At 40.0% G+C, this 121,915-nt stretch overlaps 5 protein-coding genes across 7 annotated transcripts; 3 read left to right on the top strand and 2 right to left on the bottom strand.

Annotated features, from left to right (window-relative positions):
- Positions 1–7,906: 7,906 nt before the first annotated feature.
- si:ch211-235m3.5 (BICD family-like cargo adapter 1) lies at positions 7,907–72,684 on the bottom strand. The gene is made up of 10 exons (XM_034169282.1): positions 72,295–72,684; positions 70,754–70,969; positions 46,520–46,639; positions 35,986–36,132; positions 27,756–27,938; positions 17,243–17,407; positions 14,786–14,863; positions 14,382–14,494; positions 13,937–14,057; positions 7,907–9,102 (listed from the first exon to the last, which is right to left on the bottom strand). Exons 1-10 carry the CDS (start codon positions 72,541–72,543, stop codon positions 8,860–8,862), a joined length of 1,635 nt encoding a protein of 544 aa, XP_034025173.1. The 5' UTR covers positions 72,544–72,684; the 3' UTR covers positions 7,907–8,859.
- Positions 72,685–77,111: 4,427 nt separating this feature from the next.
- Positions 77,112–83,233, top strand: im:7138535 (uncharacterized protein LOC797998 homolog). Its single transcript, XM_034169283.1, is given in 11 exon segments — positions 77,112–77,238; positions 77,318–77,424; positions 79,537–79,653; positions 79,756–79,806; positions 79,809–79,885; positions 79,887–79,916; positions 79,918–80,022; positions 80,096–80,170; positions 80,261–80,377; positions 82,341–82,487; positions 82,574–83,233. Coding segments are annotated over 11 exon segments (1,044 nt in total). The 5' UTR covers positions 77,112–77,188; the 3' UTR covers positions 82,742–83,233.
- Positions 83,234–84,758: 1,525 nt separating this feature from the next.
- Positions 84,759–89,770, top strand: chchd2 (coiled-coil-helix-coiled-coil-helix domain containing 2). 2 transcript variants are annotated; one of them, XM_034169280.1, is made up of 5 exons: positions 84,761–84,926; positions 85,821–85,823; positions 86,183–86,426; positions 88,901–89,069; positions 89,476–89,770. In XM_034169280.1, exons 1-5 carry the CDS (start codon positions 84,877–84,879, stop codon positions 89,484–89,486), a joined length of 477 nt encoding a protein of 158 aa, XP_034025171.1. In that variant the 5' UTR covers positions 84,761–84,876; the 3' UTR covers positions 89,487–89,770. The 2 variants fall into 2 exon arrangements, with proteins under 2 accessions (XP_034025172.1, XP_034025171.1); XM_034169281.1 differs by lacking the exon at positions 85,821–85,823 and having other exon boundaries at positions 84,759–84,926.
- A 4,942-nt stretch (positions 89,771–94,712) lies between these two features.
- On the top strand, positions 94,713–113,304 carry LOC117509545 (phosphorylase b kinase gamma catalytic chain, skeletal muscle/heart isoform-like). The gene is given in 11 exon segments (XM_034169279.1): positions 94,713–95,009; positions 96,674–96,771; positions 97,830–98,008; positions 99,512–99,566; positions 99,670–99,735; positions 99,827–99,909; positions 99,912–99,989; positions 101,921–102,011; positions 102,162–102,315; positions 102,423–102,548; positions 112,356–113,304. Coding segments are annotated over 11 exon segments (1,203 nt in total). The 5' UTR covers positions 94,713–95,006; the 3' UTR covers positions 112,626–113,304.
- Positions 113,305–117,371: 4,067 nt separating this feature from the next.
- On the bottom strand, positions 117,372–121,695 carry LOC117509543 (piggyBac transposable element-derived protein 2-like). 2 transcript variants are annotated; one of them, XM_034169276.1, is made up of 4 exons: positions 121,651–121,695; positions 121,145–121,271; positions 118,064–119,288; positions 117,372–117,951 (listed from the first exon to the last, which is right to left on the bottom strand). In XM_034169276.1, exons 3-4 carry the CDS (start codon positions 118,439–118,441, stop codon positions 117,724–117,726), a joined length of 606 nt encoding a protein of 201 aa, XP_034025167.1. In that variant the 5' UTR covers positions 118,442–119,288; positions 121,145–121,271; positions 121,651–121,695; the 3' UTR covers positions 117,372–117,723. The 2 variants fall into 2 exon arrangements, with proteins under 2 accessions (XP_034025167.1, XP_034025168.1); XM_034169277.1 differs by lacking the exon at positions 121,651–121,695 and having other exon boundaries at positions 118,064–118,971; positions 119,014–119,288; positions 121,145–121,578.
- Positions 121,696–121,915: the final 220 nt, after the last annotated feature.

Below are 121,915 nucleotides of genomic sequence, written 5' to 3'. Positions count from 1 at the left end.
TAGTGGATTGTGGATGTGGAGCAGGTGGGGTGATCTGTTAAACAGAAATCAGTTGTTTTCTGATTGTTTCACAGTGGTTACGTTGTAAAACTATTAATAACATGGACATACCTCCACACAATGTCAAAAGGATTTTGTCTGAATTCAGGGAAAGAAAGGTGTCTGCTTTGGCGCTGCTTCTTTACATGTGACACTAAGAGTCTTGCCATATGAGCTTCTTTCATTTCCAAAGCTGTGGTGGCCACCAGTTGGTTATATTTTATGCAGTGTTGAGAAATCCCAAAATGTCTTACAAACAGGAGCCAAACAACTTTTGAAATAGTGCTGCTTTCTTTTTCCAAATTATTTTGTTCAACTCCCGTTTAGTATCACATTTAGGTTTGACATTTTTCAACCCAGAGTTTTTTCTTTCTTTTTTTTTTTTCTTGAAGGTGGTTCATCTTTTCACTTGGGTCAAATTAATCTGCGCAGTGTTTATTTAGAACACAAACACATCGTGCAAATCACCAAATTAATGTAATGGCAAGGGGCAAGTTAACAGTAGGCAAAAATGTCATGAGAAGTGTTTGGTCACATGGACAGGATTGCTACAGAGGTAAACGTGTGCATGTCCACCTCATCAAGTGCAAAAAACCTTTTCAAACACCACATTATAAAGTTAGGCGCTTACCTTAGCCTCTGAGCCATCTGGCGGCACCACTGTCATTCACGTCGGCAGTAATGACACCCGGTTACGCCAATCGGAGGTCACTAAAATTAACATTGAATCGGTGTGTAACTTTGCAAAAACAATGTTGGACTCTGTAGTTTTCTCTGGGCCCCTCCCCAATCAGACCGGGAGTGACATGTTTAGCCGCATGTTCTCCTTGAATTGCTGGCTGTCTGAGTGGTGTCCAAAAAATGAGGTGGGCTTCATAGATAATTGGCAAAGCTTCTGGGGAAAACCTGGTCTTGTTAGGAGAGACGGCATCCATCCCACTTTGGATGGAGCAGCTCTCATTTCTAGAAATCTGGCCAATTTTCTTAAATCCTCCAAACTGTGACTATCCAGGGTTGGGACCAGGAAGCAGAGTTGTAGTCTTACACACCTCTCTGCAGCTTCTCTCCAACTGCCATCCCCTCATTACCCCATCCCCGTAGAGACGGTGCTTGCTCCCAGACCACCAATAACCAGCAAAAATCTATTTAAGCATAAAAATTCAAAAAGAAAAAATAATATAGCACCTCCAACTGCACCACAGACTAAAACAGTTAATTGTGGTCTATTAAACATTAGGTCTCTCTCTTCTAAGTCCCTGTTAGTAAATGATATAATAATGGATCAACATATTGATTTATTCTGCCTAACAGAAACCTGGTTACAGCAGGATGAATATGTTAGTTTAAATGAGTCAAAACCCCGAGTCACACTAACTGCCAGAACGCTCGTAGCACGGGCCGAGGCGGAGGATTAGCAGCAATCTTCCATTCCAGCTTATTAATTAATCAAAAACCCAGACAGAGCTTTAATTCATTTGACAGCTTGACTCTTAGTCTTGTCCATCCAAATTGGAAGTCCCAAAAACCAGTTTTATTTGTTATTATCTATCGTCCACCTGGTCGTTACTGTGAGTTTCTCTGTGAATTTTCATACCTTTTGTTTGACTTAGTGCTTAGCTCAGATAAGATAATTATAGTGGGCCATTTTAACATCCACACAGATGCTGAGAATGACAGCCTCAACACTGCATTTAATCTATTATTAGACTCAATTGGCTTTGCTCAAAATGTAAATGAGTCCACCCACCACTTTAATCATATCTTAGATTTTGTTCTGACTTATGGTATGGAAATTGAAGACTTAACAGTATTCCCTGAAAACTCCCTTCTGTCTGATCATTTCTTAATAACATTTACATTTACTCTGATGGACTACCCAGCAGTGGGGAATAAGTTTCATTACACTAGAAGTCTTTCAGAAAGCGCTGTAACTAGGTTTAAGGATATGATTCCTTCTTTATGTTCTCTAATGCCATATACAAACACAGTGCAGAGTAGCTACCTAAACTCTGTAAGTGAGATAGAGTATCTCGTCAATAGTTTTACATCCTCATTGAAGACAACTTTGGATGCTGTAGCTCCTCTGAAAAAGAGAGCTTTAAATCAGAAGTGCCTGACTCCGTGGTATAACTCACAAACTCACAGCTTAAAGCAGTTAACCCGTAAGTTGGAGAGGAAATGGCGTCTCACTAATTTAGAAGATCTTCGCTTAGCCAGGAAAAAGAGTCTGTCGCTCTATAAAAAAAGCCCTCCGTAAAGCTAGGACATCTTACTACTCATCACTAATTGAAGAAAATAAGAACAACCCCAGGTTTCTTTTCAGCACTGTAGCCACACTGACAGAGTCAGAGCTCTATTGAGCCGAGTATTCCTTTAACTTTAACTAGTAATGACTTCATGACTTTCTTTGCTAATAAAATTTTAACTATTAGAGAAAAAATTACTCATAACTATCCCAAAGACGTATTGTTATCTTTGGCTGCTTTCAGTGATGCCGGTATTTGGTTAGACTCTTTCTCTCCGATTGTTCTGAGTTATTTTCATTAGTTACTTCCTCCAAACCATCAACATGTCTATTAGACCCCATTCTTACCAGGCTGCTCAAGGAAGCCCTACCATTATTTAATGCTTCGATCTTAAATATGATCAATCTATCTTTATTAGTTGGCTATGTACCACAGGCTTTTAAGGTGGCAGTAATTAAACCATTACTTAAAAAGCCATCACTTGACCCAGCTATCTTAGCTAATTATAGGCCAATCTCCAACCTTCCTTTTCTCTCAAAAATTCTTGAAAGGGTAGTTGTAAAACAGCTAACTGATCATCTGCAGAGGAATGGTCTATTTGAAGAGTTTCAGTCAGGTTTTAGAATTCATCATAGTACAGAAACAGCATTAGTGAAGGTTACAAATGATCTTCTTATGGCCTCAGACAGTGGACTCATCTCTGTGCTTGTTCTGTTAGACCTCAGTGCTGCTTTTGATACTGTTGACCATAAAATTTTATTACAGAGATTAGAGCATGCCATAGGTATTAAAGGCACTGCGCTGCGGTGGTTTGAATCATATTTATCTAATAGATTACAATTTGTTCATGTAAATGGGGAATCTTCTTCACAGACTAAGGTTAATTATGGAGTTCCACAAGGTTCTGTGCTAGGACCAATTTTATTCACTTTATACATGCTTCCCTTAGGCAGTATTATTAGACGGCATTGCTTAAATTTTCATTGTTACGCAGATGATACCCAGCTTTATCTATCCATGAAGCCAGAGGACACACACCAATTAGCTAAACTGCAGGATTGTCTTACAGACATAAAGACATGGATGACCTCTAATTTCCTGCTTTTAAACTCAGATAAAACTGAAGTTATTGTACTTGGCCCCACAAATCTTAGAAACACGGTGTCTAACCAGATCCTTACTCTGGATGGCATTACCCTGACCTCTAGTAATACTGTGAGAAATCTTGGAGTCATTTTTGATCAGGATATGTCATTCAATGCACATATTAAACAAATATGTAGGACTGCTTTTTTGCATTTACGCAATATCTCTAAAATTAGAAAGGTCTTGTCTCAGAGTGATGCTGAAAAACTAATTCATGCATTTATTTCCTCTAGGCAGGACTATTGTAATTCATTATTATCAGGTTGTCCTAAAAGTTCCCTGAAAAGCCTTCAGTTAATTCAAAATGCTGCAGCTAGAGTGCTAACAGGGACTAGAAGGAGAGAGCATATCTCACCCATATTGGCCTCTCTTCATTGGCTTCCTGTTAATTCTAGAATAGAATTTAAAATTCTTCTTCCTACTTATAAGGTTTTGAATAATCAGGTCCCATCTTATCTTAGGGACCTCGTAGTACCATATCACTCCAATAGAGCGCTTTGCTCTCAGACTGCAGGCTTACTTGTAGTTCCTAGGGTTTGTAAGAGTAGAATGGGAGGCAGAGCCTTCAGCTTTCAGGCTCCTCTCCTGTGGAACCAGCTCACAATTCAGATCAGGGAGACAGACAGACACCCTCTCTACTTTTAAGATTAGGCTTAAAACTTTCCTTTTTGCTAAAGCTTATAGTTAGGGCTGGATCAGGTGACCCTGAACCATCCCTTAGTTTTGCTGCTATAGACTTAGACTGCTGGGGGGTTCCCATGATGCACTGAGTGTTTCTTTCTCTTTTTGCTCTGTATGCACCACTCTGCATTTAATCATTAATGATTGATCTCTGCTCCCCTCCACAGCATGTCTTTTTCCTGGTTCTCTCCCTCAGCCCCAACAAGTCCCAGCAGAGGACTGCCCCTCCCTGAGCCTGGTTCTGCTGGAAGTTTCTTCCTGTTAAAAGGCAGTTTTTCCTTCCCACTGTTGCCAAGTGCTTGCTCACAGGGGGTCGTTTTGACCGTTGGGGTTTTTACGTAATTATTGTATGGCCTTGCCTTACAATATAAAGCGCCTTGGGGCAACTGTTTGTTGTAATTTGGCGCTATATAAATAAAATTGATTTGATTTCATTGGCAGTTAACTCATTCCAAATTAATACTGCATTGATTAAATTCATTTTTTTTATCCCAAATGAATAGTAAAAAAAACAAGGCCAAGTAACCCTGATGAAGGTCCTTTGATGGATAGCTCGATGTATTAGAATTGCATTGATCCAAGTGTGCAGATACTTCTTTTATACTAGTTGGTTTTTGGCTATAAAACCTTGGCATTTTTTGGTCGTGAGTGCTGTGATTTGCTTTTAGTATCTATATTTTAGTCCCAAATGAATGAAGACCACAACTTACGTTAAAAAATGTAAAATGTCCTCTTTAATGAGCATCTTAGGTACCAGATTGGAGATATAAGATTGTAAATCCTTTAAAAGGGAGATAGCACCTAAAAGCTGCCACTTCTGAGGTCACCTCATCTGAATTATTATTAACTCCACCAAGGATTTAATGTATTCACCAGCATTTGTGTTGTTTTTTTCCATATAGCCGTACATTTATATTACAGTCATGGATTTGTTCATTCATTCAGTTCTTGAGTGCAACCAGGGGGAGGACAGTGTTAATTATTTAAAAAGACCATGAAGAGACCTTTTTTTTTTTCTTGTCCTTTCTGAGTCAGGTGTTTGATCAACAAAAATGTATCATTTGTCAATTTATTTTTAATCAGTAAAAGTAAAAAAAAATAAAATTCTGAACAGATTTCTCCTCATTCTGGTGAGGTGATATAATGTTCTGGGAAAGTGATTCGGTTTTGGGGGTGATCCAGAATATATTTTCAAACTGAGACCCAGAACAATGTTCCTCATGTAGTGAAATACATATACAGGTGTGCTCAAAAGTTTACATACCCTCGCAGAATTTTTGCTTTTTTTGGCCATTTTTAAGAGAATATGAATGACAACACAAAAACTTTTATTTCACTCATGGTTAGTGGTTGGGTCAAGCCATTTATTGTCAAACAACTGTGCTTCCTCTTTTTAAATCAAAATGACAAGAGAACTACCCAAATGACCCTAATCCAAAGTTTACATACCCCTGTTCTTAATACTGTGTATTGCCCCCTTTAACATCAACAACAGCTTGGAGTCTTTTGTGGTAGTTTTGGACGAGGCTCTCTGATGGTAAAGCTGCCACTGAATACTTCTTGGACTTTATTTACATTAATTACAAAGACATACAAACAGTATGGCACTTTATGGCAAATCTGCATGGAGTAGACAGTTCTCAAAAACTGAGTAACTGTGCAAGAAGGAGAAGAGTGAGGAAAGCCACCAAGACACCCAGGAGAAGTTATGGGCTTACAGTAGTGTTCAGAATAATAGTAGTGCTATGTGACTAAAAAGATTAATCCAGGTTTTGAGTATATTTCTTATTGTTACATGGGAAACAAGGTACCAGTAGATTCAGTAGATTCTCACAAATCCAACAAGACCAAGCATTCGTGATATGCACACTCTTAAGGCTATGAAATTGGGCTATTAGTAAAAAAAAAAGTAGAAAAGGGGGTGTTCACAATAATAGTAGCATCTGTTGTTGACACTACAAACTCAAAACTGTTATGTTCAAACTGCTTTTTTAGCAATCCTGTGAATCACTAAACTAGTATTTAGTTGTATAACCACAGTTTTTCATGATTTCTTCACATCTGTGAGGCATTAATTTTGTTGGTTTGGAACCAAGATGTTGCTCATTTACTAGTGTGCTTGGGGTCATTGTCTTATTGAAACACCCATTTCAAGGGCATGTCCTCTTCAGCATAAGGCAACATGACCTCTTCAAGTATTTTGACATATCCAAACTGATCCATGATACCTGGTATGGGATATATAGGCCCAACACCATAGTAGGAGAAACATGCCCATATCATGATGCTTACACCACCATGCTTCACTGTCTTCACTGTGAACTGTGGCTTGAATTCAGAGTTTGGGGGTTGTCTCACAAACTGTCTGTGGCCCTTGGACCCAAAAAACAACAATTTTACTCACATCAGTCCACAAAATATTCCTCCATTTCTCTTTAGGCCAGTTGATGTGTTCTTTGGCAAATTGTAACCTATTCTGCACATCTTTTATTTATGAGGGACTTTGCAGGGGATTCTTGCAGATAAATTAGGTTCACACAGGTGTCTTCCAACTGTCACAGCACTTACAGGTAACTCCAGACTGTTTGATCATCCTGGAGCTGATCAATGGGTGAGCCATTTGCCATTCTGGTTATTCTTCTATCCATTTTGATGGTGGTTTTCCATTTTCTTCCACGCGTCTTTTTTTTTTTTTTTTGTCCATTTTAAAGCATTGGAGATCATTGTAGATGAACAGCCTATAATTTTTTGCACCGGCGTATAAGTTTTCCCCTCTCCAATCAACTTTTAATCAAACTACGCTGTTCTTCTGAACAATGTCTTGAACGTCCCATTTTCCTCAAGCTTTCAAAGTGAAAAGCATGTTCAACAGGTGCTGGCTTCATCCTTAAATAGGGGACACCTGATTCACACCTGTTTGTTCCACAAAATTGACAAACTCACTGACTGAATGCCACACTATTATCCTGAACACTACTGCATGTGGCTGTGATTGGAGAAATTGTGCACAGTGCAAGCTTTGCACTACTCTTAGCTTCATAGTGGAGTAGAGCAGAGGAGGATTTTCTTTCACCAAAACAGATCAAATCCAGGCCTGTATCTTAGATGTACCTTCTGGCAATTTGTAGCTAAACTTTCAGGTCTTGTTTTTAAGAAAATCCTCCTCTATACCACTTCATCATGAAGATGGATAACTGGTGATACAAAATGCAAAGCTTGCACTGTGCATAATTTCTCCAATCACAGCCACATAAGCCTGTAACTTCTTCTGGGTTGTCTGGGTGTCTTGGTGGCTTTCCTCACTCTTCTTCTTGCACAGTCACTCAGTTTTTGAGAACTGTCTATTCCATGCAGATATACCATAGAGTGCCATACTGTTTGTATTTCTTTGTAAATTAATGTAAATAAAGTCCAAGACATATTCAGTGGCAGCTTTACCATCAAAGAGCCTCGTCCAAAACTACCACAAAATACTCCAAGCTGTCTTTGATGTTAAAGGGGCAATAGAACAGGGGTATGTAAACTTTGGATCAGGGTCATTTGGGTAGTTCTCTTGTCATTTTGATTTAAAAAGAGGAAACAGTTTGACAATAAATGGCTTCACCTAACCACTAACCATGAGTGGAAAAAAAAAAGTTGTGTTGTCATTCATATTCTCTTAAAAATGGCCAAAAAAGCAAAAACTATGCGAGGGTATGTAAACGTTTGAGCACAACTGTACATCTTCAACCGCATATCTGGGATAAGGTCGGGGGAGAAGATGCTGATGAAATTTAATGAGCAGATTGATAACATCCTTGAAAATGAAAGATTTTATTTTGAATTTGATCCAGGACATATTTTGGATTCAGAAGTTTTATGCACGCTCTGAGCACCTTCTAGCTCCAAATTGAATTTGACATTATTGAACAATTTTTGACTGTTATTAATTTTATCAATACTTTACAGACAAGACTAAAATGTTTTGCAATCAGCTTTCTGCAGTTGCACGTTTTAGCTGATGTATTTCATAAGACTTTAGAGAAAGAAATGACAGTGGAATATGGGTGACAAATATCTTCTAAATGGCACTGCACATGCCGCTTGTGAGTATCTCCAATATTTGTATATATATGTATCTCACAGAACTCATTTCAGGTGCATTAAACCAGCAACAAGAGCTGCAAGTTTGAAACTGAGGTTCTGAACACAGTTTCGCAGCAGCAACACACACACACACACACACACACACACACACACACACACACACACACACACACACACACACACACACACACACACAGTCTTTAGGAAGAAACCAAATAAATAGATTTAAAAACTAAACTTTCTCTACACAGCTTTTAACATTTCTTATACAGTCAATAGGAAAAAAACGTGTAAGTTGACATTTTTCAACAAGACAATTTTAGTACAACTGCCAAAAAAAACAAACAATAAAAAATAAAATATAATTGTAGTTTCTTGACCTATGAGTTTTCTCTCTGCAAATAATCAGAACAAATATTTGATGCTACCTTTTACGTATCTACACCCACTGTGTGTATAAACAACAACAAGTCACAATATTTACAATAAGTGCGTGAACATTTTAGTGTTCCCACAGGTGAGGTCACAGAGGCTCCGCCCTCTCAGTGAAATGTATGGAAGTGCTTATTTGGTGATTGGCGAGTCTTTGTTCGTAGTGGCCTTGTTGTTCGTCACAGATTCAAAAGTGCTTCTCAGCTGGCTGGTCATGAAATGCTCTCCGTTACTTGTCATGAGGAGCTCCTTTGCCACGGCGTAACCAGTCCCTCCACTGTGACTGCGGTTTGTCCGAACTGGCGTCCGAACTCCACATGTGAGGAGTGGAGAAGGTCTGGATCCTCCAGGTGGAGGCTGACTTGTTGGGCCGTCGGAAGAAGGAGATGCCATTGGATGCGGGCATCTTCTGAAGTTGCTCTGACTGCTGCTGGGACCGGAGCTGCTGGTTGATGATGATCTGGATGTCATCCTACGGTAAAACACACAAAATGAGCCGCATGATCTGAGCCTTGGCTAAATGAATCTACTCGTGCTGCAAGACGCGAGTGCAGGAGAGCTGAGCGAAAATGGAAAAAGGATAAGCTGCAAAGTTCCTTTCAAATGTTCAAGGAATGTTGGTCCAGCTATCAGAAATGTGTAAAATCTGCTAAGGCTCTGTATTTTGCTGATATGGTTACAGCTAATAGACACAACCCTTGTGTTCTTTTTAACATGGTGAATATGGCTCTTAATGTTCCCCAGCCTGAGAGCATTGAAGCCTCACCTGTGGTGTGTGAAAACTTCTTAAATTTTTTTTCATCAACAAGGTTGTGTCAACTAGGGCCCTTATCAGCCCTCAATCTGTTGATGTGTTTGATTCTGTCACTTGTAAAGCCATGCTGTATCAGTTTGAACCTGTGACACTCTCCTGTTTAGAAAAAGTGGTGTGTCAGATGAAGCCTGCTGGCTCACCCAATGATCCTATTCCTTCGTGTCTGTTCAAAGAAGTGTTTCCCACAACGGCTTCCTCTGTCCTACACTGTGTTAATGGAAGCTTCAAAAATGGGGTACTGCCTGTTTGCCTGAAGCATGCGGTTGTTCAACCGTTAATAAAGAAGGTTGGTCTTGATGCTAGTGATCTATCCAACTTTCGCCCTATTTCTAAATGACCATTTTTGTCAAAAGTGTTGGAGAAAATTGTTTTTAATCAGTTGAAAGCTTTTTTAGATGAGCATGAGAGCCCTGAGGTCTTTCAATCAGGTTTTAAGAATTTTCATAGTACCGAGTCAGCTTTGATGAGGGTTTTTAATGACATGTTGGTGTCCACTGATTCTGGTCACACTGTTGTTTTGGTGTTGTTGGATCTGACCGCTGTGTTCGACACAGTGGATCATGAGATCCTCCTGGATAGCCTTAACAACGTGGTCGGCATTCAGGGCTATGTTCTAGAATGGTTCAAATCCTACAACCCCTGGCAATAATTATGGAATCACCGGCCTCGGAGGATGTTCATTCAGTTGTTTAATTTTGTAGTAAAAAAAAGCAGATCACAGACATGACACAAAACTAAAGTAATTTCAAATGGCAACTTTCTGGCTTTAAGAAACACTATAAGAAATCAGGAAAAATAATTGTGGCAGTCAGTAACGGTTACTTTTTTAGACCAAGCAGAGGGGAAAAAAAAAAAATGGACTCACTCAATTCTGAGGAATAAATTAATGGAATCATCCTGTAAATTTTGATCCCCAAAACTAACACCTGCATCAAATCAGATCTGCTCGTTAGTCTGCATCTAAAAAGGAGTGATCACACCTTGGAGAGGTGTTGCACCAAGTGGACTGACATGAATCATGGCTCCAACACGAGAGATGTCAATTGAAACAAAGGAGAGGATTATCAAACTCTTAAAAGAGGGTAAATCATCATGCAATGGTGCAAAAGATGTTGGTTGTTCACAGTCAGCTGTGTCTAAACTCTGGACCAAATACAAACATGGGAAGGTTGTTAAAGGCAAACATACTGGTAGACCAAGGAAGACATCAAAGCGTCAAGACAGAAAACTTAAAGCAATATGTCTCAAAAATCGAAAATGCACAACAAAACAAATGAGGACCGAATGGGAGGAAACTGGAGTCAACGTCTGTGACCGAACTGTAAGAAACCACCTAAAGGAAATGGGATTTACATACAGAAAAGCTAAATGAAAGCCATCATTAACACCTAAACAGAAAAAACAAGGTTACAATGGGCTAAGGAAAAGCAATCGTGGACTGTGGACGACTGGATGAAAGTCATATTCAGTGATGAATCTCGAGTCTGCATTGGGCAAGGTGACGATGACTGCCTGAAGAGAACATGTAAATTTCCACAGTCATTGATGATATGGGACTGCATGTCAGGTAAAGGCACTGGGGAGATGGCTGTCATTACATCATCAATAAATGTACAAGTTTACGTTGATATTTTGGACACTTTTCTTATCCCATCAATTGAAAGGATGTTTGGGGATGATGAAATCATTTTTCAAGATGATGATGCATCTTGCCATAGAGCAAAAACTGTGAAAACATTCCTTGCAAAAAAGACACATAGGGTCAATGTCATGGCCTGCAAATAGTCCGGATCTTAATCCAATTGAAAATCTTTGGAAGTTGAAGAAAATGGTCCATGACAAGGCTCCAACCTGCAAAGCTGATCTGGCAACAGCAATCAGAGAAAGTTGTAGCCAGATTGATGAAGAGTACTGTTTGTCACTCATTAAGTCCATGCCTGAGAGACTGCAAGCTGTTATAAAAGCCAGAGGTGGTGCAACAAAATACTAGTGATGTGTTGGAGCGTTCTTTTGTTTTTCATGATTTCATAATTTTTTCCTCAGAATTGAATGATTCCATATTTTTTTCCCTCTGCTTGGTCTAAAAAAGTAACCGTTGACTGCCACAATTTTTTTCTTCCTGATTTCTTATAGTGTTTCTTAAAGCCAGAAAGTTGCCATTTGAAATGACTTTACTTTTGTGTCATGTCTGTGATCTGCTTTTTTTCTACAAAATTAAACAACTGAATGAACATCCTCCGAGGCCGGTAATTCCATAATTTTTGCCAGGGGTTGTACTTAACGGATAGGAGTTTTTGTGTAAGACTTGGAGATTTTGTTTCCTCCACAACTCCTCTATCATGTTGTGTCCCACAAGGATCCATTCTTGGGCCACTTCTTTTTTCATTGTATTTGCTTCCGCTGGGATCAGTTTTTCATAGATTTGGGGTGTCATTTCACCTTTATGCTGATGACAGTCAAATCTATGTGCCTCCATATGTGTAGAAAGTTCTCCAGATTCTCTGAATCTTCTGATTATATTATGGAGTGTAGATGATGGAATCCCCAAATTCCTTGCAACTGAACGTTGAAAAATATTGTTCTTAAACTGTTGGACTATTTTTTTCATGCAGTTGTTCACAAAGTGGTGATCCTCGCCCCATCTTTGCTTGTGAACAGCTGAGACTTTTGGGGATGCTCCTTTTATACCCAGTCATGAGTGTCCTCAGTTCCCAAATGCTTATTGAGTGTTGTTAGAAGGAAAGGTGATGTAACACAGTGGTAAATATACCACTGTCCCAGCTTTTTTGAAATGTGTTGCAGGCATCCATTTCAAAATGAAAAATCTAAAATCTTCATCCATTCTCACACCAAGGTTGCAAACAGTAGATTTAATGCATTGTGTCAATGGTCCAAGGTTTATTGAACCACAACTACCTGCTTTACTTGGCCCGACCAGAAGAACTTCAGTTTTCTTTTCATTAAAGAGTAGGAAGTTTGCAGACATCCAGTCTTTAATGTTCTCGATGCACTCTAGAAGTTGATTGGCACCAAAAGCATTCTCGCACTTTAGGGGCACATAGATTTGACTGTAAGTAAGTCCCTTCGGCTGCTCCCTTGTTTGCACTCGGGGTCACCACAGCAAATCCAAGGTGGATCTGCATGTTGAATTGGCACAGGTTTTACGCCGGATGCCCTTCCTGATGCAACTCCACGTTACATGGAGAAATGTGGCAATTCATTGGAATTGGGATTGTAGGTGAGAGTTCAGTTTTCACCCCTTCTGTGTTTTTTCTCAGTGGAGCTGGTAAGCTTTTTTTTTTTTACTTTGAGAGAGTCGGTGAATTTGGAGCTGGAATGTGTGTGTGAGCGTGCTGCACAGCTCGCTGCTCCTCTCAGCTGTTTTACTGCCACTGTGAACATGAATGTTTCCATGATGTTTTTTCCCTGGCGGAAGATTTTTTTTTTTTTTTTTTTTTACATTTTATTGATAACAACTCTTAGAATTAATCATGCACAAAGCTGAGCCTCGAGCTCAGATTGTTATTGACAGGCTGCGTTTACGACTAATCTCTGCAGGTGCACTAAACCTTCTCGGAGCTGCAGCTTTTATCATGACTGCATCAAAATGAACAGTTATCACTTAAAAAGGAGTCATCATAACACAACATCACACTTATGCAACTTTGGAATTAATCTGTGCCTCAGTTCTTAACATTAGCAGTGACATTCCATTCAAGCGCATGCTGGGACGCTTCTAACCGTCATGTCACCTGTTGGAAACACACGAGTACTATGTTTTCAGAAGTCTCCGTAGCTGTTTGTTGTGAATGCCGTATACTTTGAAACCAGTCACAGAAGTGCACAAACTAATCCCGGTGCATCACCAGATGGTCACTATCAGCCTAAATCTAAATTGTTGTGATTATGGTGCAACATGCCCTTTAATCCCCTAGTTGCTCCTGGTGTGCAGTGAACACCTTGCATGGCAGCACCCTGACATCGGTATGCGAGTGTGTGTATGGGTGGATGTGGGGCTTACTGTTAAACGCTTTGAGCTTCTGATATATATCAGAAACATAGTAAATGCAGTCCATTTACCATGAAATTTGGCACGATACAAATCGTGTCAAATTTCAACAATGTTTCAGCGTTCAAGAAGCAAGAAAGCGTGTATCTGCTTTTAGTTCAAACTGAGTTCTAAAAAATAAATAAAGATTTGGAACATCCCTGTTGCTATTTGTCCAAAACCACTCCAAAAAATACAGAGATAAACCTCCTGCTACTGAAACCACTAACCTGACACACCCATCTCCTGTTCTGCCAGATTCTATCTCAAGCCGTACACTCTCTGCCTTAAAATGCATTTTTCATCTACATTTCTGAGCTAAATGTTTTGATGAATGCAGCCTTTCAGAAACGTTGACTCTCAGACAACAACAAAAAGTGGCTTCAGAAGAGAAAGAATGCATTGTGAAATACATTCTTTCTGCAGAATACAACAGGACCCCACCTGCCAGGCCTCCAGTTCCTGTGACAGCTCCAGTTTACGTTGGACGGCTTCCAATAACTGGTTATTCAGCGACATGACATCATTTTTACTTCTAATCAACTCAGCTTCCATCAGGTTTTTCCTACAAACACATCACAAGAGTGAGACGTACGACAAAGATATCAGAAGAAATACAGCCATTACAACATTTAGCACAGGTACAAGAGTGGAATTCTTCATGTGTTGTCTGCCTGTGCAAAGTGTTAATACATACAGGTTTTGACCTGTGACCTACTTTTGTAAACTAGGTCACAGAGGTCACAGAGCACTCACCTGCAAACATGTCAAAGATTTAGTCCAAAGAGCATGTGTATCTGATATGAAAGTGGAGGGACACATGGACAGATGTAATGTAATGTTTAAGGTCAAGATTCTGGATGGCGGGGGACAATCAAGAGCCACTCACTTGGCAATGGCTTCATCTCGATCTCTGATGGCCTGCAGGACAACGTCAGCTTCCTCCTGTAGACTCTGCAGCTTCTGCCTCAGCACAGAGTTCTCCTGCTGAAGGAGAACATTCTGCAGGAGGAACACAAGCACATCGCATTCATGCTAAAGCCTACATTTACTCATCAAAATTAAATCCACTCTCTTCATTTCCCCCAGAAACTTTCACTCAAATCCACCCTCTACTTTCTGAGTTACTGTGCACACAGATACTCACTCAGGCGGGAGTGAATCTGGTTACCAGTGGATCAGATTACTGTTACAGTGCTAAAGTCACTATATTTGCAGCTAAATCCATTAAGAATGGGCCTTTAGGAGCACACCGCCCTCACTGATGGATGTGTTTGTTCATCACTTGGTTACCTGATCCCTCAGCTCCTGTGTGTCACTCTGATTCTCACACTGATCGCCCGTCGTGTCAACAAAAGATCGACTCAGCTCCTGTGAAGCAGACAAACAGATCAGGTGTCAGCCATGTGTTTCATTGAAATTTACACAACAAGGACTTTCTGTCGGGATGACCAATTTGTATTGTTCTCCAGGAGAAAGCCGGGGGGGGGGGGGGTGGGGGGGGGCTGAGCTAGAATAATGTATGTCACCATTTAATTCCAAGTTAGAGTTTCACTGATTTGTAAAAGATAAACAAACAAACAGTGACACAGACTCGATGCAAACTAAACGATTTGACATGACGCCAATTGGTTTGTTGTCAGGAAGAAGATGGTCCAACTGCAAAATAAATTAACTAGAAGGGAACATATTATATTATAGTGCATACAGTCATATAAGACAGTCACATAATGTCTTCATAATTACCATAATGTGCTGAATATAACAACCCTGATTATAAGACAACCCCCATTTTTCAAGACATTTTGCATCAAGACATATTTTGGTAGACATATTTATAGAGATATTATAAACATATTTTGGTAAATGGGGCAAACTGGCCTACTTTGGCTCATCACATCATCATGTCGTATCTCTGGACAAATGTCCAAAAGCTCCTCAAAGATTTCCGATAAATAGACGAGCTAAGTGACTATGGAGATATTAAAAAAGTTCTGAAACAATCTTGAACTGTTTTCATGGCCAGCAGGAACACAAAGCGGTGCAGTTTTGTATTGTGTATGCACCAGCACTCCTTGTTATGGAATCGGATCCAACAGAAGAAAAATGGGAAGTAAAAAGCACATGACATGGTGTGATTCTGCTGCTCTATTAACATAAAACTCTCTTGAGGCACTTTGATCAGCAAAAATAGAATTATGTGCATCCATCCATTTTCTTCCGCTTTATCCGGAGTTGGGTTGTGGGGGCAGTAGCTCAAACAAAGCTGCCCAGACCTCCCGATCCACACACACCTCCCCCAACTCCTCCGGGGCAACCCCGAGGCGTTCCCAAGCCAGCCGAGAGACGTAGTCCCTCCAGCATGTCCTGGGTCTTCCCCGAGGTCTCCTCCCAAAGGACGTGCCCGGAACGCCTCTCCAGCGAGGCGTCCAGGAAGCATCACCTATGTGCATCCACTGTGGGGAGACGGTAGGAGCTGCTTTGTCCCAGATTTCAATTTATTTTATTTATACAGCACCAAATCACAGCAAAAGCCCTTCAAGCAAGTAAGGTCTAACCTTACCAAAGCCCCCTGAGCAAGCACACAGGCAACAGTGGTAAGGAAAAACTCCCTGTAATAATGTTGAGGAAGAAACCTCAAGCAGACCAGACTCAGAGGGGTGACCCACTGCTTAGGCCATTCTAACAGTTGCAAGGTTTTTAAAAAGTTTTACCAAGCTGAAGAAACAAAGAAACAGAAAAGCCAGAATAGCATGTTCTAGATGTTCTACATATGCCTGACGACATAATGGTGCCAGTGCTAATTCCCAGATGCCTTAGCATGAATCCACTCCAGCTGGATGAGAGGCCAGTGTGACACAGGTTACTTCCTCAGCTAAGCTTTTACAGCTGTCTGAACTGAGACAACGCTAATCAAATGTCTTGTCGAAGGACACAGACAGGTAGTGTAATAGTGAATCAAACCCGTGTCTACATATTGGTAGTACAACTTCTCATCCCAAGGAAGTACCTATGCTAAGCTACTTTGTGTGCATATCAAAACAGCCATAAAGATAGTTCTGAGGGGCATACTCATTCCACAAGTATTCACCGCCACCTACTGTTGTGGATGTATGTGACATATAAAAGTTCTAGATGATCCAGTGTCTTTCTGGTGTATTTTCAAGGGGTGGGGGATACTGTCATATATTCAGGCAAATATCCTTATTCATTGCTTTACTTACTGATTTACTCCATAATCCATAATCTAAGGCCAAAATATGGAAACCATTGATACTGGGATATGGTTGCAGATTTGGAAAAATTGAGGGGGGGAGGTAGAATATTTATTGCAACAAAATTGACAAAACTAAATTTCTTGGTCCATCCTGGAAAAGAGACCAAATCATAGCCACATAAAGGTGTGGAGCCAACATTCAATGCAAAAGTCTACACTCCAGTGAGTGCCACTGTGGGTTTTTTAGAATTAGATATTTTCCAGTGGTGCAATGAGAAGCACAGATTTCTATTAATGTACGCTCTCCCCTCGACCTCCTTTAGTAAAAGGAGACATTATGTACAACCACCTGCAGGATATGACAATACAAAACACCACATGCTCATCCACACAAAGACATAATCCATAAATATTCCTTTGGAAATGTGTTACATTTAAACACTATGGTGTCATTTTACAGTATCTTTTTGATTTTGCGATCTAGAAATGTGTCAAATTTTTGTGTTCACTTCCTACCCTGTTTTCTTACTCACCTGGGGACTGGATGCCTGTGCCAGGGTTTGAGCCATGCCTTTCAGCTGACGCAGTTTAGCCTGCAGCCCCTCCTGCTGCTCCGTGACCTCTGACCCCTCGATACCGTTCCGTTCAGCGGTCAGCGTGAGAAGCAGCTGAAGGATAGACTCGATGTCCTGCGTTATCTGAGCGGAAGAAGAGAGGTGGCAGGTGGTTTAATATTAGTTATTAGCTTTAAAGCTGCTGGAAACATATGAGTTTTATTAATTAATGGTAAAGTTACTTTAACAACACCATAATTATTGCTTGGAGGATAAAACTGTGTATTTAATCTATATTAAGGCCGTTGATGTTTCCTCTAACACTGAGCTGGCCTTGAGAATGAAACTGGTTTAAAGAGAAGATAAATGTTTACACTGCCCCCCCATCCCCCAGTCATATCACCAGCTATGACATCATGTATTTACAGTGTGGGTGGTACAGCCGTGACCTCATCGCCTCCACCAGCCCAAAACATTACATTATGATTCTGGTCCAACAAGAAGTCATGTTTACAAATACAGCTTGTTAAAATATAAAAACTCAACCTCTTTGGATTTGTCTTAATTTCTAGTCAAAATATATAATTACACTCACTACAGGATGATATCATCAAACCAGCTACATTTCAGTAAAATTTCATTTTTTAGATGATGGATTGGTCCAGGAAAGCATAAGGAGAAAGAGGGTGGCGAAAAAGTTTTGGGATAGTCGGAGAGATGAAGAAAGTAGACAGGAGTACAAGGAGATGCCGCATAAGGCGAAAAGAGAACTGGCAAAAGCAAAGGAAAAGGCATATCACGAGCTGTACAAGACGTTGAATAGTAAGGAAGGAGAAAAAGACTTGTACCGATTGGCCAGACAAAGGGACAGAGCTGGAAAGGATGTGCAGCAGGTTAGGGTGGTAAAAGATGCACATGGTAATGTGCTGACAAGTGAGGAGTGTGTGCTGAGAAGGTGGAGGGAATATTTTGAAGAGCTGATGAATAAAGAAAATGAGAGAGAGAAAAAGCTGGATGATGTGGTGAGAGTAAATCAGGAAGTACAAGAGATTAGTAAGGAAGAAGTGAGGGCTGCTATAAAGAGGATGAAGAGTGGAAAGGCAGTTGGTCCAGATGACATTACAGTGGAGGCATGGAAATGTCTAGGAGAGATGGCAGTAGAGTTTGTAACCAGGTTGTTTAATAAAATCTTGGAATGTGAGAGGATGCCTGAGGAGTGGAGACGAAGTGTGCTGGTTCCTATTTTCAAGAACAAGGGTGATGTGCAGAGCTGCAGTAACTACAGAGGCATAAAGTTGATCAGCCACAGCATGAAGTTAGCAGATGACATTGTGATCTGTAGTGAGAGCAAGTTGAGTCTAGTCTGGAGAGGTGGAGATATGCTTTGGAGAGAAGGGGAATGAAAAGTAGAAGCAAGACTGAGTACATGTGTGTGAATGTGAGGGAGCCCAGTGGAAAAGTGCAGTTACAAGGAGTAGAAGTGGTGAAAGTAGATGAGTTTAAATATTTGGGGTCAACTGTTCAAAGTAATGGAGAGTGTGGTAGAGAGGTGAAGAAGAGAGTGCAGGCAGGGTGGAGTGGGTGGAGAAAGGCGGCAGGAGTGATTTGTGACCGAAGAATATCAGCAAGAGTGAAGGGGAAAGTTTACAAGACAGTAGTGAGACCAGCTATGTTGTACGGTTTAGAGACGGTGGCACTAACAAAAAGACAGGAGGCAGAGCTGGAGGTGGCAGAGCTGAAGATGTTGAGATTCTCTTTGAAGAATGGACAAGATTAGGAAGGAACATATCAGAGGGACAGCTCAGATGGGACGGTTTGGAGACAAAGTCAGAGAGGCGAGATTGACATGGTTTGGACATGTGCAGAGGAGGGACCCAGGGTATATAGGGAGAAGGAAGCTGAAGATGGAGCCACCAGGCAGGAGGAGAAGAGGGAGGCCAAAGAGGAGGTTCATGGATGTGCTGAGGGAGGACATGCAGGTGGTTGGTGTGACAGAGGAAGATACAGTGGACAGGGTGAGATGGAAACGACTGATCTGCTGTGGCGACCCCTAACGGGAACAGCCGAAACACAAAGAAGAAGATGATGATGGATTTTAAATATCTCGAGTTTTCACTTGTTCTTTTGGTTGGTTCTTTTTTTTTTTTTTTTTTTTGGTGACACTTTCAGTGTTTTATACTTTAATGTAATTAGCATTTCTAAACATTTTGGGGCTATTTTAATACTTCATTGCAAAACTAAAAATTAAAGAAGCTTTAATTGATTTATTTTTATTTAATGACATCCCAAGGCTCCGCTACAGCACTTTCATGGTCCATTAGGGGTCTGCGGCCCACACTTTGGCAATCACTGTTTTCAACTACCTCCTGTTGTCATATCTAAAAGAATCTAGAGCAAATTAACAAGCACAGAAATGGGTAATTTCTCAGATAAGTGAAAATAGGGATGACTGGTACTCATCACAAATGTGATTAGACTTTTTTTTTTAAACACCTACTGCTCTCGTCACCTGCATCATTCAGAATAACCACTTTAATATATAAAACGCTGTAATTTAGCAGGACATGAATATCTCTCACATCCATAGCATAATAAATCAGAGAAAACAAAAAGATTTTGAAAAAAATCTGATTGCGTCAGGAAATTTGAGCATCATCAAAGTAAAGGTGCACTGACACGAGCGTGCCTGTGACTCACGCAATAGCACAAACGTTGTCGTGATGATCCCACCCACTGTGTTCACAGCTGGACACCGTTCTTTGTTCTACCAGCTGCCACTCGCTCTGCGCTGGACACTGCGTATATAAAATAATTATTTTGTGGTGGATTAATCTTTTTTTTATGCAAATTGGCCGTTGAAAACGGCTCTAATCACTTCCTGAATCATAGAAGAGGCTGCAGCTGGAGCCGTTCATGCGCACACAAGCCCACTCGCCTAACACGCTGCAGAAAGTATTTTGAGCTGTCTAAAAAGGTAATTATTTTTCATGTTTACATCGTCATGGCTTGATAAAACAGTTGTGTGTTCTTTCCTTCTTGTCTGCAGCTGTTAAAGTATGTTTATAACAGATTTAACTTCTTGTTATAATCCTTCAGACGAGCTGCGCTCTGATGCGAACCGCTGACGTCACCACTTGATCTGTTCACTTCTTTACTCCACTTGACAAGCTGCAGATCGTATCACACAGTACGACATTTGTGAGTGAAAGTTTTTTGAACATTTCAAAATTCTCTGTGCGCAATAGCACACACCGGCGACTCTCTGGCGTCCTGTCTGCACCCGTTAAAGACGAGTTTACTCTCCAGCACAACACAGTTCGTGCTATTACGTGAGTCACAGGCAGTGGTGGGCACACTTCCAATAATCCGATAACAGATAATTATCGAAGATAATGTTTTCAGTATCGGATTATCTTTTTAGATAACTTTAAAAACCATTATCGGACCAATTATCTTCCGATTAATTTTTGTCCGATAACTTTTAAACCGATAAACAAAATAAAGCTGAACAGCGACAAGCATTTTTAAAATTAGTTCAGCACTCACCTGTTAAAAGTTTTGTAACAGACGCATAGTTATAACCTTTGCAAACAGAAGAGAACTGCTTGTATAAAAAGCATCTCAATCCTCTGCAAACAAAGGAAAAACAGCCCCAAAAGGAAAAAGAAAAAAAAAAACATTTCCTTTAACACCATACCAATATGCGGGCAATATGACCCAAGTCATCCAGAGGCATACATTTTTAACTTATGGTTCAAATTTTAACCAAACTAATTTTGGACAAGTTATTTAAAATTACTGTCATGTCTGAAGTTTCATAAAGTAAAAATATCAGATATATGTTTTAGTTTTAAAGTAATGTGCTAATTTAAAGTTTTGTGAGCACATGCTCTGCCCCGCAGTGCATTTTGGGTAGGATGATGTAATCTCAGTACGTCACAACAGGACAAATGCATTTCAGACACTCTGTTCAGGCTCCACGGACAACAGCATTAAACTCTAGTGCCTAAAACTCTCTTGAATATACTATTCTCTGCGTTTAAAGATGATTTTTTTTTAATTGCGTTTGTTAAATTCCACGCATTTTAAATGTGAGCAGACAGGGATTATCTAGAATTTGTTTTGAAAGCCTCTACTGCCATCTAGCATCTACTGGCCAGTAGTGTTCATGGCAGTGTCCGGGGACCAGTAGATGGCAGTGTTCTATTTATTTTGACCCCGGTTATGTCAGATGATTGTCAAATTAACTTTTTTGCTTTGCAAATGGCTTTTTTTTGTTTTACAAATGAAGTTTAAAAAACAAAACAACTGCAAAATAAAATAATAATAACAATAATAATAATAACAACATTATTACAAGACAGCTCTGCAGTGTTTGCACAGGCACAGTGCGAACGGTTGGATGCTGCTTGTAGCTTTCAACAGCAGGATAACCTCACGACGGCCGACCACAATACACCAAACAGGTTTGATTCTCATTCGACCATACGATCAGCGATCAGGAGGTGGTCGTCAGATGTTGACCGCAGCTTGATACTCCATGAACACTACACGATGCAGGACGCACGATTAACCTGAAACTTGGTCCAAAAAATTGCTGCATGAAAAATCATCTCGTACACTGTAAAGCACGTTTTACAACATCAAATGAATGTTGTAACGAGAGAATGTGGAGAGAACGTGTGCAAACATGCGCACATTCTCTCCACATGCAAAAACTTTTGCGATGATACTTCTAGGGCTCCGTAAAAATGCCTGTTTTTACAAATAAAAAAATGGAATATTTTACAAAAGCACATTTAAACACCAACACATGACAGACGTCACATTACCGTGTTGGTTTACATAATGAATGACTGAACCAATCAGTGTTTAGCAGAGGCACATTTACCCAGAATCCTTTGCGATCTGTCTGTTACAAAATGTCAGAATTAGTGCATTATTCAACATTAAAAGATATATGTTATATTTTAACTTTGTACAAATGACAGAATTGACATTAATGGAGTTATTCTATCGGTATTAATGTTATTTATAAGTCAACACCATAACTCAATATGACTTTATTTTTCAAGACCTTCGCATGACCGGAGCTTTGTCGTTGATAGAGAGTTGGCTTTACGGCTGTTCTCAGAGTGCCTCTGTGTTGGGAGGGCTGTAATAAACAAGAGCTTCCAGCAGGGTCCGAATGTTGAAAGAAAAAAGTGTGGTCTTATTGTTTGGGTCTCGTGGTGCCTCTGTGCTCGGAGTGCTGTAGTAAACAAGAGCTTCCAGCAGGGGCGGACTGTTGAAAGAAAAAAGTGTGGTTTCATTGTTTGGGTCTGTTGTTATTTTTAATATTATTATTATAAGCTATTAAATTTGTTTTACTAGTAGTTGTAAATGTGCCAGAGATAATATTGGAATTTATCTGTTATCGGTTATCTGTAACGTCCGATACATTTTTGGGTGGTTTATTGTTTTATCTTTATCGAAGATAACTTTTCAGTTATCTGATTCTGTTATCGAAGTTAATTTTTTGGTTATCTGTGCCCACCACTGGTCACACAGGCATGCTCGTGTCACAGGGCCTTAACTGTTAGAAGGAAAAAATAGCAGCCAAACTCAACACAAAAACAGATGTATTTTCAGATTTGTGGGCTCCTGCCATCATTTACTTTGGTTGGTCCGAGTAATGCCCGATTTCTTTTGTGCCTTATTCATTCTGCTTTCTTTTTTTTTTTTTTTTTTATTCTTCCTTCTTCTTATGTTACTTTGATAACTGGGATGTTTGTCATAACATACACGACGACTTACTCTTCGCTGAGATGCTATTTTGTTCATTTGTCGCTGTACTGTATAATTTATGTGCTGTATGCCTGTAAAATGTGCCAAAACCCAAATAAAGAAAGCCTACAAAAAAATAAAAATCAGAGTAGTTCTAATTTTATTTTAAGGTAAGACCAAATGCAGGTGTGCTGAAAGCTTTGAAACAAAGAAAACCACTTGCTGCTTCTGTGACAAACAGGAAATGATCGTAAATGAGTCATTCTGCAGTCTCGCATCAGATTTTCCTGCTGGAACGATGACAGAAAATCAGCAGCTTCACTCGCACACACAAAGATCTTGTCTTATGGAACATTGCACTTTATCACAAGCTCTTTTGTGGTGTCTCAACTTTCCAAAAGTGTGACTATTTAGCACCTTTTTGTTGCAGGCGTATCAAACTGCAAACCAGTATCACACAGAATGAGCACAAAATGTTCTCGTGTCCTCTGCAGGTTTGTAACATTTTATACTGGTGTTTTCCAACAATTTGTTGCGTCTCGTTTTTATTCCTTCAGCTTCTCACAGTGCAATTAATCTCTACACACACACACACACACACACACACACACACACACACACACATTTCCAGTCATCACATATTTTCTCCATAAAGCAGACAATCGCAGGTGTCTCCATAACGGCCAGTGCGGCTCATCGTACATAGGAAAAATTCCAGCATGCTGCTGGTTGGCTGACTGATTTCTCTACTTTTAAAATAAAACATTTCCTGCTTTTTAAGCAATTACTTCCTTTCATTTTACACACTTTACCTTCCATCACTTGCTGGAACACGAGGAAAGTTTGTAACTTGTTTTGATGCTCTGTCAACTACGGGTGCAACAAGGAAACCGGTTCATTACTGGAACTATATTTGTTTTACTTCATGTAATCACAAAATAAGATAACTTAAAGACAACAAATTACACAGTTAGCTGCTTACCTTAGCCTCTGACTTGTTCTATAGGACAGAGCCTCTCAATGGCAGTCAAAGGCATTTTTCCCCATATAAGGTATTGGCCCAAATATAAGACACCATTTTTTTCTTGGAAATACATCTGAAAAATATGGGGTTATCTTATAATTACGGACTAGACTTCTACAACCTCTGGCAATAATTATGGAATCACCGGGCTCGGAGGATGTTCATTCAGTTTAATTTTGTAGAAAAAAAGCAGATCACAGACATGACACAAAACTAAGTCATTTCAAATGGCAACTTTCTGGCTTTAAGAAACACTATAAGAAATCAGGAAGAAAAAAAAAAATTGTGGCAGTCAGTAACGGTTACTTTTTTAGACCAAGCAGAGGGAAAAAAATATGGTCTCACTCAATTCTGAGGAAAAAATTATGGAATCACCCTGTAAATTTTCATCCCCAAAACTAACACCTGCATCAAATCAGATCTGCTCGTTAGTCTGCATCTAAAAAGGAGTGATCACACCTTGGAGAGCTGTTGCACCAAGTGGACTGACATGAATCATGGCTCCAACATGAGAGATGTCAATTGAAACAAAGGAGAGGATTATCAAACTCTTAAAAGAGGGTAAATCATCACGCAATGTTGCAAAAGATGTTGGTTGTTCACAGTCAGCTGTGTCTGAAACTCTGGACCAAATACAAACAACATGGGAAGTTGTTAAAGGCAAACATACTGGTAGACCAAGGAAGACATCAAAGCGTCAAGACAGAAAACTTAAAGCAATATGTTTTCAAAAATCGAAAATGCACAACTAAACAAATGGAGGAATGAATGGGAGGAAACTGGAGTCAACATCTGTGACTGAACTGTAAGAAACCGCCTAAAGGAAATGGGATTTACATACAGAAAAGCTAAACAAAAGCCATCATTAACACCTAAACAGAAAAAAACAAGGTTACAATGGGCTAAGGAAATGCAATCGTGGACTGTGGATGACTGGATGAAAGTCATATTCAGCGATGAATCTCGAATCCGCATTGGGCAAGGTGATGATGCTGGAACTTTTGTTTGGTGCCGTTCCAATGAGATTTATAAAGATGACTGCCTGAAGAGAACATGTAAATTTCCACAGTCATTGATGATATGGGGCTGCATGTCAGGTAAAGGCACTGGGGATATGGCTGTCATTACATCATTAATAAATGCAGAAGTTTACGTTGATATTTTGGACACTTTTCTTATCCCATCAATTGAAAGGATGTTTGGGGATGATGAAATCATTTTTCAAGATGATAATGCATCTTGTCATAGAGCAAAAACTGTGAAAACATTCCTTGCAAAAAGACACATAGGGTCAATGTCATGGCCTGCAAATAGTCCAGATCTTGCTCCAATTGAAAATCTTTGGTGGAAGTTGAAGAAAATGGTCCATGACAAGGCTCCAACCTGCAAAGCTGATCTGGCAACAGCAATTAGAGAAAGTTGGAGCCAGATTGATGAAGAGTACTGTTTGTCACTCATTAAGTCCATGCCTCAGAGACTGCAAGCTGTTATAAAAGCCAGAGGTGGTGCAACAAAATACTAGTGATGTGTTGGAGCGTTCTTTTGTTTTTCATGATTCCATAATTTTTTCCTCAGAATTGAGTGATTCCATATTTTTTTTCCCTCTGTTTGGTCTAAAAAAGTAACCGTTACTGACTGCCACAATTTTTTTCCTGATTTCTTATAGTGTTTCTTAAAGCCAGAAAGTTGCCATTTGAAATGACTTTAGTTTTGTGTCATGTCTGTGATCTGCTTTTTTTCTACAAAACTAAACAACTGAATGAACATCCTCCGAGGCCGGTGATTCCATAATTTTTGCCAGGGGTTGTACATGTCTTGTACAGTCGCAACAGTAGGTTGTTCCAAATACAAGAGAAATGATTGTGCCCTGCTTGCTCCCTCTTACACGTCTACACTCAGGGTTCTGAATGGCGCTTCTCAGTACTTCAACACCACAATCACTTATGTAATAGAACTTTAACAAGATCACCACAAGAAACAGCATATAACGTCCACAAATGCCAAACACAAAAAAAAAAAAAAAAAAAAAAAAAATCACCACACTTAAGAGTTCTCCCAGGAGTCCTTGCACACCCGCTCCCACATCAGAGCGCAGTCCTCCCCTAACTACTACAATACCACTGTTTTATTTCAGCAATGGACCCAAATTATTTTCACTGCTCAAGCTGCATCAAGGAGATTTTAATCATAAAGACAGCAGCAGAAACACACCATGTTGTGCACGTTTTACCTCACCTACAGATGAGACTCTGTAACAGGGACTGTTTCATGCACAACAATCACATGGGTACATACAGACATGACCTACTTCTCTGTAATTCTTTTATGATTAAGTTACAATTTTGGCTGTTTTTCTATGGTGTATCCAGAAAGTATTCACAGCACTTCATTTTTTCCACATTTTTTTTGAAAGTTACAGCCTTATTCCAAAATGGATTAAACTAATTTTTTTAACTCTAAATTCTACAGACAATACCCCATAATGACAATGCAAAAAAGTTATACATTTTTGCAACTTTATAAAAAACAGAAACAAACACACAAAAAACTAATAAATCACATGTACATAAACATTCACAGTCTTTGCCATGAAACTCAAAATTGTTTTCACTAATTAGAAGAGGAGCCTTAGTCAGTAAGGTGATGAAGAACCCGAGCTGTGGAGCGAGGAGAACCTTCCAAAAGGACAGCCATCTCTGCAGCAATCCACCAATCGGGCCTGTATGGTAGAGTGGCCAGACGGAAGTCACTCCTTAGGAAAAGGCACATGGTAGCCCACCTGGAGGTTGACAAAAGGCACCTGAAGGACTCTCAGACCACGAGAAAAAAAAATTCTCAGGTCTGATGAGACAAAGGTTGCATTCTTTGCCGTGAATGCCAGGGGTCATGTTTGGAGAAAACCAGGTACCATCCCTGCAGTGAAGCATGGTGGTGGCATCATCATGCTGTGGGGATGTTTTTCAGCAGCAGGAACTGGATGACTAGTCAGGATTGAAGGAAAGATTAATACAACAATTTACTTTCAGCAGGACAATGACCCTAAGCACACAGCCAAGATATCAAAGAAGAGGCTTCAAGACAACTCTGTGAATGTCTTTGAGTGGCCCAGCCAGAGCTCAGATCTGAATTTGATTGAACATCTCTGGAGAGATCTGAAAATGGCTGTGCTCCCATCCAACCTGATGGAGCTTGAGAGGTACTGCAAAGAGGAATGGGCAAAACTGTTCAAAGATAGGTGCACCAAGCTTCTGGCATCATATTCAAGTAGACTTGAGGCTGTAATTGCTGCCAAAGGTGTATCAACAAAGTACTTAGCAAAGGGTGTGAATATTTATATACACATGATTTCTTAGTTTTGTTTTTGTTTTGTTTTTTATAAATTTGCAAAAAACAAACAAAAAAAAAAACAAGAACAACAAAAACTTTTTCATGTTATTATGGGGTGTTGTGATCAGAATTCGGAGGTAGAAAAATGAATTTCATCCATTTTGGAATAAGGCTCTAACATAAAATGTGGAAAAAGTGAAGCACTGTGAATACTTTCCGGATGCACTGTAAATTGGGCAACACTGCATTGCCAGACATGGCAGACAGTACCTTAAAAACATAAATGTTTCTCTTCATTTAGTTTTAATTCTTTCCATGCACTGATGAGTTGATTTAACAAAATGCTTATCTGCTCTCTTCCCTGTGCTGTGGTACCTCTTCTTTGCAGAGTCCCAGACCCGTCATGTCCAGGCTACTCTCCAGCTCAGACAGCAGGGAAGTGTCTCTGTGGCTCCTGGCTTCCTGCAGCGACACCTCCTCCTGGAGCTCCTCCACCTGGGCTTGCAGCTGCTGTGAGCGATCCCGTGCCACCTCCACCTCCTGCCATGCCTCAGATAGCTGAAAATACAATGAGGTGCATGCAAATTAACATGCACATGCAGAATGCACAAGAACTCACCCTCTTAAAGTCAAGACTGAATTGGTCAATGTACCACAAATGACCTTCACTTATTATTTAACTTCATGTATATTAGAAAGTCAATAATTTACATTTGGGTTATGGTGAATTTCCTGTCAGAAAAACATAAAATATTCATTTTAAGGAGTCACATTACCAAATGGACAGAGGCTTGTGACAGTTTTTTTAAACTGATAAAGTGCTCATTCTTTAGTTTGTAGCTGTCATTGGTAAACAACTGAGTGACAAGTGACAAAGTTTTTTTTATTCGGCACACAAAATATTCAAATAGAAAAAAATGAACAATTCCACAAACAAACAGACAAAACTAGTGAGTCCGAAAGGGTGTGGGCTGAAGCAAAGCTTATTAGCGCCCACCCCTGCTAGTACAAGTCCAACAATTCTAATCAGTCATATTTACATAAATACAAATTCACTACTACATGTCGACACACAGACATACACATCAATATACTATTCACTTATAATTATATTTATATAGTACCAGATCACAAGAAAGTCGAATCAAGGCACTTTACGCCAGGACTAACCTTACCAACCCCCAGAGCAAGCACTAGGCAACTGTGGCGAGGAAAAACTCCCTATAAGGAAGAAACCTCAAGCAGACCAGGCTCTTGGTGGTGACCCTCTGCTTGGGCTGTGCCATATATACCTATATACATACGTATATACTTTACAAACATAAATATATACATACATATACACAGTCACTTATATACATATACACCTACCCATATCTATATATCTACATACGCATATACATACCCACACATTCAAATATACAATAAGTCCCACTTATAAATTGAACATTCCATATAAATCAAATTATATTTGCTTCTTTATGATACTTAGACATAATGTTCTTTTTGAGTAGTTTCTTAAATCTTACTAAGGTACTACTCATTCTAACCTCTGTTGAACATTTGTTCAATTTCCTCACCCCAACCACAGACACACAAAAACCCTTTACATTTGTTCTTACTGGTGGTTTCATAAAAATTGCACAACCTCTTAAACTATATCTGGATTCCCTCAATCAGAACAGACTCTGGACATGTCTCGGTAAGGCTTGGTTTTTCGCTCGAAATAAAGTTTGAATTGTAATGTAATCGACCAAATCTATGAATTTTAATAAATTTAAAGACACAAATAGAGAATGAGTTGGTTCACGATATTGTTTATTGCAGATGATTCGTATGGCTCGTTTTTGCAAAAGGAATATTGGATTGGTATTTGATTTCTAAGTGTTTCCCCATGACTCAACACAATATGTCATATATGGTACCATCAGAGAATGATATAAAGTAAGTAACCCTTCTTGCGGCAGTAGGTCTTTGGCTTTATACAAAATGGCTATAGTTTTTGACAATTTTGATTTCACATAATTTATATGTGGTTTCCAGCTAAGTTTATTATCAATTATAACACCTAAAAATGTATTCTCTGTTAGTAACTCAATTTCCTTATTGTTTATAGTTACATTTTTACATTTGGGTGCCTGCTTATTTCCAAATATAATACATTTAGTTTTCCCAAGGTTGAGTGACAACTTATTAGTGTCAAACCAAACCTTAAATTTTTCCAGTTCTTTCTCCACTATGTCCAGAAGCTGTTCAAGATTTTCACCGCTACAGAACACAGTTGTATCATCTGCAAAAAGGACACGTCAGTGAACTCGACACCCAACTTATATCATTTATATAGATTATAAACAACAAAGGACCCAGCACTGAGCCCTGCGGCACCCCACATGTGACATCCCTGAGTTCAGAATTTGTATTCTTGAATTGAACATACTGACATCTGCCTTGTAAATAACTAGCTATCCATTCATATGCCAGACCTCTGAGTCCATATTTCTGCAGTTTAATTAATAGTATTCCATGGTTAATTGTGTCAAACGCTTTCTGTAAATCAAAAAAACACCTATTGTGTATTGTTTATTGTCAATTGCAGTTGCTATACTTTCCACAAAGTCCATCAAAGCATGTGATGTAGTTCGAGACCTTCTGAATCCATATTGTTCTTCACAAATGATGTTATGCTTCAGTAAATAATCATTTAATCTTTTAGCAAATATTTTTTCCAAAATTTTGGAAAATTGTGGCAGGAGTGATATAGGTCTATAATTAGAAAATGTGTGTTTGTCACCAGTTTTAAACAGAGGAATTACTTTGGCTATTTTCAATTGAGAAGGAAATTTACCAGTACTTAGTGACATATTGCAAATATAATTGAACGGTTTTACTATACAATCAATAACTTTTTTTAATAAAGCCATATCCAAATTATTAAAATCAGTCGATTTCTTACTTTTTGAACCATGAACCAGATCAAGTATTTCCCTTTCATGTGTACCACCAATGAACATTGAAACAGATTTGTTAAATGTTGAATTATTTACCCAGAAGTTATTAGTTGATGAGTCAATTTTACTGGCAAGATTTTTACCCACATTAACGAAGTATTCATTAAAGTGTTCAGCAATAGACTCGTCGTTATCAATCGTGATGTAGTTGTTACTCTGAAAAAATGAAGGATAATCTCTAGTTACTCTATTCTTTTTTACTATTTCATTTAATATGTTCCATGTGTTTTTGATGTTATTTCTATTTTTGACAAGTAACTCATTACAATATATTTTTTTACTGAGTCTCATGATATTAACTTATTCTTATATGTTTTATACTTACTTTCAGCTTCCTTAGTTCGTAGTTTTATGAATTGTTTATATAGTACGTTTTTCTTTTTACATGCCCTCTGAAGCCCCTTAGTTATCCATAGTTTGTTGCAATATTGATTTCTATATATTTTGTCAACAAATGGACAGTGTTTATTATACAAACTGGAAAAAATGGAAATGAAAGCATCATATGACCTGTCAACATCATCAACAAAAACATCTGACCAATTCTGACTTGATAAATCCTCCCTTAAATTATCAATTGTTTCAGGTGTTACTTTTCTACTCATGAATTTGATATTGCTTCGATACATACAACAACCCTCCAATGCAAAGACTGAGAAAACTGGCAAGTGATCACTGATATCACTGACCAGTAGTCCCCCACTAAGATTACCGGATATAACGTTAGTTAAAATATTGTCAATGAGAGTTGTTGTATCCATAGTTATTCTGCTAGGTTGAATGATGGTTGGAAACAGTCCTAAACAGTACAAGGTGTTTATAAATGAGGTAATTTGTGGATGATTGTGAGGGTTTAAAAAATCTATATTGAAATCTCCACAGACAAATAAATGCTTATTTCTGTTGATTTTGTTGTACATTCCTAAGATAATGTCTTCAAAGGTGTCAATATTTGTCCCAGGAGCTCTGTAAATGCAACTAACAACTATGTTTTTGGAGTTTATAGATGTAATTTCTATGGTAACACATTCCATGATGTTGTCCACTGTAAATGACATGTTGTTAATGAGTTTACAGTTATAATCTGACCTTACAAACAATGCAACGCCTCCGCCCCTTCTCGTCTGCCTATTAACCAGGAACAATTCATAACCATCAAGATATACCAGATCTTTATTATCCTCATTTAACCATGTTTCTGAAATTGCAATAACTGAAAAACGTTTTTTGGATGTTTTCAAACAATCATTAATAGTGGACAGATTACGAGAAAGACTTCTGCTGTTGAAATGTATAATTGAAAAATCTTCATCATTGATTTTATAATTTTTGAATTGTTCTTCTGTAAAATATTTGCACTGTCTCACAATATTCTCACTGAAAAAGGTATCAGGATCATTTTCAGATTCGAAGGGGTGGTTAGCAGAGTTATTATAATTAAATGTATCTAGACAGAGCTCCTGGGCAGAAATAAACGGATCATTATCCTTAGTCATTATGTCTCTCTTGTCTCCAGGTGTAGATGATGTGGATAAGTGGGTTGCTCCAGTCTGCATCATGGTGCTGTGATGTGTTTGAGTCCTCATACCTATTGTTCATATTTGTCCAGCTCCTCGATGTTCCTTATTGCCATAACCTTTGCTTGTTCTGGTGATCCATTCAGTTTAATGAATATTTTACAGTTTGAAGTCCATGTGTGCTGGATTTTTCCCTGTTTCTTTAAGAAGCATGCTTTCCTGGCGATGTCGGCATTCTGTTTGGTGAGATGTTCATTGATGAATACGTTTGTCCCTTTCAGTTTTCTTCCTTGTTTTAACAGTGCTGTTTTGTGTTTTCTGTTGATGAATCTCATGATGACGGTTCGTTTATCACCGTCATTTCTCCGGGGCAGAGGGTGGCACGCTTCAATGTTATTTAAATCCATTTCTATACCTTTAGATAGGAGGAAATCAACAACCTGTTTTTCCACAGAGCTGACCTCCTGTTCACTGGGATCCCCTCAGCTCTCATCTGTTACCGCCCGTGCGTAGGACCGTGGTTTGATGTGAAGACCTGTGATGATGACGTCGTTGATTCTGGTGTACTGCTCCAATTCAGCCACTCTATTTTCCAGCTGCACCAGATGCCGGTCTTTCTCGGCGTTCTGGAGCCGTAATGCCTTCACCTCCTCCACCAGATCCATGATTGATTTCTGTTGCTGCTTCACAACAGAAATCTCCTCTGATAGAAAGTCCAGAGATTTTTTAATATCGTCACCTTCCTCTGCTGTCAGAACCTTCTTAGGCCCCATGGTCGGCTTATGGGCAGCTTGACGATCGCCGATGTTAACAGTCTGCGTTGTTTGTCACCGGGATGGATCTGCACTGCGCTGGTGTCGCGCGGCCTCGGTGTTTCCACGCTGATGGATCCGCGGTGGCTGCACGAGGCCTCGGGGAAGCGGCACTCGTGACGCGCGGCTTTAATGACACAGCGCGCAGCCTCAGTGAATTCACCACGTTGGGTGGGCCTCGGACGTTGTTGCTGTCCAGTCGCGGGGCTAAGTTGCCAGTTGAGGTGGTATTCCCACTGTCCGGGTTGGCAAACACCGGCGTGGCAGATGGCAACTACAAACACCACCTCAGAAAACTCAGGTACAAACTTTTTGCAGCTCGCTCTGACGACACGCAGCTCAGAGACTGAGAGAGTGCTGCACTGAAAAGGTCAAAATACATGTCAAAGGGTCACAGCCTGTATTTGAGTTAAGCCCTGGTCTCACCGAATAATGAAGGATGACTAATAAGCCACATAGCATGTTTTTTTTTTTTTTTGGTACCAGTCCAGTTATTCAACAATCATGGGAGAATAGTGGCTCTGAGAGGCAGAATATTTGGCTAACGAGGCTCATCTGTGAGCGTCGTGCTAATTTCAAGAAGTTCAAAATTTAGCAACAACAGCATGGAGCAGTTTGTGTATGAGGTACTACAAGGACAAACAAGGATTTTAGAGGCACATTTGTGGTGAGGCCGAGGCTGCATCTGGCAGCTATGAGGACTGGACAGGCTATTTTGGATGGGGTCAGCCCTCTTGCGCTCTACAATCTCACCTGCTTTGTGCGCTGGATGCTGTATATAAAATAATTATTTTGTAGCGGATTAATCATTTTATGTCAGAGCTTGGATGTTGAAAACACCTCTAATTACTTCTGGAATCACAGAGGACATTTGAAGCTTTTTTACTGTCTCTGTCTCGTGTGCTGAGGTGGAGAACGTATTTGGAACAGCTTAAAAAGTAATTATTTGTAATAGCTTCGTAAAACAGTTGCATGTTCATTCCTTCTTTATAAGCAGCTCTAAAAGAGTGTTTATGATAGATTTAACATCTTATTTTAATGGATCAGATGAGCACCGCGCACAAACAACTCACACTCGAGACGACCATTTATGCAAAATGCCAGCTCGCAAACAAGTGATTTTGCAGTCAATAACGGATGAACACGAAGTTAAAAGTTGGATGATTGTGTCAAAATGACTGTAAAGCCACAGAAGAAATAAAGCCAGCAAGAAGAAGCGCAGAGGCGACTGTCCAGGAACGCAGAACGCTTCGCGTGAAAGAGCAATTTTGCAGACATTAAGGGATGATCAAAGTTAAACGTTGGATCACAATGTCAAAATGACTGTAAACTGCGGAAAGAATAAAGCCAGTGAGAAGAAGCACAGAGGTGACTGTCCAGGAACCCGCAGTACGTTTCTAGCTGATCTGGTGCATTTAATGACTCTGGAACACAGGTGAACAGCAGCCTGGCGCACAGATGTGCACACCTGCTGGACTGGTGCATCTATTTTTGGACTGCATTTAAAGAATGTGACAACATCTTGAATGGATGCTGTGAATTGAAAACCCACACTTTAAAGGGACCACGTGTGGGAGAGCTAGAGGTTTGGACCAAACACATGCCTAAACGCTTAAAACGTGGATCATTCTTCAAATAATCGCTGACACACCCATGCGTGGCTCATTATTCGTGTCTTATTATTTGGTGGGACCGAGGCTTAAGAGTCAGAGACTAGTGATCGGCAGTATCTACTCACTCGTTAAATTTTACAGAGTACATGCCTAGGCTTTGGAAATCTGGATTTTGAGGAGGTCTTTACTGAAGCCAGAGAACAGCTCTGCATGGAAACATCACCGTTAGCTCTGACACTTTTCGTCATGAACTTAAATCTGTCACTATTTTTCTTTTCCACTGCATCATTATTCATTTCTACTCACGGTGGACAATTTCCCTGCCAGAGGTGGAACATATTTTACCATCTTTGTAGTCTTACTCTCAAAATACACAAATGTCAGTTAAGATTGCTCTTGTAAAATCTACAACCAAGGGATTTACTGCAGAGTTGACTCTTTCAAGCATTTACAAAAGTAGGTAATAGAAAACACAGGCATTAAGACAATACGGGCTAAGGCAATCTGACATTTGACCCAGACAACCATGACCTTCACCCAAATGAATGGCCAGGACAATTGTGTGTGCCACATTTGGTCCAAATAAGGTTGGCAATGCACCATCTTGACATTGAGCTTTGCCAAAATAAATTTTTCAAGCGCAATTTTAGGGTCAACCTTAACATATGAAGTTTTGTAGAAAAATCAGCAAAAGGACCTATAGTCCATGGGCCAATGAGGTTTTCAGTGCCACTTCAGGTTACAAAACACCACTTATAATCCATTCTCAGTATTCCATGGCCAACACAACGATATATGATAGCCATCCCAGGGTGGCAACGGTAGCCAGGTTGGGGTCAATGAAGGATTATATAGGGTCAAAATTCAAAGATGCGCCAATCGAATCACACTGAAAAGTACGAATGTAAGAGACTAATGGACGTTGACCTTGTTTGACCATCAGTTTGGAGACCAAGTATTCAACACATTCAAAACTATATCCACCTTGGATTTGCTGTGGCGACTCCGAGTGCAAACAAGGGAGCAGCCGAAGGGACTTACTTACTTTGCAATTCTAGAATCTCCCGTATGTTTACCAAGTTTGGTGAACATCAGAAAAAAAAAAACCTACATTTTGACCCTCTACGCCCAAGTCCTTCATGTTTGTCAAAACAAACCCTTTAAGGGTAATTCTGGGGTTGACAGTGAATTATTTTTGGAGAAATGCTGTCGAAAGACCTGGGAGGAGTTGGGCAAGAAAGACAAAACATTGTTCAAATTCCAGTTGCATCGATTGTGACAATATAAAGCACCCAAAACCAAAGCAAATCCCAAACAACTTTCAGTAAGTGAGGCAAAGCCTGACATGCCAGATTCCAGCCGCTAATCATGAAACTAAGTCAACAGGAGTAGAAACTGGACTTGCAAGTGAAAAGTACAAGAAGATTGAGGCAACTGTTTATGTATGCCTTCTACAATTGCACTGAAACGCAGGCCGCCAGACAGGGTGTGGAGACCTGCTTTGTTCCTGAGAGTTTTTCATTCACAGTGTGGTAACGTTTACACTGACATGGTTTAAGTGGCTGTGATCATGACTCTTGTGCACTACGCCTGCTAGTTACAAATTGTGTAAAAGCACTAATTTGACACTCGTGTGTGTGTTCGTCTGCATGTACCTGCTGGCTGTGCTGCTGTTTGAGCTGACCGTGCAGAGCCAGCCGAGCGTGTAATGACGTCAAACTCGACCGGAGCTCCACATTCTCCTGACAAACGCTTTCCAAACGCTCCTCCAGCACCTGCTCCTTCTGGGTCAGACTCAACACCTGAAGAAAAACACACACAAACTACCTCATAATCCTTATGACATTTTACACCTGGAAACACAACCGGAAAAATCCCGTTGTGCAATCCCTTTCCAAATCTGCCAACTCAGTATGCATGGAGTGTGAAACCTGAGTGCTTCATATCCTCCAGGTTACAAACTAACGTCAAAACAATAAAATGCTACCACGAGTGAGTCATATTTGTGACATTTTTCTTGCATTTCATCATGCAAAGTGGTTGTTTATAGAAGATTAAAAACAAATAGGTTTTTCATGTGTTTTTGTAGTTAATCTTAATTTCAAAATGGCACTAATACTATTCGCCTCTTTAGCTTTGTTGTAAAAATAAAAATTAACCAGCTAAAATAAAAACGTTTAATTACATCAAAGGAGAAATTACCAACCAGAAACACTGGTTCTGGGATTTTTCAATAAGTTTCAAATTACTGATAAACAAAAACATCAATCAATCAATCAATTTTTTTATATAGCCCCAAATCACAACAAACAGTTGCCCCAAGGCGCTTTATATTGTAAGGCAAGGCCATACAATAATTATGTAAAACCCCAACGGTCAAAACGACCCCCTGTGAGCAAGCACTTGGCTACAGTGGGAAGGAAAAACTCCCTTTTAACAGGAAGAAACCTCCAGCAGAACCAGGCTCAGGGAGGGGCAGTCTTCTGCTGGGACAGGTTGGGGCTGAGGGAGAGAACCAGGAAAAAGACATGCTGTGGAGGGGAGCAGAGATCGATCACTAATGATTAAATGCAGAGTGGTGCATACAGAGCAAAAAGAGAAAGAAACAGTGCATCATGGGAGCCCCCCAGCAGTCTACGTCTATAGCAGCATAACTAAGGGATGGTTCAGGGTCACCTGATCCAGCCCTAACTATAAGCTTTAGCAAAAAGGAAAGTTTTAAGCCTAATCTTAAAAGTAGAGAGGGTGTCTGTCTCCCTGATCTGAATTGGGAGCTGGTTCCACAGGAGAGGAGCCTGAAAGCTGAAGGCTCTGCCTCCCATTCTACTCTTACAAACCCTAGGAACTACAAGTAAGCCTGCAGTCTGAGAGCGAAGCGCTCTATTGGGGTGATATGGTACTACGAGGTCCCTAAGATAAGATGGGACCTGATTATTCAAAACCTTATAAGTAAGAAGAAGAATTTTAAATTCTATTCTAGAATTAACAGCAAGCCAATGAAGAGAGGCCAATATGGGTGAGATATGCTCTCTCCTTCTAGTCCCCGTCAGTACTCTAGCTGCAGCATTTTGAATTAACTGAAGGCTTTTTAGGGAACTTTTAGGACAACCTGATAATAATGAATTACAATAGTCCAGCCTAGAGGAAATAAATGCATGAATTAGTTTTTCAGCATCACTCTGAGACAAGACCTTTCTGATTTTAGCGATATTGCGTAAATGCAAAAAAGCAGTCCTACATATTTGTTTAATATGCGCTTTGAATGACATATCCTGATCAGATCCACAGTAAGGATCTGCTTAGACACCATGTTTCTAAGATTTGTGGGGCCAAGTACAATAACTTCAGTTTTATCTAAGTTTAAAAGCAGGAAATTAGAGGTCATCCATGTCTTTATGTCTGTAAGACAATCCTGCAGTTTAGCTAATTGGTGTGTGTCCTCTGGCTTCATGGATAGATAAAGCTGGGTATCATCTGCGTAACAATGAAAATTTAAGCAATACCATCTAATAATACTGCCTAAGGGAAGCATGTATAAAGTGAATAAAATTGGTCCTAGCACAGAACCTTGTGGAACTCCATAATTAAGTTTAGTCTGTGAAGAAGATTCCCCATTTACATGAACAAATTGTAATCTATTAGACAAATATGATTCAAACCACCGCAGTGCCTTTAATACCTATGGCATGCTCTAATCTCTGTAATAAAATTTTATGGTCAACAGTATCAAAAGCAGCACTGAGGTCTAACAGAACAAGCACAGAGATGAGTCCACTGTCCAAGGCCATAAGAAGATCATTTGTAACCTTCACTAATGCTGTTTCTGTACTATGATGAATTCTAAAACCTGACTGAAACTCTTCAAATAGACCATTCCTCTGCAGCTGGTCAGTTAGCTGTTTTACAACTACCCTTTCAAGAATTTTTGAGAGAAAAGGAAGGTTGGAGATTGGCCTATAATTAGCTAAGATAGCTGGGTCAAGTGATGGCTTTTTAAGTAATGGTTTAATTACTGCCACCTTAAAAGCCTGTGGTACATAGCCAACTAACAAAGATAGATTGATCATATTTAAGATCGAAGCATTAAATAATGGTAGGGCTTCCTTGAGCAGCCTGGTAGGAATGGGGTCTAATAAACATGTTGATGGTTTGGATGAAGTAACTAATGAAAATAACTCAGACAGAACAATCGGAGAGAAAGAGTCTAACCAAATACCGGCATCACTGAAAGCAGCCAAAGATAACGATACGTCTTTGGGATGGTTATGAGTAATTTTTTCTCTAATAGTTAAAATTTTGTTAGCAAAGAAAGTCATGAAGTCATTACTAGTTAAAGTTAATGGAATACTCAGCTCAATAGAGCTCTGACTCTGTCAGCCTGGCTACAGTGCTGAAAAGAAACCTGGGGTTGTTCTTATTTTCTTCAATTAGTGATGAGTAGAAAGATGTCCTAGCTTTACGGAGGGCTTTTTTTATAGAGCAACAGACTCTTTTTCCAGGCTAAGTGAAGATCTTCTAAGTTAGTGAGACGCCATTTCCTCTCCAACTTACGGGTTATCTGCTTTAAGCTACGAGTTTGTGAGTTATACCACGGAGTCAGGCACTTCTGATTTAAAGCTCTCTTTTTTAGAGGAGCTACAGCATCCAAAGTTGTCTTCAATGAGGATGTAAAACTATTGACGAGATACTCTATCTCACTTACAGAGTTTAGGTAGCTACTCTGCACTGTGTTGGTATATGGCATTAGAGAACATAAAGAAGGAATCATATCCTTAAACCTAGTTACAGCGCTTTCTGAAAGACTTCTAGTGTAATGAAACTTATTCCCCACTGCTGGGTAGTCCATCAGAGTAAATGTAAATGTTATTAAGAAATGATCAGACAGAAGGGAGTTTTCAGGGAATACTGTTAAGTCTTCTATTTCCATACCATAAGTCAGAACAAGATCTAAGATATGATTAAAGTGGTGGGTGGACTCATTTACTTTTTGAGCAAAGCCAATAGTCTAATAATAGATTAAATGCAGTGTTGAGGCTGTCATTCTCAGCATCTGTGTGGATGTTAAAATCGCCCACTATAATTATCTTATCTGAGCTAAGCACTAAGTCAGACAAAAGGTCTGAAAATTCACAGAGAAACTCACAGTAACGACCAGGTGGACGATAGATAATAACAAATAAAACTGGTTTTTGGGACTTCCAATTTGGATGGACAAGACTAAGAGTCAAGCTTTCAAATGAATTAAAGCTCTGTCTGGGTTTTTGATTAATTAATAAGCTGGAATGGAAGATTGCTGCTAATCCTCCGCCTCGGCCCGTGCTACGAGCATTCTGACAGTTAGTGTGACTCGGGGGTGTTGACTCATTTAAACTAACATATTCATCCTGCTGTAACCAGGTTTCTGTAAGGCAGAATAAATCAATATGTTGATCAATTATTATATCATTTACCAACAGGGAATTAGAAGAGAGAGACCTAATGTTTAATAGACCACATTTAACTGTTTTAGTCTGTGGTGCAGTTGAAGGTGCTATATTATTTTTTCTTTTTGAATTTTTATGCTTAAATAGATTTTTGCTGGTTATTGGTAGTCTGGAAGCAGGCACCGTCTCTACGGGGATGGGGTAATGAGGGGATGGCAGGGGGAGAGAAGCTGCAGAGAGGTGTGTAAGACTACAACTCTGCTTCCTGGTCCCAACCCTGGATAGTCACGGTTTGGAGGATTTAAGAAAATTGGCCAGATTTCTAGAAATGAGAGCTGCTCCATCCAAAGTGGGATGGATGCCGTTTCTCCTAACAAGACCAGGTTTTCCCCAGAAGCTTTGCCAATTATCTATGAAGCCCACCTCATTTTTTGGACACCACTCAGACAGCCAGCAATTCAAGGAGAACATGCGGCTAAACATGTCACTCCCGGTCTGATTGGGGAGGGGCCCAGAGAAAACTACAGAGTCCGACATTGTTTTTGCAAAGTTACACACCGATTTAATGTTAATTTTAGTGACCTCCGATTGGCGTAACCGGGTGTCATTACTGCCGACGTGAATTACAATCTTACCAAATTTACGCTTAATAGCAGTAAATCAATCAATAGCAGTAAAATTATAAACAGAATGTCAATTGCATAGAAGCTAAAGACGAAGAAATTCTTATCTCTATACAATTTCTGCAAACAAGTGCAAGTCAATCAAAATCCAATAAAATTCAATCATTAAAGGTATAGGGCCATTGAGCTTTTTAAGATTTTAAGGCATAACAAGAATTTTCACTGGCACCACTACAATTTTATTTATTAGTCTTTAAATATGGGATTGGGATTCATAATACAATACTGCTAACATGATCAAAATTCACGCTGTCTAGAATTTTTTTTAAATAAAAGTTCCCCCAAAGGGTAAATTTTCAAGAGAAGAAATGACCTTGAAATACTGACAGCAGTGACGGTTGACACTATGGTTGAGACAGCCAGTGACGTCATAGATCAGGTGGAGACTTCCCCAGACTTGCGCAAACCATTATGGGAAGAACAGGGTGGCAGCCAATCAGAGGAGAGAAATACAATGACATATGTTGGCTTGTCTCACTCTGGCTCCTCTGCCAACACTGCAGAAAGCTAAGATGTTCCTCATATATAATGTAAAAGGTAGCAAGAAATAAGCACTTCTGAAATGATAAATGCTGTTTTGTAACCTGGTAAGACCTCTGGAGTGATTTACAAGACATTTCACACACGTCAAAGTCAACCATCGCATCAAGGTAACAAAAGTGCGTGCATGTGCGCGCGCACACGTCCTCCTGCAGACAGCATTAAAAAGAAAAGAAAATTTCCGCTATGAAATTCCCCCCAGATAAACATGTTAACATGAACTGTAATTTTATAACACCTTTCAAAAATAAACCAATATTATAATGCTGGGATTTCAGGAGAAATTTAATTTTGTCAGTTTAGTGAAATGTGGGTGGCACTCTAGCTTTAATTATACTAAACAATGACAAAAACTAAGACCTACAGTGTCCTCTGAAAGTGCAGCAATGACAAAAATCCAATTATTTGTTTCTGCTGTCGATATTTGGATTTGTGATTAAAAGACAAATTTGAAAATCCATTTCAGAGCGCTCGTTTCTTTACATCGCAACGCAAGTCTACATCTGCTTTTTAAACACTGGAACATGTCACTTGCGTATTTGTTTTATCTGATATTATGGCGACTGTAATCACTGTGGCAATTAGTCAATTACTTTTAAAAGCATAAGACTAGTTCCTTCGATCCCACCGTGCTGTCCAAGAAGTTGTTAAGGAGTTGCCAAAGACAATCTACCATGTGTGTATGCGTACATAATAATGATAATATTGCCTTTACTGTCATTGTACACATACATACAACGAAATGTGTCCTTTGCATTTAACCATCCTAATTACAGTTAGACACAATCCAACCACTAGGAGTCGTGAGCAGCCACAGTCCAACACCCGGGGACCAACTCCAGATGTAGAGACGCTGCCTTGGTCAGGGGCAGAGAAAGGAGCAGACCCTAAATAAGCATGTTTTTTGAATGTTGGAGGAAACCAGAGTGCCTGGAGGAAACCCACACTGACTTGTGGAGAACATCCAAACTCCACACAGAAAGGGCGGGAAACGATCCTATGACCTTCTTTCTGTGAGGCATCAGTGCTAACTACTAAGCCACCGTGCCGCCATACATACATAAGGTATATAAAGCAATAATAACTTACATAATGGCCAATCAAAAGTAAACAAAAAGATCATTATTTTTCCTCCAATGAACCAAAGAAAAAAGGCGGAGAAACCATAAAAAAGGGAATAAATCACTTTTTTCTTTTGATCTGTGTCTGTGTGTGTGCACACACGTGTGAAAGAATTTGCACAGGCTTTAGATACAATTTGGTGGTGGTGGTGGTGGGGGCCTCCAAGGAAAAAATATTTGGAATCATTGACCTTGATCATGTGTCTGGAGCAGGGTGTCCTTAAATTGAGTGTGGGAAGGCACCAAGAGAAGTAAAATATGACAATTCTCAAGAAGTGTAGATACTTTCCTACACAGTATCCAAACTCGTATCGCTACAAAATGTTGCTATAAGACACACGAGAGGAACCCATTTTGTAATGTGCAGTGTTGAAGGCTGGTGGTGGCGGCACCGTGCGCTGTGGATGATTCTCGGCTGCAGGTGCCGAGAGGGCTATGAGTGTAAACGCAGTTCTGAAAATTACAGCGTAATTATGAAGGAAAACTAGACACTGAAGTCTGCAGGACACTGACGTGGGAGAGACTGTGGTTCAAAGAACAGATTTAACAAACGCGGCATTTAGGCTGAAGGCCCAAAAAAAAAAAAACAAAAAAAAAAACACACATCTTTCTTCCAGCTGAGTATTCTTTCTTTTATGAGCATGCTTTTTCTTTGCACACTGTACCATAAACCTGTGACTAGAACCCCATCAAACACACACTAGTATATCTGAGCCACTGAAGCTTTTAACACCTGCAGAGTTCTTAAAAAACGCAGCATGAGAATCTTGCAGTTTTTTCCTCAGAATCACTGGGAAGGCAGCTTGACAGCTGTGTCATTCTCTTCACATTTTGTAATGACTAACTGGACTGCAAAGGTGTTGGGATCATCCCTGACTTAATCTTTTTAATTATTTCTTTTTTTAAATTGGGTGTTCACAGATCTGAATTCTGAAAAGGGTTAGGGATAAATAAAGTGTTATTTATCCCCAAGGGGCAATTTTAAAAAGGCATGGCAATAGGCTGGAAGACTATAACATGCACACAATACACAACCATCAACAATACACAGACCATGCAACCACTTTCAACAGCTAAAAAGGTTGGAAGTGCTGGATCGTAAAGTGCTTTTAAATAAAGTGCTACTAAAATGTGCTTCAAACATCAGTTTCAAGCCATGAGGGGGTTAAAGTTCAGCATTTAGGAGCTGGACAGCCTTGGGTATGAAGGCTGTCTTTCTCCTCTGAGTCCCACAGCCTGGACAACGAAGTCTGCATCCTGAAGGGAGACAAAAACTCCAAAGAAAGCACATGGGTGGAGTTGTGTAATATTTTGCGAGCAGTTTTTACTGTCAGTTGATCACATAATGAGGTGAGAGACCGAACAAGTTGCCTAATGATTTTAGAGCAGGGGTAGGCAACCTGTTCCAGAAAGAGCCATGAGGGTGCAGGTTTTCTTTGCAGCCACTGACTCCACCAGGTGATTTCACTGATTAACTGATTCCATCTGCTCAAAGTGATATTAATCAGTAAAATCACCTGGTGGAGTCAGTGGCTGCAAAGAAAACCTGCACGCTCATGGCTCTTTCTGGAACAGGTTGCCTACACCTGTTTTAGAGCAAACCTTGGCCACATACAGCAAACGGTTTTGCAGGGTGATGGAGTGGAACCAGCAAGTGAAAGAGAAGGTGATTACATTTTCAATGAATGCATAATAAAATGGAGTGAGATTGTCCTTGTTTACACTGAATGATTTCAGCTGTCTAAGAAGGAAATGTCTCCGGTGACATTTCTTGAGCAGTTCATCCGTGTTAGGGGAGAACCTCAATGAGCTGTCAAAGAGAGTGATTATGGTGGTGTACGGATGCATAATTACCCCCTCCAACGAGGAGGTTATGTTTTCACCCTTATTTGTCTGTTTGTGAACAGCCTGGAGCCCACAATTTTTCATATATCATTATGAAATTTTTACTGAAGACTCATATCCTGATAGGCAAGAATGAATTCAATTTCAAGGTTACAGGTTAAAGGGCAAAGTCAGTAAAAATTCTGGATTACTGAAAAAAATCTAACTTTAACACTGAACACATTTTCAAAAATTCCTAGCTCTGTCAAAGAAGATCAAATTTCTTTCATACAGTATTTGACAGCGTTGTGTAGGATGGTATCTTTTATCAACTGACAACGTTTGATCCAGATTATAGATTTTCTGTCCATTTAAATTTAACCCTGAAAACCCCATTTTATTTATATTTTACATTATATATCTTAATCAAACGTGCCCCAATTACTCTCATATTTGAACGTGATGTGCAGAATGGCACTCACTATCACCTGACAAAGTTTGATCTGGTGTCGCAGACCGAATGGTCCCCCCAAAAATCAGTCCACCCTGCCTTCACTGTGCATGTGTCATTAGCCACTGTTCATGGATTATCACCTCGTTTCTGCTTCAAACTGCACTCCAGTCATCTGTCTCAGCGACAGATATCTGAAACTTTTGTACAACAATCATTTCCACATAAATTCAACATTATTTCATCATAAAAGACACATGAAGCAATCAGAGCGCCGCAGCTAAACGAGCTGCTAGCTGATGCTTTCACTGCACATCAGTCATTTCAAAGCGTCACAGAATTTTGCAGTTTCTGCTTAAAACTGCCTCGTTTCTGCTTAAAACTGACTTTAGAATGATTTAAAAGGTTTTACCTTTATCATCTGATGGTTAATAATCACATTAATCCATTTGATCGCTTTGGGTGAAGAGACTCCGTCTCAGACGTGCTGCTGTGGTCCGAAATGACGCATGTGCAGTGAAGTAAAGCGGAGCGATTTTTTAGGAGCGGACCGTTCGGTCTGCAACACTCCATCTGATCCGGATTGTAGATTTTGTGGATATTTTACTTTAATATTGAAAAGTCCATTTGGTGTAAATTTTGCATTATATCTCAATCAAAAGTGCCTCAATCACTCTCATTTTTCTGTTATGGATTTACCTACATCAACAAAATCGGATGAAAGTTCCAATTTTACGCCCGTTTGTCTTCCAGTTATCAATCGGAAACCAAGTGCCAAAAAGCAGTGACCATTTGTGCATAGCAAAGATAACCAATGTTCTGTGAAAGTTATCTGAAAAGGAATTCAGAAACTGAAAAAAACCTGACAACACCACAAAAAACAAACAAACTTCAAGTGCATGAACTAAATATATACTCCTGACATTTGATCACATCTAATTTAGGTTATGAAAAGCCACTTCTAACAGGACTTTGACCTTGAAAATTTTTCCAAGGTAAAACGTATTGAATTGTAAACTAGTTTTGGTGGAGGTTTGCACTCTATGAGTGCGGTGCTCTAGTTACAAATGATTTAATGAATTAATAGTGTTGCTGCAATCTGACAGCAGTTGTGAATAATTGTATAATTTATTATTAAAAACACTGATCTACAGCCAAAATGCTTCTGAAATAAAGATAGACAAACTTTACTCATTTTGGGCCACGGAGACTGAAAATGTTTGAAACTGCTGATTGGCTGTAGTTTTAAGAAATGCTACTACTGTGCTACTAAGGATTAATATATGACCCTTTTGCTGATTTTTAAAGTCTTACAAAAAGAGAACAGGTGAAAAATTATACAAACAGTCAGATAAAAAAGACCCATGGTTATGATTTTTCAAGACAAGTCTACTCTTAACACAATATAATTATGTAGACGCAAAATGTAAAAATGTGTATATCTTGAAAACAGTAGCCAATTAGCCATTGTTATTGTCATATTTGAATTCAACATGCCAAAATCCATAATAAACAGCACATTTTATTTCTGAAACAGACAAATGTTAAATATTTGTATACCAGTGTAATATGATCAATTTGTAGAGGTCTGATTCCTGTTGACATTAAAATATCTTTATTGTTAAAAAAAAAAAAAGATAATTCATTCATTCTCTATAACTGCTTACTCCAATTTTGGGTCATAGGGGGCTGGAGCCTATCCCAGCAGTCATTTAGCATGAGGTGGGGTACACCCTGGACAGGATGCCTGTCTATCGAAGGGGGAAAAAAAAAAAAAAAGTTTTGTTTGCCTCATTTTTCAACATAACAGCTTTTATTTTATCAGCACTGCCAAACTTAATGTGTTAAAACAAAACAAAACTGTCCGACTGTATGTGTTTGTGACAAAATTAAAGTCTCAGACAGAATGTTCTTCCTATGCTGTTATCCTGCTAAATGCATATGAATGCAGCCAGATAGCGCAAGATGAACCCGTCAGTGGCAAAACAAGCAGAAATTTCCAGAAGAGACAGACAGTCTCGTACAGCGAGCCGCAGTGGTACACAGTGTTCTGGTCATTCATTCTGTGGGTACATGATGCTCTCCAAACGACATTCATTACAGTCTTTGATTTGCTTCCTGGTGTGTTTTTTGTGCACGGCAGTTACCTGCTCCCTCATGGCGCTAATCAGCTCCTCATCCTGGTGCTGGTTATGGTTTCCTTTTTGCTGGAGCTCTTGTTTCAGGGCCTGCAGATCAGCAGACATAGCCCGCTCCACCTCCATCGCCTGCCACACAACCACAGAAGAAATGACAAAGATGTGAAATTCAGAAGCGGAGCAAGTAATGATCATTGGCACTGAATCAGGAGGACAGACCTCATTTTGAACTTTGAGCCTGTTAAAGCCTGGGTAGGCTGGATCAACGCTGCATGATGCCTCGTTCCTTGTCCCCACTGGGGGCAGTGACATTATACAAATAATGAACGTTTTTTTCATTTGTGCAATGGAAAGAATATTCATGAGGTGAAAGACGGAATGCTCCATTAAACAAGGCTCATTATTTGTTTTATATAATGCCTAAAACAGATCCTTGTCATTTGATATTTTATTCATTCATAAAACAAGAGGAAGGGGACTTACATTTTGGTGTGCATCACTGGTCCTTTGAGGTCAAGAAGTTCCAAACAGTTCAATACGAACTTTAAATAGCAACCCAATACAATCCAAACTTGTTTGTGTACAGACTGCCGTCTGCTTTCCTCAGTACAATGAAAAATCGCGACAGAAATGTGTCAAGCGCTTCATCAGACAGCGCTTCTACTTCAGCTAGAGGCATCTCAAAGAATACTGCAAATTCCTCCAGACGGCTTACGGCATACTGGATTTGTTTTGTTTTATTTATTTATTTATAGCACCGTCAATAAGCTTATTCAAATCATGGTCTGCCACCAAAACAAACCCCGCCATGTTTGTTTTTGGACTATGAACCATTGCCGCCTGTCAAGGTGATCGTGGCATGCTATGGTGCAAAAAGTACAGAACCAAAATTGCACCATAAATGGAACCAAAACTGCACAGTAAATGGAACAAAATGGCAAATGGGACAAATGACCCACATCATGTGACATACAAACCATCAATCAAATGACAAAGCTCTATTTAGGCATTACACAATATCAGAATATTACAGCATAGAAGAAGCCTGATGTGTAAATGGCATCTGTCTGTTAGTATAGCTCAACATATTATTATATACTGCAGAGGTCACGACCCCTGCTCTTGGAGAACACCGACCCAGCAGGTTTTCAAACACCTTCTGCACCACCAAACATTTATTAAGTCAGGGGTTGTCAGCCAATCAAAAGCAAACGCCAGACATTACTAATCAGCTGTGTTTGTAGCAGATAAAAGATGGAAAACATGCAGGACACAAGCTCTTGTGGGAGCAGGGCTGGTGACCCCTGATATACAATGTCAGGAAAGCATTTACCCAGAATTCATTTGTGCTGCAAAGCATCTGCATTTTTGACCACTCTGGTCCTCTCAGCCAGATTTCCCTACACAGTGAGTTTTCATTTTAGTGCAAAGCCAGGACGGTGCATGGTTTGACCACTTCTGTGGGAAGATAACGATGCTGTAGAGCACTTTCCGCTGCATGTGCATCCATGAGCGATTACTAATTTACCCAGGTTGCATTTGGACTTTAAGGTGGTAATGGGGTGAAAAAACAAAAAAAACAAAACACAACCTGGTAGACAGGCTGACTCAAATGCACCTAAACCGGCAACGGAGAGGAGCACTCGACCTGAAAAGACCAACTGAACCATGTGGATAGTTTTGGTTTTTAATTGATCTAAAATTCTACTTTTTCCTAATATAAAAAAATTGCGTTAAACAAGTTCAGGTCTGCAGCAGAGATCAGGTTGCTTATTGTTTATTCACTATTGTATTATATATATTTCTATCTTCTGTTTAGACCACACACAAAGACCACACAAACCTGTATATCCCCCTGCATGTTGATGACCTGCTGTATGGAAATAAAGCTGGTACGAGGATTCTCTGGCTGGAATCTATCCGTAGTGTTCCTATCCTAAAAAGAAACACTATTCCATACTTTACATTCGCTGTTGCTCTCGCTTCCCAGTGTGTGGTGAGCACCTTGCATGGCAGCACCCCGATATAGGTGTGTGTGAATGGGTGAATGTGAGGCCTCCTTGTAAAGCGCTTTGAGCTTCTGATTCAGATGGAAAAGCACTATATAAATGCAGTCCATTTATCACTTATTAAAATGAGGCAAGTGTATCGGATGAAGGTGTCATGATCCTGCCCTTGATGGGCTTCCTGTCATGAGTTTTTCATTGATCTCTGCTTTCTTGTTCTGTACATCTGTATTTGTATTCTCACCATGTTCATGTTTTCATTGGTTTTGTTTTCTGTTCATCATTCATTTATTGTGTAGTTTTGTCTTAGTGGCTGTTTTGCCATATTGTTTTCATTTACTCTTACCTTAGTCACTTCAGGCTTAGTTTGGTTCTGTTTATCTCATTTATGTTTTAGTCTGGCTTTTTCTGTGAAGTTTACGTTTGTCTCTGGTTTTGTTTTCCGTTTATCAGTTATTTTTCTGTTCAGTCATTTTTGGCATTATCTGTTATTCTGTAGTCTGGGTTTGTTTTCTATTTAGTCTATAGGTTGTTTTGCCATTTTGTTCTTGTTAGTTTTTATCCTTTAGCCATGGTCAGTTCCGTTCTAGTTTTGTCTTAGTCTTTTATTTTCTGGCTGGTCTGTCCACCTTAACATTTATTAGTTTTTGGGTCATTTCTTTCCGTTAGCATGTTATGATGTTCAGTTGTTTTTTCTCTTTCTTTTGTCTCTGCATTTTGTCCTTTCTGTTTTTCTTTCTTCCTCAGGATTATCTTTTGGCTTTTGCTGTTCAGTATTTTTGCACTTAGTCACACCCACCTGAACTTTCCTTTTTCTTCTGTTTGCCACACCCCCCTTCCTGATTCTTCCAACACACCTGTTCTCACTTTCCTCATTTCCACCCTGGTTATTTAAGTCCTCTGTTTTCACTCGATCCTCGCCAGTTCGTTGAATTTCACAGTCCTCATACCAGCCTTTTTCATAGCTCTGCCTTGTCTTGCTGTGTACCGACCCAGCTCTGTTTTGTGACCTCGTCTTGCTACTGCCCACGTACTTTGTCTGCCTGTGTAAAAGATCTGAGCCTGCCTTTTTTAACGATGCCTTTGCCTGCCGACTACCTGTACCTCTGCATCCTTGACTGTCTGTGTACTGAATCCCAGCTCGTTTTGACCGATAAAGCCTTTCAATTTCAACTCCACTGTCTGTGAGGTTTTGCATTTGGGTCCCACAAACTTCTGTGCCACATCAAGGTGAGTTCATGTCAGAAGGTTTCAGAGGGTTATATGAAAATAAAAATATAAGCAACAATAAATCAAAACACAGCCCAGGTACACACACACCACACATACTCAGAGCTGTGTATATTTGCTCAAGATGAGAGACCAGAATCCTGCATCTGTACAGCAGGGGAAGCTTCAAAAGTTAACAAAACACAGAATAATTACAATAAAATCTGCCTTTTTTAAGAGCCGCTCCTTTAAAGTTACCAAAAGAGGCAGACTGCTGAGATAAACATTTTATGTTTAGTGATACTAACTTTATTTTATTGATTCAAATGTTTCATTATTTACACAGGGTGCAACATGCACGCACACACACGAGGGTGGACACTGAAACAATTTTGCCTCCAATGTGATTATTTCAGCAACATATCAAAGAGAAACTGCTAGGAAATTAATCCTTTACTTACCGTCATGACACCAAACGGGTTTTGCCTACAATTTCAGAAATGCGCATAATCGCCTTTGATGTAACGCATGCGCACAGCAGTCAGCAAAGCACATTTCAAAGATGGTGTCGTCCCTGAATGCCTCAGTGGAAAAATATGCTTGCATATACATGAAAACACATTTATTGCAGAATAATAGTGATAATATTAAAAAAGGTGCAGACCTAAAAAGTATGTATGACAGTTATTGTCACACTCTGATGGGCTGTCAGTAAATCATCACTGTTACAGCAGGTTTTCTTTAAACCAGTCAGGGGATGGAAGCGGAGCCGAGACGGCTTTTACACAAGCAAATAAATCAAGGCACTGGTTTCCCCATGAGCCTTTTGGCAAACTGTACCTGTAGTTTCATGTCTTTTTTTTGTTGGAAAAAATCCTTCTCTCTTCTACTCCACCATGAAGGTGTGACATGTAATGAAACTGGTAAAATTAACACTGTGCCCAGTTCTCCAATCATAGCCACAGAAGCCTATAACTCCCTTCAGAGTCATCATGGGTGCCTTGATGGCTTCCCTCACTCTAGCATGTGTATTTCATCTGCTTTTGTGTATAAGATGTTTTCTTGTATGTTAAAAAAAAAAAAAAGTATATAAAACACAGCAGCACATCACATAGATTCGTGTAGAACAGGTAGCTCAGAGGGATAAGGAGTTGGGCAACCAATAAGCAGACATATGTAGGTTTGATTCCTGTCAATGCTATCCATCTGTATTCTTGAACAAGACAATCTGCATTCTACCAGTCCACCCAGTTGTAAATACGTACCAGTCTTAAAATCTACGTCAGATTTCCTGAGGACCTTTAGTGAGGAGCCCAGTTCATTGGTCTCTTAGTCCATCCGTCCCCCCCATCCTAGGCTGGGACATCTTACTCAACAATTTGGTGGACCCTGTCAGGTCCAATCACAGCCACATAATGATGGTGAAAGGGTCACGTCTGTGGTAGATGAAGCAGAGGGCATCTTTGTGTTGGCAGCGAGACCATCATGCCACATTAGGCAACAATGAGGTCTTGGACATTAGAGGGGATGAGTTGAGAGCACAGCTTGTGTATACGTGTTTTCAGGAGTGTACAGAGGAAGTGAGGGAGGTGCGAGGGCTAAAATTGGGGGAAGTGTGTGTGTGCGAGACAAGCGTTAAACAGGCACCAATGGTCAAAGACAAAACGGCACACAGATCCTCTCCGAGGAGGCAGGCGTCAACGACAAAACGCCCGCATCTGGGAGTCTTCATTATTCTGGCTTCTTTTGAGCAACGCGGGCCCCTTCAACAATAGAAGTACCGACCCACTGAGAATCACCAGAAACAGGAACGCGAAGCGGACGCTCCATTTGCGTGAAAGACAAAGACGAAGACCCCTCATGTACCTCCCTCCAGGTTTTGAAGCGTCCCCAGTCCAAACACTAAAGTGTCAAACAGATGACTACCCAAACTACAACTGAGCCCCTCAAAGCACAGCTCTCTCTCAGGATGATGGGACGCCGGGGTAAGAGGGGGCAGCATCAAAAGCACAGAGTGAAAGATTTATGTCCCTCTGCAGTAAACAGTCTGTCTTTTTTTGTCTGAGAGCTACATGATGCTGGCAGAGGGAGCAGAGGTCACGGGGGCTTGCCTCAATTTGGGCGTCTCCTTTTACAATAACGGAAATCCACAGTGTGGCGTCCGTCACAGCTGTCCACGAAAGCTGTGATCAATGGCAGGGCAAAGCATTCATGTACGAGTGGGCGTCAAAAAGGAATTTAGATGACTTTGTCACGTTAAAAGGCCCCTTTTTTCCACACATAATGTACTGTGGTGAAAAGTATGATTTGCAGACACAGTTTTTTTCCTGCCCCACTAAGGGGAGGGAGGTACTCTGGAGGTTAGAGCATCATGCTTGTGATCAGAGGATCCTCAGTTCGATTCCTCGTAAAACAGGCGACTCACTAAAAGCCAGTTTCAACTACAGAGACTCGTGGTGCATTTTACAGGGTCTGACACCTTTGAGTGTGTTTCTACCAGAGGGACCATCACTGAAAGGTGAGATTTAGGGCTTTTTCAAGGCAGCAAGAATAAGATCTGTTTCTGGGGTGGGTACTTCTGAACAGCCCTGAAAAACTGTTGTTCAAGGCTCAACACTGACTGGTTGTTAATGACAACAACAAGTGTCAAGCTGGACTAGCAAAACAAGAGCAATAGCAGAAGAATCGAAAACAGACTATGGACCGTAGAGTAGATGGATGGATCGACGAAGATGTACAGGTGTTGCTAGTTTTATTGTCAACGGATGAGTTCAACAAGGATTCAGGTACTCAAAGAGGACTTAGTCTATATGGCAACCGAAACTGCTGGAGAACTTTTACGTTACTGCACACACACACACACACACATACACACGAGTCCACTGGGTGTTTACCTCAAAGGAGGCACAACAGCTGACAGGCTGATTATAGGAACATTCCTGTACACATTTGCAACATTTGGGAAGTAAGTCAAGTTCTGGTGGTGGAAGTGGACTTTAAGGCACCATTGAGTAAGGTCCTTAATTTCCAAGTTGGTCCCGGTATACAATTAAGCACCTTGACATCAGTGTGAGTGTGAATGTGAGACATCATGGTAAAGCACTGTGAGCATCTGCATCAGATGAGAGAGTGCTACAGAAATGAAGTCTATTTATCTCATTTAGTCACTTTAAACAGGGTACTGCTTAGGTCAGACTGTTTATTTTCCTCAAGCCCACAATGACAAACCTTATGTACAGTATCTCAAATTTGCAAGGTGTGCTTGTACAAATATTATTTTGATTGCTCGATAACCCTGATTTGATGCCAACTGCACCACAGTTTACTGGAGCTGATGATAACAGATAGTGTGCATGACTAATGCTGACTTTTTATCTAATACAGCCTGGTACACTTCTCCAAGGCCCTAAAATTTACTTTTCGTGATGTTCTAGTGTTGACAGTTGAATTTTTACCTCTGGCCAACAATCAAACCCAACATATCATAATCACCATTTCCAGATAATCGTACTTATTTTCCAGCATGGCGTGTTTTCTCCATTTAACTTGTTTATACAGAATTTCATATTCATGACTGTGTGAACCGATGAATCATTTTGTTGCATAAGAGTGAACCATATCATGACAGCAAGCAAGAACAGCTTGTGTTCCAGTCACTTACTGTGACTGTGAGTAGCACTCAGTAACATCACAATGATCTTTTCAAGAGGCAAGCGCATGAAGCAAAGAGCATGGACACATACACACTTGTGCACCCGCCCAATGTGTGTGAGATCTGTGTGATATGATATAAACAAGCACAATATAGAGTTGTATGCAAAGGTTTGGGCACCCCTGATATTTTTTATGATTTTCCTTTATAAATCATTGGTTGTTTGGATCAGCAATTTCAGATTAATTTATTTATTTAGGAACAATTGGAGTATTATCCAAAGAAGTAAGAATGAGCTCACCTGCTGATATAGAGGTTTTCTTAAATCAATCAATCAATTTTATTTATATAGAGCCAAATCACAACAAACAGTTGCCCCAAGGCGCTTTATATTGTAAGGCAAGGCCATACAATAATTACGTAAAGACCCCAACGGTCAAAACGACCCCCTGTGAGCAAGCACTTGGCGACAGTGGGAAGGAAAAACTCCCTTTTAACAGGAAGAAACCTCCAGCAGAACCAGACTCAGGGAGGGGCAGTCTTCTGCTGGGACTGGTTGGGGCTGAGGGAGAGAACCAGGAAAAAGACATGCTGTGGAGGGGAGCAGAGATCAATCACTAATGATTAAATGCAGAGTGGTGCATACAGAGCAAAAAGAGAAAGAAACACTCAGTGCATCATAGGAACCCCCCAGCAGTCTAAGTCTATAGCAGCATAACTAAGGGATGGTTCAGGGTCACCTGATCCAGCCCTAACTATAAGCTTTAAGCTATAAGCTTTAAACTATAAGTTTTAAGCCTAATCTTAAAAGTAGAGAGGGTGTCTGTCTCCCTGATCCGAATTGGGAGCTGGTTCCAGAGGAGAGGAGCCTGAAAGCTGAAGGCTCTGCCTCCCATTCTACTCTTACAAACCCTAGGAACTACAAGTAAGCCTGCAGTCTGAGAGCGAAGCGCTCTATTGGGGTGATATGGTACTATGGTACTAAGATAAGATGGGACCTGATTATTCAAAACCTTATAAGTAAGAAGAAGAATTTTAAATTCTATTCTAGAATTAACAGGAAGCCAATGAAGAGAGGCCAATATGGGTGAGATATGCTCTCTCCTTCTAGTCCCTGTCAGTACTCTAGCTGCAGCATTTTGAATTAACTGAAGGCTTTTCAGGGAACTTTTAGGACAACCTGATAATAATGAATTACAATAGTCCAGCCTAGAGGAAATAAATGCATCAATTAGTTTTTCAGCATCACTCAGACAAGACCTTTCTAATTTTAGAGATATTGCGTAAATGCAAAAAAGCAGTCCTACATATTTGTTTAATATGCGCATTGCATGACATATCCTTATCAAAAATGACTCCAAGATTTCTCACAGTATTACTAGAGGTCAGGGTAATGCCATCCAGAGTAAGGATCTGGTTAGACACCATGTTTCTAAGATTTGTGGGGCCAAGTACAATAACTTCAGTTTTATCTGAGTTTAAAAGCAGGAAATTAGAGGTCATCCATGTCTTTATGTCTGTAAGACAATCCTGCAGTTTAGCTAATTGGTGTGTGTCCTCTGGCTTCATGAATAGATAAAGCTGGGTATCATCTGCGTAACAATGAAAATTTAAGCAATGCTGTATAATAATACTGCCTAAGGGAAGCATGTATAAAGTGATTAAAATTGGTCCTAGCACAGAACCTTGTGGAACTCCATAATTAACCTTAGTCTGTGAAGAAGATTCCCCATTTACATGAACAAATTGTAATCTATTAGATAAATATGATTCAAACCACCGCAGCGCAGTGCCTTTAATACCTATGGCATGCTCTAATCTCTGTAATAAAATTGTATGGTCAACAGTATCAAAAGCAGCACTGAGGTCTAACAGAACAAGCACAGAGATGAGTCCACTGTCTGAGGCCATAAGAAGATCATTTGTAACCTTCACTAATGCTGTTTCTGTACTATGATGAATTCTAAAACCTGACTGAAACTCTTCAAATAGACCATTCCTCTGCAGATGATCAGTTAGCTGTTCTACAACTACCCTTTCAAGAATTTTTGAGAGAAAAGGAAGGTTGGAGATTGGCCTATAATTAGCTAAGATAGCTGGGTCAAGTGATGGCTTTTTAAGTAATGGTTTAATTACTGCCACCTTAAAAGCCTGTGGTACATAGCCAACTAATAAAGATAGATTGATCATATTTAAGATCGAAGCATTAAATAATGGTAGGGCTTCCTTGAGCAGCCTGTTAGGAATGGGGTCTAATAGACATGTTGATGGTTTGGATGAAGTAACTAATGAAAATAACTCAGAACAACAAATAACACTGAGCGAGATTTTTTATTGTTCAGAAGCAATTTGTTAGCTTGTAGCCATAATTGAACCAAGTTAAAATTATATTGAAGCGAGTGGTGAATGTCAGCAATATTGGTTTTATAACAATAAATAACAGTATCATCCGCATAGAGTTGAATATTACAGTCTTTGCAGGTGAGAGGAAGGTCATTAATAAAAATTGAAAATAACAGAGGGCCAAGTGAAGAACCCTGAGGCACACCTTTATCGATAGTTTGAAAGTCAGAGTGACAATTTTTGGGAAAAAAAAAACAAAACAAAACAAAACCATATCATATAGCAGACAAACAGTGATATTTGAGAAGTGAAATGAAGTTTCTAGCATTTACAGAAAGTGTGCAATAATTCTTTAAACAAAATTAGGCAGGTGCATAAATTTGGGCAACCCAACAGAAAAAAAAAAAAAAAAAAAAAAAATCATCAATATTTAGTAGATCCTCTTTTTACAGAAATGACAGCCTCTAAATAGTCCCAGCAGAAGACTGCCCCTCCCTGAGCCTGGTTCTGCTGGAGGTTTCTTCCTGTTAAAAGGGAGTTTTTCCTTCCCACTGTCGCCAAGTGCTTGCTCACAGGGGGTCGTTTTGACCGTTGGGGTTTTTCCGTAATTATTGTATGGCCTTGCCTTACAATATAAAGTGCCTTGGGGCAACTGTTTGTTGTGATTTGGCACTATATAAATAAAATTGATTTGATTTAAATTCTTCCTATAGCTTCTAATTAGAGTCTGGATCTGGAAAAGGCATTCGACCATGTCCTTCGAGGTATCCTGTGGGTGGTGCTCCGGGAGTACGGGGTCCGGGGTCTTTTGTTAAAGGCTATCCGGTCCCTGTACGACCGCAGCAGGAGCTTGGTTCGCATTGCTGGTAGTAAGTCAAGCCTGTTTCCAGTGCACGTCGGCCTCCGCCAGGGCTGCCCTTTGGCACCGGTTCTGTTCATTAACTTTATGGACAGAATTTCTAGGTGCAGTCAGGGTGTAGAGGGGGTCCGGTTTGGGAACCACAGAATCTCATCTCTGCTGTTTGCGGACAATATGGTTCTGTTGGCTTCGTCAAGTCAGGACATTTGGCGTGCACTGGAGCGGTTTGCAGCTGAGTGTGAAGCGTCCGGGATGAAAATCAGCACCTCCAAATCCGAGGCCATGGTTCTCGACTGGAAAAAGGTACTTTGCCCTCTTCAGGTCGGTGGAGTGTCCTTGCCTCAAGTGGAGGAGTTTAAGTATCTTGGGGTCTTGTTCACGAGAGAGGGACGGATGGAGCGTGAGATCGACAGACGGATCACTGCAGCATCTGCAGTGATGCAGTCGCTGTATCGGGCCACTGTGGTGAAGAGAGAGCTGAGCACGGGGGCAAAGCTCTCGATTTACAGATTGATCTACGTTCTAACCCTCACCTATGGTCATGAGATTTGGCTCATGACCGAAAGAACAAGATCGCAAGTACAAGCAGCCGAGATGAGTTACCTCCGCAGGGTGGCTGGGCGCTCCCTTAGATATAGGGTGAGGAGCTCGGTCACTCGGGAGGAGCTCGGAGTCGAGCCTCTGCTCCTCCACGTCGAAAGGAGCCAGCTGAGGTGGCTCAGGCATCTTTTTCGGATGCCCCCTGGAAGCATCACTGGAGAGGTGTCCCGGGCACGTTCCATTGGGAGGAGGCCCCGGGGAAGACCCAGGACATGCTGGAGGGACTACGTCTCGCAGCTGGCTTGGGAACGCCTCGGGGTTCCCCCGGAGGAGCTGGGAGAGGTGTGTGTGGATCAGGAGATCTGGGCGGCTTTGCTTGAGCTGCTGCCCCCGTGACCTGACCTTGGATGGATGGAATTTTGGACATTCTTCTTTACAAAAAAAAACTCAGGTTTGAGATGGCCATTCCAAAAAGTTGTACTTGTTCCTCTGTATGAATGCCTTAGCAGATTTTGAGCAGTGTTTAGGGTCGTTGCCTTGTTGAAAGATCCAGTCCCGGCGCAACTTTAACTTTGTCACTGATTCATAAACATTGTTCTCAAGAATCTGCTGATATTGACTGGAATCTATGTGACCCTCAACTTTAACAAGATTCCCAGTACCTGCACTGGCCACAGCCCCACAGCATGATGGAACCACCTCCAAATTTTACTGTAGGTAGCAAGCGTTTTTCTTGGAATGCTGTGTTCTTTTTCAGCCATGCATACCATCCCTTGTTATGTCCAAATAACTCAATTTTAATTTCATCAGTCCACAGCACCTTATTCCAATGAAGCTGGTTTGTCCAAATGTGCTTTAGCATACCTCAAGTGACTCTGTTTGTGGCGTGTACGCAGAAAAGGCTTCCTCTGCATTACAGCATCTCCTTGTGCAAGTGCGCTGTATAGTTGAACGATGCACAGAGACACTAGCTGCAGCAAGATCATGTTGTAGGTCTTTGGAGAAGGTCTGTGGGTTGACTATGACTGTTCTCACCATCCTTCGCTTCAGCTTATCTGAGATTTGTCTTGGCATGCCACTTTGGGCCTTAACTAGTACTGTGCCTGTGGTCTTCCATTTCCTCACTATGTTCTTCACAGTGGAAACTGACAGCTGAAATCTCATATCTTTTTGTATCCTTCCCCTAAACCATGATGTTGAACAATCTGTTTTCAGGTCATTTGAGAGTTGTTTTGAAGCTTCCATGTTGCCACTCATTAGAAAAGATGCAAAGAGGGGAAACATTTACAAATGGCCACCTTAAATACTTTTTCTCATGATTGGATTCACCTGTGTAAGGAGGTCAAGGGTCAGTGAGCTTACAAACCAATTTTGTGTTCCAATAATTAGTGCTAAATGTATTCAAATCAATAAAATGACAAGGGTGCCAAAATTTATGCACCTGCCTAATTTTGTTTAAATAATTATTGCACACTTTCTGTAAATACTAGAAACTTAATTTCACTTCTTAAATATCAGTGTGTTCATCTGCTATATGATATATTTAACTGAAATTTCTGATCCAGACAACCAATGATTTATAAAGGAAAATCATGAAAATTATCAGGGGTGCCCAAACGTTTGCATACAACTGTATTTGTGGGAGCTATTACAAATTAAAAGATTTTCTACTTGTAATAACCTGGTCCCAAGTTCACTTCCTGTTTTCCTCTGAAGGAGAGAAACTTACCAGCAGCAGGTGATTCAATGAAAATGTGGTGTGGTTTCCTTGTTTCCAATCAGAAGAAGTAAATATTGCGCTGTGTATCTTTGTTTTGTAGAGAGAGTAGCTGAGTGGATAAGGAGCTGGCCTTGACAATATGTAGGCCTGGGTTCAAATTCCATTCATACTACCTGTCCGTGTCCTTGGACAAGAATCTTCATCTACATTGTCTCAGTCCAGCTGTAAATGGGTACCAGCCTCAGCTGGGAAAGTCACCTGCATTGGATTGGCTTCCTGTTCAAAGAGAGTCGCTAATATGTAAAGACAAAAATTGTTGGAAATAGTTATCCAGCTCCAGCTAGGCTAAAAAAAAAATGTGCAGAGGATAGCCTAGCTTCTTAACTGTGCCATTAAGTAAGTCCCATCAGCTGCTCCCTTGTTTTCACATGAGGTCGGCACAGCAGATCTAAGGTGGATTTGCGTGGTGATTTGGCACAGGTTTTATGCCGGATGCCCTTCTTGACGCAACTCCACATTACATGGAAAAATGTGGCAGGGGTGGGGTTTGAACTAGGAACCTTCCGCACAAACTAAGCACACTAAACCACGCTGATAGAATAAAATATAGCCCTGCTTAGCACAGTCTACCGCTTCCTTCTAACAGCATCATGCTTTTAACCTGTAGTCTTTCCTACAGAATTATTTTAATTCAGTGCGCTCAGTCTGCTGCATGTGCACGCCAAGAAATATTCACAGAAAACTTCCATTAATTTGTCACCGCTCTGCACTGCTGCGTTTCAGTTGCATTAGACAAAAAAAAACAAAAAAAACAAACAAAACTACTACTTCATGTGTGAAGCGTCTGGACTACAAACTCGACGGCCCTCTTTGATTGATCTGTGCACATGCGCCAGGACGTTAGCACACGCAAGTGTGCCGGTTGTGGAAGTCAACATGCTAACAAAGGAAGTGGTAGCGACTTGGATAACGCCAAGCAGGGCTAAATAAAATGTAGAGACATTTTAACATCTGAAAGGTACACATTGTTATTTCACATATGGTTTTACAGAGAATGTTATTAACCGGCATTTCACTTGGTTCTAACCCGTTCGGGAATGATAAAGTGCAACCCGAAACATTTAAATACCGATTCTGCTCCAAAACTAGCAAAATTAAAAAAAACTAGTTTCAATACACATCACTAGATATGTTGTGCCACACGTTAGCCAACATTTGAGCAGCAGCGATCTGATCACTAGGAGCTGATGAGCCACATGGAATGTTTAGCGTCACGGGAAAATGATTGTAGGCATGACTGGGTGGCAAATGTCATGACTTCACACGGTACTGTGGGGTTTTTCCGACGTCCTCCTCCAGATTCTTCTCATACTTTTATTGCACTGACACAAGTAAGATAACAGCATGTTCTTTCAACCCTGGTGTATCATATTCCAAATAAACTAATAGGCAGAAACACAATCCATTTTTTAGACAATTTTGTAGAAAACTTACCCAAACAAATATGTTTAACATAAAGAGGGAATTTTCAACTTCCTAACTGGAAAAGCAAAAACAAACACCTCACGAATTTGGAATAAATAGTCTTCACTGAGTATTTAGTCATTTGTTTTAACACAGCAAGACTTGCACCAATGCAAAGGCAGGTCACAATTAAAAAATATCCACATTTTATGCTGCAGATAGTCTCAGTCTGAGTTATCTAACACCATTTATTAACAACAGAAATTTTTACCCCTGGCATCAACAGCCCAGTTTTTCAAAAGTGGTATAACAGGGGAATAAAAGTTGTTGGGGATCTATTTGAAGATAATTTAATTATGTCATTCACACAGATCCAGAACAAATATGGAATTCCACAGAGGGAATTTTTTGCCTATTTGCAGGCACGTCATTATATCAACACAACATTTGATGTTACTCATGGGGTAATGCAGCTGGGTCCCATTGAGAGAATTATTATGGATTTGAACACAAAGAAAAGTTTCATTAAGCAAATGTATTCAAGATTACAGGAATATAATCAACATAATATTGACAAACTGACAAAGGTTTGGGAAGAAGAACTTCAATGTCACTATGATGAACATGCTTGGAAAGATTGTATCAGGTCTGTCCACTCTTCATTTCTTACGAACAAATTTAAAGAAATTCAATTCAAAATTTTGCATAGACAACACAGAACACCAGTTTTTCTTAATAGGATTGACTCTAAAAGATCACCTCTATGTATTAAACGTCAGAAAAATGATGGGACCTATCTGCATTGCCTCTGGACCTGCCCAAAGATTTCTAAATTCTGGTCTTGTATTGCTAAGGAAATAAATTGTATTTTGAAAAGTAAGGTGTGCAAGGATCTGGGTCAGTTCTTGTTGGGGCTTCCACCTTTAAAGGGGAAAAAATAAATCTAAATTATTGAGTAAATGGCATGAAAATGTATACTTTTTAATTGGATAAATGATAAACCGCCAACTGTCACACAGTGGTATAAAGAAATCTTTAGAATTCTACCCATGGAAAGACTCAGTGCAAAATTAAAAGGTAATGATGAACTCTTTCTTGATGTATGGGGGCCCCTGCTTGAATACTTACCTGCAGATCTGAATGGCATTATACAAAGAGGCTCAGGCTCACTGCAGTGGCGTGCCTTAAGCTCAACTCAACTGACTGATTAGCGAAGTGATGTACAGTACAGTATGTTTGTGCAATTTGGTAAAACTGTATTTTGTGCTCAGATTGCTCCGTTTTGTGTTCTGGGTTAATTTTTTGTATGCAAATCTTAAAATCTGAATATATATAAAAAAAAAATTATCCACATTTTGTTACTGAAATCTGTAGAGAGTCAACAATCAAAAGTTGCTTTTACAGTTTCTGCGTGGTTTACCCAAACAATGCTGTGGTTCATGTCACCTGGAGAAACCGGTGGTGACAAAATGAAGATAATGTTCTAGGATCAGCTCACGCCTGCTCTATTTACAATCTGATTGTATCTTTTACACAGTGCCAACAAGGGCAGTCGGCAGGTTCTAGTTATTATTATTAATGCGGCCACAACTTTAACCCATCCTGACAAAAACTGGTGTGGAAATGGCTCGAGTTCATGAAATTCAAGTAACCTTCCCTACATTTGTCTGGATGTACACTGGAAAAAGAACCAACTTAAAAAAGTGTTACAACTGGTAAACCCAAATGCTGTGTTTACACATAACGGCGACAAGTCACGAATGCCATGAAGTATACATTCTTGGCAGCTGATCACGAATGTGATGATTTGAGGCAGAGGTGTCAGGTGTCCTCAGGAACTGCTGCAACCTGTTACCCCACGTTATAATTAATGGCACGTGTTGCTGGAGAAAGATCAAGAACCATTACGCACGGTCAACAATAATGTCCGCGCTGCTCCACGCTATTGTGCATAACAGCGCGTCGTTACGTTCCGTCATGATGTGAATGAGGCGAATTGTCTCCACACACACACACCCATATTCATCCTACCGTCATCTGCTGAGCAATTCAGATCGCTCCAGTTTGCTCCTCAAAATCTAGATTAATCTACAGCAGAAGAACTTTGTCACTGCGTGATTAGTTGGGCTCTGTGTCACAAAGTGACAAAGAGAGGAGGAGGAGATGGAGGGAGCCAGATGTGTGGCTCCACATGGCTCCTGTCTCGCTCGTTTTCTCAAACATCAGGCACAGCAGCAGCAGGTGGAACACCTGCAGGAGCGCGCTGATGAGTATTGGAACGAGACTTTTAGCCGACTTGGCATCTCTGTCCTTCTTCAACATACTGCAGCAATGAAACTGAATGCGGTGCAGCAGGGATTATTTGTGCGCATGTCAGAAAAGAACTCTGTCATGCTCTATTAAGGATCACCACTACTCAAGAGTGATCAACGCGCTCAGTTGCGAGCTCCACAACATGAGGTGAAATGAGGGTGGTGCGTGACATTCGTGGAAGATTTTTTGACAGCCAAAAACATGCTCCATGAAAATCACAAATATCACGCAACAACATGCACTATTAAGAAACCTATTCAGATGCGTTGTCATGTTAAGAATGTCAGGAATGTGCCAAGAATGATGCAAATATGACATTCATAACGCGTCCTGCCTATGTGTAAATACAGCATTAATGAATTAAAGTGTTTGAACTTATGTTTGTAAGTTAGAGTTGATCTAGCTTACAAACTTAAGTTCAAACAACTTAATTCATTCAAGTTTTAATAATTGTAATGCTTTTTAAAGTTGGTTCAACTAATCTTTTTTTCAGTGTACGTTGCTCACCTAGCCATCTCACACATCAACTCAAATGGTGAAACAAAAACTCTACACTCCTAAAACATAAAAACGGGTAGCTCAATGAATAAGGAGCTGGCCTGGTAATATGTAGACCTGAGTTCAAATCCTGCTCATGCTCCCTGTCACGGTTCCATCCAGTCCACTCCGCTGTAAATGGGTACTGGTCTTCGCTGGGGACCTGACTTGATTCAGAGTAACCACCCATCCAGGGGGAGTCGTAGACTCTTATCTGCTTTACGCTGCAGAATCCAAACACAGGCACCAACGGGCTTCAGGGCCTATAAAGGATTTAGTTCTACTTCCAGAGATAAACGTACACAGTTCTCAACTTGTCTCAGATGCGTTTGGTTTTTTTAAATATCTGATGCAGTAATTATGGTCAATATCAGACAGATATCAATGTAAATTATCACATCACTGCACCCCTAATTAGGATACCAACATACATTTTAGAGAACAAATCCTAGATCAAACTGATGTGCAATTTTTCCCCAAATCCCAATCTGAATACTGTAAAATCTCCTCATTCCAGTCCCCGCTGTAGGTGTGTCTGTACATACACACACAAACACAACTCACCATACCAGGCAACAACGCACAACCTGAAGCAACGCTGGCGTCCAGAGACATCAGACATGGAGCTGAAGGGCACACACTTTACACACTGCAGTTTTTCTTGCGTAATTCCTGTTTTTCCCCCTCCACCAGAGACTTTGGTGTTAGAAACTGCAGATAACAGGAGTCCAAATACAACATTTTCTCCTCTTGCTCCTCCTTCAAGAATCCATGCAGACTGTAACGTTATCTAAATTGGAATTTTCCTGGAGATGTAGGGAGTCTGACTTCCATTTAAACCTTGAGACTGCAGAAGAGGAAAGACGTTGGCACTTTTTTTTTTATTAAATGGACTTTGACTCATGGGAGGAAACAGTATTGTTTGGCTTAACTTTAACTTTGCAAACACAGGTCTGCTGCTCATTTTGATGAACTTTTTTTTTTTTATGTTTAAGCAAAACAATCGGTGCCGTCACAAACTGGAAAAGTACTTGTGGATATACAAGCTTAAGTTAGCATGAGCTCCTGCTGGTTAACATAAGATGCAATAAATAGTGTTATTGGTTTCATGCCACTCCAAATTTACAATGTTCCCTCAGGACCAATCAGTGAAGATCATAAATGAGAATATATGAGGTCATAAAGATTTGAGTCCGCTCCAAACTCCATTACTTCACCAAGGTTTGACACACTTCTGAAAATGGCTAAATTTTAACTTCATGTTACTTAACCGAACTGAGGTGATGGGATACAGTGTGTAATTATTTGTCAGCAAGGTTTAAAAAAACTTATTAAATGGTAAATTGACTGCATTTCTGCACTTTTCATTCTGATGCAGATGGTGAAATGATGCCTCACATTCATCCACGCACCGATGTGAAGGTGCTCAAATGCACACTAGGACTAACTTGGGGATTGAGGACCTTGCCCAAGGGACCTTAGTGACTGTTCTGACAGGGAATCATTCAGAGGATCCTCCGGTCACAAGACCCAGTTCAGATTGGGGTTGGCAATCCAGCTGGAGTCTGATTCAGGCCGAATCTGGCCTGATCTAAATATCTTTTATCCATGTGTGTTAAATTAGGTCAGCCTAGTATCTTTCCATAACATAATTTAAACCCTGTAGTTTAGTTTCCTTCTCGGCCCACACTTTAGGAATCACTGCCGGAGAAAATAAATCTGTAACCTCTCTTGAAAACTGAACTCAAACACCTTACATGTGCAAAGACTCAGTGCTTTCCTGCCTCTGTCCCAGACCCAATTGAAAATCAAAACATGGCATTAAAATGTGACTACTTGTCTGGTTTGCATATCATTTTCATCTTGCTCCAGATTGGGACAGATCATGTGTCTGAGGCCAACCGCTCCCACATCAGCGCAACAACGACTCTGTTCAGGGCAACAATTAACTGTACCAAGTCAGAAATGTGATATGATGCCCAATTTTGACAGCCTACTTTTTATGATGTCGTACATTTTGCATTTGTTGTCATACTGATAGGTGTGAAACAGGGTTCCCCAACAGGCTCCAGATCCCCCACCCCGTGACCCTTAATGGGAATAAGCGGGTATAAAAAATGAGTGGATGGCATATTCAGTTGATTGCCATGGGAACAGACAGAAACTCCCCAAAGAGGTTGGATTAAATGACTATGGTGTGACTAACTCAACCTCTATCTTGATCCCTCAGGTGGAAAGTATCTTTGTTATCAGCATACTTTTGCTTGAATTTGTACCACACACACACTTTGTTTTTTTGCATGGCCTTGCTTCTAAGGCTATGAACAGTCCGCGTATGTGTCCTAGAACTGATTAGATGGAGACAGACTGATACCTGTGAGGGTTTTCAGAGAACACATTGTTTCAGTGTCTGGATTTGATGACAAAGCCAGATGATCTCATTTGTCTATGACCTGCTCAGGTATTTAGACCAAGGTGCTGAGTTTTACACACAGGCACACATGCAAGCTGACTTTACAACTCCAAATCAGAAAAAATCTGGGAGGATACGGAAAATGCAAATAATTTAAAAGAAAAAAAAAAAAAAAAATCCAGCGATTCTTTTTGACTTCTAGTTCATTTCAGACAGTATGAATCCAAGATATGCCATTTCTTATTATGCATCCATTCCTGCATTTAAAGCCTGCAACACATTCCAAAAAAGTTGTGATTGGGGAAATTTATTATAAATATGAAGATTAAATTATCACTTTTACAGACAGTTTTCTTGAGTTAAGTCAGATGATGGATACATGAACATTTGTAAATCACTAAATATGTCCTGGACTTTATTTATATCAATAATTAAGAAATACAAGCTGTATGGTACTGTAGGACAAATCTGTGTCAAGTAGGCAGCTGTCAAAAACTGAGCGACTGTGCTGGAAGGAGACAAGTGAGGGAAGCCACCAAGACACCCAGACAACACTGAAAAAGTTATAGGCTTCTGTGGTTGTTTGTTGTATACCTGATATACAGCTTCATGATGAAGTGGCATAGGGGAGGAGTTTCGCAAAACGAACAAGCAACATTTCAGCTGCAGTTTGCCAGAAGGGACACGGGAAACCTAAACATAGATTTGATCGGTCCTGTTTTACAATCCTTAGCATAAACTTCCCCATCCCAACATTTTTGGAATGTGTTGCAGGCCTTAAATGCAAGAATGATGTATATTAACAAAGAAATGAAGATGACCTCACAAAACATGATGAACTATCTTATGTTCATATTTTCTGCAATGAAACAAAAGCCAAAGTGGATGTGAGTATTACTGTGGTGATTTTTTTTATTTATTTGCATTTTCCACACTGTCCCAACTTTTTCCGATTTGGGGTAGTATGTGTCAAATGATGATTTTTTTTTAAAATGATCTTTCAATAGAGTTCTTTGGGGGGGGGGGGGGGCACACAATAAATGCGTATCGAGAACCGGTTCTTTTTGAGAATCGTTAAGAAATTATTCAATTCACAGACATCAACAGCCTTTTTACTTAACGATTCCCTTATCGGTCCTTCAGCTCCAAACGAGGTGCTGCTCTCTGCCGAGTCAAGTTAGAGTCTGGCTGGAATTAATAACTTCAAAACAAATCACTGTTTTAAATCAAATGACACCTCTTTCCAAACGTTGTAACACAGACAACAAACTCCAACATTCCCATCCTATGGCTGTGGTGAATACCTACATTAAGAAAAGGGAGGAGCACAGGGTGACATAAAAGTGAAGGAAGGTGCACACAGGTGGACTACATTCTGTGTAGGAGATGCAAACTAAAATAAATTGGAGACTGTAAGGTGGTGGCAGAAGAGAGTGTAACTAGACAGCATAGGATAATGGTTTGTAGGATTACTTTACAGGTGAGGAAGAGAGTCAGAGCTCAACAAAGGATCAGATGGTGGAAACTAAAGGAGGAAGGCTGTTGTGTGAAATTGAGTGTGCAGGTGAGACAGGCAGTGGATGGAGGGGAAGATACGAAAGTACTGGGTGTGACATCTGGACAGTGGAAGGAAGACAAGGAGACTTGGTGGTGGAAAGAAGATGTTCAGCAAAGCATAAGGAGAAAGAAGTTGGCGAAAAAGAATTGGGATAGTCGGAGAGACGAAGGCAGTAGACAGGAGTACAAGGAGATGCAGCGTAATGCAAAAAGAGAAGTGGCAAAAGCTATTAAGTGAGCTGTACATTTACAGGAAGAAGGAGAAAAGGACTTGTACCGATTGGCCAGACAAGGGGACAGAGCTGGAAAGGCTCTGCAGCAGGTTAGGGCAAAAACAGATACATATGGTAAAGTGCTGACAAGTGAAAAGACTGTGTTGAAAAGGAAGGGGTGAACATTTTGAGGAGCTGATGAATGAAGAAAAGGAGAGAGAGAGAAAAGGCTGAATGACGTAGAGAGAGTAAACTGGGAAGTGCAAGAGATTAGTAAGGATGAAATGAGGGCAGCTATAAGAAGATGAAGAATGGAAAGGCAGTAGGTCCAGATGACATTCCATTGGAAGCACAGAATGTCTAGGAGAGGATGGTGTTTTAACCAGATTGTTTAATAAACCTTGGAAGTGAGAGGATTCCTGAGGAGTGGAGACAAAGTGTGGTGGTTCCTATTTTTAAGAACAAGGGTGAGTGCAGAGCTGCAGTAAACTACAGAGGAATACAGCTGATCAGCCACAGCATGAAGCTATGGGAAAGAGTAGTAGAAGCTAGGCTTAGAAGACAGGTGAAGATCTGTGAGCAGCAATATGGTTTCATACCGAGAAAGAGCACTACAGGTGCAATGTTTGCTCTGAGAGTACTGGTGGAGAACTCCAGAAGGCCAGAAGGAGTTACATTGTGCGTTTGTGGATTTAGAGAACGTTTATGATAAGGTGCCAAGAGAAGAGCTGTAGTATTGTATGAGGAAGTCTGGAGTGGCAGAGACGAATGCAAGGGTAGTTCAGGACATGTACAAGGACAGTGTGACAGCGGTGAGATGTACAGTAGGAATGACAGATTCAATCAAGATGGAGGTGGGAATACATCAGCTCAGTCATTTCTTGTTCGCACTGGTGATGGACAGGTTGGCAGATGACATCAAACAGGAGTCTCAATGGACTATGATGTTTGCAGATGACATTGTGATCTGTAGTGAGAGTAGAGAGAAAGCTGAGATATGCTTTGGAGAGAAGGGGAATGAAAGTCAGTAGAAGCAAGACTAAGTACATGTGTATGAATGGGAGGGAGCCCAGTGGAATAGTGCAGTTACAAGGAGTAGAAGTCGTGAAAGTAGATGAGTTTAAATACTTGGGGTCAGCTTTTGAAAGTAATGGAGAGTGTGGTAGAGAGGTGAAGAAGAGAGTGCAGGCAGGGTGGAGTGGGTGGAGAAGGTGGCAGGAGTGATTTGTGACCGAAGAATATCAGCAAGAGTGAAGGGGAAAGTTTACAAGACATTAGTGAACCAGCTGTGTTGTTTGGCTTAGAGACGGTGGCACTAACAAAAAGACAGGAGACAGAGCTGAAGTTGTTGTAATTCTCTTTGGGAGTGATGAGGATGGACAGGATTAGGAATGAACATAGAGGGACAGCTCAGGTGGGACGGTGTGGAGACAAAGTCAGAGAGGCGAGATTGAGATGGTTTGGACATGTGCAGAGGAGGAAGCCAGGGTACATAGGGAGAAGGATGCTGAGGATGGAGCCATCAGGCAGGAGGAGAAGAGGGAGACCAAAAAGGAGGTTTATGGATGTGGTGAGGAAGGACGTGCATGTGGTTGGCGTGACAGAGGAAGATACAGAGGACAGGGTGAGATGGAAACGACTGATCTGCTGTGGCGACCCCTAACGGGAACAGCCGAAAGAAGAATAAGAGGAGGACCTCCAATTTCACTTTGACATGACCTGTGTTGTAAGTGGCCAGCCCACTGCACCAAGTTTACCCACCAAGATGTATTAAAACTGTTCTTTGTGGATGAAAGATATCACAGTGAAGAGTAGGTGATGACCTCTATTTTGACTGTGGCCTTTGATCTATGACCTTGACATGACTTGTATTGCAAGAAGTCAATCCACTGAATTCTCCACCAAGTTTTAACTGAAATTGCCCTTTGTGTTTTGGAGATCTTGCCACGGACAGACAAACAGACATGGCTATTACGACAGTTTCTACATGCTTCACATGACAGGCTAACTACATTAAAAATACAGACCTCCAAGTAGAAACTAAATGCAGCAAAAGTCGATACATGTATGCACATTCTTTAATAAAACATGCCACTGGAGAAACTGGGCATGGGGTAACTTTGTCTGCTGCTTTCCTACTGACAGCTTCAAGGTGGAGCTGAACACAGAAGAACTTCCTTAAAAAGAGAATATGAAACTTCATCTGCAGTTTGCCAGAAGCCGCAGGGGGAGACTCAAACTGTTTTTATTTTAAAAGGTTCTTCTTTGTGTCACTCTTACTAAATTACTTGTTTTGATTGGTTATAAGAGGAAACTCTGTTCTTTTCAATGCAAACATAATCAATCAATCAATTTTTTATATAGTGCCAAATCACAACAAACAGTTGCCCCAAGGCGCTTTATACTGTAAGGCAAGGCCATACAATAATTATGTAAAACCCCAACGGTCAAAACGACCCCCTGTGAGCAAGCACTTGGCTACAGTGGGAAGGAAAAACTCCCTTTTAACAGGAAGAAACCTCCAGCAGAACCAGGCTCAGGGAGGGGCAGTCTTCTGCTGGGACTGGTTGGGGCTGAGGGAGAGAACCAGGAAAAAGACATGCTGTGGAGGGAGCAGAGATCGATCACTAATGATTAAATGCAGAGTGGTGCATACAGAGCAAAAAGAGAAAGAAACAGTGCATCATGGGAACCCCCCAGCAGTCTACGTCTATAGCAGCATAACTAAGGGATGGTTCAGGGTCACCCGATCCAGCCCTAACTATAAGCTTTAGCAAAAAGGAAAGTTTTAAGCCGAATCTTAAGAGTAGAGAGGGTGTCTGTCTCCCTGATCTGAATTGGGAGCTGGTTCCACAGGAGAGGAGCCTGAAAGCTGAAGGCTCTGCCTCCCATTCTACTCTTACAAACCCTAGGAACTACAAGTAAGCCTGCAGTCTGAGAGCGAAGCGCTCTATTGGGGTGATATGGTACTACGAGGTCCCTAGATAAGATGGGACCTGATTATTCAAAACCTTATAAGTAAGAAGAAGAATTTTAAATTCTATTCTAGAATTAACAGGAAGCCAATGAAGAGAGGCCAATATGGGTGAGATATGCTCTCTCCTTCTAGTCCCCGTCAGTACTCTAGCTGCAGCATTTTGAATTAACTGAAGGCTTTTTAGGGAACTTTTAGGACAACCTGATAATAATGAATTACAATAGTCCAGCCTAGAGGAAATAAATGCATGAATTAGTTTTTCAGCATCACTCTGAGACAAGACCTTTCTGATTTTAGAGATATTGCGTAAATGCAAAAAAGCAGTCCTACATATTTGTTTAATATGCGCTTTGAATGACATATCCTGATCAAAAATGACTCCAAGATAATGCAATTATTGAGATCACAGTGTACTTTTGAGGTTTGTTCCTGAGGACTCACCACATTGAGCTGTTCCTTGAGGACCTGAGTGTGTTCACTGTGTTCCAGATGGGCTCGACTCTTGTCCCGTTCGGCCTCGCTCAGGGCCTGGGTGAGCCTCTCCACCTGGTCTCTCAGCTCCCTCACATCCCTCTCCAGGTCTCCCACCTGGCTCTCCCACTGGGACCGGCAGCCCTGCAGCTTCAGCCGGAGCTCATGCTTTCCCTGCTTCAGCTCCTGCACAGAGGGTCAAAGGTTAGAATCTTAATAGAGGTGGCAAAATAAGCAAGAGCCCACACACACACAAAAAAAGAGAATACATGAACTGCACCTGATTGTGGTACAATGCAGTTATTTGTATGAATACATTTATCATTTACTATCAGAATACAGCAAATAAAATAAATCAAACTGCATTAGAGTGTTCCAGAGTCAGTTTAATAAAAATACTGCCAAAAATATTGTGTTAACGATTTCGAAATTGTCATTATTTTTACACAGTCCCTCCGTTTTTCAGAGTCCATAAGTAATTACACAAAGTAAATATAAGGATTATTGTTATTAATCATCAGTTTTACAACCAGGTTTTTTTTTTTTTTTGTTGTTTTTTTTAAGACAAGTCAGGAGATGGATTCTGCCATATGAAAACTGGAGCAACTTGGATTTTTTTTTTTTTTAACTCTGGAATTTCACCACCATTCCTGGAAGGGCCCTGCATGTTTGTGGTATTAGAACGCAGATCTAAACCTGATGTTTCAGCTTCCAAACAACTGTACAAATTACTTTTCTTTGCAGTTTTACCTTTAGAGTTAAAATTAGGATAAGGATTTTATTATTATTATTATTATTATTATTTTATTTCATAAAAAGTTTGGAAACTTGCACAATATTTTCCCCTTTCGGATCACCACTTTGCACACTTCCAGAAGCCTTGCAAAGTAGCAGAACTCTGATACAGTCCAGGTGTGATTCTGGAATATTTCCGATTACAACTGTGCAGAACAGATGCATAACATTTTCCAAATCACCGAGTTTGTCTTGGACTTTATTTCCATCAATAGTTAAGAGGCTCAAACAGCATGAAACATGTTTGGAGTTGGCAGTTCTCAAAAACCGAGTGACCTTGCAAGAAAAAAGATGCGTGAGGGAAGCCACCAAGACACCAACTCTAAAAGGATTTAGGATCTCTTGTGGCTGTTGCAGAAACTGCACAGTACCAGATTTTGTATTATTACTTCACAGGTTATCACAGCTTCATGGTGGAGTAGAAGAGAGAAGATTTAGAAGAAAAACGAATCTAGACTCCAGTCTCCTACGTGCCTTCTGGCAAACTCCACCGTGAAGCTGCAAAAGTGTGACACAAGAGTGTAATATTTTCTTCTCGTACACTAATACATTTATCAGCCATGTAAATACATTTTTTTCCACCATGTAAATCACGGAATTTAATATTATAACGCCTCTAACTTGTTAAATTAACTCTTCCGAAAAGCTCTTTGATGTTTCGGCCACTTCAAACGTTTCGAGGCTGTCTGTATTTTCGTAAGCTTTAATTTTCTTACCTCCAGCTTGTCTGCGTATTGCTCGTGAAGTTTTTCGCTCTCTGCTTTCAACTGACGGTTTTCCAGGAGCAAAGCGTTTCCCAGCTGGGCTGACAAAATAACTTCTTCCTCCTTTTGTTTCAAAGCGGCCACAAGTTCACCGGGGTCCTGATAATCTGTTATTTCCTCCGCGCCGTAGTCCAAGTAAAAATCCTCCTCCGCCAGCTCGATTTTCTTCGCAGTGAAGCTCCAGTCATCGAACCCATCCATAGCTGAGAGTCGGGATGAAAACACTGTATTTTATTATTATTATTAATTTTAATTTTTATTTAAGGCAATCTTACAGAGTGCGCATCATTTAAACACCTGAGCTCGCGCTCTGTCATTCACGTTCGTGCATTTTTGAGCGAAGCTGTCGATCAACCCTTTAAAAGTAGGCGGGGCTTTCTGTCAGCACGTTGTCTCATTGGCTTCAGTTACCTGAGCAGCCTAACCAGTGTCACGAGCTCAGGAGAGCAGGTCGTCTTTGGGTTTTTTTGTTTTTTTGGGGGGTGGGTGGGTGAAAGTGGACCTTTGTCATCAGGGTTCTGGTGCTGCTGAAGAACCCCAGAAAATGTAGAGATTTTGATATCCAGGGATGCATTCTGGATGGTTTTTGATGATACTGCCCCCCCCCCCCCCCAATTTAGTTGTACTGCTTAATATGTGTGGTATTGCTTTTTTTTTTTTTTTTTTACATTTTCACCTTTTCTTTATCTTTACCCCAAATTGATATCACAACCTACGTGTTGATGCTACAATGGCTTTTAACACCATATTTAAAATAAACTCACTAACTGAAATGGTAACTGTGACAACGCTAAACCAATATGCTACTATTTTATTCAACCTTTATTTAATCAAGAAACTCCAACTGAGATTAAGAACCTCTTTTCCAAGGGAGACCCGGCCAAGATAGGCACAGCAAAAACAAAAACACAGTTACACAATTACATACACACAAATAAAAGACAAAAAAGATATAAAAGATTAAAATTACAAGCATGTTATATATAAATAAACAAGTGCATGTTGTGGATTTGGCCTCAAATACTCTCAATTTGGATTTAAAAATGCTCAGTGAAATTAATGCTGTTACTTTCCAATCTTCTTGCAATGTACTCCAAGCAAAAGGTGCAGAGTGGACAAAAGCCCTCTTATCTAGTTCAGTACGGGCAGTGCAGAACAGAAAGCAAAAAGTAATCTCGTGAGCGGGAAGAGCAAGGACCAGCACTTCTCTTCATAATTACGATATAAATGTAGGAAGGCAACAGTCTGAGTATTTTATATATATATATTAAAGTATAGTACTGACTGATCCTTGTGGTGGCCAGGGCAGGCCATCCCACCCGAGAGTATAATTCACAGTGGTGTGTCATCACTTTGCAGTGTCTACTGTGCAATGACATTGACCAGAAGCATTCATATAAAAAATAAAAAAATCCATAGTCCAACAGATAAAAAAGTTACAGCGACAAGCCGCTTTTTTACATTAAAAGAAAAACACATTGTTTTGAAAATTAAAAAAAAGTTAGCCTCAGCTTCAAAACAAGTTTCTCCACATGTCAATCTACCTACGGGTACAAATAAAGGCACTTGAACCTGAACATGTGGCTTGAAAGTGAGGGAGTCATAATCCAAGATACCCAGGTATTTATAGGTGTAAACCACCTCATTTCATTTCCCTCCGGTGTGGTCACTGAGAGAATCATTTGTGGCCACTTCTTGGAATTAGAAAACAACATAAGCTTACTTAGTCTTATCTGCATTGGGAACTACAACCCCTGGCAAAAATTATGAATCACCGGCCTCAGAGATGTTCATTCAGTTGTTTAATTTTGTAGAAAAAAAAAGCAGATCACAGACATGACACAAACTAAAGTCATTTCAAATGGCAACTTTCTGGCTTTAAGAAACACTATAAGAAATCAAGAAAAAAGATTGTGGCAGTCAGTAACGGTTACTTTTAGACCAAGCAGAGGAAAAAAATATGGAATCACTCAATTCTGAGGAAAAAATTATGGAATCACCCTGTAATTTCATCCCCCAACTTAACACCTGCATCAAATCAGATCTGCTCATTGACATTGACCCTATGCCATGACATGACCCTATGTGTCTTTTTGCAAGGAATGTTTTTGCAGTTTTTGCTCTATGGCAAGATGCATTATCATCTTGAAAAATGATTTCATCATCCCCAAACATCCTTTCAATTGTCCAAAATATCAACATAAACTTGTGCATTTATTGATGATGTATGACAGCCATCTCCCCAGTGCCTTTACCTGACATGCAGCCCCATATCATCAATGACTGTGGAAATTTACATGTTCTCTTCAGGCAGTCATTTTTATAAATCTCATTGGAAAGGCACCAAACAAAAGTTCCAGCATCATCACCTTGCCCAATGCAGATTCGAGATTCATCACTGAATATGACTTTCATCCAGTCACCACAGTCCCACAATTGCTTTTCCTTAGCCCATTGTAACCTTGTTTTTTTTCTGTTTAGGTGGTTAATGATGCCTTTCGTTTAGCTTTTCTGTATGTAATCCCATTTCCTTTGGGCGGTTTCTTACAGTTCAGTCACAGACGTTGACTCCAGTTTCCTCATTTGTTTGTTGTACATTTTTTTCGATTTTTGAACATATTGCTTTAAGTTTTCTGTCTTGACGCTTTGTCTTCCTGGTCTACCAGTAGGTTTGCCTTTAACAACCTTCCCATGTTGTTTGTATTTGGTCCAGAGTTAGACACAGCTGACTGTGACAACCAACATCTTTGCAACATTGACTGTGATGATTTACTCTCTTTTAAGAGTTTGATAATCCTCTCCTTTGTTTCAATTGACATCTCTCGTGTTGGAGCCATGAGTCATGTCAGTCCACTTGGTGCAACAGCTCTCCAAGGTGGTGTTCACTCCTTTTAGATGCAGACTATGAGCAGATCTGACATGATGCAGGTGTTAGTTTTGGGATGAAAATTTACAGGGTGATTCCATAATTTTTTCCTCGGAATTGAGTGATTCCATATTTTTTTCCTCTGCTTGGTCTAAAAAAGTAACCGTTACTGACTGCCACAATCTTTTTTTCTTGATTTCTTATAGTGTTTCTTAAAGCCAGAAAGTTGCCATTTGAAATGACTTTAGTTTTGTGTCATGTCTGTGATCTGCTTTTTTGAACATCCTCCGAGGCCGGTGATTCCATAATTTTTGCCAGGGGTTGTAGTTTCAGCTGAAATAATGAGTGCTGAACAGCAACAAAGGCTTTCTGCAGGGATACAATGACCTGGACAAGAGTTTAACCACAGCAATAAATAACTGTGTCATCAGCATAAAATGCAAATTAGCATCTGCACATTAGAGCCCAAAATCATTGATATAAATAATAAATAAAGGGGACCCAATACAGAACCCAGCTGCACCCGCTTGCAGACAGTAACAAATTCATAACACAGACCACCATATTTAAGGCACTGAGTCACTGAGGCAATTTGAGAACCAAGCAACTGCTTGCTCCAAGAGTCACGATTGAAGGAGTCTAAGTTTTAAAATATCATAATCAACAGTGTCAAACGCTTTTGACAAATCAATAAAAAGTGATCCATAATGTTGTTTCTTGTCTAATGCAACAATAATGTCGTTCACCACCTTCATTGCAGCTGTGATGGTACTGTTTTGTTCCTGAAACCTCATTGATATCTCGATAAGATAGCATTTGAATACAAAAATTCCTTTACTTGTTCGTTCACAAGAGCTTCAAGAATTTTGGCCAGCACTGATAGATTAGCTATTGGTCTATAATTACTTAAAACCATGGGTCGCTGACTTTAATAAAGGGAGAACAAAAGCTGATTTCCTACTATGGGAATTTCATTCTTTTCCACTGAAGTTTAAAAAGATATGCCAGAGGCTCTGCATATTTACTAAACATTAGTTGAAACTACCTTGAACCAATAATTGCTAACTTTTATTAAATGAACTTAGATTTGGCCTATTTTTGGGTTCTGAAACCCCGAAAAACAGATGAAAAGAGCTGAAATTTTTAGGGTGGGGAGTCCGACTCCCAAACATTTCAGGTTTGTCCCCATTGAAGGCATCAAGTGGGCCCGCTGTGTACTGAGAGTAATAAATTATTTCTAGCTGGAGCCTTGGTCAGTTTGGCACGATTTGATTTGCTGAGTCATCATTAATCATTCAGTCTCAAATGCAAAAAAGTAAATAATTTTGATACATTTCAAAAGGCTAACCTGAAACCAGACAATGTTTGCTATTTTAAATGATGTTCATGTGTGAGAGGACATAACGATGAAGATAAATGTTTAGTTTTCTAAATTATTGTGACCTTTTGAACATTTGGTTTGCATTTTGTTCTGACTAGCACTGTGGTGCTGTATGATTTGTATGTACACTAGTGACATCTAGAGGACCACGTGAGCACTTGCGCAGAAGAAAAGATGACGTAAGTTGATGATGATGATGATGATAATAATAATAATTTTCTTCTGGGTTACGGTTAATAAGGATGTGTAGGAGTACGAGTGTGTCTGGGGGATCGGTTTTTATTAGCTTTTTAATTTTAGATTTTTATCTGTTTTGTATTCTTTTTAATGAAACAATGTCTTTCATATTTTTAAGTAATATTTTCATGCGGAACCATCACTTTTGATTAAATATTGCGAAATCTAGATTTGTGTAAACCTTGGTGGAGTTATTTTCATGTGCTGTGAAGATTAAAAAAAGAAAAGAAAAACAAAGACTGTGAGAAACCAGCGGAACCAGCAGTTATCGTGTAGTACATATTCCGGGACAGTAGGTGGCGACATTTCGCCGAGTAACACGGAAGTAGGAGGAGATTGCAAGAGTTGAGTTTACCAAAATAATGGCAACTGAGAGGAGTATGAGTACAGTTTCTATGCTTAAGGGTTTAGGGTAAGTAACTGTTTGGCTGCTTGTGTAGTTATTTACTATGTGATGTTGCGCTGCACAAGTTGACTAATTTGGTGCTCAGTTACCTCAGCAGCTGCTGTCTGCGGCGCTGTGACTGTGACGAGCTGCCGTGTCCGCTCCTCTGCTGGCTGTCCGCGGAACTGCAGTCTGTCTGTCCACAGCTGCCAGGTCTCTCACACCTCTTACCATTCTTCATTAAAAATCACAACACAGCTGACGAACGTCACATCTTATAGATTAATTCTACTGAAAAAGGTGGCGCAGTGTTTTAAAATAGTTGCTGTTGCAGTTGTAGTTTTCCCCACACTGGCTGTGTCTCATCTGTGCGGTCAGTCACACTTTTCTTGTGTCCATGATAACTTGAATAAAATTAGTCATATCTTCACCACATTTGAAGTGGACATCCTTAATGAGTGTATCTCAGATGAGTTTGAATTTAAGCGTGATTAAGCTTTACCAAGAGCCTCTAAGGACTGCCCACTTAACTGAACAGAGCGCTAATTCTTGTATCAGTGATAACTTGAACACATTTAATCAGATACCACCAATTTGAATGGCACATCTGAATGACTATCTTGGATAGGGTTGAAAATTGAGCATGATCAGATTCCACCAGGGCCTTTCCACTTGTCTCTTGTTGCTGTAAAACACCCACTCTGATTGAAAATGAATGGCAGCTGGTTGCTTTGCCTCTGTCTCTTGTAGCAATGTGAGCAAGAGGTGATGGGGGTTCCATGCATGCATGGCACCATTGTGAAGATATCAATCAATCAATCAATTTTTTATATAGCGCCAAATCACAACAAACAGTTGCCCCAAGGCGCTTTATATTGTAAGGCAAGGCCATACAATAATTATGTAAAACCCAACGGTCAAAATGACCCCCTGTGAGCAAGCACTTGGCTATAGTGGGAAGGAAAAAACTCCCTTTTAACAGGAAGAACCTCCAGCAGAACCAGGCTCAGGGAGGGCATCACGCTTTGCTGGACAAACTATGTAACGACACTGTTTCCAACAGGCGACATGTTTTCTGCATTGTTTATTTGGTAAAAATAAAAGTTTTCATATCCACAAAAATAACACTAATATTGGTATGTTCATGAAGGGTTCATATTGGCCAATATTATATATTGGACTCTAATCTGGTCTGCTCTTCCAGATGAGAGCGAGAGAGAGAGAGAGATTTGTTGTGCAAGCAGTTTGTGTATTCCAAAACAGAAGGCTCCACATGATAGTTTGGGAGGTCCTGTGACGTATACTCTAGTGCGACTTTTATACAAAAATCAAAATCAGACCTTTATTATTAATAGTAATAATTACACTAACACTGTCAAAAAAAAATTCTTGCATGGACTTTGATAACTGAAAGGGTCATTTTTGAAACGCTCAATCCAAACCTGGGCGCAGATTTCCTCTATCACATCATGTTTTTTGCAATCTGCATGTTCCTTATTGATGGTTGCTCTTTAACTCATGAGTTTGATGCCATTAATCGTGGAAAAAAGCAGCTTCAAAAGAATATTTTTTAAACCAAGTTTGCGAAATGTGAAGAAGAGCCATAATATCGTTTATGACTGTCGTTGATGACTGCAGCTTTTGCTTCAATGCTTGATACGAGAAATATGTTTTCATATCTCAAAAACATGATGTGATTGACAAAAATTAACACCAGATTTGGATTCAGCACCCCCAAATTACCTAGAATCTGTTGAAAAACTCCATGCAAGAAAAATCGTGTTGACCAGTGTTATTTATACCAGGGGTTTCTCAAGAGACAATGAACCAAACAAAACAAACAAATAATAAATGGCAGTAATAAAAAGTACAGTACAACAATGCACAAAAATCCCAAATTAACAAGCTGTTACTACAGACAAAACATTTGCCTTATATTCTGGAAAATACAGTACACCTGCAGTTGCATCAGGAAGGACACGCAGTGTCAAATTTGTGCCAAATCTACACGTTGATCCAAAGCTGATCCGCTGTAGGACTCCTTTGCAAAAAAAAGAGAAAAAACAGAATAAATTACAAAATATGACAAAATATTTTGGAATACATTGTTGCAGTATTCCAAACACTTTCTGTATTTGACAGCTATGTATATCACCACAGATAGAAGCCAAAATGTCAAAAGTGGCTCAGTCACACATTAAAAAAAAAAAAAAAATTACAATCTTGATCTGGATTTGGATTGGTTCAGGGACGAGCAGAGCCAGAGTACCTTGTCTGAAATGTTGAAATAGACTTTATTCTTATTGTTTTGGTTTGTGGTATCAGGGAGAAGCGGGGACATGTTGCTGGTGAGAGAGTTAAGAACTTTACTGGATAACCTGTTCTCACCCTTCAGCCTGCTGCCAGAGGTGCTAGAACCTGATTCCCTCAACAAAATCACTGGTAAAGAATTCAGTAACACAACATGCATATTGTAGTGCATGTGGTTTTGTAACACCCCCCCCCCCCTTCATTTTTTCTTAAAATTTTCATGAAATATTCCAGAGTTCCTTGCATCAGAATTACAAGCAGCTCGCATAATCAAGTACAAGGAATTATACCCGATGATAAGACGCCGGGAGACAAATCTGCAAAAGAGCAGCGTGTGGAAGATGGTCAACAGGAAAAAAAACGGCGAGTTTTGCCAGGAAAGTGATGACGATATTTCGTGCAAAAAACCGACGGGATGCAGAGGCACAGGCAGAATGGGTATTATTACTTCACGCCCTCAGCAGGGACGCCTCCTCTACCTTTACAGATGTTTTGTGCGAGGTAAAGCCAGAGTGACAGAACCGTTTCTATGTGATGATTACAACGTGCTGTCTGAAGCTGTACTTTAACACAGGTGGAATCCCGACTCGGTAACTGTGGAGACGTGATGGAGCCGCTTCTTCACACCAGCCTGAGTTCAGAGCAGTGGGTATGTTTGCACTTCATCGTATGCCACATGCACGTCTAAAACAGGTGCTAAAATCTTTTTTTTTTTTTTTTTTTCCTCTCTCTCCCTCAGGAAGTACTTGAAAAGATAAATCAAGTTTTATCTGAAGACTACCAATGTCGGCGGCAAATGATAATCAAACGCTTTCAGGTCACACTGCAGTCGTTTGCATGGGGTGAAAAACAAAAGGTAGGCACGCCAAGCTGTTAAATCATTGCAGCGTGACAGAAAATTAGGTAATCTCACATAAAATCAACATATATAGAGAGAACTTTCTTTAAACAGCCTAAGAGTAAGCTGTCATTGTCGATTTATGGGCCAAGTTTGTGTCCAGATTTCAGCATTGAGAAAATTGGGGAAAATTGTTTTTTTTTAAACAGCAGGCAAAATTCATATTTCCTATGACTGCTTACAAACGAGTGTAACCAATTATTGCTACTCATTGTCAGATAAACCCGAGTACGTACGAGTCCCATTACATGATTGTTTGTGTGTGTGTACTGGCAGGCATTATTACCATGTTATCCACACAGCAAAGTCTCACAACTGTCTTTTCAGCATGTTTGAGTGTGAATGAATTTGTCTCTCTACATGTGGCCCTGAGATAGACTGGCAGCCTGTTGAGGGTGTACCCCCGCTTTTCAACCTATGACTGTTGGGATAGGCCCCAGCTCCCCTCTGACCCTTGATTGGAGTATGCGGGTATCAACACACCGACAATTTATGAAAGGCATGAAGGCTGCTTCACCTTCTGCACGCTCAAATATAACGTTTTACTATGAGTATTTATGGTCAGAAATATACGCAATGAGTTTTGAGGGAATGACACATAGCTGAGTAGCTGAGCCTTTTTAAAACTATATACGAGGGTAGGCTGAAAAGTTCTAAGGCTCACTATAATGCAGTTAATGCATTACTCCTGCATTGGGGAGCCTTAGAACATTTTCAGCCTACCCTCGTACTCAATTCAATCTATTATCTTGCGCCACAACATAAGTTACCCCAATGAGCTTCACAAGGGTAGTCAAACCTTATACCCCCCCCCCCCCCACCCCCCCCCCCCCCCCCCCCCCCCCCCCCCCCCTGCCAAGCAAGCACGTTGGCAACAGTGGTAAGTAAAAACTCCACTGGGCATTTTTGAGGAAGAAACCTCAAGCAGTCTAGACTCAGAGGGGTGATCAACTGCTTTGGCCATATAACAAGAGCAAAAATGTATGACTTCATATTATGGCTTCTTTGAGACTTTATCATGAAGTCACTTTTAGAAATGTATAACAAATATTTTTGTTGATCAATATGAGCTTTTGGTCTAATCTTGAGCCACATTGCTAGTGGAGATATTATGGTAAACATGTTTTTTGGCCTATATTTTACTTGACCTTTATGTTCCAGAAGTTAATCATTTCCCAATAAATATTCCTACCAGGTTTGGTGAAAATCTGTCCAGTTATAATATAAAATACATTTTTTAATCTATTTTGTTCTCTCATACATAGCAGTAACAATACCCAACTTGCATGGTGATGCTCAAGGTAATGAGGTCAATACTGACCCTAATCAGCTTTGTGGAGCCCAAAATGATCTACAAAGTCCTTGTACCCCGTTATGTCATACTGTAGATTTCAAACTGTTTCTGTTTTTGGTAACAACAGTTTGAATGAAAACCGGCCCTGTGCTGAACTTGCCTGATGTCTTACTGAGGTGACTGTGTACCGTTTTACCTTGAGACATGAATTCTTTCTAAAGATATTGTGTACACATCAACCACACAAACTGTATGAACAGACACACGGACACACAGTCAAGTTGTTCCTACAGCAGACCGGCTCTGCCCTCCACAACGGTGGTAAAGAGAATGTATTTCGCTAGTGCTATTTTGTTCCTATTTTGAGCCGAAGATGGACAGCTGATTCCTTCACTCACATGGGTTCCTTACCTAAAATATTTTTCAAAAAAAGTATTTCATCACAAATTAAATGGATGAGCACCCACAGGCTTAGCAGTAGTTTAATATCAATTCAGTTTTGCTTATTGATACAGCGTCAAACCACAACATAAGTTGGCCCAAGGCGCTACTCACGAGTACCATCTAACCTTATCCAGTATGAAAGTCTAACAGAGTACCACTGAAGCGTTTCTCTCATTTCTGTAGGAGCGTGATGAAGCTCTGGCCTCTGTGCCTCCTCTTGCATCGCTTGCTGGTTCCTCACGAGTGTCCATACCGCTTGTGCTTGCTGCCAGAGCAGATCAGTCCTCCGTCCAACCAATCAGGGCTGGAAGAAGCACATCAGTTTACAAGGTAATACCCTTCGGCAAATATGATCTACGGTGACGGAGGAGGACTTCCCAGAATGCAGCTTTCAAACTGTTGTTTGGGCCCACTAGGTGCTGATGGGTGGTGTACCAGACAGAGGGGGACGACCAGGGGAAATCGAGCCACCAATGCCAACCTGGGAAGACCGAAGAGCATCTGGGAACAGATCAGGACGGGGAAGTGGACAACAAAAGTGGCATAAATTTAAAGGGAAAAAGAAAAAAGGGAAACAAGACTAATTAATAAATAAATAAATAAATAAGCACTTTTCTGTTTGAAATGTTCATGTTTTATGTTATTAAATGCAGTCTATGATAGTTTGGCATTTAGAATTCTAAGGGATGTACATGCACGACCAGTCAAAATTTTGGTGCTATATGTGAGCACAAACTGTTTCTCAGACAGACATACTGGAGCTACTGGTGTGTAACAAAATTATTTTCAAACATTTTGTTGTGATAAAAGAGAATGGGGGGACTTGACTTGGAGTTGTATGTGATTACGTTGACTATTTACGTGAACATGTATGTTTATAGAATGCAAATTTATTAAATTGAGGGGAAGAAATCCCTGTCAAATGTTTGTCATCAATAATTAATCTACAATTAATCTTTGATCTCTGATTCCGATTCCTTTGCTCCTGTAACCTTAATAACATCAAAGCCATGCAGTTTCATGTGACAGTCATGAGCTTTATGTCACAATTAAAAGGAAAGTGGCTTACTTGATGATTACTGAAGAAAACTGTTTGATGCAGTACACACTGCACACACAAACTCTTTCACTCATGCACAGAGAGAGAGACAGAGAGGAATCCAGCTCAAGAGAATTTGTTATTGATCTGAATTTGAAGAAATGGTAGTCCACGAGTCAGAAGGCAATTTTGACCCAATCAGTACCATTTAAGATGGCTAAACAACATTTATAATCCAGCATCCATGTATCACCGTCAACACAAAAATGTATGATGGCCACCCAAGGGTGACAACCAGGCAGGGTTCAATGAAGGATTTTAAAGGGGGCCAAGATTTAAATGCTCCAGTCATATTGTATACAGCGTTATGTGTCTGATCACAAAAATTCGAAAAAGGTATAGTTTGGCCGATGTATGAATTTTATGGAGTTATCCACCCTTTTCAGGTTTCAAATCCCGCAAAACCTCAGAGAGGTCGCCGTGCTGCGAGATATCGGTAACATAGAGAACTGCATTGAGACCCTCTGATCGGGCTGCACTTTAACCGCTGCACACGGACAACATTAATATCGCAACATAAAACTATTTTTATATTGTGCCTAAAACTCTCGTGAATATATTCTCTGGGTTTATAGACGTTGTTATTGCGTTTGTTTTATGTAAACTCACAGGCTGTCTCTCCTTTATTTTCAATGGGAGCTGCTGTGAGCTATGCTCGCTTCCTGATCATGTCGTTCGGGGGGAAAGTGAAGTTTGCTCTTTAACGTCTTGATTATTTTTCTTTACAACACTGTCCTCTTTCTTCCAGACTAATATATATAATGCGTCTGAAATTCGGTTTGCGTTTATTAATTATTAAATGCCACGCAGATTAAATGTCGTTATAATTGTTTTAGCAAGTTTTCAGGGTATCATGCATGCAGTCTCTTATATTAACGTGATGAAACACATTTTAAAAATTACATTTTTGTAGTATAATATTCACTTACAATTGTCATGTGGATTATGTTGTTTTGACTGCAGCGACTCTCTGGCCGCAAGGGATTATGGGATACATGAAAACCCTGGATGAGGTCAAAACAGCAAAAATGGTGATAGGCTAATTTCAGTTTTGTACAGGGGTCAAAAGATTAAGTTGCGCCAATTTTGGTAAAAAGTCACACAAATTATTGGTTAATAGATTTAATAAATGGAATAGTTCTGACCATGTTGAATGTTTGGTCACGAAGTAAAGGTCAAACAAGGTCATGTCATAGCTAGATTTATGACATCCTTAGTACATAATTTGAATTATTTACGTGTATATACACTTAAATTATTTGCTGCATGGCTTCATATGATTAAACCACTAAGCATTTTGTTATAATTTTTTTTTTTTTTTTATGCCATTGGACTGGCGTGGAAAGTTCCGGACTAGCCGAAGGTCAACATTATTTGCACAAAAGAATGGGCTTTGCATTCTTTGCGTGATGAGACACATTGTCGTTATTACAATTATGTAATTGCTGTATCATAATTATTTATACATTTATTTCTATAATTTTCTTTTTATGCCAACGTGATGACGTAACACATGGAAAGTTCCGGGCTAGCTGAAGGTCGATTTTACTCGTAGCTAGCTTAGTGGCTGGAAACGTGTGCGTTTCTTTCTGCTACCAAACACTTAAAATAGTTTTTAAAATGCCGAGAGGGAGCAGAAGCCGAGGCTCCAGGATGGCTCCTCCAGCCAGGTAATGTTTTAATGTCATGCAAGTGTTGTAACATTCGTTTTGACGTCGGTGACGAAAAAGTGAAACCGGTTAACATAAATAAAGCTAACTTAGCATGCTGCGTCAAGCAGTTTAATATGGAAACTAGCTTTCATATTATTTAGATATATTTTGTGAACTCAATCATTTAAGTTGGTCATTTTTGTTAAAACTCAAGTTTGTGGGGGTTTTTTTATGTTGGATATGGTAATGAAGGTCAGTGGTGTTTCAGGTCAATTTAAATTCGAGGATAATGTGATATTATGGGCCTGTCCCTAATAATGTCTATAAAATCCTGATCAAAATTTTCCAGAGGAAGTGGCTGTTTGTACATAACCGTATAAATAATTTCAAATTCTATTCGTAGTTAGTGCAGCCTTGTTGGGGGTTAAGATTAGGATTAGTGGTTGTGGTTAATGTACCTATCAACAGCAAATACATGTACAAGTATGTAGCCTCATGGTCATGTTACCTATATTGACCAACAAGAGGATAGTCACTTTCTTTTCCAGAACATAAGGAAAGGTCTACAGGTGGTCAGCTCATCTGATCTTTATTCAGAGTGGTTACAGTTACAGCAGCTATAACTAAGTATTGAGGCTATTGTTACAGCAGCTGCCGTAATTGATGTTCTGTGACTCAGTGTGTGTGGTTAGAGTAGTGGGAAGTATCCCCACCTGCCATTAGATTAGATAGAACTTTATTAATCCCTTGGGAAGACTCCCTCAGGGAAATTGAGGTTCCAACAGCATTGCATAGCAGCACACAGGGTAAAAAGCACAGAGTATCAAAAGTACAAGTAAAACACAACTTGTAAATATAAATTCACAAATATAAATACCAGAAATACTGCACACTACTGGTTTACTGCCTCAGACGGTTCCTCTCCTTCCCATCCTCTGTCTTCCTGTTACTCCTCCTCCCACTGAATGAGGAGTTGTACAGTCTGATGGCCTGAGGGACAAAGGAGGTTTTCAGTCTGTTTGTCCTGCACTTGGGAAGGAGCAGCATTTTTGTTTCAGGTATTATTTAGGTTTTTGTATCTCTGTAAGATTTGGGTTATGTGGGCTATTAAGGTTAGGGTGAGGGTTAGGTTTTCATGTCACTGCCGTAATAATAGCCTACCAACACATAGTTATGGTTACAAAGATACCCACAGCCTTCTTTATTTTAGCTGTTTATGTTTAAGCAAATTCAGAAATCCTGTGCTGCATGTGTGATGCGTTTTGTCTTTATAGCCGGGCTCCACCTTCACCACCACCTATGGCCAGGGCTGCGCCCCCGGCACCAGTGCCACCCACACCATCGGCTGTGGGTGTGCCAGCCACTGCGCCCAGGCAGCCAGGTATGTTCGCCCAGATGGCATCTACAGCTGCTGGAGTAGCTGTAGGGTCTGCTATCGGACACACGATTGGCCATGCAATGACTGGAGGCTTTAGCGGAGGACAGTCGGAGGCTGCTAAGCCTGATGTCACCTACCAGGTAAGTATACCGTGTCTGAGTCACAGGACTGGAATAGCATCAGGGAAGATTAGTGCTGCTAATGCAAAGTAATAGGGAACTTGCATCAGGGTAAAACTGCTTGAAAGTAATAATGAACATGTTTTAATTCACAGGTCAGTACTTGTGTACATACACCTTCAAAGTGACAATGAAAGAAGTACATCTTTATCACATGTACAAAAACTATTTTATTGTATTGATAAGATTTTATCTATCGATGCCATTATCGATTTCTCTTATCGATCGCTTTTGAATTTTCTGTGTACTAAAGTAGGCTTTACAGGTTTTCTACAAGAACATTTTGAGTCTTGAAGTAAATAAATATGAAATTGGTCACTGGATTCTCGATCTCTGGACAAAAATAAACTCTACATGGTGGAAATAAACTAAATCTGTAGTTTTTGTCAAAAGCATTTCCTTTAAAATATTTTTGAAATAGTTTATTTAAATGGGTGAATGTTTTTTCTATTTTTTTTCTTTGTTTTGAGCCGTTTTACATTTGTTGGCACCTTGCGTTTATCCCCTCTATGCACTTCCTGATTTGAACTTTTTTGGCGTGTGCCATTGAGCCTTAAAACATTCTAGTGGAAACACTGTTTGCTAAATACAGAGTAACAACGGCGTACTTAAAAAAAAAAAAAAGTTAAATGTTTTTATTTTGGACAATTATACACTGATTTACAATTTTCTTCATATAACACTACTCTTGTGAGCTAAAGACTTTGGTGAACCCATTTCTGGCAACAAAACAATTCATCCACATGAATAAAAGTGTATTTCAATAAAGATTTGAAGAATTTTTTAAAAATGCATGGCAGTTTTTTTTTTCATATTTAGAGCAAAATTATTTGAATTTGAATTTATTCAGCACACACAGACCCAAAATAACAAATTAACCTCACAAAGAAAGCAATCCGACAACGTGCCCACTTGTCCTGTACTGTTTTACATACAGTGTTCTACGCAAATATTTGACACATTATAATAGTTGTTCTTGTTTTGAACATTTTGTTATGCAACATGTCGGCATTATACTAAAATGTAGTATCTTTTTAAAGGGAGAGTTAGTGAAAGTGTAGAAAAATCGAGAACACCCCTGGACCCCAGAGGATTTTTAAAAAGTGATATGCTTGGGTTTGTTTCTGTGACAACACCATACGACCAACAACTGTGATTAAAAACACAGCTTTTTATTTTTATCTTAGTTGTGATATTTTTGTGTGGCATGCCGTGCAGCTCAGGCAGGTATTGTCTTCAGTATGACACGTCTCTTTGAAGGATGCAGGAATACCTATTGACATAATGTGAGCACGCACATGGCAGTACTTGGAGAAGGAGGGGTGAGGAGAGGTTGCAGTCTGAAACCATATTACCAGTTGAAAACTCCACCAGGCTGCTTTAAACTGTCAGCATACTCTGACAGTTTGAATGGCACACACTGAACAAAAAAAATTGGAGTGATATTTACTTGGCCACACTGCTACCTATTGTGGATTATTACAAATACTTAAATTTGTCATAAAGTGAGAGAAAAGAAATTCTGTTGAGAAAAAAAGATGCATCAATGGTTGTTTTATAATGAACACATTCATGAACTAATGATCCAAGATCTGCTGTGGCGGCCCGAGTGAAAACAAGGGAGGAGCCGAAGGGCTTACGCTTATGTACTTGGTGCAGGGGTGGTGGACAAGCGGTTAGTGCACTTGGTTTCAGTGCAAAAGGTTCCCAGTTCAGACCCCACCTCTGCCACATTTCTCCATGTAATGTGGAGGTGCATCAGGAAGGACATCCAGTGTAGAATTTGTGCCACATCAACATGCAGATCCAAATTAGATCTGCTGTGGCGACCTTGAGTGAAAACAAGGGGAATAGCTGAAAACTTTTACTTTTTATGAATAGAGAGTAAAATTCAATGAAAATATTGAATTGATGATTGCTAGTAAATATTACTTGAGTTAGTCTTTTAGAAAAACTAATATGTGCAAGTAAAATTTACTTAAGAATTCTCCTTGTAAAATGTACTTGGAATTTCTGAGTGAAAAGGGTTTTTTTTTTCAAGTAAATATTACAACAAATTTTTTTCAGTGCAGTTGTGTTGCATAATAGAGCTGCAGTGATAACTGCTCAGTTATTCGGCAACTATTTTCATAATTGATTAACTGTTGTCATTGGAGGAGGGGAAAAAGGGCATATTTCTCGAATTCAGGTTTTCATATGTGAATATTTTTGTGGTTTCTACAGTTTATTTCCTTCTCTGATAATAATGTGAATATCTTTGGGTTATAGACAAATGGTATTTGATGATGTCATCTTGTTTTTTGGAAACACTGAAATAATAAACACATTAAGCGAGCATGAAAATAGTCGTTAGTTGCATCTTTGGCTTTTATGTGCATTTACTCATTTATTTAAACACGTAGACGTGCGATTGATCCATGACGTTTGTTTGCCAGGAACCATACCAGCAGCAGCCACAGTCCATGTACCAGCAGGGGGCATCACAACAACAACAGGCCTGTGCTTATGAGCTCAGACAGTTCATTGAATGTGCACAGACACAGAGTGACCTCAAGCTGTGCGAGGGCTTTAGCGAGGTTCTCAAACAGTGCAAGTTTGCTAATGGTAAGTGGTAGAAGAATAAGGGGTGGGGTCCCTTATTACATATGCTTTGTTTTTGTGCTGCTTGCATAATGTATTTGTGAAAACAAATGTATTTATTTTATTTTTTTACATTGCACAGCAGTTTGACCAGTTTACAATCACTTCTGTGTGCCTGCTTTGCTGCAAAATGCATCTTTCCATAAAGCCAGTCATGCATAAGTCGTCCTGTATGTATTTGTTGTGGTTCTACGCAGATGTAAATTGTGTGTGTGTGTGTGTGTGAGTGAGTGAGGATGCGCTCTCATGAATACAATAGCTCAGACACGTGATAATTCCACCTTACTTGCTCCCTGGAGAGTATATGAGCTGATTATGTTTTAGGGTTGGTTGTTGTATACTTGTAAAATTAAATTTTTCTTCTCCATAGGTCTCTCGTGAGTCATAAGCCTGGAGAACACAGGACGCCGTCAACAACTCTGGATATAAAAGATGGTGTTAATTCACAAGAAATCAACATAATTTAATGTTTGGCGATTTATTTTAAATAACATCAGTTTCTTAGGCGAGTACATAATTTGTAAAGATTATAAATACTGTGATATATTTTGGTGTTGATTTAGGTTTGGTCGGTGTTCTCCATTAGCCTCCAGTTCTGGAGCAGTTTGCTTGTAACAAGTGTAGGATGATGAATAATAAATGTAAAAATAAATGAATAACTGAAAGTGTTGTGTGATCATTTCTGTACCTCCCAGCATTTTCAACATTCTTAAATTGAACTCTTGAAGAAATAGGTTCTGTATTTGTGTCAACATTCAATGATACAGTAATGTTCAGAATAATAGTAGTGCTATGTGACTGAAAAGATTAATCCAGGTTTTGAGTATATTTCTTACTAGCTGGGGTACCCAGCATTGCCCAGGTTAACCTGTTTAAGATATAATCTACAAAATATTCCAAAGTTTATATTTTGTCATAATTGTAGATATCTTATAAGTATATATGTAGTCCGAATAGGCAAAGGTTTGAACTAAAAACCCAAAATAGGTGGAATCCCCAAACCAAGAGAGAAAACTGAATTTTGCTGCATGCAAGAAAGAACAATGAAGTTCTTCAGACTTTATATTGCAGATCAAGTATGCTCATAATCAGAATTGATGTTATGACCTTTATAATTGTTGATACATTACAAATCTATAAGACTGCTACAAAAATAAAATGGCTTTTAAGCAAATGTTAATTTTGGATTTGAGATTTTGAATATTTAAATGTAGCTTTTACTGACCAGTAATTCTGAAGAGCCTCTTGGTAGACAATGTTCCTTGTCCTTCTGTCAGGAAAGTGGATATACAACCCCTGGCAAAAATTATGGAATCACCGGCCTCAGAGGATGTTCATTCAGTTGTTTAATTTTGTAGAAAAAAAGCAGATCACAGACATAACACAAAACTAAAGTCATTTCAAATGGCAACTTTCTGGCTTTAAGAAACACTATAAGAAATCAAGAAAAAAAAATTATGGCAGTCAGTAACGGTTACTTTTTTAGACCAAGCAGAGGGAAAAAAATATGGACTCACTCAATTCTGAGGAATAAATTATGGAATCACCCTGTAAATTTTCATCCCCAAAACTAACACCTGCATCAAATCAGATCTGCTCGTTAGTCTGCATCTAAAAAGGAGTGAACACACCTTGGAGAGCTGTTGCACCAAGTGGACTGACATGAATCATGGCTCCAACACGAGCGATGTCAATTGAAACAAAGGAGAGGATTATCAAACTCTTAAAAGAGGGTAAATCACGCAATGTTGCAAAAGATGTTGGTTGTTCACAGTCAGCTGTGTCTAAACTCTGGACCAAATACAAACATGGGAAGGTTGTTAAAAGCAAACATACTGGTAGACCAAGGAAGACATCAAAGCGTCAAGACAGAAAACTTAAAGCAATATGTCTCAAAAATCGAAAATGCACAACAAAACAAATGAACGAATGGGAGGAAGGAGTCAACGTCTGTGACCGAACTGTAAGGAACCGCCTAAAGGAAATGGGATTTACATACAGAAAAGCTAAACGAAAGCCATCACTAACACCTAAACAGAAAAAAACAAGGTTACAATGGGCTAAGGAAAAGCAGTCGTGGACTGTGGATGACTGGATGAAAGTCATATTCAGTGATGAATCTCGAATCTGCATTGGGCAAGGTGATGATGCTGGAACTTTTGTTTGGTGCCGTTCCAATGAGATTTATGAAGATGACTGCCTGAAGAGAACATGTAAATTTCCACAGTCATTGATGATATGGGGCTGCATGTCAGGTAAATGCACTGGGGAGATGGCTGTCATTACATCATCAATAAATGCACAAGTTTACGTTGATATTTTGGACACTTTTCTTATCCCATCAATTGAAAGGATGTTTGGGGATGATGAAATAATTTTTCAAGATGATAATGCATCTTGCCATAGAGCAAAAACTGCAAAAACATTCCTTGCAAAAGACACATAGGGTCAATGTCATGGCCTGCAAATAGTCCAGATCTTAATCCAATTGAAAATCTTTGGTGGAAGTTGAAGAAAATGGTCCATGACAAGGCTCCAACCTGCAAAGCTGATCTGGCAACAGCAATCAGAGAAAGTTGGAGCCAGATTGATGAAGAGTACTGTTTGTCACTCATTAAGTCCATGCCTCAAGAGACTGCAGGCTGTTATAAAAGCCAGAGGTGGTGCAACAAAATACTAGTGATGTGTTGGAGTGTTCTTTTGTTTTTCATGATTCCATAATTTTTTCCTCAGAATTGAGTGATTCCATATTTTTTTCCCTCAGCTTGGTCTAAAAAAGTAACCGTTACTGACTGCCACATTTTTTTTTCCTGATTTCTTATAGTGTTTCTTAAAGCCAGAAAGTTGCCATTTGAAATGATTTTAGTTTTGTGTCATGTCTGTGATCTGCTTTTTTTCTACAAAATTAAACAACTGAATGAACATCTTCCGAGGCCGGTGATTCCATAATTTTTGCCAGGGGTTGTACAGCTGATTGGGGTTACCAACTCTGGAGCATCTGACTAACTAACTGTGGAAGATCGCAGGTTCTGCCATATTCAGGCCAGCCACATTATCAGCAAAAGTAGTGGTTTCTTTTTGCACACTTTGAGACATTCCATTTTTAAATGGTGTAAATGTTGCCTTGCATATTTCTTAATGTTATGCATTCATTGGTATATTTAGAGAACAAACAATCTTTTCAATTGTAAAAAAAGAGGTTTGACCACTAAAAACAGTTTGAGCCATGAAACATCAACATACCAAAACTATTACATCAACCCCAAAGCTAGTGCACTATTATAATAGGACAGCAGGTTGTGAAGAGTTGATAAATAACAAAATTTAATTTATGATATTTACATCATCATGAGCAGCCTATATACAACGCGCCATTGGAGAACACAGGCTCTATGCCCGCTTACTGGCTGATTGAAAGGGTGCTGCCCCATCAGCAGTTAGAACTACATCACTTTTTCAAATGATCTGCAGAGTGCCATTATGATACAGAAAACATGCGTTTGCCTGATACATTATGATCAACGCTAGGCAAGTGATACACATCATGTACACTCTACACCTTTATTTTTAGAAAATGTGAAAATGTTTAGAAATACATGTACAAATTGCAAGAAAAGACAAAGCTTGATATTTTATCCAGTAAACTTTTAAAGTTTAATTTACAGCCTTCCAGTAAACTTTTAAAGTTTAATTTACAGCTAGTGGTTGAAAGCTCTCTGCTAAGAGTGAAAACCTCCATTCCAAGAAGGAATAGGCTGTATTCTGATAAGTATTATATCATAGTGATTGTGTATAAGTTTTATCAAAATTCATGTGGATTGACCCCCCCACCAATGCCTGGCATGGGGAGAACTACCAAAATTCATGTGGATTGACACCCCCCACCCCCCCTCAGCCACCAATGCCTGGCATGGGGAGAACCCATCTACATCTCTGAGCTGGAACCTTATCTGCAGGTCTAAATCCTTGTTCCTGGGGACAGTATTATGAAGAGTTTACCCTGTATTTATTTTGAAGTTGATAAACATAACGCAGTATTGGCCATTAGGTACAGAAAAATCTCAATTTGAGGGTGCATATTGCCATAATGATTAAACCAGATTTAAAGACTGTTAGGATGGCATATCTACTCATTCACACATGGTGTCAAATATCATGGGTGTAATATTGGTAGAGGGGAGTATGGGGATAACAAAGCACATGGAAGAAAGTTACTTTGTATTGAATTGTGTATTTATATTCTTATAATCAAAATGTTCAGTATATGATTAGTCAGTAAATGACAGAATACTCACATTTGTTTTTGCTATAAACAGGTCTGAAAACACTAAAGTTTGTAGAGTTGTTCAAATCTTTTCAAGGAGAGTCAAACAGGTTTGTAGCACCCACATGCAGCATGTGCAGAGAAAGGATGCATTCATATCAAGGGGGATATTTGAATCTGCTTGGTTATACAACCAAGCTGGCATGCACACCCACGCTATGTGTGCTAGCCAGCAGCAGATAGCCCAAGAGTCTGGGCTCTGTTTATAGCAGTAGGCAGGCTACTGAGCTCCTGCATATATGCATAGGGCCAGCGGCCAGCTATTAAAGCTGAGAGATTTGTGCTGGAGTACAACTGCCACTGATGTACATATGGTTCAACTGTATGTATCAGATTATTGTTAATATTGTTGTCTTAATATTAATTTTTTTGTTTCAATCAATTTTATTTATATAGCGCCAAATCACAACAAACAGTTGCCCCAAGGCGCTTTATATTGTAAGGCAAGGCCATACAATAATTACGTAAAAACCCCAATGGTCAAAACGACCCCCTGTGAGCAAGCACTTGGCGACAGTGGGAAGGAAATAGTGTTTGAAAATAGTACCAGGTTGTAGCCCATGTCATGGTGGTTCAGAATATGTAACTTTGGGGTTCAACTGTATGTATCAGATTATTATTAATATTGTCTTAATATTATTTTTTTTGTTTGAAAATAGTACCAGGTTGTAGCCCATGTCATGGTGGTTCAGAATATGTAACTTTGGGGTTCAACTGTATGTATCAGATTATTATTAATATTGTCTTAATATTATTTTTTTTTTGTTTGAAAATAGTACCAGGTTGTAGCCCATGTCATGGTGGTTCAGAATATGTAACTTTGGGGTTCAACTGTATGTATCAGATTATTATTAATATTGTCTTAATATTATTTTTTTTTTGTTTGAAATAGTACCAGGTTGTAGCCCATGTCATGGTGGTTCAGAATATGTAACTTTGGGGAGTTCACCTTTTGTAGTTTTAGAGCCTATTCCAGACAGACAGAAAGACAAAAGTAGCCATTTATGTATATAGATATAGTTTTTATGGCTACATATTATAGTTTGGGAGTTTATCGCACATGGTACAACACTGTATGGTCTTACATAAATGGCTATTTTGGGGGTAATTTTCAGTTCAACTTTAAAAAAAAAATGGCACCAGTTTGTTCCCCATGTCATGAGGATTCAGAATATATATAGTCTTTAGGGCTACATATTATAGTTTTGGAGTTTATCCCAGACAGACAGACAGATGTAGCCCTTTATGTATACAGATGAAGCAGAAAACGTGTGGTGTTTGTCAGCGTCTTGATACAAACCCATGTTGGTGAAGTCATGTTGAGCAGAGTTGGTAAAAACCTGGAAGGAGTGCGAGCTCAGAAGGTGTCAGTGGATCTGTTTGTGTTCTGGCCTGGGTTCAGACTGTGCTGCATCTTTGGAAGCCTCAATTTATTTTTGGCATCTTGACATTAGAGCTGTGCAAAAGCAGTGGCCTCACAAAACTGCCACAACACAGGTTTGAACATCTGAGAGCTTTAAGAAGACACTGAAGTAAATATGGAAAACTTTCCTGAAAGGGACTGACGAGCACCGCACATGGTGAGTATTTGAGCATGTTAGTGGGTTTTATTTGTGTGACATTACTCACTGGAACAAGCATAAGGTCAAATGGTGAGGGGGGACAAACTGGAGATCTGATTTGCAGAGTGGCAGATACGTTTTATTGGTGTACACTCTATGACATGACAGGAATGAAATTTAAACATGAGGGAGGATGAGTTTTAGTTTTGAGCCACAATTTTCATGAGTGAGAAGTAATATTTTTGCAGCATTTAATAGTATTTGATTCTGATGTAATTTTACAGTGTGCCTGTGCAATTGATTTCTGTTAAAGGTCCCACAGACCAAAAGAACCCCAACCCTCAAATACATCCGGAAGTATTCACAGCACTTCACTTTTTCCACATTTTGTTATTTTACAGGCTTATTCCAAAATGGAGTCAATTCATTTTTCCCCTCAAAATTCTACTCACACCACCACATAATGACAACATGAGGAGTGTTTGTTTTTCTAAATCAGAGTCTTGGTGGATCCAAACTTATTCCATTTAAGGATGATGGAGACCACGGTGCTCATTGGGACCTTCAAAGCAGCAGAAACATTTCTGTACCCTTCTCTGCCAGCCATTGGTGAACTGGCAGAACAGCGCTGCTTGTCCAAGACAAGAAGGATAATCAGGGACACTTCACATCCCTTTAACAATCTGTTTCCCTCCTGCCCTCAGGTAGACGGTACCGTAGCCTGAGTTAAGACAGACATAAGACAGTTAAATACAAATCGATAGAACTGTGTAATATAGAATGTAGAATACACTGCAGCATGTGGCTGTAACTCCATCTTTGTAGCATCTTCATATGTGCAATATCCTGTGTCCATTATTTATTATTGCATGTTGTGTATACACAGCTGCAGATAGGTTAAAAAAAACTATCACTATCACACACCTTGGACTGGTATTCTGTGCTTTATTCTGTGTTTTTAGCTATTTGTGCAGTACAGTGATATTTCATTCTGTGACAGCAAAAACATCAAAATGAAAAAGAACTGGAAAAAAGAAATGTATCCAAACAGACACAGAAGAATTTTCTCTACAACTGTACAAAGTGTTTAAAAAAAATCTACTTACAACTTCATTATTTGTATGTACTGAAAAGTTAAAACAATTGTTTTTTTATAGATGCAAAACTTTGTTTTTCTGCATATATGCATTGTGACATTGTTTAATATATTTGTTAAATACGTAATGATGCATTTATTTGTGCTACAAGAATACAAACCCTTTATTATCGGCACTTGGCCACAACCAAGAATCTGACAGTAATGAAAAGTTGTACAACAAATCTATTAAATGCAAAAAATAACTGAAAATAACATACTATTACAGAAAGTTTGAAGTTGGATATACAATAATGTGCAAAAGTCTCTAGCACACCTGTTTCTATATGAATGCTGTTCTTTAATGGTTTTCTTTCTTTCATTGAAATTGTGAGCAAAAGACCAAATTTGAAATTTCCCAGTGGTAATGAAAATGAAACATACTGTCAGACAGCTGTAAACCTGGTTCCACTGTAGGCTTGCACCTAGATGTGTGATCAATATTATGTTGTCGTTGAACCAAAAGAATTCAGTTTCGTTCTTATGTATTTACATCGTATCTCTGAGGTGTACAAAAAAATGTTTCTGTTGTGTGACTTTTATGAAGCAGCACCACATCAGTATGACCAAAGAGGAGGAGATCCCTGACTGGGAGGGAGGCCAGGAGTTCTACGAGAAGTATGAACCCAAAGAGATTCTGGGAAGGTAGGAATATTCGGCACCCATCATAACGTTCAGAGATACATGACACAAGTGTGTGGTGAAAACACATTTAGCAAAAAGAGACATTTCCCAGAACAAAATCTGTTATCTGATTGACAGTTCATTTGGACAAACTGTGTGGATAGTTTGCAGAATTTCAGAACATGTAGAGCTTGGTCATAGTCATTCCCATCATTCTGCTGAAGGATGCTGATGTTTTGTTAAGGCCCATGATATATTCTGTCATCCTTTAAGTCTTGAAGGCCATAGGCATTCGTTGCTTCATGATGGGTAACATTTTTTTTATCATGAATGCAGCAATACTACAAGACTATACCACAGCAGAATCTTGATGGTGTCTTGCTGAATCATGGAACTTGGTTCAATCTTCATTTTCTGCATTCTAATAATTTGGGATTTTTGTGCATTATTGTAGTGTGCGTATTATTAGCATTTTTTATTATTATTGTTGTTTATTTTATTTATTTATTTTACTCCTGGGAAAAGCCAATATAAAGTTATTAGTATTAACAAGTAAATTGCCCATAAGGGCAAAGGACGCAACTGTACATTGATTTTTGGCTGACAGCCCATTTTATTTTCGCCTAAAATTAACTTCTCGAATGAATAAATATTCGGGATCTTACCGCACATTTAAGCAGCTTTTGTCGCCATCTAGTGGGTAATGTTAGCATTTCAGGGCTTCTGGTACATGTTCTACTTGAAACTCAAGATTCAGTAAAAAAGATATTTATAAATGTCTGAAATGCATGGTTTGTTGGTAGGCAGATCTTTGACCTCCAAGTATTAATGTATGGAAATTTTGATTTTGAGAGTTTTACAGTTTAGAACAGGGAAGGTTATGCCATACCAGCAGATGGAAGGATGGACAGAAGGACAGCAATTTCTCTTGACAAGTACAACTTACAGTTGTGAATAACAAATGTGTGCTTTTTCAGTGTATAAGTCGTAGGGCCTCCCAAACTCATAAAAAAAAACCCTTGCTATACTCCAATAAATACAGTTAATGTAAAAGGCCACTCTGTTCTTCTGTTAATCAGGGGGGTGAGTAGCGTGGTACGCCGCTGTGTCAACAAGCAAACTTTTCAGGAGTACGCTGTGAAGATCATCGACATCACCCCCTCAGACAAGATGTCTCAGGAAGAGATAAAGGACCTCAGAGAGGCAACAGTGAAGGAGATTGAGATCCTCAAAAAAGTCTGCGGAGTGGACAACATCAGTAAGCACATATGCCGGCACAAATCCAAGGAGCACAAAAGCCTTAAAATGGGTGAAGGCCAAATCCACTCACTGGTCACTTTGTGAACTTGACCTCCATACCACTAGGTTGGAACGTCTTTTGCTTAAAGAACACCCTTAATTCTCCATGGCTTAAATTCAACAAAGTGATTGAAATATTCCTCAGAGACTTTGGGTCAAACAGACTGAGCATCACCCAGTTGACACACCAGTACACCACCAAAACCTAGTTGATGATAAAAGCCAGATAGTCAATTGCATTTTGCAAGCTTGCTGTCCAATTTCGGTGAGTCTGTGCTCATTGTAGCTCCAGTTTTGTTGTTAACTGACAGGGGCTGGCACCTGGTGTCATTATCTGTAGACCCTATAGACGGTTATGATAGTTATGGACATTATTCATGTTTTATCGCATGCCTGTTTTGCTACCTAAGAAGCTCTGCACTCTTGTTTCTATACCTCAAAATGGCAACGCTAGTCTGCACTAACGCCCTACAGTCTATGGTTAACGCCATATAGGTTACCTTGTGGGGCATGTCATCAGTGATGAGGTAAATTAAGCTGTGTGACTATCTAAAGGTTTGGAGGCACTATTTTTGGCAATAATTAACAACAGTCTTCATTTAGTCCATCAGCCAGAAACCAGTTTTGACTGATTCAGTACAACACCTGCAATCCAGCCTCAGTACACCATGGCCTACACATAAATGTATGGTGACCATGCCAGAGTGGCAATTATAGCCAGATAGGGCTCAATGAAGGTTTACACTGTGGTTAACTTATAATTTTGCTCCAATCATAATGAAAACTATGCCACATAATTTGACTGATCATAAGCATTCCAAACGGGTATAGTTTGGACTATCTGTGACTGAATACTATGGAGTTAAGGGGTAAAAACAGCAAAAATGTGACAAAAGTTCATTTCAGTTTGTAGGGGTCAGAATTTAAAGATGCTCCAGTTTTGGTGACAAGTGATGGAAAATTATTTGTTGAGCTAATAGGATTGATAAATGGAATAGTTTTGACTGTATTGAATGCTTGGTTTCTAAAGTAATGGTCAAACAAATCAAATTCTATGACGTTACCTCATAATGTGAAAACTAAGCATTCCTTTACGCAACTACTTAGCTTGCTAGCTGCAGGCTAATTAGCTTGTCAGTTGTTGCTCTCTAAAAGGTTTTAAGAGTATTAATGTCAGTATTAGATGTAATTGTATTGTGGTTTATCCTAAATATTAATAAAATACTTTTATATTTATAAGTCTGGCATTGTTTCAGATGATTGCGTTATAATTATTAGCCAGTAATTCCATTGACCTAATTTGGAGGAAAATTAATTGTGCTGACTATCTGAAAAAAAAACAAACAAAAAAAAAAAACTTTGGAGGCACTGTTTTTTGGTCATCATTATAAATAATTTAATTTTTTTTTTTTTTTACTGTCTATGTCCTCTTCCTTTTTGTAAACACATCTCCCCTTTCTAGTACAGCTCAAAGACTGCTACTGGTCAAATGCCTTCTTCTTTCTGGTCTTCGACCTGTAAGTGTTTAAAGTTATAATTGTACCAACAGTTTCACATAGAAAAGGCTGTGATGAATGCCATATTCCAAAGAACTGAGAGTTGTTCACTATTTTCCTCCAGGATGAGGAGAGGAGAACTTTTTGACTACCTCACAGAGAAAGTTACTCTGAGTGAGAAAGAAACCAGGTCAGTGAACATCTTAGCTCACTCTTAATATCATTTATATCAGTATACTTATTGTTGATGAGGAGTAATGTGGGATTTTTTTTGGCTGTAGGATGATCATGCGTGCTTTGCTGAAGGTGGTCCAGTTTCTTCACAGCCAGAACATTGTCCACAGAGACCTGAAGCCCGAAAACATCCTTTAGATGACGAGATGAACATCAAGCTGACTGACTTTGGTTTTGCTGTGCAGGTTCAAGCAGAAAAGAAGCTCAAAGGTCAGCAAAATGAACACCAAAAGTGAAAGCAAGTTGATGTCACTATAATATGGCTGTAAAAACAAAAGCTTAACTCGGAACATTCCTGCCCAATTAACCTACTTTTAGTTGAATAAACATGTCCTACACTCTTAAGGTATAAGGTTACTGCGTTTGAAGGTCTACAGTGCAGTTATACCAGCTGTTGGTGGATTTGGCAGCGAATCAGGTGTTGGAGAAAGTGTAGTGACACAGACCCACAACAGGGGGCCCAAATGAACGGTCAATAGATGAGCCAAAAGGTAACAATTTAATGTTGTGAATGTGCACAACGACTATACAGACAATCTCAGAATATGATAGCAGTCAATACACAAAGGTGATGTGTGGGCAGGCTCGAGGATAGAAGACGTCTGTCCTGAGAAGAGCCGGAACCACACGATTTCTACCGCCACCAAACCTGGTGAATACTGGAGCCGCCAAGTCCCGAATTCCCAGGTGATCACCGTCCCCGGCTGTCGGATCTGGTACTGCTGGTGAGGAGCACAAACAGTGAGATGTGGGTGTGTGCACACCCAGTAACAAAAACAGTCAGAAGGTGGAAAGTCACCTCCACCTCTAATCACACACTCGTGCAGCTCCTGTTAAACCACTTATCTGGTTTGGGTGTGAAGCGAAGCCGTCCAGCAGATAAGGCACACCACAGGAAAACGGCTGCAAAAGAGTTCAGACTATTATTTAGTTTTAAGTCAGCAGAGAAATTACCTTCACAGGTAGATGATATCTCGGCAATGAGGTGGAGATGACGTCCGGGTTTTATGGAGTAGTATGATGAAGCGTAGATGGGTGACAGCTGTCATGAGATAATGAGTGACAGCTGTCACCCCCGGCTGTGTCCGTGGCGGCAGCGCCCTCTCGTGCCTGAAGCCCGCACTTCAGGCAGGGCGCCCTCTGGTGGTGGGCCAGCAGTACCTCCTCTTCTGGCGGCCCACATAACATTAGGGTCGGTTTACATGACATTCTGCCATTTGTTGTTTTGATGAAGGTTAAGATGGAACAGGACAATCAAATCTGCTTACTGAACTCTCAGTTCCTCAAGAGTTCTTTGACCTTTCAAAGTGATACTCAATTCCAAGTAAAATGTTGGCTCAAGTAGAAACCGCCAAATCACATAAAGGAATGTCTCCTGTTCCATAACATTTTAATATGGATATATGTCATTATTTCCACTATGGATATTGAAATGAGTAACACAATATTGTCACTAATGCAGCCTGCATGAATGCTATCACATTAAAGCTACAGTGTGTAGGATTTAGTGTCATCTAGTGGTGAAGTTGAAGATTGTATTATTGCTGTCAGTTTTCACGATTTTGCTTGCCTTCATGTATTTGCTGCCATGGCAATGGGGATTCATGCTCCGTTGCCTTTTCTTGGGATATCTTTATAGTAAGAGACAGCTGTATGTATGTGTGTGTGTGTGTGTGTGTGTGTGTGTGTGTGTGTGTGTGTGTGTGTGTGTGTGTGTGTGTGCCCCTCTCCTGTTCAAACTCCACCTTAGGATTGAGCCAAACTTGGCACAAATATACTTTGACATACAGGGAGTGACATAGGCTATTGAGCACTTTACTTGCAGCACTTAAGGGGAGACACTTTTGTGCTGCAGAATTAAGCCAAACTTGGCACACACATACTGTGAAATACAGGGAGTGACACAGGCTGTTGACTACCACTGTGTCCACTTCTTTTGTCATCATTCTTCCACCTGCTTTGTAAAATATAAAATACACAGTAAGCATGACCCTTTTGGGCTACTGTATCAACATGGCGGCCCCCATGCGTGGGGTCTGCTCCCTTATTTATTAAATAGTAACAGTGTCTTTCTGTTTTGACTGTAGGCTGTATTTGTAATCTATATACAAGTGAATGTTTTTGGTCTGTCTTTAATCCAGAGGTGTGTGGGACTCCTGGCTATCTGGCTCCTGAGATCATCGAGTGCTCCATGGATGTGGGACACAGAGGATACGATCATGCTGTGGACATGTGAGTATCGCATAACAAACCAACCAACAGTAAAAAGTCATCTCAGCTGTAGAAAACTATTATAAAAACTTCAACTAGCTCAATTAAACATCCAGGCTGTTGCCTGAGGAACTTGCACACCGACTTTGTACATTTGTTGTCTACTTACAGATGGAGTTCAGGAGTTATCATGTACACCCTCCTGGCAGGCTCGCCGCCCTTCTGGCACCGGAAACAGGTTCTGATGCTGCGTATGATTTTGGCAGGAAGGTATGACTTCTCCTCTCCAGAATGGAACGACCGCTCAGACACTGTTAAAGATTTGGTAAGACCTGTTTGTTCTTTGTTGCCCCAATTTGGTAAAAAGTTGAACCTAACTGGATTGGAACTACATGCAGTAGTCAACACATGACCTCCACTTGATTTCCTCAGATCTCTCGGATGCTGGTCGTAGACCCCAGTAAGCGCTACACAGCCACCGAGGCTCTGAACCACCCATTTTTCTCACAGTATGTCGTGGATGAAGTACGACAATTCAGTCCATACAGACGCTTCAAGGTCGGTACACTCAAAAGATTTTTAGTTTTTATTGTAATTCTGAGCATCTTGCAGTTTGCCTTTTTTTAAAACAGGACTTATTTTCCCACAATTCCTTTTTTCATAACTGTTCTTCACTCATGCATAATGCAGTTGCAAACAGGAAAGGAACCCAAAATGTTGCCTTTGAGGACCACCTACATCCAAGAAACAACTCGCCTTGTAAATTCGAATCTTAATTTTATATAAACTACCCAATTCAATTAGTCCTATACTAAATGTCAGTGTGTGCAAATACAACCCCAATTCCAATGATGTTGGGACGTTGTGTAAAATGTAAATAAAAACAGACTACAATGATTTGCAAATCCTCTTCAACCTATATTCAACTGAATACACCACAAAGACATTTAATGTTCAAACTGATAAACTTTACTGTTTTTGTGCAAATATTTGCTCATTTTGAAATGGATGCCTGCAACACATTTCAAAAAAGCTGGGACAGTGGTATGCTTATCACTGTGTTACATCACCTTTCCTTCTAACAACAGTCAATAAGCTTTTGGGAACTGAGGACACTAATTGTTGAAGCTTTGTAGGTGGAATTCTTTCCCATTCTTGCTTGATGCATGACTTCAGTTGTTCAACAGTCCAGGTTCTCTTGTCGTATTTTGTGCTTCATAATGCGCCACACATTTTCAATGGCGACTGATCTGGACTGCAGGCAGGCCAGTCTAGTACCCGCAATCTTTCCCTTTTACTACGAAGCCACGCATGTTGCAAAAACACGTGCAGAATTGTGGCTTGAATGGCTTGGCATTGTCTTGCTAAAGTAAGTAGGACTCGGTCCCTGGAAAAAGACGGTGCTTGGATGGCAGGCATGTGTTGCTCCAAAACCTGGATGTACCTTTCAGCATTGATGGTGCCATCACAGATGTGTAAGTTTGCCCATGCCATGGGCACTAACACACCCCCCCATACCATCACAGATACTGGCTTTTGAACTTTTGTGCTGGTAACAATCTGGATGGTCTTTTTCCTCTTTTGTCTGGAGGACACGACATCCATGATTTCCAAAAACAATTTGAAATGTTGGCCAGATTTCTAGAAATCTGGCCAATTTTCTTAAATCCCTCCAAACCATGGACTATCCAGGGTTGGGACCAGGAAGCAGAGTTGTAGTCTTACACACCTCTCTGCAGCTTCTCTCCCCCTGCCCATCCCCTCCATTACCCCATCCCCGTAGAGACGGTGCCTGCTCCCAGACCACCAATAACCAGTAAAATCTATTTAAGCATAAAAATTCAAAAGAAAACATAATATAGCACCTTGAACTGCACCACAGACTAAAACAGTTAAATGTGGTCTATTAAACATTAGGTCTCTCTCTTCTAAGTCCCTGTTAGTAAATGATATAATAATTGATCAACATATTGATTTATTCTGCCTTACAGAAACCTGGTTACAGCAGGATGAATATGTTAGTTTAAATGAGTCAGCACCCCCGAGTCACACTAACTGACAGAACGCTCGTAGCACGGGCCGAGGCGGAGGATTAGCAGCAATCTTCCATTCCAGTTTATTAATTAATCCAAAACCCAGACAGAGCTTTAATTCATTTGAAAGCTTGACTCTTAGTCTTGTTCATCCAAATTGGAAGTCCCAAAAACCAGTTTTATTTGTTATTATCTATCGTCCACCTGGTCGTTACTGTGAGTTTCTCTGTGAATTTTCTGACCTTTTGCCTGACTTAGTGCTTAGCTCAGATAAGATAATTATAGTGGGCGATTTTAACATCCACACAGATGCTGAGAATGACAGCCTCAACACTGCATTTAATCTATTATTAGACTCAACTGGCTTTGCTCAAAATGTAAATGAGTCCACCCACCACTTTAATCATATCTTTAGGTCTTGTTCTGACTTATGGTATGGAAATTGAAGACTTAAACAGTATTCCCTGAAAACTCCCTTCTGTCTGATCATTTCTTAATAACATTTACATTTACTCTAATGGACTACCCAGCAGTGGGGAATAAGTTTCATTACACTAGAGGTCTTTCAGAAAGCGCTGTAACTAGGTTTAAGGATATGAATTCCTTCTTTATGTTCTCTAATGCCATATACCAACACAGTGCAGAGTAGCTACCTAAATCTGTGAGTGAGATAGAGTATCTTGTCAATAGTTTTACATCCTCATTGAAGACAACCTTTGGATGCTGTAGCTCCTCTGAAAAAGAGAGCCTTAAATCAGAAGTGCCTGACTCTGTGGTATAACTCACAAACTCGCAGCTTAAGCAGATAACCCATAAGTTGGAGAGGAAATGGCATCTAACTAATTTAGAAGATCTTCACTTAGCCTGGAAAAAGAGTCTGTTGCTCTATAAAAAAGCCCACCGTAAAGCTAGGACATCTTACTACTCATCACTAATTGAAGAAAATAAGAACAACCCCAGGTTTCTTTTCAGCACTGTAGCCAGGCTGACAGAGTCAGAGCTCTGTTGAGCCGAGTATTCCTTTAACTTTAACTAGTAATGACTTCATGACTTTCTTTGCTAATAAAATTTTAACTATTAGAGAAAAAAATTACTCATAACCATCCCAAAGACATATCGTTATCTTTGGCTGCTTTCAGTGATTTGGTATTTGGTTAGACTCTTTCTCTCCGACTGTTCTGAGTTATTTTCATTAGTTACTTCCTCCAAACCATCAACATGTCTATTAGACCCCATTCCTACCAGGCTGCTCAAGGAAGCCCTACCATTAATTAATGCTTCGATCTTAAATATGATCAATCTATCTTTATTAGTTGGCTATGTACCACAGGCTTTTAAGGTGGCAGTAATTAAACCATTACTTAAAAAGCCATCACTTGACCCAGCTATCTTAGCTAATTATAGGCCAATCTCCAACCTTCCTTTTCTCTCAAAAATTCTTGAAAGGGTAGTTGTAAAACAGCTAACTGATCATCTGCAGAGGAATGGTCTATTTGAAGAGTTTCAGTCAGGTTTTAGAATTCATCATAGTACAGAAACAGCATTAGTGAAGGTTACAAATGATCTTCTTATGGCCTCAGACAGTGGACTCATCTCTGTGCTTGTTCTGTTAGACCTCAGTGCTGCTTTTGATACTGTTGACCATAAAATTTTATTACAGAGACTAGAGCATGCCATAGGTATTAAAGGCACTGCGCTGCGGTGGTTTGAATCATATTTGTCTGATTATAATTTGTTCATGTAAATGGGGAATCTTCTTCACAGACTAAGGTTAATTATGGAGTTCCACAAGGTTCTGTGCTAGGACCAATTTTATTCACTTTATACATGTTTCCCTTAGGCAGTATTATTAGACAGCATTGCTTAAATTTTCATTGTTATGCAGATGATACCCAGCTTTATCTATCCATGAAGCCAGAGGACACACACCAATTAGCTAAACTGCAGGATTGTCTTAGAGACATAAAGACATGGATGACCTCTAATTTCCTGCTTTTAAACTCAGATAAAACTGAAGTTATTGTACTTGGCCCCACAAATCTTAGAAACTTGGTGTCTAACCAGATCCTTACTCTGGATGGCATTACCCTGACCTCTAGTAATACTGTGAGAAATCATGGAGTAATTTTTGATCAGGATATGTCATTCAATGCGCATATTAAACAAATATGTAGGACTGCTTTTTTGCATTTGTGCAATATCTCTAAAATTAGAAAGGTCTTGTCTCAGAGTGATGCTGAAAAACTAATTCATGCATTTATTTCCTCTAGGCTGGACTACTGTAATTCATTATTATCAGGTTGTCCTAAAAGTTCCCTGAAAAGCCTTCAGTTAATTGAAAACGCTGCAGCTAGAGTACTGACAGGGACTAGAAGGAGAGAGCATATCTCACCCATATTGGCCTCTCTTCATTGGCTTCCTGTTAATTCTAGAATAGAATTTAAAATTCTTCTTCTTACTTATAAGGTTTTGAATAATCAGGTCCCATCTTATCTTAGGGACCTCATAGTACCATACCACCCCAATAGAGCGCTTCGCTCTCAGACTGCAGGCTTAACTTGTAGTTCCTAGGGTTTGTAAGAGTAGAATGGGAGGCAGAGCCTTCAGCTTTCAGGCTCCTCTCCTGTGGAACCAGCTCCCAATTCAGATCAGGGAGACAGACACCCTCTCTACTTTTAAGATTAGGCTTAAAACTTTCCTTTTTGCTAAAGCTTATAGTTAGGGCTGGATCAGGTGACCCTGAACCATCCCTTAGTTGTGCTGCTATAGACTTAGACTGCTGGGGGGTTCCCATGATGCACGGAGTGTTTCTTTCACTTTTTGCTCTGTATGCACCACTCTGCATTTAATCATTAGTGATTGATCTCTGCTCCCCTCCATAGCATGTCTTTTTCCTGGTTCTCTCCCTCAGCCCCAACCAGTCCCAGCAGAAGACTGCCCTGGTTCTGCTGGAGGTTTCTTCCTGTTAAAATGGAGTTTTTCCTTCCCACTGTCACCAAGTGCTTGCTCACAGGGGGTTGTTTTGACCGTTGGGGTTTTTCCGTAATTATTGTATGGCCTTGCCTTACAATATAAAGCGCCTTGGGGCAACTGTTTGAGAACTGTTTGTGATTTGGCGCTATATAAATAAAATTGATTCGATTTGATTTGAAATGTGGACTCATCAGACCACAGCACACTTTTCCACTTTGCATCTGTCCATTTCAAATGAGCTCAGGCCCAGAGAAGGCGGCGGCATTTCTGGATGTTGTTGATGTATAGCTTTCACTTTAACTTGCACTTGTAGATGTAGCGACGAACTGTGTTAACTGACATTGGTTTTCTGAAGTGTTCCTGAGCCCACGCAGTAAGATCCTTTACACAATAATGTTGGTTTTAATGCAGCGCCACCTGAGGGATCAAAGGTCACAGGCATTCAATGTTGGTTTTCGGCCTTGCCACTTACGTATAGAAAGTTCTCCAGATTCTCTGAATCTTCTGATTATATTATGGACTGTAGATGATGGAATCCCTAAATTCCTTGAAATTGAACATTGAGAAACATTGTTCTTAAACTGTTGGACTATTTTTTCATGCAGTTTTTCACAAAATGGTGATCCTCACCCCATCTTTGCTTGTGAATGGCTGAGCCTTTTGGGGATGCTCCTTTTATACCCAATCATGACACTCACCTGTTTCCAACTAACCTGTTCACCTGTGGAATGTTCCAAACAGGTGTTCTTTGAGCATTCATCAACATTCCCAGTCTTTTGTTGCCACTCACTGTCCCAGTTTTTTGAAATGTGTTGCAGGCATCCATTTCAAAATGAGCAAATATTTGCACAAAAACAAAAAAAGTCTATCAATTTGAACTTTAAATATCTTCTCTTTGTGGTGTATTCAACTGAATATAGGTTGAAGAGGATTTGCAAATCACTGTATTCTGTTTTTAGTTGCATTTTACACAATGTCCCAACTTCATTGGAATTGGGGTTGCATTTGCAGTTCAATGACTATTCACTTGTGATGCAACAGAGAACTCCACTTTTCAAATCAGTTTTGTCAGACATGACATTTTTCCACACAGTTCCGAAGTGCAACACCACCGGGCGACACGGTGGATTAGTGGTTAGCACTTGCCTCACAGCAATAAGATCATGGGGTCGATTCCCAGCTGTGGCCTTTCTTTGTGGAGTTTGCATGTTCTCCCTATGTTTGTGTGAGTTCCCTCTGGGTGCTCTGACTTCCTCCTACTTTGAAAGACATGCAGGTTAGGTGAATTGGAAACTTTAAAAAAATGTCCAGGTTCTCTCATGTAAAAGAGAGCTTGATCTCAATGGGACTAACCGAGTTAAATGAAGAATACATTATCACATGGAAATGGGAAAACTGCATAAAGAGAAAAAAAATGCTCACAATACATATCACAAACATAAATGCTAAAAGCTTATTTTACAATGTGATTAATATGATTTAATTGATGGAGCTATAGACTAGTTTGCAAAACATTCAGGCATCTAAAAACCCTTTGAGTTAACAATCACATGGTCATACAAAGAACACGTCGATTGATTCACTGTTGAAACACAATATCGTGCGTTATATTTGTTGAGTCAGGCTGTAAACCTAAGTAATCAAGTCTCACTTTATTTTTATTTAAATACAAGTAAATTGCCCATAAGGGCAAGGGACACAATTGAAGACTGATTTTTGCTGTCAGCAATTTCTCTTAACAAGAACAACTTTCACTTGTGATTAACAATTAAACGCGCCGCTGGAAAATTTCAAATGTTTTTCCCCACGTACTAAAAATGACTGCGAGGGCAAATTTAAAAATATTTCACTAAAGTTATTACCATAAAATATAACGTGCAAACCCAACTTTATAAAATTGATAGTACACTCAACAAAAATATAAACGCAACACTTTTGGTTTTGCTCCCATTTTGTATGAGATGAACTCAAAGATCTCAAACTTTTTCCACATACACAATATCACCATTTCCCTCAAATATTGTTCACAAACCAGTCTAAATCTGTGATAGTGAGCACTTCTCCTTTGCTGAGATAATCCAACCCACCTCACAGGTGTGCCATATCAAGATGCTGATTAGACACCATGATTAGTGCACAGGTGTGCCTTAGACTGCCCACAATAAAAGGCCACTCTGAAAGGTGCGGTTTTGTTTTATTGGGGGGGATACCAGTCAGTATCTGGTGTGACCACCATTTGCCTCATGCAGTGCAACACATCTCCTTCGCATAGAGTTGATCAGGTTGTCAGTTGTGGCCTGTGGAATGTTGGTCCACTCCTCTTCAATGGCTGTGCGAAGTTGCTGGATATTGGCAGGAACTGGGTAACACCGCTGTCGTATCCGCCGGGTCCAGAGCATCCCAAACATGCTCAATGGGTGACAGGTCCGGTGAGTATGCCGGGCCATGCATGAACTGGGACATTTTCAGTTTCCAAGAATTGTGTACAGATCCTTGCAACATGGGGGCCGTGCATTATCCTGCTGCAACATGAGGTGATGTTCTTGGATGGCACAACAATGGGCCTCAGGATCTCATCACGGTATCTCTGTGCATTCAAAATGCCATCAATAAAATGCACCTGTGTTCTTCGTCCATAACAGATGCCTGCCCATACCATAACCCCACCGCCACCATGGGCCCACTCGATCCACAACAATTGACATCAGAAAACCGGCTCACCCACACGATGCCACACACGCTGTTCTGCCATCTGCCCTGAACATTGTGAACCGGGATTCATCCATGAAGAGAACACCTCTCCAACGTGCCAAACGCCAGCAAATGTGAGCATTTGCCCACTCAGTCGGTTACGACGACGAACTGGAGTCAGGTCGAGGACCCCGATGAGGACAACGAGCAGTGCAGATGAGCTTTCCTGAGACGGTTTCTGACAGTTTGTGCAGAAATTCTTGGTTATGCAAACCGATTGTTTCAGCAGCTGTCCGAGTGACTGGTCTCAGACGATCTTGGAGGTGAACATGCTGGATGTGGAGGTCCTGGGCTGGTGTGGTTACACGTGGTCTGCGGTTGTGAGGCTGGTTGGATGTACTGCCAAATTCACTGAAACGCCTTTGGAGACGGCTTATGGTAGAGAAATGAACATTCAATACACGAGCAACATCTGTGGCATTGTGCTGTGTGATAAAACTGCACCTTTCAGAGTGGCCTTTTATTGTGGGCAGTCTAAGGCACACCTGTGCACTAATCATGGTGTCTAATCAGCATCTTGATATGGCACACCTGTGAGGTGGGATGGATTATCTCAGCAAAGGAGAAGTGCTCACTATCACAGATTTAGACTGGTTTGTGAACAATATTTGAGGGGAAATGGTGATATTGTGTATGTGGAAAAAGTTTTAGATCTTTGAGTTCATCTCATACAAAATGGAAGCAAAACCAAAAGTGTTGCATTTATATTTTTGTTGTGTATAAGAGGATTACATTCCTTATGCTGCAAAATGCATATAATAGTGAAACAGAAAATTTGACTTATTGAAGTTTATTCTGTCATGTTGGATACATTTATTAAAAGAGCATTCAATTTTAATGTTTTTTGTGGTTAAACAACCCTCCTCACCCCAAATTAATGTAATTCGATGACGTTCATGTTGTAATATTACGTATTGTAGTATTATTTGAGCAACAATTCCATGTTGACCAAATTTTAGAAAATATAATCCCTTGTTTTATTGCATGTATCGACACAGACAACAGCAGGATATCACTTATAATTGTGGTGGTGATCGCTGGATTTAGTTTTACTGTGCATCTGGAAAGTATTCACAGCGCTTCACTTTTTTCACATTTTATGTTACAGCCTTATTCAAAAATGGAGTAATTTTTTTCCCCTCAAAATTCTACTCGCAACACCCCATAATGACAACATGAAAAAATGGATGTTCTTTTTTAATAATTGCAAATTTATTCAAAATAAAGAACTAAGAAATGAGATGTGCAGAAGTATTTGAGGCTTTGCTCAATACTTTGTTGATGCACCTTTGGCAGCAATTACAACCTCAAGTATTCTTGAATATGATGCCACAAGCTTGGCGCACCTATCTTTGGGCAGTTTTGTCCATTCCTCTTTGCAGCATCAGGTTGGATGGAGAGCGTTGGTGCACAGCCATTTTCAGATCTCTCCAGAGATGTTCAATCAGATTCAGGTCTGGGCTCTGGCTGGGCCACTCAAGAACATTCACAGAGTTGTCCTGAAGCCCCTCCTTTGATATCTTGGCTGTGTACTAAGGGTCATTGTCCTGCTGGTAGATGAACCGTCATCCCAGTCTGAGGTCAAGAGCGCTCTGGAGCAGGTTTTCCTCCAGGATGTCTCTGTACATTGCTGCATTCAAATTTCCTTCAATACTGACTAGTCTCCCAGTTCCTGCTGCTGAAAACATCCTCACAGCATGATAGTGTCACCACCATGCTTCACTGTAGGGACGGTGCCTGGTTTCCTCCAAACATGACACCTGGCATTCACACCAGTGTTCAGTCTTTGTCTCATCAGACCAGAGAATTTTGTTTCTCATGATCTGAGACTCCTTCAGGTGCCTTTTGGCAAACTCCAGGTTTTCTGCTATGTTCCTTTAACTAAGGAGTGGCTTCCGTCTGGCCATTCTACCATACTGATTGGTGGATTGCTGCAGAAGGTGCTGGAGCTCTGACAGAGTGAACATCAGGTTCTTGCTTACCTCCCTGTTTAAGGTCCTTCTCTCCTGATTGCTCAGTTTAGATGGGCGTGCAGCTTTTAGAAGAGTCCTGGTGGATCTGAACTTCTTCCATTTAAGGATTATTGAGGCCACTGTGCTCATTGGGACCTTAAAAGCAGCAGAAATGTTTCTGTACCCTTCCCCAGATTTGTGCAGAGAGACAATCCTGTCTCAGAGGTCTACAGACAATTCCTTTGACTTCATGCATGGTTTGTGCTCTGACATGCAATGTCAACTGTGGGACCTTATATGTAGACAGGTGTTTGTCTTTCCAAATCATGTCCAATCAACTGAATTTACCCCAGGTGGACTCCAATTAACCTGTAGAAACATCTCAAGGATGATCAGTGGAAACAGGATACACCTGAGCTCAATTTTGAGCTTCATGGCAAAGGCTGTGAATACTTACCTGTTATTTCTTAGATTTTTATTAAATTTGCAAAAATCTAAAAAACAAACAAACAACAACAAAAAACCTTTCATTGTCATTATGATATGTGTAGAATTTTGAGGATTTTAAAAAAAATTTAATCCATTTTTTAATAAGGCTGTAACATAACAAAATGTGGAAAAAGTGAAGCAGGTGACCCTCTGAACTTCCCCCTCAGGTCATTTGCATCACTGTACTCGCTACGATGCGGATCTACTGCAGCTACCGTCGTGCCAAGCCTGTCACCAAGGAGGTGATCAAGAGTGACCCGTATGCCGTCAAGCCTATCCGCAAGCTCATCGACGCCTGCGCCTTCAAGATGTACGGCCACTGGGTCAAGAAGGGCCAAGCTCAGAACAGAGCAGCACTTTTTGAAAACACTCCAAAGTTCATCCTGCTGTCGATAGCAGCTGCTGAAGCGGAGCTGTCGCCGCTCCACACCTGGTGATACCGTGCCACGTCTTAAAACTGAGGTGGGGATGTTTGTTTCCTGTGGCGTATAGCGTTACGTCGAAGAAATTACCCTTCAAACTGATGTAATTTTGTACTTTGTAGTGAAAGACACACTGGAGCCACTCAAATCAGCTGAAGTGTGAACACAACCGGAGTGAGAAGGAGAACAGCTACATCAAAACCAGAGATTGAAGTTTTTTTTGCTTTTCCTCTCTTGAAGCTGCATGAAATAACTCCTGGTGTGCTTCCAAGTATTTTTAAATATTCATATGAAAGTATTTTTCATAAGTGTGACCTCTGACACCTGACAGAAATCTGATCCATCTCAATGAAAACAGTGCTGGCAGCCACACAGTTACACGACCAGAATTACCCATCAAGTACTAGACAAAAACTTCAAAGTGATTTGAACCCAGTAGCTTTGCATTTCCATCAATGCACTGCAATTTTCCCCACAATACATTATAATTTTTGGCACATACGTTTATGGGAAAAGACAAGTGCAATGACAGGCACAGAAGCTGCCCATTTTTTGAATGATTCACCCAAAATAACCGGTCTGAAAAGAAAACTGTGTGGTCCAATTGCTTGTGTAATCCTCATCTTGTCATTTCCAATGTGGTCTGTATACAAAATAATTACATATCTCACACCGCTTCTCCATCACACTTATTCTTCTTCGATGGTTTGCAGTCATTACGTCTCCAAGGATGTAATAAAATCATCAGTGTTTATTTGTCTGTCTGTTAGCAAGATTCCGTCAAACCTTTCAATAAAATACATCATACAGCAGACGACTACACTGATATTTGAGAGATGAAATGAAGTTAACCAAGGTCACTGATATTAGGGCATGGTGATTCAGGTTGGTGGATGTCAGAAATTTCTGATTGTTCTTGTTATCCATGTTTCACAAGCTTTGAGCAAAAATGACAATCGCATGATGTGGAAATCAACTTTTTATATTATATATATACAACCCCTGGCAAAAATTATGGAATCACCGGCCTTGGAGGATGTTCATTCAGTTGTTTAATTTTGTAGAAAAAAAGCAGATCACAGACATGACACAAAACTAAAGTCATTTCAAATAGCAACTTTCTGGCTTTAAGAAACACTATAAGAAATCAAGAAAAAAAGATTGTGGCAGTCAGTAACGTTACTTTTTAGACCAAGCAGAGGAAAAAAATATGGAATCACTCAATTCTGAGGAAAAATTATGGAATCACCCTGTAATTTTCATCCCCAAAACTAACACCTGCATCATATCAGATCTGCTCGTTAGTCTGCATCTAAAAAGGAGTGATCACACCTTGGAGAGCTGTTGCACCAAGTGGACTGACATGAATCATGGCTCCAACATGAGAGATGTCAATTGAAACAAAGGAGAGGATTATCAAATTCTTAAAAGAGAGTAAATCATCACGCAATGTTGCAAAAGATGTTGGTTGTTCACAGTCAGATGTGTATAAACTCTGGACCAAATACAAACAACATGGGAAGGTTGTTAAAGGCAAACATACTGGTAGACCAAGGAAGACAAAGCGTCAAGACAGAAAACTTAAAGCAATATGTCTCAAAAATCGAAAATGTACAAAACAAATGAGGAACGAATGGGAGGAAACTGGAGTCAACGTCTGTGACCGAACTGTAAGAAACCGCCTAAAGGAAATGGGATTTACATACAGAAAAGCTAAACGAAAGGCATCATTAACACCTAAACAGAAAAAAACAAGGTTACAATGGGCTAAGGAAAGCAATCGTGGGTGTTTGGGGATGATGAAATCATTTTTCAAGATGATAATGCATCTTGCCATAGACATTCCTTGCAAAAAGACACATAGGGTCAATGTCATGGCATAGGGTCAATGTCAATGAGCAGATCTGATTTGATGCAGGTGTTAATTTGGGGGATGAAAACTTACAGGGCGATTCCATAATTTTTTCCTCAGAATTGAGTGATTCCATATTTTTTTCCTCTGCTTGGTCTAAAAAAGTAACCGTTACTGACTGCCACAATCTTTTTTTCTTGATTTCTTATAGTGTTTCTTAAAGCCAGAAAGTTGCCATTTGAAATTACTTTAGTTTTGTGTCATGTCTGTGATCTGCTTTTTTTCTACAAAATTAAACAACTGAATGAACATCCTCTGAGGCCGGTGATTCCATAATTTTTGCCAGGGGTTGTGTATATATATATATATATATATATATATATACACGGCACGTCCAGAAAGTATTCACAGCGCTTCACTTTTTAAAAATATATTACAGCCTTATTCCAAAATGGATGAAATTCATTTTTTCCTCTCAAAATTCTACACAGTACCTCAAAATAACAATGTTTAAAAAAAAGCATTTTTTTTTTTTTTTAAGATTACAGCAAATTTATACACAAAACAAAAAACTAAAATAAATAAATAAATAAATAAAAATCTCATGTACAAGAATGTCAGATCCACCAGGACTCTTCCGAGAGCTGGCTGCTCCAGTATTCCAGTGTGGAGAGAGGAAAACCTTCTGGAAGGACAACCATGTCTGCAGCAATCCATGAATTAGCTGATGGAGCTTTAGAGGTGCTGCAAAGAGGAATAGGTAAAACTGTCCAAAGATAGGTGCACCAAACTTGTAGCACCATATTCACAAAGACTTGAGACTGTAATTGCTGCCAAAGCTGCATCAACAAAGTACTGAGCAAAATGTGTGAATACTTATGTACATATGATGTTAGGTTTTTATATTTAATAAATTTGTAAAAACAAACTCCTTTGTTAATGTTGTCATTATTAGGTGTTTGTTGAGTTGAATATTTAGAGAAAAAAATTAATGAACTCCATTTCAGAATAAGGCTATAACATAACAAAATGTGGAAAAAGTGAAGTGCTGTGATACTTTGAGATGCTCTGTAAATGTGCATCTTTTCACGCCTGTGTGCTCTACGCTTAGCTAGTTGATCTTCTGGCTATTTGATACCCGAGCAGAATGGACAACAATGTGTACTATTTTACTAACAGATGCAAAGCAAATTTCAATGGCAGAATTTCATGTGATTTACTTAAAACATGTTATTGATACAGTATCATAAAAACACATAGTCAAAGTCTTCAACATTATTTTTGTGAGCTCAATTAAGTCATTTAAAACAAGATTCATTCGAAGAGAATTTTATTACACACCATGAGTTGAGGTACTTTCCCCACGAAAATCATTTTGTTATAAAAGTGACATCAAAAGAGGGCACTTTCTGTTACACAATTGTGGGCGAAAACAAATATTTACCGCTAACTTTTACTTTCTATTCTTAACAAATGTAAGATTCCCCCAATTTCCACTTCAGACAACCAGCAGCTACCCTGCAGAATTAAAAAAAAAAAGCAGGTTAATGCAAAACCAACAATACAGTCAAAGCATCATCTTTTTTTTCAAAAATAAATTGTACTCATTCTCCTACGTTGGATTAGGCATCGTGCAGCACTCATCCAGTTGTTTGGCAGAAATGAGATGAGACTTTTGCATGGTGTCTGTTTCCACCACAGAGCAGCTGGAACAGAATTTGGCCATGCCAACAATCCCACTGTGTGTCACTGTGTAACTGTGTGCACTGACAGACCATCAGCAGGTCCACGCTTTGCAGGCTGGGGATCAGTTTCTGGCAGACTTACTTTGGATTCATGTGTTCAGCATGATGATGGACCCGTCAGTACGAAACAAGAAACTTCTTCTTTCATGGTGAGACAAAACAAAAACAGCGGGCCGACATTTAAAATGATTTTAAATAACATCTGCTTTAACATCCTACAGGTGAGAATGACAGAAAATTTGACAAAGTACTGAATCTTTCATCTTAATTATAGCTTTTCTTTATTGCTGTGTCGTAAGCCCCTTTCACACCAGGCCCACTTCGAGTTGCGTCGTGCAGCGTCATGACGCCACGTGGATGCAACCTAGTGCTGAGACGATGTAGCTCAATGCCACAACACCGCGAGGGACGCAAAGGACGAAGTCAATCGGATGCCAAAATTAAACAGGTTTAATTTTTTCTTGCATCCTGTGCTCAACGCAGAAAGGAAGTAGTTTCAACGCAAGTCAGGGCAAAGCAACGGTACTCAACGTGACTCGAAGCCACACCCTCAAAATACATTACCCAGTGCCAATTTATGATTCCTGCTGTGTTCCATTGTTCCTGATGTATAAATCACGCTGGATTGTTTTTATACCGTGTACACAATGCAGTAAAACTACATGCTCAAAAAGCACAGAAGAAAAAAAAATGCTGATTGCAGCCTGGCTGCAGGCAGCTACTCGCTCTTACCTTAAATTCTCTCACAATTGTTTTTGAATAAAGTCAAAGTCCTGCTCACAGACTGATTGCCAGAGACAGGACATGTCCACAAAATACAGCATAACTCCAGACATCTCCACATTTTCTCAAGGACGGTTTGTTCGCACGCACGGACACAGCTCGCGGTCAAAGATAAACTATGACAGAACTCAGTGCAGACCGGCAGCTCAGCACAAGATATACAAACTAGAAGAGAAATCAGAGCGCACACAGACTGCCTGCAGCTGAGTCTTTCTGCAGGTTCTCCTCTGACCCCCTGCTACACACACCTGACACAAACATTCCTACGTCGTCATGACGCAACTCAAAGTGGGCCCGGTGTGAAAGGGGCTTTAGTGCAATCTTGCCGGTTAACATTAACCCTGTAAAAAAATTTTTTCAACCATTAAGATGATGTTGTAGGATGCCTTTGAGGTTAAAAATTAGGTGGTGTTTTTTTTTGGTTATGTTTTTGCAAGTTTTTACGGAAACGTAATTGTAACATTGAGCTCTAAGGGGAGCAGAATCTCCTGTATTTGTGGTCATTGTCTGACCAATAATACAGAAGTAAGGATTTATTTGCAGGGTTTTGCTTTTGTCCCAGAACAGTATAACATGAAAAATAATCTCAGCCGTGTTTTTGTGAACAGTCATTTATTGCAAGACAAGAACTTTGCTATTTATTTACAATGATATTCCCAGAAACAGTTCTTGTCCTCTGAAAAACAGAGGCGGACATCACACTTGGCGCACTGGGTGTTTGTATAACCTTTACTCAATGTCTGCAGCGTCCTCTCTTCATCTTCATGGGGAAATGTCCAGTTTGGTCCTTGCGCACATCCTGTGGGGGGTGTGCACATGCTTTCTTTGAAGAAGGACCATATGGACTCCCATCACCTGGGGAAAGCCTCTTCCCAGCATTCAAAGGACTCCCTGCTGCATCTGGGCTTGCACTGGCTGAAGATGGTCGTCCTCTCTTTGTAGTTTTCGGTGTTGTGTCTACCTGAAAAGAGAAGAATCAATATAAATAATCAATTCATGTACATGCCAAAAATGCAGGATGACGCAAGTCAAAGATATCACAAACATTGTAAATAGCAGAAATAGATTCTTACCAAAATGAGAGAAGATGCTAGCGTAGCCTGGAACTTTCTCATGTTCATTATCTCCTTCTTTGGCATCTTAAGAGATTGGCAGTGCCGCTTGTAGAGGAGCCAGGCGTTGAGCACAGCAAGGGTAATGGTGTGCCAGAAGATATACATGTACCAGCGCCGGGATTTCAGGGCAAACTTGTATTTCGCTGTGAATGAATCCAACAAATGCACGCCTCCCATGTATTTGTTGTAGCTACCTACAATGCAAGGCCATTCAACTTCAATGTAGGTTTTGGTGGCTTTGTCCCATCGTTGAATCTTCTGCACAGCTTCTGGTCCAGTGAAGGATGACACAAGTGTGTTCACGCTTCCTTGGTAAACATCAAAGTCAAGCATCATGCCAGAGATTCCAGCTCTCACCCACACTTTGAACCCCTATGGGTGTGGCTTGCCTCACATATACTGCTTGATGCTGCTGAACTTCCTCTTGAAAGGAATCATCACCTCACCCACAGAACTGTGCTCTTCGGGTACCACCTGCAGGTATTTCTCTTGAAATGATTCAAGCCATGGTCTGAGTTTCCAGAGTTTGTCCCTCTTTTCAGTCTCTGACACTGTCAAATTGTTCACAAAATGTAATGTTGTCAACAGAGACTGGAATCTGTTGCGGAACATCACATCAGCAACAGGGGGGTGCCGCGTATCTGTCTCCCAATACATACGAGTTCCAGCCATTTGTACCAAGCCCATCCTCAGGTACATGCCCAACATTTTCTGTATTTCCTTTTTATTAGTGCTCAGAGATCTTCCATTATTTTGAACGCTGTACTCATTTGTATTGGTTACCAGAGCCTCAGTCATTTCTTCTGAGACAAACTTTTCAAAGTACTGCAGCGGTGTGGGGAGGAAAGTTGGACCATCCGTGACAGCTGGACCAGAAAAATCAGTATTAGGACTCACCCATCCATGACAGCTGGACCAGAAAAATCAGTATTAGGACTCACAAAATCCCTTTTTTTGCCAGCGATATGTGTCACAAGGCTTGATGTCTTCATTTGGTTGGGGCTTGATGTCCACATTGGCTTGGCAAACAGTGGGTTCTTGGCTTTCTTTGGTATCGTAGTTTGATTCTTCGTCACTTTCGTCAGTGTCGTCGAACTCTATGTCGATGTCACTTTCTCCATTTTGGAGGCTCTCAATCACGTCCTGCTCAGAGCAGCGGGGATCTCTCCTTACTGGTGGCATTCTGAAATGGGGAAAAAAAAGAGAAAGAAATTGAAACAAATGCATATATAAACAGCACACATGCTTATTAGATTCTAGATAAACTGTATAAAAAGAAGGGATGATGGGGAGATTGATTTCAGTACGAAGCCCCTTTCACACCGGGGCTGCTTCGAGTTGCTTCATGTGGCGTCAAGACGACGCAGGAATGTCTGTGTCAGGTGCGCGCAGCAAGGGGGAGAAAGAAGACGAGGACACAGCCTGCAGGTCCTCTGCACAGAGAGATCAGAGTGCACAGTTTGGCTGCAGCCAGACTGTGCACTCTGATTTCTCTTCTAGTTTATGTTTATTCTTGTGCTGAGCTGCAGGTCTGCACTCTGAGTTGTGTTATAGTTGATCTTTTTTCCTTTGACCATGAGCTGCGTGCGCACACACATGTGAATGAACCGTCCGTGAGTAAATGTGGAGATGTCTGGAGTTCTATTTGATGTGGACATGTCCTGTCTCTGGCAATCAGTCTGTGAGCAGGACTTATGTCCTTTATTTAACACAGTGATGAGAGAACAAGGAACTAACTAAGTGCAGCCAGACATTTTTTTTTCTTTTAATTTTTCACTTGTGAGTGTGCAAACGAATTGTCCGTGAGTGGACTGGAGATGTCCGCACTTTTTACTGGATGTGGACATGCACTGTCTCTGGCAATCAGTCTGTGAGCAGGACTTTTATGGACTTTATTTAAACACAGTTGTGAGAGAAGAACGAGTAGCTGCAGCAGCTGTCAGGCTACAATCAGCATTTTTTTTTTCTGTGCTCTTTTTGAGCGTGTAGTTTTACTGCATTGTGTACACGGTTTAAAAACAATCAAGCAATCCTGTGTGATTTAACAATGGAACACAGCAGGAATCATAAATTGGCATCAGGTAACGTTGTATTGTGAGGCTGTAGCTTCCAGCCACATTGAGTACCGTTGCGTTGCCCTGATTTGCGTTGAAACCACTTAATTTCTGCGTAGAGCACAGGACACACACAAAAAAAATTAACATGTTTAATTTTTGGCGTCCGATTGGCTTCGTTCTTTGTATCCCTCGCTCTGTTGTGGCATTGAGGTACATCGTCTCGGCACTGAGTTGCTTCCACGTGCAGCCGTCATGACTCATGACACCACACGACGCAACTCGAAGTGGGCCCGGTGTGAATGGGGCTTTACACATTGTACTAAAGTAGCCTATTCACACATTTAACTGGTCACACAACAGTGTATAGAGGAATGTTCGTAAACCCTGATTATCATACTAATAGATATACAGGTAGCCTCCAACTTACAACACCACCTTACATTCCTGAGCACCATCACCTATTACAGAACAATGGAAACATGCCCCAAGCACCCCCCACTACGGCTTTGACTATGAATTGACAGGAACATTCTTATCATGAACCAAGACAAGGGGCAGATGTGGACCAGCAGAATTACTTTGTTAGAAAGTCCTGCTTTATGTGAAAAGGGGAAAATACTGAGTGTTGAAGGTGGTTAAAAATCATAAGTAAATGAAAAAATATATGTATGGCAATATATCATTGCACACTAGTTTCTAATACAATAATATGTAATCGACTATAAGGCTAGAGTGTGTAAATCATGTTGTTTAAATTTACGTATATTGGGAATTTTAAAATTGAAGTTCCTCTCAAAACTGGGATGTTTTGATGACAACAATAACCAAACGTTGCAATATTGCAACAATTATAAAACAAGCTCTAAATAAAATGTAAGACATTTTCTACAATGACTACATATGGACATGTTCCAGACACTGTAACAAACACATGCACGCGCGCGAGCACACACACACAAAATAGTTAAAGCATTTTACTTACTTTAATCAGATGAATCCAATCTAGTGAACTGAGGGGACGACGGCGTCTCAAAAATCTGGAGGTTGTGTGACTTCTGAAGCCCAGGGCAGCCTTATATACAGATGTATGACCCAATAGCATTCTGAAGCTGGACAATAGGACCAAATGAGTATATTCATGTGGTTTACCCCCCCCCCCCCCCCCCAAAAAAAAAACGTTTTGGGGGGGATAATAAAAATTGTTGTAATTCTGCAACAGCGGATCTTAGAGGGTTAAATAACTATAATCTATTCAACAGTTGTTAAATTAATCTTGATCTTTTTCCAACCCACGTGCACTTCCGAGTTTCCGCCACGAGGTCACTCAGCAATACAACAAAAGGTAACGATGTTCAGTCTAAATGTTTGTTATCGTTGTATGCCAAACACAGTAAGCTTCGGCCAAAATGTTATTTCTGACTACAGAAAGTATCAGATTTTGAGGCTGCGGTGCTCCACGTGCAAAATAAATAAATCGCTTTTATTTACCATACGTGAAAAGGATGGGCGCTCTTCTTCTTTGTTCTGCGTTTGATGACTGTGGAAGAACGACTGGGTGGTTTAGCGCCACCTATCGAAATGCGTGTGGGACTACATCCTGTTACTATACAGTAAAAAGTTTTTTCTTTCATACTGGAATAAAAATGAGTCAAATTGACCACCGTTTAGCCCCAAACATTTGCAACATATGTCACTTATTTTATACCTCTGTTATAGCATACTTCTAACATCATTCACATTTTACTGATTTATT

Source organism: Thalassophryne amazonica, chromosome 4 (assembly GCF_902500255.1).
Source record: "Thalassophryne amazonica chromosome 4, fThaAma1.1, whole genome shotgun sequence".
NCBI classification, from domain to species: Eukaryota; Metazoa; Chordata; class Actinopteri; order Batrachoidiformes; family Batrachoididae; genus Thalassophryne; species Thalassophryne amazonica.
The sequence above is the reverse complement of the archived record's forward strand: the minus strand, read 5'-3'. Positions and strand labels throughout refer to the sequence as shown.

Coding starts and splice junctions, on each gene's coding strand:
- LOC117509543 (XM_034169276.1), bottom strand. CDS start 118,441: ATGATGCTTGACTTTGATGTTTACCAAGGAAGCGTGAACACACTTGTG. Junction 117,952..118,063: donor TAGCATCTTCTCTCATTTTG/GTAAGAATCTAT, acceptor TTCTCTTTTCAG/GTAGACACAACACCGAAAAC.
- si:ch211-235m3.5 (XM_034169282.1), bottom strand. CDS start 72,543: ATGGATGGGTTCGATGACTGGAGCTTCACTGCGAAGAAAATCGAGCTG. Junction 17,408..27,755: donor TGGGACTCTGCAAAGAAGAG/GTACCACAGCAC, acceptor TCTTCCGCTCAG/ATAACGCAGGACATCGAGTC. Junction 14,864..17,242: donor CACAGGCATCCAGTCCCCAG/GTGAGTAAGAAA, acceptor TCTGCTTCACAG/GAGCTGAGTCGATCTTTTGT.
- chchd2 (XM_034169280.1), top strand. CDS start 84,877: ATGCCGAGAGGGAGCAGAAGCCGAGGCTCCAGGATGGCTCCTCCAGCC. Junction 86,427..88,900: donor AGCCTGATGTCACCTACCAG/GTAAGTATACCG, acceptor TTTGTTTGCCAG/GAACCATACCAGCAGCAGCC.